The 117,245-nt window shown below is 40.5% G+C and overlaps 1 protein-coding gene and 1 long non-coding RNA gene across 2 annotated transcripts; one reads left to right on the forward strand and one right to left on the reverse strand.

Annotated features, from left to right (window-relative positions):
• Positions 1-434: 434 nt before the first annotated feature.
• SNAP91 (synaptosome associated protein 91) lies at positions 435-68,456 on the reverse strand. The gene is made up of 26 exons (XM_030448033.1): positions 68,234-68,456; positions 48,877-49,019; positions 47,745-47,820; positions 45,862-45,964; positions 43,637-43,730; positions 42,365-42,476; positions 40,855-40,961; positions 39,476-39,517; positions 34,472-34,542; positions 33,120-33,147; positions 30,977-31,086; positions 29,531-29,631; positions 24,341-24,517; positions 18,123-18,230; positions 17,313-17,579; positions 17,026-17,103; positions 16,850-16,921; positions 16,327-16,410; positions 15,359-15,442; positions 9,357-9,494; positions 7,930-8,079; positions 6,540-6,570; positions 5,208-5,319; positions 2,165-2,248; positions 1,990-2,094; positions 435-529 (listed from the first exon to the last, which is right to left on the reverse strand). Exons 1-26 carry the CDS (start codon positions 68,361-68,363, stop codon positions 437-439), a joined length of 2,700 nt encoding a protein of 899 aa, XP_030303893.1. The 5' UTR covers positions 68,364-68,456; the 3' UTR covers positions 435-436.
• A 1,140-nt stretch (positions 68,457-69,596) lies between these two features.
• On the forward strand, positions 69,597-78,192 carry LOC115598106. The gene is made up of 3 exons (XR_003987387.1): positions 69,597-69,653; positions 72,198-72,281; positions 78,048-78,192. It is a non-coding gene; the product is annotated as an uncharacterized LOC115598106 (long non-coding RNA).
• The last annotated feature ends 39,053 nt before the right edge of the window (positions 78,193-117,245 follow it).

Consider the following 117,245-nt stretch of genomic DNA (forward strand, 5'->3'; position numbering starts at 1 on the left):
ACTCCTATGATACCAAATCAGTTCCACACTCACAAGACTCAAACAAGCCTCTTCAGTACTGTTTTGCCCCTGGTGTTTGTAACCTATTATAATGCTAGTTAAGTATTAATTTCAGGGGAAAAAACCAAACAAACAAACATAAATCCTTGGATAAAATGAAAACCAGGAAAAAATGGAAATTATAGGTTGAAGATAACTTTTCCTGGCAGTCACTTTTGGCAAAAAAAAGTAGCCTAACATCAGGAGTTCAGGCTAAAATTAAGTGTGGACAATTTTTTTCTCTCTTTAAACCACCACATTATCAGTGCACGTTTCTACCTATGTGTGCAGCTACAATTTAATCAGTCATATCTAATCCACTGGCTTAATCCACATCTGCATGCCAGAACCAGTGGGTTACCATGCTTGGGCAGGCAGTCACAGAATACCTTAGCGTTTACAAGAAATCCTTGATGTTAAGATCCGCTAATGGGTCCTTTGTTGGAGGTTTCTTGGGACTCTGAGTAGCAGGAGTTGGGCTTGGAGAAAGCTAACAGATGCCAGCCAAGAAGGCAGAAGAAAAAAACAAAAGACAAAGCAGAGAAAGGATACACAAGCGTTAGGCAGATACAAGCTGGTTTTCACACAAGCATATTGTAAGCATACAAAGTTCTCATTTTTCAGCCTGCTGTCATCTTGCTCAAGTGTTGTTCAGACTCCATCCTTACTACAGGGTTAACAATATTTGGCTGGTTTAATGGACAAGGCTACAGACATTGCATATTGTAATTAGTGTAGCTTCAAAGCTCTTTCCCTCTGTAAGACAGTTTGGTGTTAGGATTATCAGCCCAGACAGAAGTTAAGCATTGTTAAATGTTCAAGACCAAGGTGTAGAATAAGCAGAGTGAAGGGTGCAGAAGAGTACATCTGGAAATCCCAGAGACTGGCATTTAAGCGCAAGTTGTTCTACCTCAGTAATGTAAGTAGGAGTTCAAAGTATTCTGAAGACATGACTATGTTATACTCGGTTCTTCCTCTATTAGGTTTTAAAAAAACATGAGCCAATTCACATAAAATGTCAGTTTTTCAAGTTCCATGCAACTCTTCTCACTAGGAAGCCAAATGGTTCTCCCCTCCTGTCCTTACTCAACCCCACCCCTACCTTACTAAGGGTACTAGAGGTATTTTATATGTAGCCATGGAACCTTGATGACAACCTTCCTCTGAGAAAAAAAGATGTTTGTGCCTTCCATAATATTATTCTAGCTAATATTGTGACTGTCACAAAGTTACACCAGGTAAACTTAGTTTAAAAACATGACAACTGAAGCAGTGATGGCACTGATGGATCTTCCACTTACAAATGAATACAGAATGACTGATTATGATTATTCATTTGCATTCCTCCACCTAAAATGTAAGTTAGAATGAAAACTTCACTCCACACTATTTAAATTTGCACATGGCTGTGAAAAGGGCACATGATCCTGAGCACTCCAATGTTACATACACTTGGGTAATTCACACTGGAATGCAGTTGCTTTGCACAGAAGGAAACCCAGCAAAAGCTACCAGCCTAAAATTGTATTTACTGAGAAACAGCTGTCATCCAAGAACTAGTAAAAGTTGAGATTTGTTGAAAGCAGAAGTTTGGTTTTCTGAGGAATCTCTTGGAAGGGAAAGTGCTGAGTGCAGCTCTAGTAAATTTTTACAAGCACTGAACAGAGTAAGAAAGCCCATCAGCTTCACTTTGAGCTTTACTCAAATATCCCCCCCTAGACAGATGTTGGTTGGATGTAGGTAGCTGTGGGAGACTTTTCAAACCTGTTCCCTTGATTTCATACATGGGAACTGGAAAAAAAAAATCAAGGTTGTTCATGTGAACTGTTGCAAGTCAGGGAGCCGATATTAGAAGAAATCTTATTTAAAGAACTGAGATAATGCATAAATACAAGCTACTTTCTAGAGAAACTAAGAGCAATTCAACATTAATCTAGCAGTAATACTTACCTGTACACCAGGGCCAGTGGCAGCTCCAAAGGGTGGCCTCATCATAGGCTGCCCATACATCACTGGCTGCTGGGGCATCATGGGCACACCTGCACCTGCTGGGGGCTGGAAATTAATGAAGTGTCAGTAGGGTTCTAGGTGAAGAAAGGAGAGCAGTGTAATAAAAGGGACTCACCATCCCAAAAGCTGCTCCTGGCTGTGGGACAGGTGGAGTACCTCCTGTGGCAGGAACAGCACTTGCTGGAGGCACAGCTCCTGTCTAAAAAAATTTTGGAAAAAATTAAAAAATGCAAGAATCTCTAACACCAGCTATCTGGAAACTGCACAGAGTATCCAGCAATCTCAAAGTTGTTCTAGAAAGCAGGACTGTAGGATAATACCTAACCTCAAACCCATGATGCTTTAAAGAATGAGAGAGATGAGTGAGTCCTTGCACTGATGCTCAGCTTGCTTTTTCACAAAGCAAGGAGGACAGACTCCATTCTCTCAATGAGTCCATTTACTCAGTATAACTTAAAATAAGCCCAAGAAAATGCATACTCTCCTCCACTTTCTACATAGTGTAAGAAAGCATTCTAATATAGCAACTACAGCATCAGCAGTAGCACCGTATTTTAGTAAAAGCTTAAGCAGATTGTAAAGCTAAGGGAAGTAACTTCTATAATTAGTTTCCCATTAAAAAATGAAATGTTTTGTATGCAGTGAGATTCATATAAATTGAAGAATAAGTTCAGGCACTTAAGCCACAATCACAGCCATTACAAATTTTACTAAGGAGAGTTCAGTTTATCTTATTATGCTTTTCATATGCTTAACTTACGATATTCGCTCAAATAACATGAGACCCAAAAAAGTTACCTCTTTCTAGGATTCAGGAAGAGAGAACTGTTAGTTTAGCAGTCTGATGGGCTATACAGCACAACAGCATCTTTGAACAAACCCACCCCACTTACCTAGCAAAACCTACTCATTACCCCTTTTGGTTCCTTTGTCACTTCCCATATAAAGAGCCTTCTTATGGCCCTGCCAAGTCTCTCCTTTTCAGAGAGTCATACAACATCCAAATTAACAGCTCTTGAAGCGAGGCAGGAAGCAGTCAAGGAATGGATTTGAAAACAGTAGTAGGATTTTTAGGAATCTCATTAAATGTCTTCGTATATGTTCATGTATAATGCTTAAGTATAGAGGCACAATTTCTCAAGTTATTACAGAAGCTGTAGTGTCATGCTTGAGCCTCCACATCCTTACCTCCTACCTTGAGTCAGCTACATCCCACTACTCTGGGGGAGAAGCTAGCACATTTCAGTTCAAAGGATAGTGGAGATCTCTCTGGAGACTTGTTGTAATTCCTTCCTGCACAATCTGCTTCTGTCAATGATGCGTTTAGCACTTTTGGTTGATCCTTGCTTCCAGACCACAATCTGCCAGTTTCTTAGGAAACTGGAGACAACTCGAGATAACCTGTTCCAGATTCATTATTCAGCAAAAGACCTTACAGTTTCTAGCTAACAATTATGAACTTCTTCTCCAGTCAGAAAGCTTTCTGGGGAATACTCCAATCAAAAGCTCTGCTTCACTAGCAGCACAGTTCTCCTCAAACTAACATCTGGACACTCACGTATGGAAAGCAAGGAAGAGGGAGGCATGGATTAATGACTTCAGAGGCAGTGACCTGACTGCAGTCACAGGAACACACTGTAGCTCAAAATCCAGGTAGGCAGATGAATCTGTTTATCCCTCCAAAGCACTAGGGTCTCTCAAAGGAATGGACTTTTATGAAATTCTGCTGCTTTCAATCCAGAATGTGCAAGGACACAAGGAAGGGAAAAAGTGACCAAAACTTTAGGTGGTTCTACAACGACCTAAGCTGTTTTGGTCTCCTGCCAATCTGGTTTCCTTTGGTTTCAAAAATTACCTAATTGCATGAGTTTTGGGAAATATATATATAGCATCCATGTTTCATGAAATGCTATCAAAACCACCCACCTTTCCAGAACGACTAGTTACTTATCAAATGGTAAAACCACTGCAAGTTTGGGCTGATGTGACAGAAGTTAGAAATGCCAAGTAGTACTTTCACCAGATAGTTCACATCCAAGTCAAGCAAAGACAGTGTGAAGCCATGATTTTCAAACTTACATCAGAGAATTGTTAATCACTACTACCACATTCAGCACATTGCCTGAGAATAATCTGCTGGACAGACAGTCCAAGAGCCATGTTAGGTAGCTAGTTTTAAGCCAGTGGTAGTAACTGTAGTGCAGGTGAGGTGCTGTTAGTATCTTTGTGTTAAGTAAGATAAAATATTTTAAGAAAACAACAACCCACTTACATTGTACAGTATTGCCCAGCCTTTCTATTAAGAAAAAAAGGTTGATGTTACAACTAATACATTCAATGAAGTACCAAGTTCAGGCAATTTTTGTAGCTTTCATAAGGTTAAGGAACAAGCTGGAACATCCGTAAGTTACATCAATATGTGGCTGTGGCAGCAGACAATTGAACTGTCCAAGCCTCCCCTTGACAGTCTTTTCCTTCCCAACCCAACTTTTTTCAAATGGAAAATGTTTTATGCCTTGTGCTACTCTGGTGAGATGAGGCATGACCCCTCTTCAGATTACTCTTTTAAATGACTCATAATCAAGTTTCTCTTGTGTCAAATTTAGATAACTAGCTCAATTCAACCCTTTTTGCTGAGAATTAGTGCCTTCTGATACCTTTTAAAGGGCAAACTTAACTTTACCAATAGACTGTTTTACCCTGCTAAACAATCCTGACATAACACCCACCACTTGGTCTGTATGAATATTGTGTAGACTTTCAATCTACTTGACACAAGAAAGTTTGAGAAAAACCTATTTATTTTCTCTCCTTCCAGTAATTCAGCTTTGAATCTATACTGTTGTCTTCTGGATAAGTGACTTGAGCCCAGAGCTGGTAAGACCTATACAGCTAACCACACACTTAGATAAGTCCATGGATGCAAGTACACATGTAGAGTTACACCAGCACATATGCCAGTGTATTTTCATTCACCTGAAGTCAACGATTGATATGTCAGCTGTAAATCTGGTCTCAAAAATGTGACCTGAAATACTCATTTATACAGAAGAAAACTTTCACTGAAGTAGTCAGGAGGAGTGCCTATGTGTATGTTTGCACAGTCTCACAAAATACTGAGGTTTCAAAGCAGAGGTATGGCTGGATGAACCACCTACCAATGGAGCACCTGGAACACCCCCAGTTGACCATGTTGCAGGTGCTACTTTTGGCTGCCAGTTGGCTCCTCCTGTTAACTTTTTCTCTCCAGCATTCCACTGCAGGTCTCCCCTAATAGAGAGGGAGAGAGACAGGGATATTATATACATACCCTCACAGCAAAAAGGAAAACCTATTGCCAGTATACATTAACATTAGGCTTGCAGCTACATTAGTTGATGGTGTATGCAGTTTAAGTTATTAACAGAAAGATATGCTTTTAGTGCCACTCAGTTTCAAGGGTTGTTAGCAGCAGACACCAGTATTCTCTATACTAAAGTCAGTTACATGGTTATGGCCTTTGTGGTGAGAATTAAAGAGAAGTTTTACTTAGTATTGACTGAAGGTAACATATTATTGCATATACCCTTGCAAAGTAGGAAGAGGGACTGCTACTGCCTATTCTACTGGGGCCAGGCAGTACAGCTGCCTGCTAGAAGTCTTTGAAAGGTCATTTCATTGCTGGAAATCTTGCTCAGACAGCTGGAGAAGGAAAGCATTCAAGTTCTGAAAAAAGTTGATAGATACAAGAGAAACAAATCATTCATAGAATAAAAGGGTTGTTGCAAAACCAAGTTTTGTTAGTGGCTGCTCTATCCAGAATAAGATACACCATTTGAATGAGGTAGAGTGAAAGAAGCTAAGTTTTGGGGATAAACTTTATGATGTGTTCATACATATCCCTTCTATCATCTCCACAGAGGCAAAAAACATTTAGAAGTATACACATCATAAACTGGTCTTGAATACAGAGGAAGATTCAGCAAAGAAGTAAGCAATCAGTTAGATTAAGAAGATATATGAAAAAATAAACAGAATGCTGTAAATATCTCTTCTTGCAAAAAGCAGCTTTACACTGCATGGAATGAACTTCTTTTTTATTTTACAAGTATTCCAATGCCTACAGGACAAGCACACCCAGCGTCTGTAAAAAGATAACAAAACTATTACATATTAGCCTGGATTACTGAGGGAAGCTATACAATTAATTATCTGGATGATTTTTTCATTTAAAATTTTGTGGGTATCAGCAATTTACAGGAAAAAAAATTACTCTATGACTCAGATTAAAGCCAGCAAGCTTAAAACCTATCAGGAACATTTAACCATTATTATTCAATGAACCTGTATATAAATAAAATGCTTCTTCCAGAATTTTTATGAATGGATTTTTTAGGAAAGAAGGATTACAGAACCAATTAATTGATTCTTAATAAACACTGAGACAGATGAAAGATTACACAAGAGTCAAAAACCTCTTACTCTTTTTTCTTAAACAAAGTTGAACTTACTTTTTTGAAGTGGTACCAGAAATTCCAAGATCTGAAAATTTTAAGAAAAAAAGGAGAAAAAGAAGCCATCTATTTAGTAAATTAAAGCATATCAAAGTAACAGCTCACACTTTATTGCACAGGGGCTTATACAGAGTAATGAAGTTTTGGCTGTTCTCAGGTAGAGAGCATCAGAAGACTGGCCACACCTACCCCTTCTTCAAAACAAACTTTTGAGTTCCCCTGCAGGGTTTGTATTTTAGGAAGCCATTTTTGCTCCATAAGCAAACCAAAGCTATAGTATGTTTAGGGCTATAAAACGCTGTTTTTTAAGAGCACCCAACTATTTGCCATGAATGACAACACTAGTTTCCATTCCTCTTACACATACAGAAATAAAAGCTGCTTGCCACATACATACACATAAATCTGAATGTTATTTGGAAGCTTTGCACTGATTTATCTGCTGTACTATACATGGAAACTTAATTTTCCTTAATTACTCTTTGGAAGAAATGTTAAGCAAAAGTTAAAAGACTACTCTTCTCATGTGAATTGTGCAAGTCCTGTAAATCACAAATCACCAAGTTTGATTTTTTTTCTCTTCCAATTTGGATATACCAAGTGATATGCAGAAGAGATTTCAAGCAATTTAAGAGTCCTGCTGGCTTCTACAGGTGGTAGTTTCCCCACACACTTAGCAGTAGAGTATATATCATCAGATCAGTTTTATCTTTGCTGTGGTGTATTTACATATAATAACAAAGTATTCCATTTATACAATCCTCTTAAGTACAACTTCAGTAGTATTACACCTTAGCCTAGGTGGGCCTCTGTTAGGTTTTTGAAGGGGCTGCAACTACTGATCTGCAGTTATAAGGGCATTAGGCCTTTTCCTACTACAGGAAAAAATCTTTTTTTTTAGTTTTGCCTTTCAAGAATATGTTTTGAAAAGTTCTGAGAGACCACTTGCTCTCAACTTCCGTGCACTCCTCATGCCACTGCTTCTACTTCTCATTAAGCAGGAAGTAATAAATTTATGTCCACTGGGTTTTCTGCTTAAATTCCACAGTGCTATCATGCTCTGGACAACTTGCACCTTTGTTATTACACATGTGCAAATCCATTAAGATTCTGATATACTCCCTAATGTATCTGAGTTGTTCACAGATGACAAATGGTACCTAGCAAAGAGATCCCATTCTTTGGCTCAGATCCTGGGCACAAAGAGGGACAAGTTATGAACCCAGACTACCAACTATCTGAATTAAGCCTTTTTCCTGTGCATAGCTTCCCTATTCTGCCCAGGAAGGAGGACTTAGAAGCAACCTAAAATAGACAGGTATTTGGCACCATGGAAAAGCAACATAATTGTAAGCCACTTCACTTAAAACCAACGTTTGTCACTTACTGCCTACTAAGTTTGCAAGAGATGAATCAAGATCACTTCCCAGGCCTTTGCTTGCTGCTGAAGCAGGGACAGTTGCTGGGGTCGAAGGTGCTGCAGACTGACCAGAAGGAACCATAGTTGGCATAAGAAGATCACCTAAGCCATCAAACACTGGAAGTGAAAGGAAAGTGAGTTAGAACAGCAGCTGTGGTAAGAAAAACACTGCCAGCCACTTTGCTGTTGCTCCAACAAATGTAGCACACACCACAACGTCACAAGTCTTACCAAAGCACCATTTGACATTAAGAGTAATGCCAACAAGGGCATGCATGTCATTCTACTAGACACTGAATGTACAGTAATCCTGAAAGAGCTATACTAATCAGAACTTACATGAGAGCACATGCCTAAACAGTCTTTAACTGGACAGTTCAATCTACATAAATACAGCACCACTTCCACAAGACACTTTTCTTAACAGCCCTCCTTAAAGAGGTATCAGATGCACACACATTTGTCAGGAGATATTCATTTAAGGGTTTTTAAAATGAACATCTTGCAACAACACCAGTCAGAATTACTGTGGCAAAGCAGTCTTATACCTTGACATCTGATGGCAACAGGAGTTAATGACTCAAGGTATTACTACTCTTCACTTGCAAGTAGCAGGAAATCAGTAAAATCTACTAACATCTTATGAGATCAGAAGAAACCAGAACCATTCACAGTGACAGAGCTAGCCTCATTAGTCCAGCCATCTAACTCAGAAGTTAATTTTTAGGTCCCCTGAAGTCAAACTGCCTAATACAACACATGCCAGCATTCTATCTTCTGATCTGTATTTGAGGTACATGCTAACGTTAAGTCAACAAGAAGGGGCAGCATGTGCACTGGCAAGCAACCAAATAACCAAGCAGCAGTACTACTTCAACTTTTTTTTTTCTTGTACAATGGCAGAACTCACCAATTTTAAGTTGGTAGCAAGGACCCAGCATGGAAAATATAGAATGGAAGAGATACAAACAAAATGATAGCAGTGATGAAAGTTTAAGCTTATAGTCAGGCAAAGAACACTACCTCAGTCTTTGTTTTGTGTACCTTCAGGTGCCATGCAAGCTCAAGAATAGCTTCAGCAGCAGCAAGACAACTTGCCTATGTACTTGATTTATAGAACAGTGTTTTCCTCACAGAACTCCTGATTCATGCAGTCAAGCACATGCAAGGACGATGTCTACACTAGTTTGGTTTTTACTGACATGGTAGAATAAACACTGGGTACAGAGCTCCTGGCACACACCAGCCTAAACACCACCCTGAATTCTTCCAGTAGAAAAAAAGAACCAGGAAATCACTGATATTGCTTGTACTTGGAGCCTAAGTATGGTGTCATTAACTCATCTAACAGAGAAACATCTTAGTAAATTCACAGAAGAAACACGAGGGCTCACCTGATGCATCAAATGAACTGCCAGCTGCTGGAGCTGTTGTCCCAAAAGCTGCATCAAAGTTAGGCTGTAGTAAGCTGGTTTGAGCTGGAGTGACTGGGGATGGTGATGGAGAGGGAGCAATAAAAGAACCTCCAAAGCCTTGAAAAAGCCACATAAAAGAGGTATGGGCATTAGAGTCAGTTTTGTTGGGCTGTGTTTAACAAAAGAAATTTGGTCTATAGAAGGCAGAATGACAGAGACAATTCTTACTAGACCATTGTAAACACCTCAGTACTTACTACATAAGCATCCTTGGTATGTGACACAGGGAATTTAAGATTTTGTGAGAGTCATCAATAAAAACTCCAATGCTTACTATTTAAATTTCTGCAGAGGCAGACCAACAGAGTAGAGAACACCATTCTTCCACTGCTACCTGCTATCATTCTAGGTAAGTAATCTCACAGGCAGAATTTAACACACAAGAATTACTAGAGAAAAACCAGATGACTAACTTGAGAAAACAATATGATTACCCACCAACTTCTATAGCAGTGTTTTAGTAATCCAATTTAGCCTCTCACACCATCTTCAAACATCCTAGTTCCCCTCATCAAGGTGTCTTCAAGCTTCTGTCCCTTGCCCATGCCAAAGCAGGGTCAACAGCAGCCAAAAGTGAACTGCTTGTAGGCTGGAGACTCTCCATGATTAAGCTTAATGTATATATTATCAACCCTGTATTTATATAAATAAACTCTACCCATGGAAACCCTCTAGCCTACAAGCAATGCACTCCTATGCTTGTCTATTCTACAGATTAAAGCTGCAAAGTCTGTCAAAATGACAACATACTTATGACACTTTCTCAATTCTTTTTTAGTCTACGAGCCATTCCTCTTATTCAACCTCTTCTTGACAGTGATGTCTGAGACCTCTTTACTACATCTTCAGTCTTTCAGCTTTGTTTTTTGACCAGCTACCCTTGCATAGGAAGGATCAGATCAGAGCTCAGTGCTCCAGCAGCAACTCTGTAGATATAGCAGGAAAAGCACTCTGCACAACAGGCAGTCTGCACTTTTTTCCTCTGCATCAGAGTAGGATGTGTCTTATTTTACCACAGCTAAACACAAAACAGTGATGAGACATCACTATCACTGCCTTTAGTTTCTTTTCAGGGAATGTTCTGCCTCACAATCCACCGTCCTTACGTGTCCTTCGCTATCTATAGACACAATCTTGAACATTCACTCATTTCAAATTTCTCCCCAAGATAGTTTTCTTCCAATCCGTAGAGACCATTTTAAGTCGTATTCTAATCCAAAGTAAATGGAGATCTTTTAAGGGGGGGGTGAAATCTGAAAAATTAAGCATGCTACTCCATCACAGTGTTGAAATTTAAGTACCAAATAGACTTTATCAATTTAGAATTTACATTAAACCTTTATCATTACTTTCTCTTTTCTTACTGAGATAGTTTGTACCACAAGTACAAAGATAGCTTGTTTAAGCAGTCAACTGATGTATCTCTTCCTTTTCTTTCATAAGCTACCACTTCAGTAGGAAATTCAGCTATTTAAATATGGAAAAATAAAGAAACTTCTGAAGATCTACAGCTTTTTTTATGCAAACTGCTTTCCATGGTCACAGGGTGAATATCTTACAGTACGTTATGCAGACATCTTACAGACAGTGCTAATGGCACACTTCCCATCTATGAAATCAAGCATCTGCCAGATATTTAACTATGAGACAGACCAGAGATCAACATAGACCTTATGCTCAAATTGTGAGCATCAACTACATGAAAAATTACTGTGGGATCTCAGGTGCTCTCCCTGAAACCTTTGCTTTCTCAGAGAACAGAGTAAGACTAAACACCAAATACTTAAGAAATGCTGAAGGAATCAAACAAATGTATGCAAACACACTTGATGCAAGCACCAGTTATTTACACATCAGATATGCATTTCAGAAGAGAAGAAGTCAGCCAGCAATAGCTAATTGAATTCAGCTAAAAACCCTGGTAGCAAAAGGGGAGTGGTGGGCTGCCACTGGGTCCTGGGCACCGGGCCAGCAACTTTCTGAGCCACCAGCAGACAGGCTTTTTTGGGCAGCAGACAGGCATTTGTGGAATGCCTGATCTATATGAACAAATATAGATTTGTTCCTCAGACAGATTTGTCTCCCAGACACAGCTGGGAGAGGACAGCAAACACAGTTCTAGGGGAACACAACCTGATCAGAAACCCTTCTAAATTACATCCTTCAGCTGAAGCTTAAGAGATGGCAGGCAATATCTGATAATGCTCAGACTGTAACTGGTCCCTTCTCATATACCAAGGGCAGTGGCTGGAGCCAGGGAAGTAGAGCAGCCTGCTTGCAGCAGTCCAAAGATCAGAGCAGTTCAAAAGCCAGGGTGAGCTTCCTTGTGTTTATTAGGCCTACTGCAGGGCTGTGGCACCAGGAAACCTTTGTCACCCCAATTCTACTACAGCAAGCCATACACTCACAGATGCTGATTCTGAAAAAGCACACTGTGATCAGACATCTGCCCTCAGCTCTCCAAGCTCTGTTTTTGAAGCAGGTGTGTCACAGGTCACTGGGGTTGACCTCTAAAGGTCAACCTGCTCAAAGTCAGTCTAAACAAACCATGTTACCCAGAGATCTGCCTCGACACCTCCAAGAGGAGAGATTTCACCACCTCTCTGAGGGTCCTGTTGTTGTATCTCAACATTTTGTTTTCAACTGGAATTTACATTGCTTTTATTCCTGTCACTGTGCACTCTTCCAAAAAGAACTTGGTGAGTCTTCTCAGTATCCTCCAGTGAGGGAGTTTAGACAGCTTTTTGACTTCTTAAGGCTGTATGGACCCAGTTCTCAGCCTGTCCTCAAATGTCATGTGCACCACTGACCACCTCAGTGGCCCTCCACTGAGCTTGTCCTGGTACATCTTGATCACTTGCATCTGGAGAATCTCTAATACACTCCAGAAATTCCTGGATTACCTGCACACAGCCACATTGCCCTTCCAGTACATAACTGTGGCGGTTAAATTGCCCATGAGTGCCAAAGCAAGTGAGGATGAAGCTTCCTCCAGATGCCCACATGACTTCTGCTGCTGCCTCTCCTTGATCAGGTGGGCTGTAGCAGACCCCTCCCATGACCAGTGTTGCCCTGTCCCTCTGATCCCTACCTACAAACTCTCTCCCCAGTTCATCATGTGTCCCAAGACAAAGCTCCATCCATTCAACTATCTGCAAACAGGTACTCATCTCCAAAGAAACAAACCAGTAGCAGGTTGACAAGATACAGGGATGATAAAAACAGCTGACTGAATTTAGCTGTAATTCCTAAAGCACTGGAGTCACCTAAAAACCCTGTGCTCAGCTAAATCCTTGCCACATCCTGAGAACAAGTAGCTTGCAGCTGGGCATGACACAACATCCACTTATAAGGCTCTGTTTAGAAAGTTACATAAATTTTTGCAAAGCCCCACAAAGTGTCTATGTCCAAATATAGAAGAGAGTCCTCCCCAGCTTCAGGTGAAGTTTGCATGATGCTTGGCTTTAATCCAATAGCTTTTAGCTTCTTGTGCAATTTAAGAGCAACATCAGGCAGAGATGCCATACAAAAAAGCTTCAGCAGTTTAAGCTCCGTTGTCTAGAGCTTCCACGAGACCCAGGGCGAGTCTGCAGAAACAGCAGCAACCAAGTTACTGAGATGTGCTGTCTGGAAACCCCCAGCTGCCCAATTTAGAGGTTGCCTTTACTTATGCATTGATATAAGATTTCTTCTAAGAATATGATATTAGAGTACATAGCAGGATACACACACACAGTTTAATTGTACAGAAAGATCTAGAAAGGAAAGTGGTTAGATTGTCATAGTCAGCATAGTTTTAGTCTTGTCTGCAGAGAACCTTAGAAGAGTATGAAAAACCCCCACACATCTCCTAAGTGAGAGAAGGCCAGCAACTTATTTTGACAGCAAAACACTTAAGACAATGATTCATAAAAAGTACACTTGTAACATTATGCATATAAACACTTAGTATAACCAAACATTCATAAACCATGGAGGACAAGCCTTCAGCCACCATATAAAATCTGGACAATCTTAAATTTAAAACTGGATTACACTGCAGGCTATACATCTGCCATTATCGAGGGTAAACAAATGCTTAGCAATATGCTGTGATGTTTACAGAGCCTCTAGATCTGCCAAACAGAGACTCAAATCTACCGAGAGCCTTTTTGAATGTATATAACAACAGCAACAGCAGAATTAAAATCACCTGTTCACCCTAACTGCTTCAGGTCTGCTGCAGTGTTTTGAGTTATGACAACCCTCTTATAATTTAGGTTTTCATTTAATGCAACTCATCAGATTCAGAGAGCATACTGCTGTAGTTTAAGCCATCTGGAACATAATTCCTACCAAAATTCAAGCTTAGATACAGATAAGGACATAAAATATTTTGTATTGTAATGTTTGCATAAGCAGGATTAACTTCTTTCCAACATCATCTTTGCCTGCAGTTCCCCAGTAATGTCCACAACCACAAATGACTGGTATGCTTCAGAATCTAGTAGTTAAAGCCTGATATCCAGCCTGAAGGTATCCATAGGCTAACTTAATACAAAGATCTATTGAAGCAATATGAAAACAAAAGGTGGTCTTCTACCATAAAATCCTGAAGCTGCCTGTACTAAAGCTATCAGATGCATTTACACATTATGTCTCACTTTAAGTAGCTGGCTTGCCAGCAACAGAACAAATTGAGAGCACACATAAATAACTCTTCTCTAAACTACCTTCCTGCAGCACAACTAGGCAATGGCCACACTTAAAAGCAGGTGCTAGTAAAAATGTCCTCTTTTGAGATGGCTTCAAGGACCCACCTGTACCAACTCACACCACTTCGAGCAGATTACATACTGAGGCTTCATCACTTTATGTTATCCATTTTTTATACACCAGAGCATCCCTCACAAGCATATAAAGGCAAAACATACATGGGGTTGGACTTCTGACATAGTGCAAACTGGTTTGAGAGACCTGCAGGCATGCAGAGAGCAACTGACACTGGGGCTCACCATACCTAGAGCTGCATCAAGGGCAGATTACTACTCAGAATTGAAGCCCCAAAGGTACAACATGAAACTAACAATTATATCTGAATCCATGAATGAACCTATCAACCTCTTCTACTGACAAATTCGTCTTTCACATACACAATTGAAACTAAGCCAAGTGTTCCTCAAAACAGAAATACATTTAAACCTAAGTTTCTTTTAAAACTAAGAAAGACACACAGGGATCTTTTTCTCTATGAGCTTTGAAATGGGATAGGGAGGAGTCACAACTGTTTACCACAATAAATGCAGTCACTAAAATACACAGCATAGCATTCATTTTGGATACTGGTAAAAACAAAATTCAGATGAAGCAAGTAGGATGCAGGCTACAACAACAGAGTTGATTCAGTCTTTGAAACAGGCATGACAGTGATGCCACATTCAGCACTGCCCTCTCCACTTGCTATGAGGACAGAATCTCTCTAACTTCTATGCCTCGTGCTCAGAAAGGCTCTCCTTGCCTAAATTCGACTGCTACCCAGAAATTCATTCATGCATCTAATGTAAATGTGTGTAACCTGTCTCAATTAAATCAACCAAGAAACAAAGAATTAGGAGTAAGAAGGAATAGCATAGCCTTCAATACTAAAGTATTGCTACAGTCAGCCAAAGAAACAATCCTATTCTGTGAACACTACAGAAAAATAAGGCTTCTGTAGGAGTTAGGAAAAGGAAAAGCAAGGGAAGATTATAATCAAGGAATTAGTGTCTCCACTATAAATAAATGTAGTTTCATTTGTCTAAAGTACTCAGAAAGCTTGTGAACCAGGATTTTGTTCCCTTGCAAAAGTCCACTTAAACCCAAAGAACATAAAGGATTTCATTTTTTTCAAACATTTCTTACTTTTTCTCTAAAATAACAAGCTTTTAGAAGTTCTTTATTACCAGCAAGTAGGTCTGCAGAAGCTGAGGAACTAGAAGCAGCCTGGGTTGTGGGCTGAGATTCAGAAGCACTACTTCCAAAAGCATCTAAAGGGAATTCCAGAGAGCATCAAGAAAAAGTAAGTATTTCAATTTAAAAAAAAAACCACATCAATTTGTGACTTATATTACATAAAAAATGACAAAAGGATAACTTCATTGATAAGAAAATGAAAGTGCCTGGATATATTGTAGAGCAGTACTATGGACGCAAAGCTCAGGTGGAAAAAAGGAGGTGTGAGAAACCAGCACTTGAAAGAAACTTTTTTTTTAAATTGGGCCCCTTTTCAGGAATCCCATACAAACCACTGCATTCTCGATGAGAGGGTTAAGTCCTTTGGAGACGAATGCATCAGATGAGACAGAAGTAATTCCAGCCAGAATGAACTGACTCATTTTAAGGTTTTTTTAGAGGAGTATTTCACTCATGTTTGAAAATTCACTGCAACCTTCATGTTCAACAACAGCCCAAGAGTTGGCTGTGCTCATCCTAATTTCCACCTTGTCAAATCCAACCAAGATCCTGCGAGTCAGATAACCAGTTTGAGACAAGTCACCCTCAAAACTTCAGCTGCTTTGAGAAATGGGACTGAGAGAAAACAGAGTGATCAGAGGAAAAAAAAAAAGAGGAAAAAACTAAACAAAGAAAAAAAACACCCCACAAAATAGACTTTCCATGGACCTCAGAGGAAGAGCCACACATGCATTGACCAAAGACAGGATGGCAAGTGTCATGACAACAAAATGAACACTCTTACAGCTTACTTGCAGTTCATTATTGTGCAGTATGAAGAAATGGCCATGCTAGTCTGAGCCTTAAGGTTACACAGTAAAAGCTGTGAGAAGGGGAAACCCACAGCTTTTGTAAAGCGCAAAGGTAACTGAAATGAAGTGATTCAACTTTGAAGTGGTGAGGAAGGAAAAATACCCACCACCAAATAGGTCAATCACACCTGAAGAATCCACCTTTGCTGGAGAGGCAGTGGGTAGAGGAGAGGGGGCTGCAAATGCATCCACTGCAGTAAGCATAGGATAAATAATATTTAGTATCAGCAAGGCAACAATGATAGCTAAATATTCCAAAGCCACATGGGCTCCACCAGTTAGAACCACAGGGTCAGTAAATTCAGGTAACAGTTTTCAGAACTGCAAACAGAAAGGGTTACATTTCTCACACAGCAACTGAAAACCACAATTCTTTAAATAAAAAATTGTTTATTAACAATTTTCTTCTGCTTAAGAAGAGGATTTACCCTCTCAACAACAACATTACTTACTCAGCATTCAGAATCAGCCATGTTATGGTATCTATCTTCAGCCGCTGCTAATCTTGTGACCAAAGTTTTAACAAACCCACAACTTTATATTTCAGCTTAAAAATGGAAATTTACTCTTGAGAAAAAAAACCCAAAAACATAGAAGCCTGTAGGATGGCCTGTGAAGACAAGTACTCACCAGATAAGAGGTCAGCAGTGAGAGAACTCTCAGGCACAGGAGAAGCTGCAGGTGGTGGAGATGAAAAAGCATCTTCCCGAAATGAAAGTAAAAATGAGAATTAAGTATCACTCAAGACAGTTTACACCATTGCAGAGTATCAAAGCAGCAGAGTATTGGAAGAATTATTTCTTTACCTGTACCAAAGAGATCTATGCTAGGAGTAGCATCTGGTTTAGGTGCTGCAGGTACATCAGGAACAGACTCAAATAAATCTAAAGCCAAGAACACAACATGTCTTTAACTCGTTTTCCAAAGGCAGGACTGAAAGCAGAACTTTCAAGTTTTGCACAGCATCTTTGGAGTTTACGGGCTCTCTAGTTTGAAAGCCCAGCACACAGCATGCACGCAACAATGATTTGTTTGTTCTGCACACTCCTGACAGATCAATCCACCAGAATCAAAGAGTTAAAAACAAAATTACCACCAAAGATATCTAGAGCAGGAGGAGCGGAGGTGGTGGCGGTAGCAGAAGTGGTGGCAGTAGTGGTAGTGGCAGTAGCCGTAGTAGCAGTAGTAGTAGCAGCAGCAGCAGCAACAGCAGCAGCTGGAGAAGGAGTTGTTGCAGGAACTGGAGTGGCTGCACTAGTTGTAGGGGTAACTACAGGAACAGCAGTCTCTGTTGGCTTCATAGCAAAGAGGTCCAGCTCAGGAGCAGCCTCTGCACTACCTTCGGATGGGGCAAAGGGGTCTTGTAAAAAGGAGAGGGGAAATATATGTGTATGCATACTTAGGATCACTGAGGGAGGAAGTCAAGAACAAAGCAACTACAGGCAATGCACATACTGCAAACACACACACACACACACACACACACAGAGGAGGCTGCTCTAACACCTAGCCTAGTCATCCAGATGTCTTACTTATGCTTTTCTAAAACAAAGACCATCAGAAAGGCTGAGCAGTCTAGCTACTAAAGTGCAAGACTTTTTCAAAGGCTGTTTGACAAGGCCAAAAAAGGAAATATGATGAAAGAATATTCAGTTTAAATGGCTACAGGTTACAGAAGTCAGCACTGCCAGAATCATTTATTACCAATACTGACTAAGCACAGTTACTGAGTCTCAGAAACAAAGTTTTGTTAAGCATGCTCTCCAGCCTAAGATTTGTTTTGACCAATTGCAAATACTATGAAAATTTCAGAAAAACACACTGCCATGTAGTTTAAACAAAACAAAACCAACAGAAAAAAACAACAGCAAAATAAGAAACTATCTAATGACATAAAACCCACCATTTCCTGAACATGCATCAAGAGCTGCTGCTACAGGGGTTGGGGTAGCTGGTGCTGCTGCCCCTTCAGCTGCTGCAGGGGCTTCCCCAGGAGAAGCTGCAAAGGCATCTTGGGTGCAGTTTAAGAAAAGAAATTAAAAAGGATAAAGAGAAGAAAAATATAGTAAAAGAACCAAGTTAAATTGCACAGGTAGACCCCCTTATACAACATGAATGTTGTTACTCTGACAGCAAAGTCATGCAATGCAAAATGCTCTGTCTCCCCCAACCCCACATGAGCAAGTTCTAGACAGGTTTCAAGACTGAGCTTCTTGGATTGCTCCAAGGAAGTACACTGAGTATTAAAAAAAAATGCTTTATTCTCATTGTATAAGGGTTCAGACAAGCATGCCCATGTACTACCCAAAACTAACTAATGAAGAAAGAGCAGAGGTATGGTAGTAAATTGGTGTTAATAAAGGTATTAGTAACTTGCATGCTCAAACCCCATAATACATGGGATTAATCTATAACTCTGAATTTACCTGCACAGTGCTTTGCAAATTTAAGCACTGTCATAAATAACAACCCAATTCCACTGGCAGAGATTCTGCCTTTTCAGCCAAGTCAGTCACACAATATCCGAGAAAATGAACTTGTTTCTTAACAGTATTCCAATTGGGTCTTTCTGAAGCCATAACCTGATGCATAGGTTATATTTAGTCATCTTGCTTCTGACATATCAAGAACGTTCACTTTAACTAGTGGTCAGCCATAGTTTGTCATTCCTTCTTTGAGGATCACCTCTAGGACAACCAATCAAATTAGTGAAAAGAAATGTTTAGGGCTTTTGGAATGATCTGCTCATGAGTTTGCCTTGACTGGTTGCTTTTGTTTGCCAATTGCTTAGACATCTGTTTAAATTTCAAGCTGTAAGCTTTTACAGCATTACTTCTAGGCTTAAACCACCATCTGCAGCTCTTAATTCCATGAAGTAGTCCTAATGGACATTGCCATTTGGACTAGCCTCATAGGTAAGCATTTTCTTCACAGGAAGACTGCGCAATGAAGATAAAATAATTCAAGATGCTCACAAATGCCAGTTTTCTACTGCTACAGAGTTAGCAAGTTAAAAAAAAATCTGTTGGGAAATACTGCAATTGCACTGTCACACTAGCACAGAAAAAAGCTTAACATGCTTTGTTTGAGTGTAAATCTTAAAATTAACAAAACAATTGTAAAAACAAGTTTGTGCCAGTTAATCTAAAAAGCTCAAAAGAACATGCATTGACACTTCAGCAGAAGATATGAAAGCCCATTAGTCTTGTACAATAGAATTAAAATGAGTTAGTAGCAAAAAAGGCCTGCTATTAAGCCATTTCAAATACAATTCTATTTTTTTTTCATGTAACAAGGTTCAACAACAAAACTGGATGGCAGTTGTCCAAGTACAAAAAAAAAAATCATAGTCAACTGTCACAGTATTGTATGTATACCAGACACTGGAATACACCACACAGAAGACATTCAACACAGAACTGGACTGAATAGTTTGGAATTGTGCTACTTGATTGTATGTCACACGTATGCTCATGTTTGTTGGGTTTCACTCTACAGGCCAGTTTTCAGATAGAGGGCCATGCTGGGTTCTGTCCAAAGAACACAAGTTGGTTGGCACTACCTAGAATTACTTCCCAGCATGAAAGGATAGTCTCTCCAGTGTTCATATGAAGTGGGATTTTAGAATGCATAAAATTAGTTACAAGATCTATGTTGGGACTACTTCAGCCTCAGAGTAACACTTAGTCCTGTCCAGATGTAGAGTATGGAAATTCCACATACACAAATTCCTTCTGTCTGGGGATGGAAGAGAAGAGCTAGCTTGGCACTAACTTCATTATTTATTGCCACTCTGAGGAAGGTGGTTGCCAAGTATTACCACTTTCTTTAGCATCATACTTGACTTAAATGGCAGAAGGGATAAATACCTAAGTTCATAATGGAACCTAAAGGACAAAAATAGCAGGAATAATTAATATTAGTTGCTCTGACAAGTTCAAGAAAGTCATATGAGCACAGACAGACCTACACCTCACAGTCCAAACCAAGGGCTGTTTGTTGTGCTGCTTTTTTTCAAGTTCATCATAAAATGGTTTGGGTTGGAAGAGATCTTAAAAACTCACAAGTTCCAAGCCCCCTGCCATTGGCAGGGACACCTCCCACTAGACCAGGTTGCTCAAAGCCCCATCCAACCTGTCTTCAACACTCCCATGGAGGGGGCAGCCAGAATTTCCCTGGGCAACCTGTGCCAGTGTCTCACCACACTCACAGAACAGTCTCACCTTCTTCCTACTCTCTAGCCTCAATCTACCCTCTTTCAGTTTGAAACTGTTCCCCTTCATCCTATTTTCTTTTTTGTTTCTCCATATGGGCTTAGAAACCCTACATTTGCACACCCAGCACTAATTTATCCCTCTAAATAAAGCAATTAATATCTTTAACTCAACTTACTCCTTAAATTTGTGCATTTTCTGCTTCAGAAATGAATCTAGCTTTTGACTTCTAGCATCAAGTACTGCATGATCCTCACTTGGGTTTATCAGCAGCCTGAATACTGAAAGACATCTTGCTGAAAACTCTGCAAGTTCACACTGCATGGAACATCTAATACAAGTGACAAGTATTATTATGTACTGTGTAACACTTACATCATTAAATAAAAACAATTCTTAATAAAATGATGCACAAACAAGGTCTTTTTAAAATCCTGAAATAATGAAGTAGGGCTTCAATACATCTTGTTTGCAGCAAAATAAATGTTCCTGAAAAATGATTTAATTTCATAAACTCAGGCTTTATATGATGCTATGGCACCAATACATGACAATTGTTACTTACACATTGTGATAAAGCTGATATATAATAATTTATTGTATTATGCAACATATGAAAAACCCTATGGAAAGTCACGAGTACAGGAAATATAGAATTGAACTGTACAAGTGAAAATCCTTTTCTTTCTGTTTCCACAGGTTTTTCCTCTCTTCATCAGTCACCCTTCATTACTTTTACTTTTTACAACTGAGAACATGACCTGAGTTAATATGAAAGATTCCACTAGGGTCAATGCTAGAGAATAAGAATTATGGGAAATGTATTTTGTTGCTTTTTGGTTTTCAAAATACATGCTAGTTTGCTCAGCCAGCATGTTCCAACATAAGGGCCACTCATTAGCCCTCAAGTGCCAAAAAGTGCTTGACCACTCTGCCTTCAGTTCCATTAAAGGGGAAACCATAGTTCTGCCCCTAATCTGAACACCTAATAATGGACATTTGCACAGTGTCTGTCATGATTTATCATTTGCACAATCACAAAACAGGATGTAACTCAAGGACACATCACCAGTGTCCAAAAATATCATCCAAATTATATTACTGAGATACATAGCATTTCAAGATATTTTGCTTTTCTTCTACACTTATATTTCTCCCTCCCAGGAATGATTACAGCTGCACTTTGAAAACAGCCTCCTCTGGTTTCTCTTAGTAACAAGATAAGGAATTCTTCAAGTTGGCCCAGGTAACTGGAAGCTAGCCCATTAATCAGATTGAATTCTTCAAAAAGCTATCCTGGATCAGTCCTGCATTTTTCATCTGCCTTCCAAGACCATGTTAGAGATGAGGACAAAATGCAGAGCTGCTTTTCCTCTTAAAGACAAATCTGTCATAGGCAGCATGCAGGCTCCTATCAGCTCAAGTACCTGTGATATGGTGCAAGAACGCAACAGTCAACAGCCACTCCTGCAAAGTCTCCTCGCCTGCTTCTTCCATCAACTTCGCTGCCTTTCTCCTGAAGTTTTCAGTTTCCTTCCCAGCTACTCCTCCCTGCAGACTCCCTCCATTCTCTCCTGAGATCACCACTCCTGTACTTCCCCCTACCACAAGGAACCATGTGAAGCAAATAAGATCTGGCAAGCTGCAAAAAGTTAAGGTGATCCTGATCAGGATCCTGAAGATCCTGATCCTCTAGCAGACCTCAAAGTTCAAACACCTACTTGAGATGAAGTGTTGGCATGCCTAGCACTGCAAAAGCTAGAAGGCAGCCCTGTTTGCCCAAAAACTAATGCTTCTTGCACTGGATGTAAATCTTAAAAGTAACAAAGATTGTTAGCATGGGACATCACTTAGAGCAGAGGCTTCAGAAAAAAACAAACCAAACCAAAACAGAGAAGAAACAAAAAGCTCAGTGAGTAGGGAGATGAAAGTTCAATATGGGCTCCAAAATCTTAAAAGGGTCAGGCCTGTGGGTGCCTTCAGTGCACTGCAAAATTACCTTCACTGTCAAGTATGTTCAGGCATTTTTCTTGAAAACTAGAGGTTTTCAAATTCAGAAACTTAATGCTACTGTAAATAAAAACCTTGCTTCTTCCAGAAGTGTTCCAGGAAAGAGTCATTATTCAACTAATAGACAATCCATTGGAGATTTATAGCATTTGAGCAACAAAACACGTTCTTTTTTTTAAAAAGATCAAGTCACTGAAGTCTGGATACTGCAAAAGTAAAATCCTTCCCACATTGGAGAATGAAGGCAATTCTACTTCTTAACATGTGCCACTAAGTAATCTGGTGGTAAGTTAAATTTCCAGAAACCAAAAACCATCCAGCTCTTCCCAATTTATAAACATGGCATTAGATACATGATTTGATATCAGCCTTTTTTTTCAGGCACAGAATAGTGGAAAAAGGTCAAATAAAAAAAAAAGGTACAACTTGCTGCTGCAGTACTGAGAGAATATCAAGGTGGTTTTCTAATCCTGTTCCAAGTTTATGGGGATTTCTAGTCATTTAACTATCTTTAATTAAAAAAAAAATCTTTTAACTAAATTAATAGTGCAATTTGGAGGTGCTGTATCCCAGACTGCCTTGACCTCAGTGCCTGCACACCAGAAGTTTCACACCCTGCATCTGCAGGGATGTAAATAAGCACAGGTATTGGCTTCTACAAGAAGTGAATATCAGACTCTCTCTTGCTCCTCATGATGTCCAGAACTGCTGCCCACAACAATTTTAGAATTCCTTCTGAACTGCTTGTACCTGGGGCACTTGGTCTATTATTCATCTTTAAAAGGAGAAATAGCAGGTAGTAGGTGTACTCCTGTTCTTACAGCTTATCAATTTCATTTGGGAAATCTTGGTGCAATGTGTTGAAGTTGGTCCTAAACAAACCTTCTAATTAGGAACTTTTAAGTCTTCAGGAAACACCTTCATAGTCAAACTGTCTATGTATGGGGCTTCTCCAGCACTCCTAGCACTACAAGTGATAAAGACACAGAGAACATCATGGAATTCAGCTTTGAGAGCAAGTAAGCTGCTACTGATTCCTGACATCCACTGTCATGCTGGAAGTACTCATGGTAAGTAATCCATAATGGAAGTATGCAGGTCAGGTAGCTTCAAAAATGTTTGTAGTTTGCAGATCAGAGTATTTCTCCATTAACCTGGCCTGGTAGGGTGTTGAAAAGCAGCAGTAATTTCTGACATGCTCTTGAGAAGCCTCCTACTCCATGGGAGTGACAAGAAAACTCAAAACACAAGGGGGGATTTCATTCTCACTCAAGAGGTTAGAAGCTAATATTAGAGACTGAAAGAGCATAACTAAGTCATGTTTCCTATACATTAGTTAAACAGTTGGCACACTTCGTTGCCACTTCAATTTACTGTTTCTGCTATGGTAAATACAACTCAGACTCAAGAACGTGGCAATATAGTAATTTCAGCTGTCTCAATACCATATTTACAGGAAAGATCCAAAAGAAACACAACACAGCTCAAATGTGATGTAGTGAAGGGGCAGGAAAATGCCATGTCCACCCTCTCCAGTGCAATAACTATGAAAGCACAACTGCTTTCCCCAGAAATTATAGCACAGTGCATAGTTACTGAATAATGTGGAAAGAATACCTGCTTACACCAGTGTGGACCTGGAAACTCAAGTTCTTAGCTGTTCAACCATAATATAACTCAGCCTTTAGCATATACAGTTGTCCATTTCCATGTATGTGCAGAGGAGCCTATCAGCAAAAAAGCACTGCAGACAAACAGGTAGTTGGCCAGTTTATATTTCCTGTTCCATCTAGAATCCAACACACAGGCACCTCTGGCATCATTAATTAGATTACAATAACAGAACTCAATAGTGCTTCATCAAGCTGTCATAGAGCAGTAGAGCAACCAAACTAACCTCCAAAGAGATCCACTTCAGCAGTGGCAGCAGGAGCAGTTGTAGTTGTAGCAGCAGCAGCAGCAGCTGAAGTAGTTGTAGTATCAGTAGTTGCAGCAGTAGTTGTGCTGGACTCTGGGGCAAATGGATCTGAAATCTGTGGCTCAGAGGTAACACCAGAAAGTGCAGCCAGATTATCTATATGAAACCATGTAATGAAGACCAAAGAGGAAAAGTAAGGGAGAGAGACCACAATCACCCAACTCCAGAAAGATGGAGCGTTTAGTAAGAAGTCTTAACATTCAAAAGTCTTAGAAATCAAAAGCAGTACTCACCCTCTCCCAAGAGGTCTAGTGATTGTCCATTAATATGACAGCAGAGTAAAGAAACAGACCAATTAGTAGAACTGCCAGACTGAAGATGTTCATTAGCCACATGTTAATTCTCTAAGTGACATGCCTGGGTTAAACATAATTTCTCTACTTGATTTTCCAACATTCAAGCAGCTTCTGTTACGTGACAAAGCTCGTTGTGTTTAATACCTCTACCAGTACATAGGTTTCACGTATCTAAGTTCCTCAATATCTAAGCAGCAACATTAGACACAATATTTATGCCTTCTGTTTTATGCAACTGGTTTTCTTTTCTTACACTGTAACAGAGAACCAAGAAGGGGCCTGTAAAGTTTGAAAGGAAAGTCTCCTACCCCATGGTCAAGCCAGAAATCGCTTTTTTTTAGAAGCTCAATTCATCAGTGTATTAGTTCACTCCTGCATTTGGCTTAGCTGTGCCAAACAGCTACACCAGGAGTTGGTAGACTTCTTTCAAGTTTATGAATAGCTAATAATGCCCTGAGAACACTGAAAATGTTACATGCAATTTCTGGGCCTAAAAGCACCAATAGAAAGCAAACATGGGAAGACTGAGCCCCAAGGAACCCCAGTGCTCATGTACAAGTACAGCAAACAGGCACAGCTGAAGCTTATTTAAACCTGGGAGCTATTAGCAAAATATACTCAGATACCACAGAGAATCTCCAGATAATTCTGCATAGTTGCAAGTATTTTCTAGACCAAAGTTGACAGAAAGCAGCCAAATAAAATCAGCATTATGGTCATTAAACATAGGCAGATTTCAGCTTACTGCCCTGCCCAAGTGAGCTGTTGTGATCCACCCATCAGCTCTAGAAATCTTCACAAAACTGGCACTGAAGCCAGGGTAGTCAAGCAGAGAGCAGCTTGCAAATACAGCATTAAGCTACTTCAGGATACAATTCATGGCATCCCTACTGCCCCAGGTATATTCTGAGAGGCAGAAAGACTGTGGTTCTTGTATTTGAGTTTTAGCAACTGTTTAGCAAAAGCCAAAATAATTAAAAAATAGGAGAGCAGCTAACCAACTCTGTACTTGTTTTAAGGAATAGAAATGACAGCAGGAGCAGGTTGGCTCTGTTCCAACTTTGGTTTAACTCTTTTTAGAGGCTACTGAAGTATCTTTAATGATAGACTTTCCTACATGTTGGTGTCAGAGCACAAAGGCAGAGGAAGCTTTGACGACACACGCAAAAAAAAAAAAAAACAACAAAACCAATCCTAAGTTATAAAAACCTGAAAACTAACCAGTTTTGCCTATGACAGTTTTGTACTGCAGTTAGAACAGTCTGAGCACAACTACCTATTTATTAACCTGTAGCTCTGTGTTGGTCCTACATTAATTGTACACCTAACAGGGTCATGGGTTCATCTGATCCACACTGAACAGCAAAGGAGAGAGTCCAGATGCTTTGCTGTGGGTCAGCACATAAAAAGCACAACACGCTGAGCAAGCACAGCTCAGTCTTCACAAGTTTGTCTTTATTTTACAACATCTGTTAAAAACCAAGCAACCACATGTAGGTACTTTTGTAATTGGCTCCTTGGGAGAACTCTGCTTGAAGCTTACTGCACAAGCTGAGGCAAGTCAAAATACAATTCTCAAAGAGTGTAACAGTGTATTAAAAATGCAGCACTCTAGTATCTCATTACTGCATGCCAGGTGGACTGCTAGACCTGAAATAAACAACTGTTGGCAAACTTTTACCTTCTATCAGCTTATTTTTCAATGCATTTCTGCTACTCAGCTATGTTAGCAATCACAGTACAGTAAAATGACAATTATCCAGCATGGTAATCTGCACTTACTTTTAAATAGGGGAAGGATTAAAACCAATGCTTTATTGTAAAGTAATATTAAAATAACAATACTAATAGCAAATCCATGTTCTAAGGGACACGGCAAAGTACTTCAGAGCAGAAATTCAATTTGCTTTTATATCCAAGAGTCAGCCCTCACAAGGATGCAGAATTTGACCTACTGTATTTTTTGTAATACTACAGTCTAGCTTGCCTGCCAAATGCCTCTATTCACATTCACCTTGCAGTATGCTGAGGGGAATGTATTACCCTACCTTCATCGTGCCAGTTAATCACCGAAGTGTAGATTTTCAATTTATAGTTCATTTCCATGATAATTTGTTACATTTGGACATATACTGAGCACGCAACAAATTATAGTGTACTGTGGTACCATTAAATATACAGAGCACTATATTGAATACAGAGTGGGCCAGAATACATAGATACTGCACTGCCAGTGAGACTGAGAAAGAAGGGTTTGTTTTTTATTTAATTGGTGACACTTATTCCTGAGGTTTACATGACATTTAAAGAGAGTTTTGGTTCTCCATCTTGAAGTATTTTTGGTATTCACATTTTCCTAGCTATTCTGAATTGCAGCAATTCTTCCAGCTTCCTCTCCCTACTACTTCTTTCTCACGAACACTCTCACATTAACTTGCAGAGTGTTGCAGGTAAGGAAGAAGCTCAAGTAGCAAGGAGGCACTGTAACACATTCTCCCAAAAGTCTTGGGTGGAAGGAAGGTCATCTTGTCCAGCTTCCTGCCCAGAACAAAACTACAGCCAACATCAGACCAGAGCAGTCATGGCTTTGCCTAATCAAGTCTTGAAAAATCTCCAGGAATGGAGAGTCCCACTAGCTCACATCAGGGATATGCTTCCAGTACTGTTCCACCCTCCAAGTAAAATAACTTTTTCCTCATGTCCAATCACCTCTGCAGCTGCAATCTATTGTTATTACCCTTCATTATAAGCAAGTAACATATTCCAAGAAATCTTGGCTCTGCTCTGTAAGTGCCCTTCAAGTAGCTGTAGGCTGCTATTAAGAGCTCCCCATTTACCCTCCCTGCCAGATGACAGAGGCCCAGCTCCCTCAACATCTCTGTGCAGAGATGTTCCCTAGATCCCTGGAATACTGGTAACTTTCTGACAAACGCAGTATTACTGACGTAGCTTCACCTTTCTTAATTAGAAGGCTTTCTAGTACCTATGAGACTGTGCAATTTATAATGACTACGACTTTCATCCTGCAGATTTTGTTTAAAAAAAAAAAACACCCTTACCACAGGCTCAAAGTTTTCCTCATTACCGGGTAAAACACTAATGGAAATTTCAGTATTTTCAAAACAAAGCCATTCCAGCTCTCTCACTTTATGCATGTCTGACACAGTATTTGACAATTAAGAGTTTTAAAAAGGGGAAAAAAGAAAAGGTAAGATTACAGTGCAGTAATAGGTCATCACCCCTTCACACCTGGACTCCTGCCAGCAGTAAAGCAGACACACTTGAAGCTTACTAAGTTACCAAAATGCTATTCTGCAAGATAAGACTAATGAGGTTAATAAGACTTGATGAGGTTAGCAATAATCCAAACGAAAAAAAATATCTTTTTTTTCCATTGTGGAATGAGAGGACTAAGTGCTAGTCAATTTTAAAGTTTGCAGTAATTCAGAAGAATAAAAACATTTAAGTTCCAAATTACATGCGCTTTGTCCAAAAGAGCAAAGCAAAAAAACCCAAATAAATCAGCTTTCAATTACAATGCAAATCAATATTTTACAACAGTAATGGCTGTTTACTCTGCATAAATGAGCAACTGCTTTAAAAAGTTAGCTGATAGGCCTGAGCACTATCAAACACCTCAAAAGCTTATGTTTCGGTACTTGGTAGTGAAACAGCAAGATAAACAGGATTCAGTCTAATATTATAAAATAATTATTTCCTAGCATCCTAGAATAGAGGACTCTTTGGTCTTGCTTTCTGAGTAAGATTATATTTAATAAAACTGACACTTCTGCAAAAAGATATTAAATTCACAGATTAAATAGGAATATGCAAAACACAGTCTACATGACAGCCATAGCTATCCTCTCATACTGAAGAAGCTGATGCACAATGTCATTTTAATGAGCTAAAGTTAAGGAATGCAGAAGCCACTAGTATTCAAGTATTAGCATTCATAGCAGAGTCAGCATGACTCAGTGCCGCATTTCTGCTATGAGAGGGCTGATGAGTTCACTAAGCTGCCACACAAGTGAAGAGCTCTTAAGATTACACCACAGTGGGTTTATAACCGTAAATTAAATCACATTTACTGGCCTAATTCCTCATCTTCACAGGACAGGAGTGAACATTACCTATATTTATTGAAGTCCTCTTCAGATCACCAGCTGTTAGTGCTGTCTGGGACAAGAGGCTCAGTTCACCACAGAGCTCAGATTTCAGAGAGCTGGTTAGGTATTCTTGTTTGAAAACAGCCAGCCCTCTACTTCTACTTTTATATTATTATGCTAAGCAGGTGAGGAATATTTCAATGAAATACATTAAGGGTCTTAGGAAGTAAACACACCTGCAGCAGAAGTAATTTGCCACCATTGGCTTTCAATGCATTTTTGTTTTAAAAGGTATATTTTATTCTTCCTCTACTGATCTCTGGGTTTTCTTTATGAACAGGTGTGTTGCTTTCTACCCTCAACTTGCCAATAAGCACATGAACACTTCTAAGTTCTCTTGGTTTCAAGTGCCCACCCTACCTGTTCACCTTCAGCCATCTCCCCTCTTCCTGCTCACTTTTAGTCACATAATCCTGGCTCCCCTCAGCTTTGCAGTCAGGCCCTTCTAAGCAGCTTATACCATTATGCATATCCCTGGAAAAAGGAGTAGCCTTGTGCTGCAAAGGGATGCCTGACTGTCAAGTCAGCAGAAGCCTGGGAGTGAGCTGGGGACATCCTGTGCTAGCAGAGGAAGAGCCAGGTTTCAGTTCAGCCAGGCAAGAAGATGTAGCCCAGGAGATGGGCTGAGAGTGCAGTTTCTCTACCTCCCCATGAAGTGGCTCCTGCAGGTGCTGCTGGAGCTGCCTGCCCAGTAGCGGCAAAATCCGGCTGGAGATCCAGAAGATCACTAGATGGTTTGGAAGAGCTGCCAAGGAAAGGGAGAGATCTAAATGCTGGAGGAATTAACTCATTTTAATAAAGTTTTAAAAACAATATTTATGACTGGATTGAGGGAATTACCCTTAGTTTGGATGAAACCCTCAAGAGAAATTTTTTTCAGGCCTTGGGATTAAAGCAGTGGCCATAAACATCTCTACTGCATAAAGGGCCAAGAATACATTACACCCCTGCATGGGAATTTAACTTACTTCCATTACTTGATATTGAAATTGTAACACATCTCTGAGACTTCTACAATCCTAAAAGAAAAAAACACCACCGAAAACCAACAAAAAACCCACCAAAATAAAAACCAAACCAAAACCCAAAATCTCAGGTGGTCCCAAGGAACACAGCAAATAATTGCTGTGACTGAAAATAGCTTTATGCTACTTCAGTATTTGCCAGAAGGCAAATAACCTGCACTTACAGGCAATAAATAAGCATTAGGTAGAAGAGAGTTGGTAAAACTTCTGTGGCTTAATCCAGCCAGGTATTTGCTTAGGAAACAAGGTCTTCTTCATTTAAAACACTTAAATAATAAACAATAGAAGCTTTTCTTCAATGAAGTACTTCATCTGACATTAACTGAAGTTAGCCATGCCTTCAGACTTTTGGGTCAAGCCTAGAACTTTTGTAAGTCTAGAGTTCATTAATTTCTGTCTATTACAATGAGCAACAGCAATTTTGTTCTGGTTTTGACTTGAAATCAAGGTTCAGACTTTCTCATTGGTCACATGTATTTTTTATTTTAACCTTGAAAAGTTCACTACTTTTGTGCCTCTACTTAATTTGAATAACAAGAAAAAGGAATCTTAAATCAGCAGTTTTACAAGCAAAGTACTGAAGACTGGCAAAGATTACATTTGCACATTACTTCAGTCTATATAGCTAAAAAATTATGCTGGGAATAGTACAACACTATTAAAACACTGAAAGCAAATCAGAGTAACCACTGTTCTTTGTCTTAGGGCTTTTTTGTGGTTTTTTTGGGGTTCTGTTTGGTTGGGGTTTTTGTTTGGTTGTTTTGGGGTTTTTTTGTTTGGTTGGTTGGTTGGGTTTTTTGTTTGGTTGTTTTGGGGTTTTTCTGGTTGGTTGGTTGGTTGGGTTTTTTGGGTTTTTGTTGTTTGGTCTGTTGGTTTGTTTTTTGTTTTTTGATTTTTTTGTTACAACTCATTTGTGATCAGTCCTGGTAGCATAATATAGCCTATTCAGTACTGATGTATATTATCTGCAAAGTAAGCAAAATCTAGCAGGCCAGCTTCCTAGTACGAGTGTGACTTTGGCATTTGCATCAAGATCAGTAACACAAATACGTTTTTTTAACTTACCTGACTGGAGCAGCTGTAGATGAAGCTGCAAAAAGATCGACTGGAGGAGATGTATCAATAGTTTTTGCTGGAGTAGAACTAGGAGACGTAACAGTTGTGGCTGGAGAAGACTGGAGAAATATTTTAAATACACAGTCAATATACCAGCATTTCTCCACAAGCAACCCTTGCACAGATTCACATATTACAAAAAATCCAACTTTGACATCAGGTTGTCTTATTGGAAGTTTTTCCCTGCTTTGAGAGAATTTAAGGAAGACTGGGCTAAGTTTTCAGAGGGCAGTGGAGTTGGAAAATCCCAGATGACTCCACCTAGCAAAGCCTGGCTCAAGAGGAAATGCCTATTGCAGGGGCTCTGAATGCAAGCAGGCACCAGCAGTCAGCTTCATACAAGCTTTAGTCCCTTGGGTTCAAGAGTCACCCAACATCTAGGCAACTAACTCACACTTGTTGCCTGGAGTTGCCTTATCTGCCTTTTAAAATCCCAATCAGGTTAACTAACAGTTCCTATGTGTCAAAGGATTCTCAGCAAGTTCCAAGAAAATAGTTTGCCCCCCAGCAGACTCCCTCCTCTCAGTTTTAGGATTAACCTGGAGATAGGAGGAGCAAAGTATTTCTGTGAGTTTGTTTCTACACCTGTCAGAGCCTTCATTTTGTCCATGGAATGAAAAAACAGTACACATCAGTACCATAATCATAGAAGTGGGAGAAGAGAAATTATTAGAAGCTAAGTTAAGCATGTATGCAAACCTAGAGGCTGATGAGATTTTAAGAGCAACCACCAGTGCTAACTTAAATTCTTGGCAAGATATAAAAGACATCATAGCTCAGGCTATGATTTTGCTTCATTAGTTCCTCCAGTTCTAGGTAAGGATATCTTAATTATGGTGAAGACAAACACTTGGAATAGTTTGTTGCAGCTCTTCTGTGCATCCTAAGACTCAAGTTACCTTGAAGAGTGTCAACTTATTTCTAAAAGATACTATAAGCTTTATTAATACATCTCACATGCTCCAGATACTTTTCCAAATGAGCAAAACCAAGTCCTATGTTTTGTACCAATACCTGTTCTGACCCATTTCAAGATAGAAAAAGAATGGGAAATTTGAAGCTGTTTTCTTCTGAGTTCTGCTACAATCATGCCATCAGCATAACTCCAGGAGATGGATATAAACTTTCTAGACTCTCAATTCTTTACTAAGGTTTGAGACTAGACTGAACCAAATTAATGTAAATCAGGGAACAGGGTGCTGCTTGAAGTTGTAAGAACACTTTCTGAGTCACCACATTGGCATCACTAACTGCTAAAGTATCAGACAAAAGAGTTGGAATAATAGAATGGTTTTGGTTGGAAAGGACCTTAAAGATTGTCTAGTTCCAACCCCATGTTTATTTCAAAGAGGGCTTTTTGAAAAGAAATTTAAGAGCTTTCACCAGCATCAACTACTGAACTGTATCCCTCAGATTCAGAGGTTTTCACTGAGTTTTTCTTGCACAACACCCATTATTAGACATAGAACTGTGGCACCTGGCAATGCTTGAGGGATGCAAGGAACTATTATTACTAACACCATAAAGCTCATTAGTTTATCTCACACTCAAAGTTGTTTTCACTAGAAACTCTTGTTTTAGAATAAGGTGAGCATCCTCATCAATAAACACCAGTTCTGAAAACCATCAGATGAAAGTTTTCTTCCTCACTTTTCACATGAACATGATTCTGAGACTTAGAACTTCCTCTTAAGGAAGGTGGAAATGGAGCTCAGAACTTGGATGAGAAACACAATGAAGTTTCCTACTGACATGAGGATTAATTAAAAAAAAAATAAAATATAAGAAGCTGAGATAAAAGATACATGTATCTTCTATACTTTCACAAAGCATGACCATCAAATCCTGGCAGAGCTGCTGAGCATCCTGCACTGGTATAAACACCATAGCTCTTCAAATCAGTGAGAAGCATTTCTGGGGCCGTTATTCACAAAACAATTAAAAGATGTAATTTTATCAATTAGGTAGAGCCTAGGTGACAAAGTCTAAAATGCAGATTAGGAAATGGAAATTTAACTCTTTATGCCCTTAACATGTTCTAAAGCATATCACCTGAACAAGAATTGGCTAGTTCAGCAACTGGCATATTTACCTTGCTCAGAGGAGAAGGAGCCCCAGATCTAGGGGGGGGAAAAAAGAAGGGAGGTGGCATTTCAGTATATTTTTGGAAATTATGTTTCTGGTCATCAAAACTCATGCAAAAAGACCAAAAGCTAAGAATGACAGCTTTCTAAAGGTCTCTACACTCACATGCCCTCCCCATTTCTCAAACTTCTATCCATTGCTTTAGACAAGGAATGCAAATTGTTACTTCAAAGCTTTTAGGCTAATTGGTATCTTCCATTTTAATAAGCTCTACTAAATGAAGGAAAGGCAGAGATGCATGCAAGTGTCTTGTACTAGGGCCTACAGATGCCATCAGGAAACTGTTTCTGGGGCAAGACATCACCATATTATAAAATCATGCAACAGCAGCAGAGTAAGACCAATACAGAAGTGGTGATGAAGCATAAGTCTTCTGAGAATATGTCAGCAAATATTTAAAGACTACTGCTCATTTACAGGAAGGCAGAGTTATTTCAAAATAGTGATACTTTAAAAGCATAGAAACAGAAAGGTCAAACAAAGTTCTCCTACATCCAAGGAAATCTTACTGACAAAGCTTTAATCAGAAGTTAAATCATCAGGGCATTTGTTTACTTTTATTATGAGGCATGAAAATACTGCTACATATTACCAGAGCTGCCTTGATCTAAGAGATGTAAGGACAAATTAACATAAAAACTGCAGATACTGTATTAGCATCCATCCTATAGGTTACTTGAGTTGGTTAAGTCCTAGAAGCTGTAGAACTGATTAGTAGATATGGAGCTAAACCAGAAATTACCTAAAATAACTTCAGGGCTATACACATAAGCAAGCAACAGTTTAGGTATGATTTCAAGAAGATACCTATTTCTACTTGTTCAAGCCATCTTAAAAAAACATATCTATATCTGCATGCAAGTGATATGTAAACATGTACTTACCCTTCACTAGATTTCAAGGAAAGCAACAGTAAAAGAAAAAACACAGCTTTAGCTTAATTCTTACTAGACTTACCCATTACAAGTATCTAATAAGAAGATGCAAAGCCACTAGAAAACAAAAACAGTTCTAGTGATAAAAGCTTTAGCAGTAGGGAAAAGTATTTCCTTCTGGTTTTCTGTAGTTAATATCCCTTCATTTTGCAGTGTCTAGTTGTTTAGCATGTCATTTTCCCCTATCCCCAGTGAGAAAAATGTTACCGTTAAGACAACTTTGAAAGAGAAGGAAAACCCTAGTCTTACTACAGCTTATTTTCCAGCTAAGTGACAAAAAAGGGTTCAGGGAGGCAGACCTAAACATCAGCTAGTCCCACACTGTTAGTGTTTTGCCTTGATACATGGTACAACATATACCTACTTGTTGCCAGGTTTTTTTCCTTCCAGTGAGTTTAGATGTTGCTCAAGGGTCTCCATGAGACTGCTGGGAGCCTTGAAAGCAAAGAGAAAAACACTTCTAAATGCAATGCATTAATCTAACAACACTCTGAAATCAAGCACCAGCTTTCCTGAAGTTCACCAGGTGCATGCTCATGTTGTTTTTTCATTTACACCTTTGTCAAAACAGTGTTTTTCCATGCCAGAAGTATTCAGACATTTTGAAAGATAATACGGTATCCAAATATACAGAGAGAAAACATTTACCTCTCCTATACAGCTTCTGAAGCCTTAACCCAGGATGTGCTGCTGATCACGCCCTGGGTCAGTGTTTAACATTGACAACAGCACCAGCATCCGTAGGGTTAATTAAAAGACTAACAGGTTCAAGGCCCTCCTCTCACTTTTGCTTGTAGTCAGACCCTGCACAGCTCTCATGACCAGAAGGTTTGATGCTGCTTGACCAACACAATTTCATTCTATGTCCAGGGGATCCACACAGTGGACAAGGGCAAAGCTGTGGATGTTGTCCACCTGGGCTTTAGGAAACCTTTAACACTGTCTCCCATATCATTCTCCCACAAAAGCTGGGGGCTCATGGCATAGACAGTATGATTTCAAGGTTTCAACCCTTCCTGAGTTAAAAACTGGCTGTATGGGGACCAGATTGTTGTAGTCAACAGAGTTAAATCTAGCTGGCAGCCTTTCACCAGGTGGTGTTCCCAGGGCTCAGTTTTGGGCCCTCAGTTTTGTTCCATATCTTTACCAACAATCCAGATAAATGGATAGAATGCTTCCTCAGCACATTTGCAGACACTGAGTTGAGTGGGAGTGTTGATCTGCTTGAGGGTAGGAAGGCTCTGCAGAGGGATCTGGAGAGGCTGAATCAATGGCCTGAGGCAAATTTCAAAAGGTTTAACGGGACCAAGTGACAGGTCCTGCATCTTGGTTAAAACAACTCCATGCAACGCTACAGGCCTGAGGAAGTGTCTAGAAAGTTGCCAGGAAGAAAAGAATCTGGGGGAGTTGGTTGACACCCAGCTGAACGTGAGCCAGCAGTGTGCCCAAGTAGCCAAGAAGGTCACCAGCATCCTGGCCTGTACCAGGAACAGCGTGGGCAGCAGGAGGAGGGAAGTGAGCTTGTCCCTGTACTCAGCATCGGTGAGGCTGCACCTCACATACTGTGTTCAGTTCTGGGCCCCCCACTATAAGAAAGAGATTTTGCCGCTGGAGTGAGTTCAGAGAAGGACAACCAAGCTGGTGAAGGCTCTGGAGAACACATCCTATGAGGAGAGACTGAGGGAACTGGGAATGTTTAGTTTGGAGAAGAGGAGGCTGAGCGAGACCTTATTGGTCTCTACAGCTCCTCAAAAGGAGGCTGTAGGGAGGTGGGTGCTGGCCTCTTCTCTCAAGTAAATAATGACAGGACTAGACGAAATGGGCCTCATGTTGGACCAGGGGAAGTTTGGACTAGATATTAGGAAGAGTTTCTTTATTGAGAAAGTATTCAGGCATTGGAATGGGCTGCCCAGAGAGGTGCTGGAGCCCCCATAGAATCATCCCTGGAGGTACTGAAAAAGCACGTAGCTAAGGCACTTCAGGACACGCTCCAGTGGGCATGGTGATAGAGATTTTATTTTATTTTGGGGCAGAAGTGATGAGAGGGGATGTTGTCCACTGCACACAGTGATCTTTAGAGGTCTTTTCCAACCACAACAATTCTGTGATATTTGCAACATGGACAAAACAAACTACAAGTCTTTTCCAGTGCCCCCAGAAGGAGCTACCTTTGGTTTGAGGCTTCCAACATCACAAAAAAACCTAGAAATTTTCCTTCTCAATATGGCAGCCATGCACAGGTTACTGACCCCAGCAGGTAACTTGAAATTCAGCAAGATGACTATTTTTGACATCTACAAAACCTAAGCTTTTTCAAGCCCCTCTGATATTAGGTTTTATTTTAAGCAACCTTTTTGTGGTCAGGCAATATGCCCAAGGCATGCACTTGCTCTTACAATGGTAGAGAGGAAAAGTATTAGTAAATTAAAACAAGTGTGCTTAGCTACTCTACTATTAGAATAGAGTACAGATAAATAAAATTCTACATCAACAAGCAAGGAGGAAACCCTTGAGAAATTCAGTAGCATATAATGGTTAGGTATTTCATTGGAGTTACCAGTTCAATGATGGTGTCTTTAAAAAGGGAATTCCCTTCAGTCTCTTTCAGACCAACCACAATTCCCAACAGCAATACCCACAGTGTTTTTCATAATGTCTTTAATTTCAGGACATCCATATGCATCAGAAAGTCAGTTTGTGATGCCTGAGAACAGACTACCCAATGCTCTGATTAACAGGATGCTGAACAGTAGCTGGCTGGCTACATTAGCTATTTTTGGAAGCTTAGTACCTGCTAGGAGCAATGCATAGCTAAGTGTATTTAGAGTATAGTGTGTGTATATTGATTTTGGCATTTAAACTGAACAATAAAGTAACTCAAACATACAGAAATTGTAAATGTTAAAAAAAATAATCTTTAAATGATGGCTTGATGTCCCACCTACACATGCAATGCAGAAACATTTCAACCATTACTGCTGTTTTAGAGGCATATTTAGTAATTTTCAACTAATCTGAGCACATGAAAAAATGTGTTTGAATACAATTTCATTACCAGACTTTCCCAGCAGCAAGAAAAAGAGAAAAAGCTCTCACTTGAAAAGGAGAAAAGGCTCTCACTTGCTGAAAAAAACAAACTAGGACTTCTACATATTCAAAAAGGCTCTGGTATAAGAGGCAAGTTGTAGTTACTTAAACATGCAAGTAGAAAGCCATGTACAAAATATATTTCCACTATTATTTCCTTTTAGCAACTGCAACCTTACACACTTCAACTAGTTTCCCAATATGTTTCTCAAAGGTTTCTTAAAAGCCAATAAGCTAACATGAGATTCATCTAGCAAGAAGAATTCAGAGGAAGCTTCAGAAAATTTCTACACAGATGCAGCACTTGGAAAATTAAATATTACCTATTATCCAATCAGCAATTCTGAATATTGCTTAATTTCTTCATGATGCTGCTTCAAAATTAGATTAATCTATTGGTCAGTATCATGGTGGAATGTCAGATATGGATTCCTCATTTGATATTTGGGGAGAAAATGGTATTTAAGTAATGCTAATAAATAAAAATGAACCAAACTCTTTAGCTGCCAAGGTAAGTCTCCATCTTCCAAAACCTTGAAAGCTAAGATGACAACTATCACCTCCTATTTCAGAACTGTGACCACTTTTTTTGATTTACAGAATATATACACACATCAAGTCTTAACACAAAAAACTTGTCATTGCCCAGGGATGTTGTGGATGCTGTATCCCTAGAAGTGTTCAAGGCCAGGTTGGATGGGGCTTTGAGCAACCTGGTCTAGGGGGAGGTGTCCCTGCCCATGGCAGTGAGGTTGTAACTAGGGGGTCTTTGGGACCAACCCAAAACATTCTGTTTCTATGATACAACTGATTATTGCTATGGCTTGCTTTAGAAAAGTATATATGCATATATATAATAATTTATTGCTTATTATCTGAAATTCAGTTTTAATATCCACCTTTTAATTATTTCTCCCTGTAATACACTGCCTAGGTATAATGCACAGCATGTTGCAGACCAGCCTTAGCAAGTGAGACATGGTAGCAGCTTTTGGGACAGTACAGCTATGAGGGATGGCTTAAGACCTCTGAAGTGGTCAGGCAGCTGGGCTAGATGATAGTAGGTCACTTCCAGCTGAACAATTCCTTTCTATTCGAATAGAACAGCCCTTTCTATAGGGCTGTTCATGAGGTGGAAGAGACCCCCAGGTAGCAGTAACTAAAGTGTCACTGAGCAAGTGCAGCACTGACTGATGATGCAGAACAGGGCTTGTGCAGTCCCAGCAGGAAGCCTCTCCAGCAGGCTGATGAAACACAAGGGGAAGCAGATAAAAGTGCTACAGGAATTTATAAAGGATATTTCATTAGACAAGTTCTGGTTCAAGGACTTAGTTCACGACTGACAGGACCATGTTAAAAAAGAGCCCTAGCAGTACAGAATCAGGTGAAAATTGTACTTCAGCTGTATCAGAGCTGGGAGTGGCATTCCACACACTGCCGCAAGTCTAAGCTTTCTTCTGCTGAAAGCAACAAGGCTTCACAGCCCCGTACCATCTGAAGCCCATGAGGATTAAAACTCTCCACCTTCCCATCATGTCTCACTTTCAGAATTGTAACAGGATTTTTAACCAAGAGAACCACCACGCCAATGCTGATTTAAAACAAGCTTTCAAAAACTACACATTCATAGGTTACATACATTTAGGATTTATAACTGTTAAGCACTTGTTCCTCTGTTCCAAGTTTACTGGCATCAAAACTGCCACGGTGAGCTCTTCAGCATGGATCTCTTCCTCCAAGTAAATGCCCTCTTCCCATTAAACAAAGCCAGACACCCAAGCCAATTTACAAGTGATCTTGAGAAAGGACCAGGACAGATGGATAGAGCAGATAGCGCATTAAGTGAACTTTGATGTTAAAAATTCTACACATACTGGCAGAAGTTCAGCAATCAAATCACAAGTTCTGCATTTAAACTTCAAATTCACTGTGCCTAGACCAAAACAGTAGTGCTAGTGCTGCTCTGAATTTCATCCCTGAACCAAAACTGTGCAAGGGACAGACTCTGAAGCAAGTCACACCACAGTCTGTTGTCAAAAATCTGTCCTTTGGCAAGGAAACAGCAAGAGTCTACCCTTCTACTATAGGTCAGAACTCATAATGAAAGACTTTATTTTAATTATATCAAAAATAGCTTTGGGCAGTACCTATTTGCAAGCCTGCAAGTCTTTAAAATATTAAGTGGTATGATTTTCTACCAACACTGACACTCCTGGTGTGCTTCCAAATTACAGAACTTCTTGTTATTACAAAGATCCAAAAAGACTACAAAGAAGCTTACCTGTGTGAGATCAGGGATATCACCTTTGTCAATTCCAACTTGCTGTAGATATAAAAGAGGTAAAATGTAAGTGCATTATTCCACTGCAGCAGGCATTAATTTTGACTAGGACTGTGGTATGCTCTTCAACCTATAATGCACTTTAGCTTTAGAAAAAAAAAAAAGACTACAAAGTTAGCAAGGGCAGATGCCCAGCTTTCCAGCAGCTACCTGCAACAACCTGTAGCAGTGACTTTTTTCACCACAAATTGAATACTAAATTTAAAAAGTAAAACAAATAAAAAGCTCATACTCCATATTGCAAGTCAGATAGGGCTTTCTGGTCACATACTCTTGTCTCAGAGTACAGCAGTAGTGACTTGCTGAACACAAAACTACCCAGACACCTGATTGCCATTATGAGTATCTCTGTAGTTCAGCCAGCAAGCAAATCCTAGAAGATATCACTTAAAAAATTGATAAAGATCAATTCATTTTGGTGTTCTACATTCTGTCCCTAGCATTTCAAATACAGCAAGATGACAGCTAAGTATGCAGTCTTCTATTAGCTGTCCTACTGCTTCACTATAGCTCACCATAGTGCTTGTTGCACTAACTTTTGCTGAACAATCTTCACTGCAGCTACTAACTGAAGTATAGTCACTATAATCCCTGTTCTGCAGAGATGATCTATAGGTGTTTAAAATAATTCACTGCCTCAAGTTCAACATTCCTATCAGACATTGCATGCCATTTGGGAGTCTATCAGGCTCCTTCACAGACAGTTAAGTAAATTAGCAAAGAAACAAACTTTTAATTCAGCTCATTACTGCTGTCCATTATAATGAAGCATGAAACATGGAAAATGTGCATCTTGTGCCAAGGAGTCGACTAACACAAATGAGAGCCCAGCAAAAGAGTTAATTAACCATGTAATAGTTGGATTATCCACATGAGAAGTGTGTAACAAGGATCAGAACCAGGAAAATATCACATCCAGTTAACTTGTAGTTTGCTGCAAAGATTTAAAGAACAGACTTACAAAATCATTATGCTTTTATTCCTAATTGCTGTATTTTCCTCTAAGGTCCAAGCCAGTCCTTGAAGCATGCATTTTATTACAACTTTTCCAAGAAATATTAATATGGTACAAGTCATGTCATCTGCTACATTACCAGGAAAGTTGGGGCTAGTTGCAGATTAGAGATATGTAGAAGTCCTAAGCAGGGCTTAACTACTTCAAGAAGAGCAGAAAAAGGAGATCCAGGACCATCTATAATGCCTCACATTTATATACAGTGAGTCATATGCTTAACAAGTGCAATTAATAATTTATATCAGTGTTAAAAAATTCACAAAATACTTAAGTGCCAGACTCCAGAAGACTGGAAGTCACTTACCTCTGCAACTTTAAGAAACTCTGATACTCTGGTCATTCGAGTAAGAAATCGTTTGTAGATTTCAAGAGCATCTTTACATTGTCCCTTTTTCATTTCAAAAAATTTCTCTAGAGAAATAATTTGGCAAATTTCAGTTAAGATATCTTACATTAGGTCTGCATTCATCAGCAACTCTAGTTTTCAGGAAAATCACATTTCAAGAATATTGCACTACATTAACTTTTTTTCTACTTGGTCACTACTTCAGTGGCATTCTTAGTCCTTAGCAGAAATCAAAGGTTGGGCTTGCTGAGTTAAATAATTATATAGAACAGAAAACTGCATCCCAACCAGCCACAGCACTGTGCCATGTAAGCTGGGTTTTTAAAGCAAAAATAGGGAGGTGAAGTAGCTGCCAAATTTAAAATTAAAAATAATTAATGATACTTAAATATATGTTAAGATGTCCTCTCTCAAGTTGTCCTCACTCTAAAGAACAGTACTTTTTTCACTCGAGTAGCTCTCTAAAATTTTCATGTCCATTATGCTTTGAACTTATGCATTAACTTATGCTTTCAGTAGCAGCAGCAGACAGCAAAATCTCAATCCAATTATTATGCCCAATACATTTGCATCCACTTCATAAGCTTCCCATGCCTATAGATTGAGTTAAAACACCTAGGAGTTACTTTTATAAAACCACCAGAAAGTGTTGCACCATGGATATAAAAAAAAAAAAAAAGGCCTGAGCTATACCACCCAGGAGCATCTTTTTGCCTGTTCAGTGTCTGTAACCTCTGTTTCTTCCTGCTCTCATTGCAGCCAGTTTTAGGTCAGTCATGCTGGCCAAGCGAATTCAGATTTAAGCTGTCTTTATAGACTAGCTGAAGTGCTCACAAGTTTTAATAGTTGAAACTCACTTTCTAGAGGGTGAGTTATGTTTCCTGCAGCTTATGGAAACTCCTGGTTTCAGAGTTCATAACCAAAGCCTTTTGCAGAGACAGTTCAAGGTGTGTTATGCTGATGATAATGCCAAGCTGACTGAGTTTCAGAATATGCTCACAGTCTCCTACAGACTTTGTAGGCTGATGTTATGTAGGGTTCTGGAGAGGATCCAGCTTTGGCAGGTCCACTTTTAGATCAGGAATGTTATTTGTGAGTATATTACTTCATAGAAGGCTACTGCATAGCACATATAACTGAAGAATCTGAGCATCTTTAAAATGCAAGCAAAGAGCAGAAGTTACTTTGCTAACTTTGCAGAACATATTATGCAAGCTCACACAGCACTGTGCAGTTGTTTAAGCACAGAGATTCTCAGTGTCTTGAAGCAGACATCTCTGCAAGTTTAAGGGCATATGACAATTCAGATGAACACCAATGTAAGAGATCATGGATTGAAAAAAATCTTACTCAAGAGCTGTCAATAAAAAAGCACTTTTAATGAAAATTAAGTAAAAAAACTGAAGCAGATCTGAAACTCATTTTTTGCTGTTCATGGTATGTGAGATATAGACACCAGGTTACTTACCTAGTAAGTTAATAACACCATCATTGTAGCAAGCAAAAAGTTTGATAAGATCTTTAAACAGAAGCATGAATGCAGCATTTATGACACCATTTGTCAGTTCATTTGGATGAACCTACAAATAAAATATCAGTCATTTACAAGAGATGTACTGAATCAGAAGTTTTAGCTTGCACCAGGTACCTGATGCAAGCTAAAGACAAGACCAAGCTTTTACAACAAAGAAACTAAACAGAAGTTTCAGTTAGCAGATCAAGGATTGCTTTCTTCACCACTCCAAAACAATCAACTAAAGCAGAGAAGTATCCTCATCAACAGTAAATATCTTAAGCTTTGACTCTTTAACCTGTCAGAAAGAGGAAGCAGAGAGGCTACTAAGAAAGCTTTAATGTAAATGGACAAAAGATGAGAGTTCACAGCAGTTTAACAAAACCTCAGTAGGCTACTAATAATACAGCTGGGTTCATGTCAAGACCCTTCCAGTTCTCATGTTAACTTGGTCAGGAAATAAGTGCCAATTTAAAGATCTTACTTTAATTAAAAATACATCCTCTTCTGAGACTACTATCACAACTCCTATGCTATTTAAGGAACAAAAAACACATTAATGAGACACAAGCACCTAAAGCTTTCCTCTGGAAGCTGCAGTAGACCCTCTCATCTGCCTCAGAGTGCTCCTTCTGCCCACCATGAACAGAACAAATTCAATTCCTTCAAAGACCTCTTTGCAATGTTAATCTGTACCTCCTACAACTATTGACTCCTGTTTTTATTCTTAAGGCAGATAAATAATCCAACCAACATTTCTAACACCATAAATACATTGTAGATACTTTTATGAACAGTCTAAGCTAGAGCTGACAATTTAACCAAGCAGTGTACATGTGGTATTCCCTTCCCCTTCAAAAGAAGTTGGTTGCCAAGAAACAAAAAGAAAAAAAGATTCTTCAGGTCTCCTTGTTCTGTCCATTTCTTCCCCTTGCTTCTACAGGAGATTAAGTTCCAAGCTCCAAGTCAACGTTCCTCAAGGCTCCTCATTTTCCATACTGTTCCTCTGCCCTCTCTACACACACAAAAAATTCAATCTGCACATTTCATATACATCTAGGAGAGGACCATCCTTCACACTACCTCAGTGGGACACTGAAAAGGGAATTTATTTTGGCCCACATGATGAAATCACCAGCACAGCATTACGCATGAGGTAAAATGCATTCATCACAAAGTTTATAAATCACTGCCCACTGTTAATGCTGGGTCAGCTTCAATACATACATCAAATTCAAGTAGTGCATCGATTTGTTCCTGTAATATTGGCATACTCTTCAGCAGCTTTTCAGGAGCCATTGTTCTCATTACACCGTCAGCTCTGCAAGAGGAAATAACAGATTAGAAGCCATTGCACTTCTCCTCTCTCTCCCCCCAAACCGATTTGTTGAAATTTAAGTCTAAAGCATCTATAACCAATTTCAAATGTTTGGAGCAGTCTGGTTTCTCCTGCTTTTATAATAGCAGGAGAGATGGCATGAAAAATAGTTCTTCCAGCCACCCTCTCTGACAGCAGGTAAGGAAAGGTTTTGTGTCAAAGAGATGAATTCAAGGAATGGATCTCTTAATGGAAAGAAGACACAGTTTCAATTACTTGAGAAGAAATACCATCAGAGAAGTATTTCAAGTACTGATGGTCTTTGTGCATTAAGTTTGTTACAAATAACTAATGACAACTCATAACTGATGTGTCTGTGCTCCTTGAAGATAAACACACTCCAGAGGTTGTGGTTGCTCCCCATCAAGTGCCACAATACATGCAAGCCAACTCAGTGACAATTTAAACCTGGGCAATCTATGCTTAGAGCTTCCTTCCTCAGTATTCCTCAATATTGATTAATTCCATTACTTCTTCCCAGTACTTCCACTGACTTTGACATGCCTTATCAATCCTGAACCATTACAAGGCTCACACAGCAGTCATGGATGTGTAGTAACTGCTGCCCATAGTATTACATCACTCTTCACACATACCCATTTTTATCTCTGAATATCACAAACCTGCACAACCACTGTTACATATTGCTCCATTCTGGCCACAGACAAGTATAATATCTCCTCTCTGGAAATGCATATTACTACTCTCACTTAGGTTATGCTATACTCAGAGGCAGCACCTTGTTTTGAGCACCAGAAATAATACAGAGAAAGCCTTTCCAGCAACATATAGCAAGGCAGGAATAAAAGGATTCCCAGCAACTCAAACCTGTATTTATTTAACACAAAGTGTTTCAAGCCACTAGGTGACAAAGGGAATTTAAGATGCTAGCACTGCAGCCTGCCTTAATTATCAATCTAACTAGCTACCAATCTTCATATCAAAAGCTTCTGATTGATTCATATTCCAGATAACTACTCTGGTGCCCACTACGGGAATGGCATCCAGCTACTCAGCAAAGGTGTCACTGTAGGCCCTACAGCTTCTAGCAGTTTAGGAAGCAGAATCACAAGAAAAATCTTGTAAGAAGAGACTTTTAAGATGAAGTCCAGCCATTAAACCAACTCTACCAAGTCCAGTGCTAAACCTAAGCATATTCCTAAGCACCCCATCTACACAGCTTTTAAACACCTCCACGGGTGGTGACTCAACCATCCCCCTGAGCAGACTCACTCCAGTATTCAAAGGAGAGGAAAGCTTGGCAGCAACACCTACATTGACAGCTCAGAATCCTAAGCTGCAGACTACACTGGAGCTGCTAGAAAGATCCTGTACACAATACCTGATTATCAGGAGCATCTATAGCATATTTAGTCAATTAAACTGAAACTCCAGTGGATATTAAGCCACTCACACTGTTGTCAGTACTACAAGAGTCATGGAAGTCACAGTCAGAGAAGCCAGGGAGCAAAAAACTGTTCTACTACGAGCATGGTTAACATCTCTTGTTTGGGGTTTGGTTTTTTTTTGTTTGGTTTTTGTTTGGGTTTGTTTTTTTTTTTTTTTTTTTTGGTTTTGGTTTTTTTGCTTTAAACAAATCCCTGTGGGCAATAAAACCAGCAGTTTACAACCTTATTCTGCTCAGTTTATAACTGTTCCCTATGTTGCCTGTTCAGAACTTCAGGTGCTCACTTGGGTTTCCTTTCTAATAACTCCTCTTTCTTACAGAAAATATCTGGAGAATAATGAAAAATCCTCAATATAGTTTCAGAGGGTCTTCTTCTGTAAATCCTATGCACAGTTTTGCTGCAGCACAAATCAGTAAGTCACCCAGCACCAAAAGCTGCCAGTTCTGCAAGGCACCTTACTTCAGTCTTCAGAATTTGCCTTACTACCCACAGTCTCCCTCTCCTCCTTGTACAATTTTTAATCAGACTTAAGAAACACAACCATTTTCGTATTTCATTATGGCTATACAAAGAACAATAAGAATGAAGCCACTGAGCCATTAAAATACCAGAAACAAGACTTTCATGGGTCAGGCAGCCTATCAGCTTATATGAACTTTGCTTACCCTTTCTTCACTCTTGCAAAATCAAATGCCATTTGTCTGTAGGAAAATGCTTTTTCATTCAAGTATCTACTATAACGCCTTATAAAGGTAGACATGTCATAACCTGCAAAAAAAAGTTACATTTTATATTTAATTTCCATGATTTGACATTTTTCAGTGAGTGATAATACCCAGTCAATAGGCCCTAAGGTTATATGACTGCTGTTGCACTATACAACTCCATATACAGAACGGGAGTCACAAGACATCCTCCAGCTTCTGAAGAAAACAGAGAAGTGTTGCATAAAAATAATCTGCCACTGTCCTCGGTTTCCCACAGATTCACCCAATGCACTATTGGCATGGCTTCTGGGGAAATGGCAATGTTAGTTATTCTGCTGTTAACAGAGAAAAATGTTGATTTAACAAAATTTTTATACCTAACTGGCACATGAATTCCAGGATAAATATTGATTTCAACTTTAACACTCCTACTATTTTACATATGTCAGAACCTCCCGCTCTTATGCAGCCCGTAAAAGTTCCTTATAAGCCCTTAAAAGACTAGATTTGCCAAAAGCAAAAGACAAAAGAGCAAAAGACATTGTGATGGCATTCACAGAGATTGATGCCTTCCCTGAACTGATACATCAGAGATCTTCAAGACACATGATACTGTACAAGCAGTCTTGAACTTCAGTGACCTTCAAACCTACAAGACTTCTGAACAGTTAGTATTACACTCTGTCCTTCAGGTATTTCTAAGTTTCCTCCTCTAAGCTACAGAAGTGTGTGCAGAAGGCAACCCATCCTCCTCTTCAGTCCCTTTTTGCTAACTTTGTAAAAATTCACATGCCTTGACTTAGTCACTGACTGACTGACTTATTGTATCTTTCCCTAATATGTCTCAACATTAAGTGTTCTGCAAATTCAGGTTTAACACTGCCAACTCTGATAGCTCATTATCTGGGACAAACTGTTGTATTATCTCTGAAATGGGAATTTAAGTTTTAAGGAAGTGGCAAAGAACACAAAATCATGCATTCAACAGAATTCATCTTGTCAAATAACCAGTATCTTTGAACATGCATATCATGTTTTGCTTGGAAAAACAGTTTTAATAATTTGGGGGCTCTGTTCCTGCATTGTGTTCCCCTTTCTAAAGCCTTGTTGTCATTTCTCCACCCAGAGATGAAGCAGCAAGGCACTGCTTTGATCTTGCCCATTATTATAGCATTCCTGCATCCTGCAGACAGTCTACTGCTATTCTGAGTGCTGCTAATTTATAACTTTCCTATCTTCTTTACCAGAACTACCATGAAACAAGCTTTTTCTCTGTTAAACGAAACAACAGGAAATTTGCCAGTAATTCCAGAGTCAGAGTCAAAGTAGAAAAGCAGACATTGTAAACTTAAGAGATAAGACCTCCTTAAGTTTTGCCTAGATCTCCTAAATTCACTACTCAAATGAAACCAGCTATTTTTCTTTATGCTTTTCCCCTACCTTCCCAAACTAAATATTTGTATACACAAACCCTAGAAAGTGCTGTCCCCCCCCAAGCAAATAAATTACCATTTAAGACTGAGTAAAAAACAGAAAACTAAACAGAAAGTTATCTGTTCAATCTGTAGCTGCCATAACAGTTAAGGAGGTAGCTGACCCAGCCCGACTTCAACCAGCATTTCCTAAGGAAACTGTAGTTTCACATCAAATAAAAATTTTGCAGCAACTGTGAATCATTGTTCTCAAGTTGTCCAGCAGTTGACTTGAGCTGTACCCATTAAGTACTTATAAAAAGGCTTCAGTAGCATATTTTTACATTTTTCACATGTTATAAACAAAGAAGCAAATTAACAACAGTATCTTATTTAGGATCTTAAGATTATAGACAGGAGTAGGCTTACCATGAGATCCACTTTTGTCCAGAAAATTGCTGAGATTGAACAATGTGTTTCTAGATGCCAGGTATTGAATAAATCTCTGTAACACAAAGTTATTTTCTTATCACAGGTTGTTTCTAAAAGTTTTGTACTCCCAGCAGGAAGATTACTGGTCTAGATCCAGCATACATACATGAAAACCTGTATTTTTGCTTTGCCTGCAATATCTTCATCAAAACCTTTGTCATCCATTCAGATTAATTATGAATTTCCACTAAATAGTCTACTGCATACATAAAAATAGATTCTGTGCAAATACAAACCAGAATGTGAAACAAGCAGAAAAAAATTGTTAATTTCGAAAGAGGTCTGAGAAAGAATAAGATTTATCTGCTTGCAAAGCAGCATTATTCAGGCTAGACCAGACTTTTCATTGCAGCAGCCCTCAGATTCAGCCAAGGGTCTGTATCAATAGCAAGCAGGCCCCCAGATCAGCTACAGAGGCTAAAAGACTGAAAAAGTTACAGAAAGCAACTCAGAAGTGTGGCCAAAGTGTGGAAGAAAATAGAACAGGAATAAAAGTTTACACTGTGACACTGGAGAAGTTCATTGCATGAAAACACTTAATACACAGATAGGGAGGAACTGTTTCTCTTTAAGTGTGCTTTACATTTTTATGCAGACATACCAGCCAATTCAAGTCAATAAAAAGCAAGGGCAAGGAAAAAGCAATCCAAAAAGGCTATCAAGTTGAGTTTACATCTCTAGGAAGATTTTACTAGTCATGCTGAGAGAGGGCAGCTATTTGGCTGGTGGTACACATGTGCCAGAACATCCCCAGTGACTCCAGTCAAAAAGTCTGAGGTAGTCTTTCAACCTGTGTAGCTCTTTTCAGAGACCACATGAACTGTCATCATCCTGGAAGAGGCTGCTGCACACTTCTATGCCACAGTTTCATAAATGAAGAGACATGATAACTGGCATGCCTCCCACTATGTTGCCAAATGTAGGCTTGCTCCTCATCAAGAATAATCCTTGCTCTTTGTTCTCAAGTCCTTATTGGTTCAGAAAAGTTGTTTTTTTGCACAACTACCTTTTTTGGCTTGGAGTATGCTCAGTGCCAATGTGGTCTTGAGAGCAACCTGGCTGCACTTACCTCATTGCCATGAACCATTAGATGATGTGTGGTAACTAAGGCTTTGAATACGACCACCCAGCTACTATTTGTTGCTCGCTCAAAAAGCGTGTCAGCCATCTGAGGAATATTCACATTTGTTTCATTAGTTGCTTGGATCAAGTCTGTAAGAGAGAGAAAAGGAAGATGGTTAGGTGCTACAAATAAGATGAAAAAGTTTGCAGCATGGCCAAGCTTTGAGCCCACCAAGCTGAAGGCCATAGTTGTGACAAGCAGCAAGTTCACTGCTTATTCCTTACATTTTAAAAACAAACAAAATTTTAAATAGCCCAGAACACTGAGATTATGTTAGTAGACCCTAACAGCAACAGTGGCCTGACTCTTTCATCCAGCAGCACTAGCTTTCCAACAATTCTGTCCTGAGCTATGCCCCAACCTTTCTCCATCTTCATCCCAGATGAAGTTCATCGCATGAGTTTACCTCTTGTGGGTTTTTAATTTAAATGTGGAAATTCACTGCCTGTGGGTTACATGAATAAGTATTGCCAGATTCTTCACCTACAGTTCATATGTCAAGCACATCGAACCCAGTCACATCAACAAAAAGAGAATCACCAGAAATAGATACTCTATTCATCTTAGAGGTTAAAGTTTTACCAGCATACTACAGCACATCTCCCAGAGTGTCTACAGACCTAGACAGCACAACAGTGCACTCAGGAATGCATGAAGACCTCTTAAATAGTAGGAAAGAAGGCATAGACACTAGTTTATACTGAAGAGCAATAATCCTCTGCATGCAACTGCATCTTACACAGAGAAAATAGGACATTAGGCTGGCTTAGGGGAAAAGACTAAAATAAAGCTTTGTGTCCTGTACATTAGGAAGGCACAGACTCATACCAGAGAGCACGTGAAATTAAGGTAAGTGCTTAATTCACATACAGTAGGGCAAACAAGGTTCCCGCTTGCATCACTGTCCCACACCTACTGATAGGCTCTTTGATGTACTACATTCCCTGTTACCTACAAACTCTTGCTAGGCAGCAATGACCTTCTACAAGTGATTTCCTAGGTTTTGAGGCACAGTTGGAAACTGCATACTGCAACTGCAGGACCAAAACCCGTGTGATGCCAGACACGGCCCTGGCAAAACTTCAGGAAACTTCATGCAACACAAAGAGCAGAGAACACAGACTTAATTGTAGGACTGAGGCTTAAAGTTTGAGACACAAACAGAAAGAGTTAAAAATTAAGAAGTTTAACTACTAGAATAAGCATTATGTGTGTTATTACTGAAAATACTTATCTTTTACTTTCCCTAAGACGGCACTATCCATTGTTAATGATTTTCCACACATTTCTTTTTCCCTCTTTCCTAAACTAAAAATGTTCATCCAACTTTTCAAGTCATTCAGTGATGACAAATACTGTACCCCAGAAGCAGACAAGCTATTTTGTGACTCATCCTTGCACACTTAAACTGTGTCTCTGCTATAAACATTCCACAGGAGTTCAGTTCACCTGGGCAGCAGGGTCAATACTTTGGACTTGCTTTCCCTACCCAACAACATCCCATAATAATGGAGGGCATTAATGCTCCTAAGAGTGAAAAGCCAAGGTTCAGACTGCAGACTCCTGATTTTGCCTCTGCAGGGCAGGAAAAGTCCAGAGGACAGGTCTGTCTAGACAGATCAATGAGTCACATCAGCTACCAAGGACCACCTGGTGTGTTCAGAAACCCACACTGCTGTACCAGAAGCATTCAAAAGTCTAGTAGATTAATTTTTTTTTTATTTTCTGGTAAGTGATTTTTATGGGCTTTTTTTCCTCTTCTATTAAGCAGACTCATTTAAGATGAAAAAAAAATTTATAGCTCCCTCAGAAGCTTGTGAAAACTGAAGTGGTTGTATTTAAAATTTTATATGAGCAAAAAAGTTTTCAGTTTTGGGTCAGTGGAATGATTTTCTGTAATGACAAAGAAGATAAAGTTATGTGATCTCTTTGCCAAGTTTGATTTCAAAATGTTTGTTTTAATGGCATATTTTGTTTTGGTTGTGGGCTTTTTTGCAGTACACCTTCTGAAATGTAAAGTTAACTTCTATAACCTCAGTACTATGACCCTTGAAGGAGGCAGTTCTGTGAAGTGTTACAGCAGTAAAGCCATTACAGCAGTTCAAGCTCAGAGAGCTCCAATGATCCTCCTGGAATGTGTTGTAGAAACAAGCCAAGCACTTTTTATTCTGTATTGCTGATTAATGCATTATAGAAGATGGTGTTTTGTAAAAGCCTAGAAGCAAGTCACAAGTGACTTGCTCACTGTTTACCCTGTTCAGAGGTTTTACTGCAGATGACAGCATTTGTCCTCAGTATGAGTGAACATGCATCACATTTGCAAGCTTTCAGTTCTAAGTTTCATCACAAAGCTCACTGCTGAAGAGGGGTGCTATAAATTGTGTATTCCCTTGATGGATGTTAATGAAACCTCAGAGAAGTCCATCCACAGCAATGCTGACAGCAGAGGCTAAGAGGCACTACTCCTGCATGGTACTGCAGCACTCCTCCTAAAGTCACTCATTTCTGCTTCCTCTCCAAACTACTGGAGGGCACGGAATCCCAGTCTGCAGCTTCAAGTGCTTTAGGACACAAGTAATTTCAGTGTTTTGAGTAGAGAGGTGTGATTAAAGTTAAGGCTACTACTTTCAGTGCACAGAGAAGAATATAAACCACAAATAAACATTTTACTCATCATCTGATGGGGAGAAAAAAAGCTAATTCTTGCAGACCCGTTTCCTATTTAGTCATGCCACAAAACTAAGGAATTCAATCTTCCTGGGTTTCCTTCCCCAATACCATAGAGCCTCATCTTAACCAGCAGTCATAAGCATATGGAGCAACTCACAAGCATAGCTAAATTCAATGAACTCTGAGAAGCAGAGTTTGGCGGCTAAGCTGAATTCTAAACTAAAACTTGCCAAAATTGGTTTGACTTAAGAATGGTAGGGAAGAGCAGGTATAAGGAAAAGGAAATGCATAAAATAAAATTAAATCTAAGAACTACATTTCAAAAGATACAGATTCAAACATTTACTGGTGGGACAGGAACTTGGTTTTCACAAGGTAATGAAGCTCAGCCTGCCAAGCAAGTCACAAGCAGACTTGATAGTACAAAATGCATAAAGTTAAGTACCAAGTGAAGAACAGCAGAGCAGAAGCCATATCTTAGAATCATAGAATGGACAGAGTTGGAAGGGAACTTAAAGATCATCTTGTTCCAGTCCCCCAGCATGGGCAGGGACACCTCCCACAGGATCAGGTTGCTCAAGGCCCCATCCAGCCAGGCCTTGAACATCTCCAGGCAGGGGGCAGACACAACTTCCTTAGGAAACCTGTTCCAGTGTCTCACCAGCCTCACAGGAAAGAATTTTTTCCTCATGTCTAACCTAAATCTCCCCTTTTCAAGTTTTAAACCATTTCCCCTTGTCCTCTCGCTACGCACCCATGTAAAAAGCCCTACCCCAGATTTCTTGTGGGCCCCTTTCAGATAGTGAAAGGTTGGCACAAGGTCACCTCAGAGCCTCCTCTATATGAAGCAACCTTATAAAGTTGATTCCATTTGGAGTACCCACAAGTAGGGCAAACAAGGATTAAGGGTAACTTCCTGATGAAGTTTCTGCTACTGCAGGCATGCCTGTCAAATACACTGACAGCTAATCCCCAAACCCAGAAACTGAGCTCAAATGCAAATTGGAAGCAGACTAAGAAATCAGGAATTGTACAACAGTAGCAGCAAGTGCTTTCATCACAACTTTCACAAAAATTAAGTTGCTGGAGAATGAAGACATATACATATACCCTTCACTTGAATCTGTTTGTTCACTGTGGGACTAAATCATAATTGCCCAAACTCAGAACCCAATTTCTTCCACTCACTGTATTTCAGTAGCTGCTGTTCTGAATACTTACTCATTCTAGAGAACCTTGTTTAAATTCTAATTTGGACTTCAATGTACCTTTTTCTAGGTAAGTTTTGAGAAGCAAATAGACGACATAAGAGGTTGTCAATTCTTTGACACCACAACTTAAATCTAAACACCAGTCTTAAGACTTTTTGACTAGCCAGTGTTTTGACCCATCTGCAACTTAAATAGGGAAGAGAAGAAATGCTGGAGTATGACTAACACCTTCATTAATATAAAGACAAATGTGCCAGCTTGAAGCAGATCAGTACAGGATTCAGTGATGAAGACTAAAGTAAGTTAAGACACCTGAGCTATTCATGACCTTTTTAAAGAGACCACTAAAAGATGTGGTTAGTTTTCATGTTTGTAAAGCTCATAAGACGAAAAAGAGAACAGCAAGAAAGTTTCAAAGTTCTCAGAATTTTAGAATTCTTCAGTCTACCTCCTGGCTTTGAGATTTATTTTTTTTTAAGAGATTATACAACACTTTAAAGAATCTTTTATTCCTTTACCTTTTCAGACTGGATTCTGCATCTGGGCAGGGGTTTTTCCATTTTTGTTTTGTGGTTTGGGGTTTTTTGTTTTGGGGTTTTGTGTGTGGGGGTGTATTTTATTTTGTTGTTGGTTTGGGGCTTTTTGTTTTCTTTTTAACTTAATACTTTAATCAACAGACTTGGGATTCCTCAGTTCAAAGTTATTCACAATTTACATTTCAGTATGCAGAGAAACAGCACCAGAGCACAAGACCTCTCTGTTCTGAGGAGGATATTGGTGCCAATTTAAGAGCAGGCTAATTAATTCCAGGTTGAATTAACACACAAGCTACCTCAGCATCTGAACCGTGTCATACATTCAGTTCTCAAACTCTGCCAAATCTGACAATAACCCCCTTACAAACCTTCCTCACTATTACACTGGAGGATACAATAGTCTTCACAAGTCTTTCTTTTTCTTGCTTCTATTTCAATAATTCTTTGAACTTACAGAAAAGGAAATATAGGATTGTTCCAAATACAGGCTACTTAAGAAAACAAAGTAACTTAAAGTATAAGCTTACAAGCCTCAGCTGAATGAAGTTAAATGGGCAAGTAACAGTACAAGTCCTCCTCCTTGAGACACAGAACTGTATCAGGAAGCCACTACATTGCTGTGTTAATCTCTGCAAGAGCAGAACTTCCAGGTTTACAGAAAACTGACCACAAAAGAGTACTGGAAAGCAGAACAAAGTTATAGTTTCTGCTTTTATGGTAACTGCTCATATGAACATCAGCTGATTTTAATGTCTTTGGCTTTTGACTATCAAGCAGTTCCACAAACAAGATTTGGGAATTTATCAATGGGGTTAAAGTTTATCATATACTCATTTTACCCCCGGCTTGGCCCAATATCCACAGACACACCATAATCTGGTTGCACTGATTTCCACAAGCAGAACAGCAATTTATGCTGTCTCCTCCTTCCTCCCCAAAAGGTTACCTCAAGACCTACTACATCTCACCTTGGCCAGCTAGCCTTGCCTTCCATGTTCAGCATCATAACTCAGGGGACTGCTACCTCCTCTCTCCAGCCTCACTTCACAGACCTCTTTTTTCTTAATCATATCTCAGACTCTTCTGAGGATAAATATTTGTTGCAGATCCTTAGATCTGCAGAGGTTAGAGCAGTCACTCTTTGTACCACACGACTCCATCTCACACCAAGACAACCTTCTACACACGATTTCTTCCACTCTGCCTACACACAGGCATGCTTGTACTACCTACCCATAATGTTAAGTGTTTTGCAGCAGAGAAAACGAGTTTCTTCTTCCCTATCAATCACATGAAGAGTCTGTAGAGAGGCAGGGAAGATGACTTCAAGTACCAGATGATTTCTCTTGGAGCTTCCTCCAATTATTTCTCAAGTTGAGAGTTTAATTTGCCTTAGAATCATCTTATCACACACAAAACAGTGCACTACCTTCTTAATCACCAAATACCTGTTTGGAAAACAAAGCTGAAAAACCTACTTCCATTTATATTGCTGAATTTTATTCTAATGCACTTTCATACAGTTTGCATCCCTTCTTCCCCACCATATCAAGACAGGATATCTGGGTTTACATCATCTGCAAAACCCACCCCAGTGCATTAGCAGTATAAAATCAGTTATATTTGATTTGTGTCCCTTCTGGTCCTTAATGATTTATACATATGGCTTTTCCTCCTGGAAGGTTCAGGTGCAGCTCTCTTGGAATGAGGGAAATGAAAGCTAACAAAGGATGTGACCAAAGCAGTGGCCTCTCTAAGTACCGATAATGGGGGAAAAGTAGATTATACTGTATTACAAAAAAAAAACTCTTGCCACAAGCAACTCCTTCAGGTTCCATGCACTATGAATACTTACTACTTAAAAGTTCCAAGAACTTATAACAGCACTGCCTCTGGGAAACAATAACATGCATCACCTTTAGTGTTTACATTGGAGTCCTCTCCTTAAGTGTAGTACAACTGAAAGATTACATTCAGGCCACCTGCAGAAGCTCAAGTTTATTCAGCAGTCCTTGGGGTTTTAAGTGTGGTCTTTCAGGCTGATAATTAGAGTGATGAATATATTTTATGGACAAAGCTGAGACCTTACTGATAACCATGACCCAAAAATTCAGAAGAATAAAAACTTCCATTTTGCTCAGGAATTAAATATCTGGAACAACAGAGCTCTCACCCAGAAGATGGGCTACATGAACTTCCTAGTGCACACATGCCAAGGAAAACAGCTTTTTAGCCTTACAGTCTGAAACCAGAACACTAATCAAATGGGAAAAGGCCCAGGTCAAAGAATCTTGTCTGGTTTCTTCCCAGCCACAGGCACCAGGTTTTTCAAACAGCTTTACTGTAGGAAAACCCTCAGTTATTAAGCAAGGAATCTTTCCCCTAATCAAAGTAGCAAGAAGCTCAGTCTTGAAACTCATTTGTACAGAATTCACTCACTTTGAATCAAAAAACATATTCTCAGGTAAGAATACAAGTTCCACAAAACAGGGAAAAGAGGAGAAATTGCTGCTCTGAAGTTCCTTTCCTCTCACACAGAAATAGATGGCCCTGTTCCAGATTCTCACTCCACCAAAGTCCTAGTCCACAACTAGCTCCATAGAAGCATGTCTGCTCAACAAGAACTGAGCAGTTCTGCTTATGTTTATATGAAACATCAAGTAATTCTGGAGCTAGATGTTCCACTTCTGTTTTACTGATTTACAGTAAACTACAGCTGAGCCACACTCACCACTGAACTACCCTTTTTGCACAGCTCTCAAGAGTTTAAGATGTGTAAAATGCCATTTGCATTTGGGGGGCATCAACCAATGATTATAAGGTTCAAATATAAAAACAATTGTCTTGGAAAAATGCTATTCCACATCCTTCTGTAACATGGAACCTTAGATGCCAAACTCTAGGGGAGTAAGGGACATGGAAAAAAAGCTACTGACATTACAAGTAGCATCTGTGTTAAGCATTTGAACAATAACTTCATATAAAATGGAAATTCAATCCCTGCATGGCAAATCTCAGACATCATTCTACAAGCCATTTCCTTGGGCACATCAAACCTGGAAGCCTTAACCAAAATACATATTAATTTAGAAAAGAACTATTTAACTGTGGCCACCAGCCAATCTTCTGCCAAGCTTTCAAAGCATTTATTCAGTTTCCTCTAAGGAGTAGAGGAATCTTCATCCATGCAAGCATTAAAACCACAGTCCCATGGCATCCTAGGTCTTGCTGCATACAAGAAAACAGGTTTAAAGGGGGTGTGTTGTTGCAAGATTACTGCTTAGAAGGAGAAAAGCCAGTAAGACCTAGTAAACTGACTACTCTAATTTGATATCAGGATTCCAGATGTGGCCCATGATTAGCTTTCCAAGAGGGTGAAGAACCCCTAACATTACCTGTTAGTTGTATCAATTTGTGACTTTTATCTCTCGGCTTTTTCTTGGAGTATCAGTAACAGGATCAACTTCAGCTCTTATCCAGAACAGCACAGCTTCACTAGAAAAGTAAGGATTTCACATTTGCCAAAGCAGCATGAGGTCACTTACTGTAATCTCTGCACTAGAGTGTTTTCTAATCAGCACTTACACATTGGGTTGATCTTACAGTGCAACCACATCTGGCAGAAAGTGGTAATCAGCTGAGGCACAGTACCCAAGCTATTCAAGTCACCATGCTGCTGTCATTTTTATTGTGAGAAAAATGAACTCTTCTTAGTGCTTTCCAGCCCAAAATGATCTAACCTTCTCAGAAACCATTTGCTTCTAACAAACTTGTAGAAGTGAAGCTGTCACTAACCTATCAGCTCTACCCAGAACCATAATTTGTAATTTACTACAAAGCTGAATGAGACTGAATTTATGCTGGAAGCAGCCTGATATTTCAAGCTTAGCACTTGCACATTGTGAATAAATTAAAAAAAAAATAGGGTGGGGATTAGACAAGATGCAACTTCAGTGACATGTTAATTAGCTACGCCCTGTATGCTAGAAACAGGTCAGTTGAGTAGGTAGGCTCAGCAGTGGACATCTAACTTTCAATATCCAAATTTGTGATCTGTGTTTTTTCTGCTCTCTCAGCTGGATGCTTCTGAAAGTCCAGCTATTCTGTCAGTGGGCACCACATGAAGATGCAGGCTGCATCAAGTCACAGCCTGAAAAACAGCCAAACAATGCCAGAGAGCCTGTGAGCTCTCCTGAGCTGGCAATCCACCAGATGCTTAACATGGATTGGAATTCTTAACTGGGAATGAAATGCTCACAAAGTGACAATGAAAGGTCACAATGCAGACAGTCCTGTTGAAAACATGGACTTGTCTGTAGGAAAAAAAAGTGTAGTGGAAACCTGTCTATACAGTCAGTGAAACAATATAACCTCCTAGAGGCATAACAAAGAAGCTCCAACTAAACAGTAAGTACTTTATAACATGGCTGCAATCATTTCAGTCATAATTTGGATTGGAAGGGGACCTTTAAAGGTGACCTAGTACAATCCTGTTCAACCTGACCTTGATTGTTTCCAGGGATGAGACTTTTACCACCTCTCTGGTGAACCTGTTCCAGTGTTTCACCACTCATTGTAAAAACTTCCTATCTTATAACTAGTCTGAATCTAGCCTCTTTCAGGTTAAAACCTTATTCTGTATTACATTCCCCTGTCTCACACCAGTTAAACAAGAATCTGCTTCTTCTGCCACACAGACAGGTGAGCTTAAGTCTCAGAAATTTTGAAAAAAAATAACATCAACTACTGGTAGACTTTACCTGTAGCAAGACGAACCTTTTTTAGGGCACGGCACTTCAAGGTCCAACCAGGTGTTCCAGCAGAGGCTCACGAATAGTGCTCTAAGTCTATAGCCCTCAGGATTGACTAGCCTGGATCAGTGCTATTGCTTCAAGAGCAACTGACCTCTCTGCTGGCTTGCTCAGGACTGAGCTGAGCCTGTGAGTCTGAGCCTCACCTTTTATTGGCCCCCTAATCCTGCCCATGCACAGTGGGGGCCCACCCTAATTAGGCACAGGTGGGCTTAACACAAGCTCATGCCCACTCCCTGGGAATTAGTGGCACCTGGTTGCCTCATTTCACTACATTTACCCTTCAACACAAGCCTACAGCCTTTCATAATCTACAGATTTCTTGCTGCAAAAAAAATTCTCTTAAATTAACAACATCCTCCTGAGAAATGGAAGATGTCATTAGGACTTCTGAGATTTAAAATAACCTAATAGCAGTGGTTGCTATCTAACAGTTGAAGGTCATCAGTGCCTCTGGAAGATGTGCTTGCCACCAGCATTGGAAGTCTCCTATCCAGCTATTGATGAGTGAGGAAGCTGAAATCCATCAGGCAGGCTCACATCCAGGCAGCAAAGCTTTGTTTGAGTAGAGTCAGATCTGTAGGATGGAACACCCTGAAGTGTCAAACTCCAAAGCACAATATGGAGAGGTGAAGTCTTTAAGGCTGCATCTCATAGTACTGCCTAAGCAACTTCCAGCCTCCTGATAAACAAGGTTAGCGAAACTAGCAAGACCCTGTGGCTTAGAATTAAATACCAGATCAGAAAGTCACAGGCAAGGCATTCATATATGAAAGCAGCATTCTGCTTCACATGTCACTAACAAACATCACTCGTGATAAAATGGACATGTTTTCACAACGCTGGCACACTAAATCTGCTGACTTCCTCTGACTTGCTGCCCCTTAGCAGCATGTACATTCTCCTACAAATAGGTTTAGATAAAGCTGTAAAACTTTGAGCTACAGCTAGCATAATCATACTTTGGATTGCAGAGTCATGCAGCAAGATCCAAACCCAAATCTCCATTTGAAAATCTTAGGTTTTAAAACTCCAGGGCTGCTAAGAAACTGATGTACTATGTTAAAGGTTTCACTTATATTCGACCTCTACATAACGAGAAACAGCAGCCTTCAGGGCCAGGAAACGGGCCAGCTGGCTTCCCCCTTTCAGACAAGTCCTACACTCTGAAATGAGAAGTAAAAGGGAGAGTCCTTTTAAAAAAGGTTTGAACTCCCACTTAAGTGCCTCTATGTGGTCTCTTCAATCATGTGTAAAGATGTATCCTCCAGCTACTGCATCCTGCACTGTGGCAGGATAACTGATCACTGCCTTTGAGGACCTTCCGCTAAACTTGTAAACTCCCATACATTTTAAGAATGTGGGCGACAGAGCAGCATGTTTTATTCATGCTTGGAGCAGTCATGTCTTCCTCTCACTTCTACAGAGGACCATTTTAGAACATTCTGTAAACTATCACAGAGACCCGAGATACAACAAAACTCTGCCAGAGGCACCAGGAGCCTGCCAGGCCCTGCAGGCTAACCACTGACCATCTGCTATGGAAGCACCCGCTGCCATCGTGTCATCCACACTCGTGCCAAGCCAAGAGTCGGTTTGAAGTGATCCATGACACTGGCAGTAGTCAAGCCACAGTCCTGTCCAGCTCTTTAGGACAGCAAAGTTTAAGAAGCTTTCTTGAAAAAGATCTTCTTTGGTTCTTCAAATATGTGGTAGAATAATCTTACTTCAAGCGGACACCAAACTCTCCAATCCATCCTTACTGCAGTTTCACATCTCAGTCATGGTTTCCTAAATACCTAGAAACAACTAGCCAAGAAATCTTTTCTTTCTCACTCCTTTTTTGGAGAAAGTAAAGTCACCTTGGCAAAGCACATGGCTCAACTACAACACAGGAGCTCCTGCTTCCTACCTGTGGTAATTTTGCATATTGGCTTATGACCAGGAAAAGAGTTGATTGCCGTGAGACAGACCCGAGCTGCAGACATTTTCTGTCAGCAACTTCCAGTTCTCAGTGCATGAGAGGCAGGGTGTGCTTCCTCGGTGGCCTTCAAGCATGATCATGCCTCTGTACTCCCCAGATCTTCTCTGCAAGGAATATCATAACACATTTGAGTTTTATCAATAGCTAGAAAAAACAGCCTCTAGGAAAGGCAACCAACTGACACACTGCCTCTGCTCAAATTGCCAAATTACAGATTACATAAATATACAACATCAGCATGACACCAGGACTTCTCAGCATACAAAACCTTCCATTAAACTAAGTTAAATGCAGATATAATCTGAAGCAAAGATTGAATTATCCTGGGAAGGGAGGAGAAACAGAAGGGTATTTAATCTTGGTTTGTCCAGAAATCAGTAGTAATGCAGTCCACTGCCACTTCCAATAATGTGCCTACAACTAAGCTTCAAGCCTCAAATGCCCAGTGGATGCATCATTTCCCAGCAGCATAGAAAACACTGTCCTAGTACTTCACCTACAGTCACAGTGACATCTTACAGCTGATGTCCCATACCATTTGTGGCACTGGTCAGATTGCTGCTACACTCCATTCTCCTGGTGGACTACAGCTCTCAGCTGCTTCAACAAATGTGTTTCACAACATAGAAAAAAATTTTATGAGTCCAAGCAGCTTACTGACTACCAGCAATGACTGCAGAATATTCCTCAGAGCCCACCCTTGCAAAATTGGCTTTGTGTTGATTTTCAGTGTTTTCAAGCAGCTCTGCAGAAGCAAACATGATCAAAATAGAGAGATAAAAAGTATTAAAATTAATTTTAAATCTAATTTAGTTAGTTTTAGTCTAGCATGCGGTTTGCAAGACTCCAGAAAAAGCAGACTTAGCCATACTCCACCAACTGACAAGCAAGCCTCTGCCAAGTATTCTGATTGCCTTCTAGCAACTGCCAACATCTGTTTGATTCAGGTTTTATTCAAGCCATCATGCTCTCATCCAAGCAAAATTTTGTTCAGTAAGAAAACCAAGCAACCATGCTAAGTCTGGTCAGGTGGAATACTCTACTATTAACTTACCAATGAAGTTCCACTCCACAATCTTTTTCGTTCTTGCTGACTCAGGGAAACAAAATTACTGCTACAAATCCTCTGCTACAGATCACTGCCTGCGAATCTACTAGGAAGGCTTCTTCTATGATACCATTTAGCTTCAGTTCAGGGTTCAGCACCTGTTCTTTCAGCACACTAGATATCTGTGCTGAGACTCAGACCCCTATTTCCTGGCTTCCTTTACTCCTTGCTTTTTAGTTCTCATGGTATTTGAAATCCATCTCTCCACGCTAGAGAAAATATTGCTCCTAATTTGCAAGAAATGTGTTGAAATTTGTAAAGTCAAGTTTCAGACACTCAGAGGTGAGACTATTATTATTTCCACAGGTACATACCAGAACTTGTGTTTTCCACCCTTACAAGCATCCTGATCTGTGCTTTGAAAAGCAGCTCCAAAAAGAAACAGTCCATGTTCTTTCCATTGGTCCATGACTAATGATACTGTTTGGTTACACTGACTAATCTTTAGACTACAATAAGACTAATGGAAGAGATACAATGTCACAGACACCCCCACCCCACCCCCAACAGTTTTTCGCCACCTCCAGAAACACCAGAGCCAGTTCCTTCACCAATACCGTATGTCCACAGTTGACTGAGGAAGGTCTTTCCCTCTCTTCTTTGGGGGCAGGGGGTATAGAGGGTGCACATGGTAAGATTTTGGTAGCAAGGGGACAATGTTGCTGCTGTGACCTCTGAGAACAGGGGTGACTTTCAGAGGCTCCAGGGGATCTCATCTGTTCTGGCACCACAGATGCTCCTGCTCCTCCTCTGACCTCAGTGTTCCCTCTGCCATTTCTCCCTTTTTATCTCCTCCTTCTCTGCCTGTCCAGTGTTTTCTGCCCATTCTTAAGTTTTCTGGAGATGCCAAGTGAGTAAGTTCAGCTCTGTTCTGCAGTGGGTTCATGGTAGAGCTGGCTGTGCCAGGCATGAAACATGCTCTGGTCTCTTCTCACAGGGGCCACTCCTGAAGCCAACACTTTGCCAGTACCCCAGTACCAGGGGAAGGTAAACAGGGTAGGAAGAAATTAGTAATCTAGAATCTAATAGTCTAATCTAGCAGGAAGAACTTTAGGGAGTCTTGAGCCGCCTGAACATCAGCAGAAAAATACTAAAAGTAGGTATGTCTTGGATATACTACAGTTTCTTCATTCTCCACACAACAAGAAGCAGCGAAGAAAAATAGCATCCAAAATGCTCTATGCCCTTCCAAGTTATCCTGACTGCCATCTACTCTCATGCAGTTCACAGGATCCATCACAAGGCAGAGACATAGAAGTATCAATCAACCAAACCAACAGAGCACTTTCTTGGCGATTTCACAGAATTCCTCACTAGTCAGACAGGCCCAGTTAAGGCACACACAGAAGATGGGAGATTCAAAAGACAGGCTGGAAAATGAGATTGAATTAAATCCCAGGAAATCAAATGGCATGTTTTTTTGTTTATTTAGATGTTCAATCACTGCCACCCAGAATCCAAGGGAGTAACACTCTAAGAATATTATGAGACTGGTCACAGTTATACTGACCCTTTCAAAAAAGAGGCCTGAGTGAAAAAAAAACAGATGCTCTTTTATCAAGGTCTAATGAAAGTTAGCACAGCAGAAAGACCTGACTTGCCCTGGAGGTTGTCCATGACCTTGACACAAAGTATGTTTAACTGAAGGATCTTGATGGGTATTGAAAACAGACTAAGAATACACGTGTTCAGCTGAGGAAAAGCCAAACTCATTTCCTCATTCTCCTTTCCTTCTCATTAGGCATCGTACCATAAGAAGATTAAACACAGAACAGTTCAGATGCACAAGATCCACTGATCCTGCCTGTGTTTCAACCTTTGTATCTCAATACAAACTCAAACTTTTACCCATCCTCAAGCACATTTTGAAAAATTATTAGTTACCCAAGTCTCAGCTTAATTAAAAGGGCAGCCTTCTCTTGGTATTACACACATCTTAAAACAGTATGGGGTTAGAGGGAGGAACTGAAAGTTAATGGCATTTAAGTATTCGAGCTCGACTAATCTAAAAGCTGCCTCATTAGCTCCCTTTACCCATGACAGACATTTCTACTCCTAGTCAGAGATCTACACACCTCCAAACAAAGCCAGTCTTAACACTGCCTTAGGAAAGGGCATCGAAGAAGTCCACAGAAACAGAGTTATTCAACATACACACTGATGACAAGTCCTTATGCACACACAAATATGGGATATTGGATTAGCACATTTAACAAATTAGAGAGGAATTGCTTCCTTGGATTTTTTTCCTGTGCAGGTCTGAAAGGGATTCATTCGGGTGACAAGGAGGAATACAGAGTTTAGGATACAAGCCAGCTGTGACAAGAACCAAGACACTATATTACACCTGATCTTCAATGCTAACTTTGTTTACAAGTCAATTCTCTCAGGCATGGAAACTGTAACAGATTACTGCAATAGAAGATACTGTGACATGTGATTTCATTAGTGAAATGTGAAGGATTAAGCCCAGTTTGTGCAGGGATTCTGTTCTTTGCAATTTTTTGAAGGTTCTTCCACAGCCATAAAGACAAAGTGTCCCCTGGACTGCAGAGCAATGCAGTACTTGTATGTCTGCACTACTCCTGCTAGGAAATGGCCCTCAGTGCCAACAGACTTGGAACACTCCCCAAATCACTTCAACAGTAAACAACTTCTGAAATAAACACCCAAGTCTTCCCTAGCAGCCACTGAAACCTAGTGACTCAGGATAGCTCCACAGACCCCCACCTCTCCCAGAAAAATTGAGACAGACATATGCCTCAGGAAGGAGATCCAAGTTTCTAAGGCTAAGGTGTGGGACCTACCAACCTGATCTCCACTGAGCCAAGGAAAAAAGTGTAACCCATTGCTTTTAGTCAACAGACACTCTTCTCTTTCCACACTAGAGACCACAGTGATTGCAACTTGTTCAGTCATCCCCACAGTTTGCAGGTGCAAGGCAAAACACTGCAGGAAAAAAGTGTCTCCATAAGCAAAATACTGATGCCAGCCCTCGCAGTTCAGTTACCAGTACAAATTAATTGTTTAATTTCCTTTAGACCCTTTGCTTGCCAGCCACAGCCAAACCTGCAAAATCAGACCTGGGATGGAAATACGTTACTACAGATACACAGGTCATCTCCACAGCCACAGAAAATCAAGCCTTGATCTTCACCTGCTTTGTTTCCACATTGCATGAAAATCTCCCAGCTCTTGATCAGGCCTCCCGAAGGGCCTTCTACCTTATGGGAATTATTTTGAAGATGTAAGGAGTAATCACATGGTCTTTTTAGAATACACACTCCAGAACTCCTGCTGCAAAGCAATTTACTCAACAAAATAAGTGAAGGGAAATCCCAGCCATTTTGATCATTTTTAGAAACAGGAACTTGTTAGTACCAACTGCAGACATAACAACCTCACTGGTTTTCAAATCATTTCCATTAATTAAAGTTTCACAGTCTGATTCTGAGCAAGAACTTTAAAAAAAAGAGCTGAGGTCAAGTCTGCTTATTTTTCGCTCATCTGTTGTGTGTTTTAACCTTTGAAAGTGAAGTTATTTCCTTTCTCTGAAAGCTTCTCCCTGTCTATGTTATCAAAGTCAGCTCCATTTGAGTCTGGCTTTTACTTGCCCCACACAATATAAACCTCAATTGAGCCTTAATGTATCTTTCAAAACAATTCTGATAATGAAACTTCTATACTGTGCAGTAGAATTATCCTCACAGTTAAATTACCCCAGCTCATACAGCCTTAACATAGTCCATATATCTCATTCACCTACAATGGCCTTTCTCAGTGCAGCAAAATCAAGTTGTTAATCCCCACTTCTCTGTGGAAATGCTTCCCTCACTTATTGTATCTAATTGCATTTATTTAATACATGATGGTTAGCTGAGGGAGATAAAATCACCACAATGATATGAATTCAAGATGACAAGTTTGTTAAGTCCAAAAGGGTCAGAGCTCTTAATGTGCCAACTGCAATGGTTTGCCCCAAACCATCAGAGCATCCTACATCTACATGCCTTTTCTCCTCACAGGGATTTGGAAAAGGCATTTAATGCCATCTGGCATGACTTTCAGCAGCTGCTTGAAATTCACTAGTATGAGAGGTGGAATTCAAGAAAATGGTAAATCTTAGTAATGGGTATGTGATGGCAAACTCCAGTACTTCACATGACAAGCCTGTGCAGCACCAAAAGTCTATGCCAAGGAACAGCCACTACACAGCATTCATATTAAAGTTTGCACATGCAAAGTCACCATTGCCATACAGAAGACCTCACAAAGATAAACACTTAGCAGCTTAGATTATGTTTGTTCTGTTCTCTTCCCCCTTCTTCACACACACACACACACAACTTCAGCATGCTGCTTATTCCTCAGAGCAAATTCCTTCTAAGCAGTACTTGCTAAAAAAAAACCTGCAACCCTAAACAAAAAAAAAAAAACCAAAAACAAACCAACCCAAAACCAAAATATACTTGTCACCTTTTATCCTTCTATAAGCCTGGAACTACTATCTTCTGCAGAAAACATACAAGGACAGGCATCACTGTGTCCCATCCTCACAGGACTACTTAACTCATGTTGAATGGCTGATGTCTCCACTTAATTTACAAAGCCCAGCTGTTAAGCAGGGCAGTGGAAGATAGGTTGTATGACACAACACCTGAGCACTAAACAAAATTATGGAGTTCCCTAGGGACACAAAACCCCCACACCAACACTAGAATTAGAGCTCTTCATAAACCATCACTCCAACCATCATTCTTCGGTACCTTAATAGTTTAATTCTTTGCACTTTGACTCAATTTATCTCAATGCATTGGCAAGTTTTACCTTTCATGCCCATCTTAAACATTACTTATTCAACTTGAAATCCATCCAGCTATGTGGCTCAGATCTACTTCCATCTAGCAGGACCTCCTGCTTGCATGGGGGCATTGCTCTTTCAGGATGAACTTCTAATTTACTGTCATTACAATATGTTAGCTCACTTTAAAACTTGTAAACAAGATACTGGAGTTCAATAAATTGTTTATCATCAATTCACAGTTATGAGGAGCTGCCTCTGTTTTAAGCACCTGAGAATATTGTTTTCTTTTACAATCTGAATTTTATTTTCATGTAGTCCACAATTTTGATTGTGCATACCTCCCACTGACAAGATTTTGTCTTTAATGATACCAGATAGTAATACCCTCAACTGTTTATACAGCTTGGAAAAGAGAGGGGCAAATTAAGAGGGTTATAATGATAATTTATCTTTCTCTTTTGTAGCTTACATGCAGGTAGGTATGAAACTGCATGGAATGCTACAGCTTCAGTCTCCCCCCTGCTCATTTTCTGAAGTAGTAATATAAGCACTTATATCCGAACACAAACCCTTTCCAGACCTTAATACAGCACTGGAAAACCACTTCTACCTTACTTTAATCTTGCCTATTCCAGATAATACTTTTATTTCTATATATATATGTATCCACATACAGGTGTCTGTGTATGTATATAAATACACACACAGAAAGGCAGCATGCTTTTAAATATCAGCTATATGTTTCTGGTTTTTTAATCTAAAGCTTCCAGTAACAGACCAGACACAATCTACAGATTAAGATGTGTGGACAGCTACCAAACAGCAATACAGGAGACATCAAAAACCTAGGTGATTTTTTAAAATATACAAGAAAACAAGAAAGAATATTTGATATGGAGACTGCTGATCTGTTTAAACAAGGGGTTAGATTCAAGTCAGTCTTCAATGAGTGCTGCTTATATCAGCACCTCTTCAACACACATGCAAGGGGTTTTGGTATTTAGATATACTAGAAGACTGGCATTCTGTTGTCCACTTTAGGGATTAGCTATGACATTATTATAACAGAAATCTGGAATTATTTTCCATAATACTTCTTCCTTTTAAGAAATACAGCATTATCAGAATTGTACTTGCATCCACCTGCACCAGCACTACTTAGTAACAGCCACCAGCCAAAAGACTGCTAGGTATAAAACCTACTGATGTTTACTTGAAATTATTTCTTACTACGTGCAAAAAACCCAAAACCAACCAAACAAACAAAAAACTGTATGGAAAAGCATTTAATTTTAGACATTAAAACCTGCTGTTGATCTACTGAGTTCAATGCTGAACAAAGTTACTACTGGTAAACAAGGCCAATTAATATCACACAATTAAATTCTTTCACTAATCTATTCCTTGGTGTCTCCAAGCAGGGACTGACAGTTGAGTGGGTAGAAAAGACAATTGTCAAGACAAAACATCACTAGCTCATTGTTTTTTAAGAAATGTTTTGATTCCAACCGTGGTTCATGCATTAACTAGCCAATGCCAGTCCAAAATAGATCATAAATCTGTGAGACAAAACCACCAGCCATCTTCAATAAAACATGACGAAAACTACTGAACAGGTCATGAAGTTCCTGTCACATATTTGGGACCTCAGCAACAGCCCTTAAACTCTCCAAAGGCTATCCCCATTTACAGCACAGCATTATCCAAGTGCCTTGCCATTTAAGCACACCACCGTGTGAACCTCTTCAGAAGTCTGCTCTGGAGATGACCACACTCCTACTATGGCTTGGCCACACTCCTGGCATGGCATTTATGTCTCTTCCAAGCTTAATCCTGACCAATGCAGGCAGTGGCAAGTGCATGTCCCTTTTGCTGTCTGTCAAATTCCCTCTGCTCTTGCTGAGGCCCTGGCTCCACAAGAAACATTTTGCACTGCCTTCCTCGATAAAAGGCAAAAGGTCGTATGAAAAAAGAACAAAAAATGGCCGAATGAGCAGTATTATGCAATAAGAGAAGAAATGCAATACTACTCATCCTCCCATGAACATTTCTCATAACCTTTAGTGTCTGCAAACTGGATTACAGCATGACTGACAGCTAGAAGGCACATTACAGAGCCCAGCGGCCAGCCTCCTCAGCCCCGGCTCTTCCACTGGGGATAGGAAAAAGGGATGCTCACAGTCCAGGTGCTTTTTCTTGGGCCCCATCACTTCATGCGTGGTGGCTTTGCAGACGGCTCTGGCTACGGCTGATCCCGTAACGCTGTACTGAGCAGCTGCGATGCGATCTGTCAGCGTCTGACCCGACATCTTCGCTGGCGTGCCTGCTGCTGCCTGCTCTGCAGAGGCGGAAAACACGGGAGGGGAAGGGGAGATTCCGGGTTTATCGCCGAGTGGAGGCGGAAAAGGGGGGGGATGGGGGGACAGACAGCAGAGACACGCAGGGACACACACACAGCCACGAACCACGCACAATGGTCCTTCAGGCAGCCCGGCCCCTCCCGAGAAGCAGCCTTCCCCCCCGCAAACCACCCCCCCGTTGTGTAAGCTTTTGCCACGCCAGAAGCCGCCTGGGGCAAAAATAAAGGGTATTTCAGGCGTTGCAGGGAGAGGATGAAGGGGAAATAATGACGGTAGCAGAAGGAGGCTGCACACCAATATATAACGTACAAGCCTTCTCCAGGAGGGGAGGGCAGGGGGGGGAGGCTCCCCCACTCTCCACACCACCTGCCCCGGCAGCGCCCGCCCCCCGAGCCGGCCCGCGGGGGAGCTCCCACCGCGCCCCGGCCCCGCCGCAGCGCCTGCCCTGCCGCCTCCCCGTGAGGGGATTATGGCACCGTTGCGCCATGTTATGCCCTCCCGGTGTCTCCCTCCCACCGTCATCCCCCCCCTGGCTCCCCTGACACCTCCACCCACCCCCACCCAGGGGAGCCGCTGGATGCGGCGGTGCCCAGCGCCATGCAGCAGCCCGGGGCGGCGCGGCTCGGGGAGAAGCGGATGAAAGCGAGCGCCAGCGGCCGACCTGTCAAGTGCGTCCTTCCCTATCGTCCTCCGGCCGCCGCCGCCGCTCCGGGGAGGGCACCGCTGCCTCCCGCCGCGACCGTTCCCCGGCCCGGCCCGCCGCGCTGCCCGTTAGCGAGGGGCTCCGCGGCGCGGCAGCTCCCCCTCACCTCACCTTCCCTTTCCCTTTTCCCCCCCTCCCTCCCTCCCCCCGAGCCCGGTAACTCCAGGTGCGGGGCGGGCTGCCCGCTTGTCCCCTCCCGCCCTCGCCGGGGATGCGCTGGGCGTCCACGCCCGGGAGTCGCCGCTTCTATTTCCAGCCGGTGGCTTAATCCTCCCGCAGCCTAATCCCCGCGCTACTGCCGCAGCAGCACCGCCCCCTACCCCGGTGCAGAGGGCGGGCCGGAGCCGAGCGGAGCCGAGCGGAGCGGGCCGGCGCTGCCGCTGCTGTTGCCGCCGCAGGTCGGTAGCCCAGCGGAGTCAGGTGATCCCGCGAGGTGCGGCCGGGTCGGGCCTGACCGGGCCGCCCGGTACCGTGGGGCTGAGCCCCCCTCCCCGCCGCGCCTCTTAAAGGGGACGCCGCGCCCCGCCTGGTGTGAGGTGAGGAGAGGCCCCGCCGCTTCCCTCCGCCCCGCTTCCCTCGCCTCCCGCTTCCCGGGAGAGGGACGGCCAGCGGATCCCCGTCCTCTTCCCCGTCCCAGGAGCCCAGCGATGATACGCGGGGCACGGAGGTTGGAGGGGGAGCAGAAGCCGCTGGTGTTCCCCCCTGTCTGCAGTGTGGTCCGTAAGGCTTATAATAATGCGCCGATAGATCCCAAACCTACGTATAGACTCGACCTCTCCCAGAACCTTTTTACGATTGCGATGTTGTCGTTATCCAATGGAGCCGAAATAAATCCCCCGAAGGGTTGTCTTTCTTTCATCTAAGATATCGTAAAAGTCCTGGTTACGACGCAGCACTGCTCTGTAAAGGGAGGGACGCATCGCCAGAGTTTTATTGGGTACTTGAAGCCTGACGAAGCGATGTGTGGAATATTGAGAAATGTGCCGTACATGTATCACCATAAATTGGCTGAACTTAGTTTTGGAGTTAAGTGATAGAAGTGGGAGGGGTCTAAATTAAATGGCACTGGTGGCAATTACTTCGAGCTGCCATTAGAACAAATTTGGGAAGGCGATGTGTGTTATTAATTAGCTGAAGAAAACGGTGTGCAATCAGTATTGAAGATTTGTATGTATGAAGTGACAATTGGATTGTGTTGGACGCAAAGATATACGGTACTGTTTTCCTTTATTATGTCAGGGGCAGAATACTGACAAGGAATTGTGGTCTGTGACAGTATGAAGCAGCATCTTTTTCTCTACCTTTGTTTTTTTTCTTTTTTTTTTTTTTTTTTTATACCTAACAACCTGGAGATTTTAAGGTCCCAGGTAGCCTGAAAGCTTTAGAGTCAGTTTAAAAATGCTCGGAAGTTCAAGTTATGGTTTCTATATAAAATCTTTTCCAAAATAACACTTCAAATGGTGCCAGTGTCCACTGAAGAAAGGTGTTTTTGAATTTTTGAGAGCATTTGATATTCTTTAAATCGCCTTTATTTTTGTAGAGCAGATAGAGATGTTCGGATTTAAAGGTTCAAATGTTTCCCCAAAGGCTGTGGTTGAATACAGAGGTGTATTTACTTTTTTAAAAATGCATATATCACTAACTGCTATCAACAAGCATTAAGGGTCTGCAAACTGAATGGTCCCATAAGTGAAACTCGCATATTCCAATAATAAGAAGATGTATAAGCACCATGTCCACTCTTGTCCACTCCAAGCAGGAATCAGAGGCAAATCAATAGATGCAGGAGTTGCACAGAAAGATAATATAACTCTGAGTTCTTTAACATTGCTATAGTCTACTGTTCAAGTACAGAGAAAAATTAGTAATATTTAGAAATCATGCTTCATTTACCACAGAAATGTTAACTTCCATTCCTAGAAACTCGTCATTAAATGAGGTCATTCGGGGAGGTAGAAGCATCTTTTAGCAAAGGCAAACACGGTTTTCCCTCTGTACTTCCCAGTCAGTTACTGGAATCATTCTGCAAATTGATTTCAGAGGAAAGAAACAACTGGGATCTGCAGTCACTTCATGTTCCATTACTGGCATTGAGAGTAACTCTGAACTCTTGTTGATAATACTGGAAGGGGTTTAGAATGTCTTGGCTTTCAAAAAGACAGGAGGTTTCTTTTTAACTGACATACTGTGGGGCAACAAACATACACAAACTGTTCTGGAGTTTGCTGATTTCAGCCAGCAGAAATTTAGAGTAGCTTTACTTGCAATGCACAGCATAGTTTTAAACTTTGTGCAAGGCAAAGTGTTTCATTAGTGATGCAACATTTTTATTAATGTCTAGTGTGTATCTTCTGAATTAAGTTTAAACTAACTTAAGTTTAAGGTCTGGATACTTTCTGAAGTAGTCCATATTCTTATCAGCAGTTTTTGTGTCACTGAGATTCTTGGCTGTGTCACCAAAAGCTATGGTTCTTAAAACTCAGTTCTTTTTATATTTTCATATTGTCAAAATATTTAAACATAAAATAAATTAGACACTGATCAAAACATGCAAAGATTTTAGTGAGAAAGCCAGGATTGTTTGACTGAGAGGTTCAAGGGGCATTTCAGACAATCTCATTCTCAACAAGCGTGTTGGCTGAATTCTTGATGCATGATGATCTTTCTTAAAATTTTAGATGCTTTGAGAGAATGAGACAAGAAGAAGACATCAGTACTCTTCCAATCCAGAGTAAAGGGCTTGGGGTTACCCTTTGACAAAGTAGTTTTAGACTCAGTCCTGAGAAGTCACCCTGGTTCTGTGACTCTGAGATCCACAGCTTGGCTGGCAGGATGCAACAGGAGGTTGAGGTGAGAGCCATATAAGCAGCTGGAAAGGGTTCTTGCTGTTAAGCACAAACCAGAATTGTAGATTTTTTCTTGTCTGATTGTAACTCCTTTCAACCTCAAAATTAAAACCCTAAAGGAGAGAAAAAATACTGACAAGCTGAACAACCATTTTGAGACAAATGCTCAAAGATAATTCTTGACTGATTTTGATGTGAGGAAAAAGGGTTGGTCTGTGTTAATCTCACCTTCAGGCACCCACATGAAGGAGGAATGTCTAGAGGCTGATTCATCACACCTCACACCAGAATTATGCACCACAGATGCCCACATCTCAGGTAAGGTAAACCGTGTAAAACTCCATTTCACGTATTTGATGTTAGGGTTTTCTCACTCTATTTCTTAATGTTATTACTTCCAATTTGTTCTCTTGTTTCTCAGTTTCTCCTCTCATGTCTTCTAGTTCTAAGCCAGCTTCCATGCCCTTTCCTCCTGCCTTCAGGTAGAGGAAGGCTCTGGAGGCTTCACACTCCATCCTGTTTACACCTAAGCTAGCATCAGGACCAACACCACTGGTTTGCTTCTCCCTCTTGCTCTTAGGGCCAGTGATACAAAGAGAGCTCCTGGTGAGACTGGCTGTAACCATAGTGATAGCAGCAGTCCTGAACAGATTTGTATAGCTGTGGAAAGGGGGAGAAAAGGACTTTTAAAAGGAGGAGTATCCTCCTTAGTTTGTATCAGGTTGATGGAACTGGGTAGGAAGTAGTATTTTCCTTTTAGGGCACCTGCAGCAAAACCTACAGGACATCAGTAAATGTCCAAATTACGAAGTACCCAGGATTTTCTATGCTTCTGCTGTTAAATATAAACTTGTGTGACTTCTGTCCACAAATATTCGTTCAGTCTCTGTACTTACCCTCCTTAATGGCAGATGTTCCAGTAGTTCCTTTGGTTACTGTGATAAAAGGCACCAATGAGAAATGAAAGCAGGCTGTCAATTTTCCAGTCAGAATTATGGCTTGAGAAGGATGTAGCCCATATGTGCTCATACCTCCCACTAAGTAGCTTTTGGCTTGGATCTGCCAATAACACTAAGGTTAAAAGACCAGAAATGGGTCAAAAGTCCTGTAATCATGAAAGTCAGTACCCATGAAATTCCCTGCTATTTGATATTGATTTTGGCCATTGATTTTATAATCTCGGTCGAGCCTCCAGTGCAGATGTCTGGAGTTATGATGTCAGGCAACGCTCAGGATAGGCTTAAAGTTGTGGGGTTTTTTACCTTTTCTTTTATACTGAGCACTAATCTTATTCTACTGATTTATTTCAATAAGTCTGTGTACCAAAAGCTACCTAAGTTGCTGCTTCTATAGGTAATGTTTATTCTAATATATTCACAGAATCACGGAATATCAGAGCAGGACCAAAGTTAGGTCAGGTCACTCAGAAATACATCCTGATGGGTCTTTAAAGTATCAAGAGGAGGCTCCACAACCTGTCTGGGGAGCCTGTCCCAGGGCTCTGTAACACTTACAGTAAAGAAATTCTTTCTCCTGATGAAGTGGAACTTCCTGAGCTTTATCCTGAGTCCATTGTCCCTTGTCCTAACACAGAGCACAAGTGAGAAGAGGTTGTCCCTTCCTTCTTGACACCCAGCCCTGATATATTTATACACATTCATTAGATCCCCTCTGAGTCTTCTCCTCTCCAGACTCTCAGCCCCAGGTCTCTCAGCCTTTTTTCATAAGGCAGGTGTTCCTGTCCCTTCATCATCCTGGTAGTGCTCCTGTGTACTCTCTCAAGTAAATCCCAGTCCCTCTTGAACTCGGGAGCACAGAGCTGGATGCAATACTCTAGGTGAGGTCTCACTGGGGCAGAGTAGAGGGGGAGGAGACCCTCCCTGATCTGCTGGGCACGCTCTTCTTAATGCACCCCAGGATGCCATTTACCTTCTTAGCCCCAAGGGCACATTGCTGTCCCATGGATATTCAGTGTAGAAATAGCACCTTTATATTGATATTAGATGTAAGAATTAATTTAAGAAAGCCTGTAGGTCATCTTAAATCCAAATATTTAATATATCTTTGAAGCTGCTGACAGTGGTAATGGGGACATTTTTCAAACAATTAAGGTGAAGTCATGCCAGGCTTCACAGATACCAGCATGAAATAGATTTGCAGGGGTGTGCAGAAACTCCTAATTTACTATTAATTGACTCTTAAAATTTATTACTCATTGAGTAACTGACGGTCCTGTCTTTGAACAGAAAGTAACTCTGAAACCACTGATCACAGCAGCATCATTTCCTCAAAGAGGGAAGGTTGCTTCATGAAATAAAGTCCATAATTCATATCTCCATAGAAATTGTGATCCACGGGACAGACAATAGGTTTTTAATTTACCTTGGCTTTGTGGTCATCAACTTTTTCTGTTTGAGCAAACCTAACTGGTTTTGGTAAAGGTGCTTTATTTTGTTGTTCATACTGACGAAGTGCCAGCATTTTGATGTTGTATATATATTTGTGAACATTGTAAAGTTGTAATTATTGTATTTTTATAGCATTACAGTTGTATTCTGGGCATGACCATGGTGGACAGGGGTGATTCCCTGACTGTCCCATATCTGACTTCTGTCTGCTCTGCCAGTGCTGTAGCTTACACTGAGGGGAAGCAGCACAAGTGGCTGAAACTAAGTCTGAGAAGTAGTTAGTAATGATTTGCAATGGGGAAAACTTCTCTGTACTCTTGCAAAAAGCAAAGCCTATCAAGAGAAGGCAAATTTCATTTCTTTGCTGTGTTAAATGAGTAAAGCTAGCTGCCATCCTAAAAGCTAAGCCTGGTCTCTCACCTACTTATCCTGCTCTTGGCAGCAAATCTAGGAGGTTAAATTGTCCATTTCTGTAGAAGTGAGGCTGCTGTTAAACAGTAATTTTAACATGCTGAATACTTTTTGCTAAATTATGTGTATTTACAGCATATTTTTATTTTCTGAGTTGTCTAGTATCTGCAGGAGCTGATGAGAGAGAGTCAAAAGCTTTTAAGACAGTGGGCCCTCAGTCAAAGCCAGCAAGAATAAGACACCTTCTGCTCAAGAGCTCTAACAGGTGACCTGAACTGTTTCTTTGAGGTTTTTTGTCAGTTTTTCACTAAATAAGAACTTGGTATATGGATCTACATGAATGATGTTCCTGGATTCCAGCATAATGCATTTTCCTCACAGTCGGTGAACGTGTGGTATCATCCAAACTTCAGGACTGAGTTTTCAACCCACACACTGTGTACCCCATCTGCTGCTGCTCTGGGCTCAGAAATACACAGCTGCATGGTGAAGTGACAGCAAAGTATTGTCAAATTGTGCTAATAAATTTCTGAAGTTGTAATTTCAGTGACAGATTTGTTCAGCAGAGGCTCAATAGATGTCAGATGCATGTCAGAGAAAAGTAAAATTTTCAACCAAGAGGGTAAAATAACTTTTAAGCATGAAAAAGATAAGCACATATTTGATAGGGGAGAGATATTATGAATTGTAATACCTTATGACCAAATATGACTTCTTTTCACTTGAAAAGAAGCTGCATTAAGCAATTAGGTACATCAATGTATGCTAAAAAATATACAGATAGTTATGTATATCATAATATATCATAGTGAGGTTTTTTTATGTTTTTAGCAATACTTAATCCCTAATCCTTGAACAGTTCTGGTATTTCCAGTTCTTATTACGGTTTCTCTAAGGCCTCTGAGCATAAAGCTCAGTCTGCTAATGTAAGATCAAATTCTTTAGCTATGCTTATGAAGTGGTTGTGGGACCAGTATTGCTTGGTATGTTCTCACTCCCTACTCTTCCAGGCTTGGATTTTCTCTTTAACCAAATCTGTCCACCCACAGAAGGATACTTGTGATTGTACTAGCCTCCAGTGGCAACCTAAGTGCCCTTTCACTGGTGGAATGTAGTCAATCAGCTTCTGGATTTCAGGCTTTCTACACATAAATGGTCTTGCACAATGTTGACTGTGTCACAGCCATATGAAGGACTAAGCCCTTCTGATTTTGGATTGCTTGGTAAACTGGGATCATTACCAACACTTTAATGCAGTCAAGTGCATATATCTAGAAGCAAATCCTATAAGATTATTCGCTGGAAAGCTTTTACTCTGAAAAAGGATTAGGGGTCATAGCAGGCAAACAACATATTTGAACTCCCAGTGTGATGCTGTGTGGAAAGACCTGGTGGGATTTACTTTATAATCAGATACCACCAACAGGACCAGAATGTTATTTTCATTTCTATTCATGACACTGGTATGAGAACACTGCTTAAATTTTGATTTTTCATGTCCTCTTTTTAGAATTTTGAGAAAATGGGCTAGGGTGTTAGGAGGCTTTTTTCTGTCCACTTCATAGAGAGGTCCATGTCATGATAGACATATGGACCATGGCTGAAGGCTGCTTTCCTAAAAGGGAAGAATTCTTCTACTTCTCTAAATTAGCTAAATAATTTGATAAAGAGGAAAGCAAAAGAGGAAAAATAATGGAGGACAAATAACTTTCTTTGCCAGTTCTGGAAAGTGTTAGGTTTTTTACATGCAAAGATTGACAGGAGCAAGTTATTGACTTAACCTCAGATTAGAAATTACATACGAGGGAGCTAATACTATGCTAAATTTGGGGTGAAGTAGGAAATTCAAGGCTAGAACTAGAAAATGTGATGCTCTTAAGCTCTTATACACTTGTATATCTAGAATGCATGGTTTCATCAAGAAATGTTGTTTCCAGAGGGCAGAATGGCAAAAATTATCTTAAGGGGGGCCTGTAACAAGGGAAGAGGGTTGATCATCAAGTACTCCAAGAGAAAGGCCACATAAAAGGAAGCTTAGTAGGACCTGCAACAGCTGGTGGCTAAAGATGATTGCATATTCTCATACTTGAAAAAGAGGACCAGCCCCTAGAGGGAAACATGGATCAAGACAAAGATGTGGGCAGAGATTGCCTCTCTGGTCTTTTCTACTGGACTATTTCTTATTTATATCCCTGACTATATAATTAAGTGCCTATATGGAAGTCTCAAATAATAACTGATCCAAATCTAGCATGAGTCTCATTTCAGTATGTTGCTAGTAGAAAAATTGTGGCCATTATTGCATAGCACTGATAGTTAACATTTTTGCTTCACAAAGTGCTTTAGCCTTCAGTTCTATGGCATCCTCCACCAAAGAACTCCAAGTACTTCACAAATATTAATTTAAACTCCCAACTCTACTGTGTGGAAGGCAAGTATTATTACTCCCAGGGATTCCCTTCTTTTTATGTCAAAGAAGTGCTTACTACATTGCTGGTACTGCTAGAGACATACTATAATCAGCTGTTTGTGGTGCAAGAAACTTAAGGAGCCAAACCCTAAGTTTGTTCAATGTGAAACAATTCTGGTAGTAAATCTGCAAGCAGTAAGTTTGAAAATGGACATAAAATGGGTTAAATGTAACTCAGGAAAAAAAAACCCCACAGCAATTATGTTGCACAGAAAATACGTATAACATGTTTTACTCCATTTGTATTTTGGTGTACAAACAGTATTAATAAGTAGAGGGACACATATATGTGGCTTTCAGCTGTGTAATGGTAGTTAATGAGTCTTATGCACTTAACAGTGGAGAATGTGGAATTTTGTCCTTTTGCATCTGTTTTGCATTTACAGTGTCAGACTTGGCAGAGCAGAGCAGAACCCTCAGTATTTGTGGGTGTTTCTGCTTGTTGAGTTTGAGGGACTGCTGCAGAGGGAAGCTAACCCACTGCATAATGCTAGTGTATTTATATGTCTTTTCAATAATTAATGATATGCATTTATGCCTCTTTAGTGAGACTGCATAGGAAAAAAAAAGCCTTTTCTGTATGTATATTATTATATGTATATTAGACACTGCTTTTTGCTTACACTGAATATCACTGGGATTAAAAAGCTGTTTGATAACTATTCATGAATAGATGTAAAAAGTGCCTACCATTCCTTTAAACCTGGAATATGTGCATCTCATGTACATCAATAGTAGTATCATCATTAAAGAAATTATTTTTTTGATAGGGGTGAACTGTTCTTTCTCTTTCAGGGCTAACATTGGAGAGTTCACCAAAACCATCATGAAATTTTGATATCCAGAATGCTTGATAGTCATCTTGATCTGCAATAATGACTTTGTAATAGATGTAATGAAGTGGAATAACTGCATCTTGTCAACATTGTTATTAACTTTAAGTGCCCTTTTTTGAAGATTAGAAGTTGCTGTGGATGATCTACACTAGCAAACAAGGAACTGAGCAGGATGTTAGGGCTGGGTTTCCAATCTGCTGCTGCCCATTGATGCTTCTCCTGCCCCATAAAGAATCTGGAAAACTACCAGGATCATCTCACAAGTATTTCTGATGGCATAAACCCAATATGTGGATGGCACACTGTCTCTTTCCAGCCCTTGAGTAGGAAAGACAGCTGATCTCAACCATGAATGAAGGTCATGGGGACCACTGCAGCCCTTCATGGTTTTTCTAATCTATATGGGACACCAAAGAGAATTTTAGTGGTCACTGACCATAGCTCAGCTTTACTGATGAAGCTAGGCCTCAAGTCTGTGGTAAGCTTTTATTTTAAATACCAGAACAGTCTTCAGAGTAAATCCAAACCATTAGAAATTACAATAGCATTTAGATTTTGGGAATGAGACAACACAGAAATGCCCCTGCATGTGCAGTTTTGCCCATACATCTCTCACACACTTACAGTTCTCTGCACCTTGGAGGGTTAATGTCTGATTACTCTGGCCAAGTATTCCTGTAGAAAGTTTTCATCTAGATGCTTTACAAAAGCATGGAACGTAAGAAGAGGAGGGTGTATAAAAGTACAGAATAGAAAACATTCATATTTAAAATTTGACCTAGTTTCTGTTTGTGCTTGATGCAGATGTATAAGAAGAACCTGGGTCTCAGTCTTCATTCACCATCAAACAATAAGACCTTGCACAAGAGCTCTGTAAGAATGATGTGATTCTACTGACCCAGAGTGAAGTTAAGGAAAAGAGAAATCTTCATGAAAATCAAGCAAAATCTTTACAAAGCAAAATTCCAAACAATTACAGGAATCTGAAGAAAACTGATGCAGTAGTACTGGGTTGTGTTTTTTTTTAAATTACTGTTTTGTCATTTGCATTTGCTATAGAGGTTCACCAAAACTTTCTGAAATTTCTTTTATTCACTGGTCTGGAATTGAGGTTTAACTATAGCCTTTGCCATTAATACTGATTCACAAAGCTATGAACAAAAATTCTCTCTGCAACTCACTTGGCTATCTTTAACTTTTGCACTGAAGTTTGCTGGGTTTGGACAATTGGATGAGATGGATTCTTTGCAATTGCTAAGGACTATGAGTCTATGAACTTGGTTCTGGCTCATGTTCAATCCACAGCAGCAAGAAGCTTGTGGTATTTTAGGGGAAAATTATATATAGCTATCTGTTCAAGTGCATACACATCTTCAGGTTGTGGGGTTTTTTTAAGGCAAGGATAACTAAACATTTCTTATACATGTAACATACACAGTGCACAAAGAATGAATGGCTTTGGATATATTCCAACTTGTATCATTAAATTTCTCTTCTCCCAAAAGGACGATACTAAATTACAAAAATTCACAGCAAAGAGGAAATGAGACAGGGTACTTTTAAAACAGTCATAAAACTGTAGTGAACTTTCTTCAAGCACCCACTTAAGAGACAAATAAAAACCCAGCGACTTAACATTTAATGATCTAAAAAAGATGAGTTGCATCAAACTCAGTTTGAAGTCAGTTGAGGATACTTTGGGGAGTGAGATTAAGCTACTAAGCAAGGAATACTTTCATACTGCTTTTTACAGTATCTAACATGTAAGTATTGCCACAATGTGACATTTTCTTAGAAAAATAACCAATAGGAGGGGAAAAAACGAACAAAAAAACTAGTAAAAAATAAAAAGAAGCTGGACACTTGTAACTGGGGAAGGACCACAAAATCATTGCAGAAACACTGCTCTGCATTTCTCTGTCAGAAGGGTAATGTCCTTTTCTTTGGCTGTTTCTGTATTCTGTAACCTTTCTTCAAAGTCATGTGTGGAGTTAGTTCTCATTTATACTCCTGTCATCATTACAACAGAGTACATTGCTCTGCTGATATCACAGGTTTCAAGAGATGGAGATATAGTTTTAGGAATGGGATTCCTTTGTTGAAATGTGGCAATCTGTCTGATCTATTTATCTGCTTTTCAGGCAAGAAGGGGCAATTCTGAAGTACAGTCCATCTTATCATAAAATAGAAGTCTCCATAAAGAACCTATGAATCCTGCATATTTCTCTCTTTTGACAATAAAGGAAAGCCAGGTAACAAGCTCACACACAAAATCCATGGTATAGTCATCTAAAGTGGCCTGGGATGAATCTTAGTCCCAGTTTCACTAATATCATTAAAATTCTGTGGCCTTTACTTGCTTGTTGACACTGTTGTCACCCCTGAATGAATGATGCAAAGCAGAGATGATGAGATAGGACACTTGACAAGTATTGTCTCCGGAGAGCACATAACATATTGGAACCCCTCCAGTGTCTTCATGTGCTTCTGCCAGAGATTTCAAGAGTGTCACCAATTCCTTATAGCTGAGAATTTTGGAGGCTGCTGAAGTGCAGGATGAACACCTGGTCTTCAGCAATAATAAAGGCTCCAGGCTGTATCAAAGGTCACAGAACCTGGGACCTGCTGAGCTGCTGAAAATACTTCAGGTCATCCTTCTTTACAGCCTTCTTTTAAAAGGAAAAGAGATTTTAGAGAGGGCAAAAATGGAGCACTCCAAAAATCCTGACTAAATGGGATTTAATATTTTTCTTTGAAACTGAGTGGGAGAGGTGGGGAAAGAGAAGAGAGAGGACATTCCCTCTGTTTTGCAGACGCAGATGGAGGAGGAATGGGACATCTGCTACTGCAGCAGGCTGCAGAAGTGGCTGCTTCCCTGGAAAAGACCATCAGGAGGCTTTCTGACCTATTTGTGCCATGTCCTTTTATCTCCTGCTACTTACATGACCCAGTAATAGTACAGCAGAGAAAGTTACTGTGATTTGTTCAGCTGTGTACACAACTGTTTCAGGGACTCCTCTCTTGCACCCTAAAGGCTAATCCCCTGTGCTTGGGGCTGGGTAGAATGAGTAAAAGGGTTTTACCTTGATACTGCCATTCCCTCAGCAAGTCAACATCAATATGACAGATATTGCAAGAAATATAATATTAAGACCTTCATCCAGAGTTATTTTATCTTAGGAGAACAAACAGTGACATTTAGAAAAGATCTTCTGTACTGTTGTACGCAGTTTGGTGACACTTAGAGCTGGTGGCAGCTCTGGTGCCTTTTAGTTAGAGGAAATGTCAGGAGAAAATTTAGTGAGAGACTCTTGGTAAGCGTGCATGGCACAAGTGTGCAAACAAGCACACGTAACATGATGGAGATGTTAGAGATTATGATCACACAAAACAAGGTGGCACCACAACATGTGGGGAGCATATGAAGATGTGTCCACACAGGAGCCCTCAGTGCTTTTTCTAAGCTTTTATAAACTTGGAAAAATAAATATCCTAGGAAAGGAATAGAATTTAATTTGCTTATCTGTAAGCATCTGGAAAAAAACTAGTAGGAAGGATGCAGATCACTGTGTGCATCTACCGAGAAAGCCCTCACTGTGGAAGATGACCCCTGACTATGAGACTATGAAGAGAATAAGCTGTTCTTTGATGTGAGTAAAAGTTTCAGAATTTGAATTTAAGAGATTATCCTGAATGTGTTTAGATTTCTTTTTCCTGATTTTTGAACTTGGATAAAAGTGGCAGACATAGATCATCACAACATCCACTGCTCCAGCACTCTTGCAACAAATAGCTAATGCATAATCTTTGAGAACTTAAACCAGTCTTCATTTCTTTTAGTATTTCTCTCTATGATTCAGTACCTTCTGTGACCCCAAAATGCATTTAATTGCTGATTAATATGTATTTAGTTTTAAGAAATCAGTGCTTTGACTTTTAGGAAGTAAACATTGCTAAATTCTTTATAATATCAATTTGATAAATCTTATTCAACCTTCTGACAAATATTTTCTTTCTACATACTGATGGATAACCAATAAGGTAGATATTTCATTACAGATTCCTTTGTCAAGTTTCTGTAATAAAGCAAACTGCTATTTGATCACCAGCTAGCCAGTATTCTTGCTACAGGTTTTGCAGTCACAATTAGACTTTAAAATAACTCTACTGTCAAAACCCAATTCTGGAACAACTCACCACTCTAAACCCTGCATTCAGCCCAATCTGTGCACATGTGGGAGATTTATTTTTATTTTAAAGTAAAAATCTGTAAGAACAAGGAACAGAGTTCAACATGACATTGATTTTATATGCTGCTTTCTGGCTCACTTGTGATGGAAGAGCTCAGAGCATGCCAAGCAATACTCATTTAACATGATTTGCATTGTTATTCTTCCTGATTTTTTTCTCTAAAATCCACCCCACCCGGTCATTACTTGGACCAAATATTGAAAATATATGTCGGTGCAGTGGTTAAGATAAGGGTACATGTATTTTAAGAGTTATTAAAATAAACTATAATTTAATTCAGTGGGCTAGCAGTCAGTAAAGGCTAAGTCCTATTTGTCGTATGCAAGTTATTACATTGCAATGAGATTAGTCACCTAAAATAAGTAGGAGTTGGTTCTGCAACAAATCTGAAAACACACACCAAAAAATGGAGTTAATCCCAAAATGCCATTTTTAGCTTGGTCTCATTGTGTCTCTTTAATATTATAGAGGTCTCCTAGTAGTGACAGTTTTAACCTTGCCTTTCTGGCTTTTTGAGAGATGAAGTCAGACCTTGATCTGAATGGGGTTTTTTCATAGTTTATTATCCTCATCAGTTGTACTTGAAAACTAGGCTTAAAAAAAATTAATAATAAATTTGATGAGATCTGGTTAAAGAAAGCATTGCATTGAATCTGGATTGCTCCCAGCTATCTGAATTGAACAAAGGGAAAGATTCCAAATACACCTTTTATGTTGGCTGACTTCCTTAAAAGTAATCTGAAGCTGAAACAAAAAGTCCTTCCTCTTCAAATTAAAGCACATAATGCAAAAAAACCCAAGCAACTATTCAAATCTGCTGCATGAAGTTAGACCATAAATAATATAAAACAGGCTATTTCATTACAAGCTGACATGGGAATTAAGCTGCATTATGTATGTGTTTTGGAATACCTAACAGGGGCTTAGTTTTGTCACTGTATAATTTTGCATATGTATTAAAAAAAAATGATTTTTAAAGATAAAAAGTCCTGTTCTTGTTTGGGTAGATGTAAATCAGTCAAAATACCAGCACAATTTCCTAGTGATGTGGAAGTTGGCCCCAAATTGAAACAGAGGATGCTGGGACCTGGAAACAATTGTAGGTATCTACCAGTGGCGTCGAAAATATCGACTGGACCTTGGATTATTTTACCATTTAGATCCAAAATGTGGTGTTACATTGAGCAACATCATCCCTGCAAAATATTATCCTGTAGCCTGTAGTAGACACAGGCCTGCACAGTCTGGTTTTCAAGCAGCAGATGACAGAAAATGAAGTAGGTAGGTATGTAGGTAGGTTGATGACTATCTGTTAAAAAATTCCAGCTTTTTTATATATTGGTGCTTTCTGACACTGGGATTCTGCATCTCTAAACTGCCAGGGAACTTCTTCTGGTGCCAGGGAGGGCCCATGGGGAGAGGCAAAATGAAGCTTGTGGTGGTAAAGCCTTAGGTGGACTTTTCCTGGGGCAGCACACAGTGGTCAGGAGTAGTTAGTATCTTCCCATCACGTGTGTTTTGAAAGAAAATATCCATAGATAAGTTAGCCAAAATCCCTTTGAAATAGGTGCATTGTGCCTTTGCCTGCTAAAACCCACTGGTGGGATGTCAGGGACCTTATGCCAATTGCTCAGTAATGCTGCAAGGGCTGCACTTGGGTAATTAAATGGAGTGGTTTGTGTGTCACATGCAAAAGCCTGTGCTCCCACGGGGAGAACAAGGGTTTTTCCATATGGAGAGTATACCAGATTCTCAGGATCAGAAGCAACATGTGATTTTCGTAATAAATAAGCCTAGAGAAGAGGAAAGCAGAGCAAGAAGTACATATTTAAAAAAAAAAAAAAAAAAAAAAAAAAAAAAAGAGGCTGTTACTGATCATTATCTCTGTGTGATGTTTGGATCTGCTCAGAACAGCAGTCTAGTCTGCCCTCTCTATGCATTATTCACTGTACTCTTCACAGAACTTGCAAGTTCATGGGAACTGGTATTTTTCATTGGGTATGTGGCAATTAAATCCAAATTACTCTGGAAAAAAAAAGTATACATAGAATTGAGTATGCAGAGGCATGTAATAAAACAATGTTAATGTTTTTAAAGAGTTAAAGAGTTATTCAGCATTTTAAAAGTTAGGGAGTGCCAAAATTATGAAACTAACTTGAATTTAGCTCACCTGTAAGTATAATTAATAATAATGTACCTAATGACACAGTCACATCTATTTTCCACATCATTCCTACATCATTTTGTCTAGAGGATCGAGAGAGCTAAGCTAATGAAATATTCCTCTTTCAATAAGCACAAGCCTTACTTACATGTTATTAACACAATTATTCAAATCCTCTCTTGAATTATTAATATCCTAATGAGATTTACTACAATGATCTCTTTGCAGTATTATCACTGTTTACCAACATTAATTAACTTATTAACTATATATAATAACCATAATTAACTTATAACAGAGCTTAACTACAGCTCTGTTTTGAGGTTACTCTCCCCTCAATTTTATGCCCAGGGACCTAAGGCAGAGAGACCTGAAGAACAGATGTCAAAACCAGAATTATCAAGCATTGCCTAAATTTGGGTGACCAATTTTAGAAGCTTGGAGTCTGATTTTTTTCCACGTGTTCAAGTTGCAGCTAGCAATTTTAAGTGCAGTTGTGAATATTCAGCCCTTTTCTCATTTAGACCCAGATGTCTCCTGTTGGGCCACAGAAAAATGAAAAATGACAGAGACAAGGATAGCATCAATCTCTCCAGGGCAGCATTCAATTGCCTGCAGTCCCCTGCCTCATTCACAGCACATTTTATAACTTCTGGAGATAGTGAAGCAGGAGTCACACTGACAACAGCTAGACCAGCAACATGACCCCAAGGCCCTCTTTAATTACGTGATTGCCTGTGATTTCTTTCCTATTATTTCTAATTATTTAGTGCACAGAAGGAATTCTCTTCAGAAATATACCATGATTTGGTTGTACATGCTTCGTGCTAACATATCCCAGGTACTGAGAGCTGACTTCACAAACTCTGCTTATTTTTCCTTCCTGCTAGCTAAGCCTTCTCCCCTACATAAGTCCACTAATATCCTGGGGGCATCTCCATGCACAATATTGAAATTATTTCTTAATAAAAGGTATGATTTTTCTTTTTTTCCCCCCACAGCATTATGCTCTGGAGAGGAATGGTCTTGCGGGGAAAGCCTAAGGCAAGGAAACAGGAAATTTACTTCCAGAATCCATTCTGCCATAGACTTTCTTAGTGACCTTGAGCACTCTTTATCCTTGCTGTCATTCTGTTTCATCATCTCGAGGCTGGGACTAGGAAAAGGCCTGCTTCAGGGCAGTTTTGTGGTGCTTGACTCTTTATTCTTGGTGGAAGGTCAGATTCTCAGGTGCAATGTGCTATGAAAGGATGAAGAATTATGCAGGAGAATGCTGCAACAGAAGTGTGAAGCACAAAGTGGTGGTATGAAATATTAATAATGATATAATAGCATTAGGACACAAGCTGTTATAAATATTTTTGCTTGCTATACAAGGTATCTTAATTAATATCACTATTTCTTCTTATCCTGACCGTGATGATTAGGTACCAAGGCTCTGATAGCTGGTATAAAATGTCCAGCATCACAGCCTGGCTTTGGAGCTTTATTTACCCAGAACAGCTTGCCTTTAAAGGGGATGACTTGGAGTTCAAACAGAGTTTCACTGTGGTTTTATATATTTAATACCCTGTTCCTGGCAAATTCTTTACCTTTTACATTTACTGATATGTGTAGTGAAATGAGGCAACCAGGTGCCAGTAAATGTCAGGCACAGGTGAGCTTAACACAAGCTCATGCCCACTACCTGGCAATTAGTGGCACCTGGTTGCCTCATTTCACTACAGATATGGCCTTAGCTTTGTCAGCTTTATAGGAATCAACTACAGGAGATAAACCCCTCACACCCCTTCATATTTCCATTTTTATGTGAGACTCTGACTTTAGTTGATTTATGTAGCTATATCACCTGATTTCTGTAAGGACATCCACCTGGCTTTCCAAGTATGATTAAGAAGTGCAAAATAGCAATAAAGAGTATGTAAACAGGCTTGAGGACAAGTTAAATGAAGCATTCCAGAGTTGTCCTTGGGGATTACCATCAAATGTGAGTAGGGTTTCTAATGGGCCTGCAGATGCTTTGCATGGCTGCAGCATAGCAATGCTCTCTGTGATCCAGGATGGATCCACAACACTCCTGGTCTGCAGAGGAGAAGGACTGGCAATCGAATAATGATGCAGACTGGGCTGTCATGCACACCAGTCTCAACTATTTGATTTACCACAGCAACATTTATTTTTACATAGCCCAAAATGTACCTCAGGGAGGTGTGTTTGGGAGAGGCTGTAAGGACCAGAGCAGACAAGGAGCTCACCCTGACAGCCCAGCACCACACAGGGTGTGCTTGGATGGGCTTGCAACCAGAAGAAGCGTGGGAAGATGATGCTGTAGGTGGAGCTGGTGAGATAGATATTGAAACACCACACAGAGTCCTCTGCACACAGCCTGAGAAGTTAGGAAAAAGGAAAAAAGTGCAGGGAAAAGACACAAATTAGATATTTTCTGGCAAATTGCTGGAAATTGTAGTCATTATTTGGGGTAGTTAACTATGACAGAATTTAAGAAATATATTATATTACAGTGAATCAGCATCTTTCTGAAGAAAATATGAGAGACAGAATAAGGGTCTTCAGTTTGGGAAGGAAACCTATAAAGTGAGCAAGCTTAATAAGATAAAAGGAATTCTATTTTTTTTATTTGGATGGTAAGTAATTGTGGGAACATGTCACGACACAGGATAAGGGTGAATTTTTTGTCCCTTTGGATTCACAACTTGGATGCCATCTGGAGGATAGGCAATAGTCCAACACAACATCAATATCAATGATATACAGATGATCTAATGATCCCTTTTGGCCAGATACTCAAGGAACTTCAGTACCAGGGAGTTCTGCCATTGACTGTAACAAAGGCAGGATTTCATCTTCTGTTCCCAAGGCTTTAATAATGGAAAAGGTATTAATTACCTCTGCTCAAATGAATGAAGCCAGGGGGATGTGCAGTACTGTGGAGGAAGGCTGTGGAAGAAGGCTGTCAACAGAAAGCAGCAATGATGCAAGTTGAAATGAATTTTTTTTTTCTTTAATAGGTTTTTCTGTGATTCAGCTGCATAGTCTCTTGAAGAACATCTGTATGGTCAGTTCTAATTATAGAACACTTCTGGGATGTACAGTTCTAATTATAGAACACTTCTGGTGTGTAACCCGGTGTACAATGGGAACCAGGGCTGCATAACAGGCTTTGGAAAGCAGCAGATGAGAGGGGAGATCCTCAACATCCAGATTTCTCCAAAAGAACAGATGCAAAGTTGGTGGTAATTGAAGGCAAGTGGAGGTATCAAAGAAGGGGCAAATTAGAGGTCATCTGCATTCTCAGTGAAAGGAAGCAGGATTAACAGCAGTGGATAATTCTGGGCACTGGAGATGACTGCATCTCTGTCAATGAGCCAAGAGAAAAGATAGATTCTTCTGCTTCAGTGGGGTTGACTATTGCCTCAACTTCAGAAACTGGCTTATTTGTATAGCTGCATTCAAATGCCTGGCCAGAAGTGAGGCTGCTGGCTATGAACTACTTTCTTTTAATAAAGACATGTTGAAATGTTAAAAATCTGCAAATGTTCCTTTCCTTTTTCTTTCTGCAGCATAGTCTGCACATAAATGGGTGGTAAGTTATTTAACCCCTTCCATGTTAAGAAGAGCTAGAGCATCTGCTATAATAAAAAATATTCTGTGTTTTAAGGTCAAGTGCAGCAAATACTCTGATAAGGCTACAGTTACTGAAAGCAGACTTTTGATTTTTCTTTTTTCACTTAGATTTGCATTTTGAGGCACTGGATCATGAAATGCAAGAGGTCCCTCTAGGGCATGAACATGATACAGTAAAATGTGGACATATATTGAAGATGAATGCAGACCTACAGGCAAATCCATGAATGTGCAATTTCTCAGAAAGTCTGCAAAGTATCCCTCAAATGGATTTGAACGACAAATATTTCAAATTTTTTATTAGTGTAGCAGGTACAGCGAAGCCATCAGAAGAGTCAAACAATAATGATTAATTTCATGCTTTACCTCTTTGAATATACCAGTTCCCCCTGTGAGCATGCAGAGATATAAACGCATAAATGAGTCTGTGCCAGATTGTCAGCCCTCCCTGGTATGTACCTTTCTCATTCAGAAAACCTTTACATTCTAAATTCAGTTTGTAACAACCTCATTCTCAAGCAAAGATTATGTGAACACCCCTATGCCCTCACCATTCAGACACAGAGCTTGGTCACCTTGATCTTTCTTGGGTCACCTTGATCTTTCTTGCCCCTGTGCTCAGCGCTGTTGAGGCCACACCTCGAGTCCTGTGTCCAGTTCTGGGCCCCTCAGTTTAGGAAGGAGATCGAGGTCCTGGAGCAGGTCCAAAGGAGGGCAACCAGGCTGGTGAAGGGACTTGAGCACAGACCCTATGAGGAGAGGCTGAGGGAGCTGGGGGTGTTCAGTCTGGAGAAGAGAAGGCTCAGGGGAGACCTCATTGCTCTCTACAACTCCCTGAAAGGAGGGTGTAGCCAGGGGGGGGTTGGTCTCTTTTCCCAGGCAACTCTCAGCAAGACAAGAGGGCACGGTCTTAAGTTGTGCCAGGGGAAGTTTTGGTTAGATATTAGAAAGAATTTCTTTACGGAGAGAGTGATCAGGCATTGGAATGGGCTGCCCAGGGAAGTAGTGGATTCTCCATCCCTGGAGATATTTCAAAAGAGACTGGATGTGGCACTCAGTGCCATGGTCTGATAACTGCAGTGGTAGTGGATCAAGGGTTGGACTTGATCTCTGAGGTCCCTTCCAACCAAGCCAGTTCTATGATTCTATGATTCTATGGGGCAGCAGCCTTTAGGAGCTGGTCCATAATGTGTAAGTTTGGCCTCTCAGGGGTGGCAGATGCTGAGGCCTGTCTGGTGCAGCTGAGCAGAGACAGAGCTTAGGAAATGAGACAGAAAGCTTAAATCATTGCACTGAGGTTGTGTGGAAAAAACCTCCTTCCTATTCTTATGGGTCAAAAGAAGGGGAGGTTGCATTAAAAGAAATATTTTGAAACAACCTACAGATATTATATCATCGTTTGATTAACTGTGAGTGCCTGCCTGGGCTACAGATCTGAGACTGGATCACCCTCACACAAAAGAGACAAATTATAAGCTCTTTATAAATGGCCAGGCTAATAAGTTCACTGTCTAATCACAGGGAGGTAAATGTCAAGCCATAAATCCATAAATATATACTGCAAGGATTTAGGGCCTGTTTATACTGTAGTGATCAGCCTAATAAAAAGCAGTATGAATATGCTGAGATTCAAACAAGAAGGACAAAAACACAGCATTCATATACTTGCATTTACTTTCAGATGTTTGGTTTGTATACAATTGATGTTTTTATGATCTAAAGGATTAATTTAGTCTCATGTCTCTTCATCGCCTTATCCAAAACCAATAAACGTTTTCCATGCTGTTGAAATAAATGCAATTGTAAATGTCAAGTATGGCCAAACCCATCATTTCAGGTTTATGCTGCTGAGGCTGGCCTCAGGGTTTACTAACTTGAAAGTCATTGCACTTTTAAAGCTTAAAATGTTATTTCTCTGACTATTGATTAACTTGGTTTTACTCTTCAAGGCTTCTATACACCACACCCAAACTGCAGACACTGCCAATTATGCTGTACCAGCATGGTCACTTCAGGGAAAACATCTGTATTTCTCAAATTGATTGTTCTTTTGTTTCTCCTATTCTTTTTTTTTTCTTTTTCATTCAGTTAGGAGGAAAATGACAGTATGTCAGAGAGTTCTCCCTGATCCAGCCTTCTGCCTCCCGTCTAGATTAGAAAATAAAAGGATAATTGTGTAAAAGACCTCTTAAGAAACTGTTAGGGGATAGTTTTACTATTACTGACCAAATTCAGACACTCCTGACTGTGTCACATCCAATCCCATTTCCTGAACATTTGATATTACACAAGATATCAAAAATCTTTGTAAGTACCACTTTGATGTTGCACCTACTCACCTTGAGAAGAAAAGGTCACAGTACTACACTGGAATTGTCATTTGGCAGCTTTGTCATATTAAACTCTCTCTTTCAGTGATTCTGCACCCATTTTTTCCATAATCACAGTTGGCGTTTTTTTTCTTTAATATTTTTTATGTTACTGATATATATCTGTTTTCTATTTTTTCCCCTACTCCCTAGCTACATTTATTACTTTCTAGTATATACATTAAACAGTTTAGATAATTTGAATTGTTCCATTACATTTGGTTACTACAGATTCTGGAATACTTGGAAGCAATACCTCTTTCCAAGTGTTATTATTTTCTAAAATCCAACAAAGTAATTTAGGACCTATTGGCAAAGTAAGTGTCGCAAATAGTGAGAGGCTTTCAAATTCTGAGCTTTCAAAACCCTGACTAGTAAAATTCTGTCTCATGGGTAGTTCACAGCAATGTGTTCACCATCAATGTGAAACAGCTGATCCTGGTAAAAAAATATGGGAATGGATCTCCTGTCCATTTTCCCTGGCTCTCACAGACAACATGCAGATGCACACCACCTTCTTCACTCTTGTATTATATTGGAAACTGATGATATTGGGAGATGGGCTGCATGAGTAAACATCAGGTTATTGAAACTATAGATGAAGATTTGTAGACAATTTTAGAGTAATTTGGCATTTAAAGGCATCAGTTAAGATATCCTCCTTCTTTTAAATTCTGAAGCTCCCACAACCTAAACTGACTAGCCAGCATTGCAGCCAGTAATTATCCCAGTAGAAATTATTGGTGCAATAGTTTGAGTAACTGGAGGAAATTCAGAGGTCTGATTTTTATAAAGAGACTTCAGCAGTTGGTTGTGTGTGGTCGGAAGCTCTGGAAAGATAGCAATAATGCAATTCCATAGTTGGAATTCAACTCCAGGCCAACATACCTAAATTTGTCTCCCATTGCCTGCACACAGGCATCTAGAACCATTTGAACATTCCCAGGGTGTCCTGCCAATAAATCTGTCACGGTTTAACACTGGCCCAGCAATTAAACTGAGTGACAGATGCTCTCTATTAATCTCTCTCTCCTCCCTGATAAAGAAAGGAGAGAGAATAAGGGAAAGAGGCTTATGGGTTGGAAACTAAACTACACAACTTTAATGAACAGTAATCATAAATAGGAAAAATTACTAAATATATACAAATATACAGGAAAATGGAAACCACATTCCTCCCCCTTTTTCCCCAGTAACTCTCACGTCACCACCGAGGCTGCAGGGCAGCCCTGGGAAAGTCCAGGCTGGACTCCTGGAGTCGGCAGCAGTCGGGAACTGGAGGCAGGAACACACAGATATGGGCTGGCACGGATCAGGACCACAGGCAGACGAACGGACGGGATGCTCCCAGGATGCGGGGTGAAGGAAGGGAAGCAGGAGAGGCAGGAAGGGCAGGCAGCCAGAAGCTGGAAGCTCTTGTGATCCCTCAAATTTAGAAAGGTTTGGATCTCCTGCAGGTCTGTCCATGGCATGTGGCAGCTCTGCATGGATGAGCTAGAAACACAAGGGCGTATCAAATGGCACAAGGTGCCTGTGCATGGATGCTGCACTCCACTCATGCTTTCTCTCTGTGAGAGTGGGAGTTTGGACACTTGGTCCACATGTAGACCTATGCATGTGGGTATCTATATGCATATGTTTGCATCCTTCCCTCTGTGTCATCTAGGAGAGACAGTCATTTGAAGAGGCTGTTCAGGCATACCCAGAGTTGGTCCTAGCCTTTATCTGCCCTAAATTCCTCCTGAGATACTTTGGGAGTCTTCACAGCTGTCCATAAACACAGTCAGACAGTGGGACTGAACCAAAGGGAGGAGAGAAGAGGCAGACCTGTGACTCAGCATGGGAAAGCTCTACAGGAAGCACTGAGTTTGTGCACATGCCCTTCCCAGTGCCACTGGCTGCCTCTCAAGGAGCAGCTGCTGGGCAGCACTGGTGACATTGCTTAGCAAGAGATTAACACAGAGACATGAGTGGACTAGCATGAACAATGCAGCCAAAGGCTCTGCTTAGCTACTCAAGATTTTTGGCACCTGAGACCCAGCTTTGCAAAGGCATGAGCACAGCCAGACAGAATTATCTGAAATAACACAATGAATTTTGATCAGGGCACTCTGCTGCTTGTCCTTAAGGATGAATCAGAGAAGGAAGAGTTGGACTTGATGATATTAAAGGTCTTCACCAACTAAAACAGTCCTATGATTCTAAGGGGAAATGACACAGCAGCTGGGGTTTTCAATCAACACATAATTTGTGTAGAAAAACAGGTGTTGCGTTGTCTCCAGCACCACATTTCCTTTTCCCCAGTAAAGTTTCCTAACTCCATACCCCAAATTAATATACCGTGCAATGGCTACAAAGACCCATCTGGAAAGTATTTAGTAAACCCAGAAGCTACTAATAACCTGTAGGAGCTCACTGGGAGCATCCAACATCTGGCAGAGAAGTGATACATGAATATCCATAAATATACTTAGAGATGCACCGTATCAGTGTAGTTGCTACCTCATTAGAAGACAACCACATGTTTGCTTGCCTTCCTAAAATGATCCTGGGCTCTGTGAGTTTCAATGTCTGGCCATAGGTGGCAGCAAACAACCACGAGCGAAGCAACCATCTCTTCTCACTGCTGGAGCAGCCCCATCTGAGGATACTGGCCTGCAGGTGGTAGAGATCTCCCAACTTCTCCCAGGACACGAGCTGACGTATCCTCAAAAAAATTAAATCGCTTCTCAGAGCTTCACAAGTATTTTTCCATACTTTATTCGCCCCTAGTAATTTTTTAAAAATACAAAAAATACAGCAGCACACAGGAAGCCCTTCCATAGCTAGGATGTACTTTTGAAAAAAGTATGGGAAGGGACCATTGCTGTTCTGAAGACCTATCAATCTGTTTAGGCCACCTTGAAACCCCTCGCACTGTGCCTTCCTTGCACAGCATCTTGGGTCAGTGCAGTGGTGTTTTGGAAGCGGGGAGGCCACAGGGATGGCTACTGTGAGAAGCTGCTGGAAGCTCCCCGGGTTCCAATTCTGATCCTGCTTCTGGCCAAGGCTGAGCAGATCTGGGAAGCTGGATGCATGATGCACTCTGTGAGTAACATATTCAAGAAAGGGAAAACAAAACTGGGGGAAAAAACAAACAAACAAAAAACCAAAACCAACCAAACAAACAAAAAAAACCACTTGCAGAGGAGAGGAGAGCAATGCCAGAGCAGACACCAAGGTCAGTGAGGAAGGAGGGGGAAAGGTGCCCGCGCAGACGTTTCCCCGCAGCCTGTGGTGAGATGGCAGCTGTGCCCCTGCAGCCCATGGAGGAGCACAGGGGAACAGTCCCTGGAGGACCTCGGTGGGGTAAATGTGGATTTGTAGCCCCTGAAGTGTCACAGGTGGGCAGACATGGAGCTGCAGCCTGTGCAGGATGAGGGAGAGGGTGAGATGTGTATCTGCAGCCATGGAGGAGCCCGTGTCAGAGGAGGTGACTGTTCCCGCAGCAGCCGTGACTCTGTGTGCAGCCCGGGCTGGAGCAGTCTGTGCCTGAGGGACTGCACCTCCTGGGAGGGACCCATGTCGGAGGGGTTCCTGAAGGAGACTCTGCCGTGAGAGAGAGGGACCCCGCGTTGGAGCGGGGGAAGAAAGAATGTGAGGAGTCCTCCCCCTGAGGAGGAAGGAGCGGCAGAAACACCGTGTGGGGAACTGACCCTAAACCCCCTCCTGACCCTCCCCTGTGCCACAATTCGGGCCCAGGAAGACCAGAGGGGCTGGGGGGAAGGCATTGGTTGTGTGTTCTCTGTCTCCTGATAGAGTAAATTAATCTGTTTCTCCTCAAGTTGGGTCTGTCTAGTTTTACCCCTTACCATAACTGTGGAGTGAAAACCTGCCTGTCCTTGTCTCTACTTCTGAGCCTTTAGGTGGATTTCCTTCTCCCTGTCCCACAGTGGAGGTGGGAGATGAGTGAGCGGAGTCCTGGTGGTTACTGGCTGAGCCTAAACCAAGACACACAGCTGAGTTAATGCTTTTTCCTTTTGGAGGGCTTATAGAAGTCCAGTCAGATCTCTTTCCTCTCTTAAATAGGTCACTAAATTTGAAAAGAGGAAACTGAGGCTGGGTAAGTTTAAACAACAACCTGGTGTACTGACAATGAAGGCTCATCTGCAGTACTTAACCAGAGGTATGCAATTTGTACCCAGACGTAGCTACTATACATTAGTCCAGCTTTACTGCTCCTCCTGCAATAAAGAGGAGCAGTAAACTTGCAAACTTAAATGCACACGTAGAAGTGAAATTTTGTGTATTCTTCATTAAGAGCAGGCAGTGGGAAATTTGGAAGTTGCTGAAGTTAAATGTCTGTTTTCATAATCCTGGACTCAGATGTGCAGTGTTACATCTGAGAGACTCCTTTCCTTTCATTACCTTTCCATTTAATTTTAGTCATACTGATTGATTTAGAGATGCTGCTTGATTGCTTCTGGGACTAAGAAGAAGAAAGCACCACATGGATCTGGAAACACGATGGGCAAATTTATTTTGCAAACACAAATTCAGATCTTAAAGAATTTGTTCAGCACAGATCTCTCATTAGTTATAAACTTCAGAAAACAAGGACTGTCTCGTGTATTCTGTAGCACATTTTAGCCATGAAATAAATAATAATTCTACTGGGAGTTTTCCTTTTTAAAGGCAGAACACAAAATACAGAACTGGAATACCAAAAAGTCTCAGGTGGCTCAACTCAAAAAGTCATAATCATAGGAGAAGGCAAAAGGACATGGGGAACATAAATGGATAGTTTTATATCTGCAATTTCCAGGATTCTGGCTCTTGTCCTGTTCGTGTTCTGCTTACTCTCAACTCATCTTGTAGTAAAATGTACTTTGAGAAGTTGTATCTTGTTAAATAAGTTAAGTGAGGGTTCATATATCTTTTGTTGCTTAGATGGTTCATGTCCTTGACATCTGTTCTTTCCTTTTGATTGTGTGGTGGTGGCAAAGATAAAGTAGTCTCAAGGCCTCTGACTAACACCAACATTTGTTTGAGCAGATGCATAAATTATCTATAAGGCAGATACACCAATACCTAAGCTTAGATATCACAGCTGCTCCTCTGACTTAGCACAAAGTAAAATACCCTAAGCATCCCTCTCCAAATGTATTTGCCAAATATGATTACTCTGATACATCCAAATAACATCTGTAGTCCATATTCACAATATTTCTGTCATCTATATTAGTGTATTATCTTCTTTAAAGTGCATTTCTCCATTACTGTCCAACAGAATGAAATGCTTATTGATGTCAGCTCACTAGAAGAAAACAGAAAGAAGAGGTGGGATAAGTAGACTCACCACTACCTTTATCTTAGCCCGCTGGAATTTAACATCCATTTTCTATCCTTCTTTCTGTTTGTTTAGTAATGTAATAGCAATTTTATTTCATAGCTTTCACTGAACTTCATCTGTCCTTCCATTCCTTTTATCCATTTAATTTTGGAGTTGGTTTTTTTGCTTGATTTTCTGTGTTTCTAATTAACCCTCTGAATTACTATTTGTACAAAAAAATGCAGAACACTTTCAACTTCAGTTTGGAATTTATTTTCTGCCATCTCCTTCACAGAAATGAAGTCCAAAGAAGATTACCAGATAAATTCACCTGTCTTCCTGAAGGTCTTAGGACACCTAATATCAAACTGTTGCTTTTCAGAGAGGTTGCACATTTCTCCTTTTCTCAAAATGTAGTAGCACTGACGGTGGGTTTGCATGATCCCAGGCAGTAAAACCATTTTCACATGCACAGGCAGGTAGAAGGTTCTCAAGGTCCCCAGCACACATGAGATCCTGGAAAATGAAAATACTCTCGATTCAGGTCCCAGAGGGTTTTGGAAGATGTGTTGTTGGTGGCATGGAAGGTGTTATTTTTCCCTGACACTGCAGTTTTTTGATTTGCATCCTGATCAGATATGGTGTGATTGACACTGTGATTTTTCTAAAAATTCAGAGAGCTGCAAATAAAGCAACATTTCTGTGTTTTGCACTCTCACGTCTGCTCAGTAATATTCCATCCCTTTACTCCCACCCTGCTCTACAGCCTCTCTCTCCCTGAGAAATTTGCACCTCAAATACTGTCTTCAGTTCTGGGCCCCTCACTACAAGAAGGACATTGAGGTGCTGGAACATGTCCAGAGCAGAGCTACCAAGATGGTAAGGAGCCTAGAGAGCAAGTCATACAAAGAGCAGCTGAGAGAACTGGGGTTGTTTAGTTTGGAGAAGAGGATGTTGAGGGGAGAGCTCCTTGCCCTCTCCAATTACCTGAAAAGAGGTTGTAGGGAGGTGGGTATTGGCCTGTTCTCCCAGATGAACAATGATAGTACCAGGGGAAATGGTCTGAAGTTGCAGCAGAGGAGATTTAGATTAGATACTAGGAATAATTTCTTTACTGAAAGAGTGGTCAGACACTGGAACAGCCTGCCAAGGGAGGTGGTTGAGTTACCATTCCTGGAGGTATTTAAGAAACGAGTAAATGAGGCACTTCGGAGCATGCTCTAGTGGCTGAGATTGTAGGGTTTGTTTTTTGTTTTGTTTTTTAACTTGTTGCATGTGTGTATGGTTGGACTTGGTGATCTCAGAGGTCCTTTCCAACCTTGACACTTATGTGATTCTGTAATTCTGATCTTCAGCATATAGTGAAGGCCTACAAAATTCAGCAGATTTCAAAGCAATCTGGGGAGTAATTTCGTTATCATTTCTGTTTTCTTTCCAGGTTATTACTGAAAAATTATTATTTGTGATACTTAAGTCAGGCCTTTGTCTCTCTGGTACTGATGGTGTTGATGACTGTGTTTTGGGAACTCTGCCTCTCTGTTGCAGGATGGCATTTTGCTCTCAGATTGCACTAAATACTAATTATGATTTTTAGTGTAATGAATTTTAAATTACATAAATGGGAGCAGATTGTTTAGATCACTTTGGTTTTGGCATAGAAATAGGTGTCCTATGGCTGGTCTACATATACCACTGGAGTGGATTTTGGGAAGGCATTACACTATGGCCATAGTAACCCTGAGCAGGCAACTTCTGGGGTGGTTCAGGAGCAGTCACTGCACTCTAGTGGTTTCCCTATGAGATGCAGCCATTTTCAGTTTCCTTCTTGTCACATGGCACAATGAGGGACAGTATTTTTTTCCCCTCTGGACTAGAATTGCTAAATAAAAATCACAACTGAAACTAAAACCTTGCTGCTTGAGAGAAAGCTTATCCTGAAGGAGAAAATTTATGGTATATGTGAAAGTGGCAGGAACTGGAGAAGGAAGACAAGGTAGCAAGAGGGAAGGGCTGGGGATGTATCAGGTATGATGGCCCAGGGTTATACAGCTCACAGAATGCCTGCTGTTAGAGCATCACTGTGAAACAGTCATTCTAGTAAAGAGCTAAGTCAAGTTTACAAACCTGCCATCCTGTAACCTGAGAGTACACTATCTCTCAGTCCAGGTCATTGATGAAAGTATTGAGCAGGTCTGGATCCAGTATTGACCCTGTGTCACATACTGTTGCTAACCTCTGAATAGACTCTATATCATAGTGTAGCTTCACGAACAAAGATTTAAGAAAGGCTGTGCCCAAGCCTTACTGAAGTCAAGGAAGACACTATCAGATTAGTAAGATATGACTTCATCTTGGTGACTCCATGCCGACTACTTCTGATAACTTTCTATTTCTCCACATGCTTTGAGATGATGCCCACAATGAGCTGCTCCATCATCTTTCCAAGGATTAAGGTGAGGCTGACTGGCCTGTAGTTTCAAAGGTCTCCCTTCTTGAAGATAGGAGTGACACAAGCTTCCCTCCAGTCCTCAGGCACCTCTCCTGTTGTCCAAAACCTTTCAAAGATGATGGAGAGTGATTCAGCAATTAATTCTGCCAGCTCCACCAGCACTTGAGGGGGTAACCCACCAGAAGCCATGGATATCCAATTTGCTTAGTTGTTCTCTAACCAGATCCTCCTCTATCAAAGGAGTCTTCTTTCATCCAGACTTTCTCTTTTGACTCCAAAGTCTAGGACCCAAAAAGGCTGTCTACTCCTCTCACCAAGGAGACCAGTTCCAAAGTATACACTGGGGAAAAGGATGGCAGCAAATAAGGCCATCAGAGGGCTCTTCTGGGGACTTCTTGAAGCCGGGAAAGTGATTGGCCTGTGACAGGTACTGACTGACTCTGGGCAGGGTGCTGCGCTGCCATTGACTTCAGGGGGGTGTACTTGTTACTTGTGTTTGGTGATGCTTCCCCCACCTCCTTTTCTGCAGGGCTGCTTTCTAAAACCTCATCTCCAAGCCTGTACCGATAGTGCAGATTGTTCTGACCCAGGTGCACGACTCTGCACTTGGTTTTGTTGAACCTCACGAGGTTCACCTGGGCCCACCTCTCTGGTTTGTCCAGGTCCTTCTGAATGGTATTGCACCCCTCTGGCTTATCAACAGTGCCCCTCATCTTCTTGTCATCTGCAAACTTGCTGATGGTGCACTCAATCCCATTTTACTGTTTATAAAAATATTAAACAGTACAGGTCCCAGTACAGAACCCTGAGGTGTACCACTTGTCACTGTTCTCCATCTGGACCTCAAGCCATTGACCATAACCCTCTGGATGTGACCATCCAGCCAATTTCTTATCCACTGAACAGTTCACCCATCAAATCCATATCTCTCCAACTTGGTGAGTAGGATATTGTGGGGGACCATGTCGAAGACCTTGCAGAAGTCCAGATAGATGACATCCCCTGCTTTTCCCTTGTTGACTGATGTGGTCAGTTTATTGTAGAAAGCCACTGGATTTGCCATGCAGGATTTGCCCCTAGTAAAGCTATTCTGGCTATCTTAAGTCCATGTGCCTTAGCATGTCTTCTAGGAGGATCTGATCCGTGATCTTCACAGACACAGAGGTGAGGCTGTTGTACTTCCCAGGGTCCTTCTTTCTACCTTTTTTTTTTAAAAATGAGTGTGATATTTCCTTTCTTCCAGTCACCAGGGACTTCACCTGACTGTCATGACTTCTCAAAGAGAATGGTTTGGCAACTACATCTGCCAGTTCCCTCAAGACTCTGGGATGCATCTCATCAGGTCCTATAGACTTTTATATCTTCACATTCCTCAGATGGCCACAAACCTTGTCTTCAATTACAGTAGGGGGACTTTGTCTCTTTGGTCTCCATCTTGTGAGCCATCAACATGAGAGCCATGAGGAGAGGAGTTGCCAGTGAAGACTGAGGGCACAGAACTTGTTAAAAATCTCAGCTTTCTTCATGATTGTTGTTATCAGGTCACCCCTCTGGCTCATTGGGGAGGGGGGGGGGAGAGGAGGAGGAAGGAGGTATGCTTTCTTTAGCCTTCCTTTTAATTATAATTAAAACTATTTTTTAATCAAGGGTCCAGTGTAACTAAACCTGCAATAAAACTGGCTGAATGGGCAGTTCTGAGGATTTCTGCATGGCTGAAAATTAAAAAGAGGGATCCTGATGTGCAATATTACAGATTTTCAGCTTCTGTTGTCTTAAATGCTCCAACACCCCTGTGAGTCCTGGTCTCTACTGAGGTTAATTAAGGAAGATTTAACCACATGTCTAAACCCTACGTTTTTGTTCTTCTACCTTAGACTAGGTTAGTAGGTTTCCATTTTTCTGATTTCTTATTTCTCCTGGCATGAAATATAATACATACCGTTACAAAGCCAGCAACCCCCAAAGTTGATGCTGCAGCAATTATGAAAAATGTGAGATGATGAAGAAATAAGATGATGAAAAACTTCAGGATAAAATGCCTGCCAGAGATCCTGAAATTGAATTTCTCAGGACATTGCTTTATTTTGTGCTGTTAAATCTAGCTGAAAGAAAACAGGATCTTTGTTTCATAAGACTTTGTTTCCTTCCACTATTTCTTTCCTATACTAAGCTGCAGATTGTAATCCTTTTTGGCATCAGAGTGTGTCGTGGGAATTATGATATGATTCCGTTCTCACTGACAGCAAAACTCATTTTGAATTAGGAACACAGGCAACCACATTATAAACTGAGGAAAGAGATTATACATACTGTAGAGTCAGCTCTAAGGTATCAAATGGGATAAAGAGTAAAACATTCATTCTCAAATAAGGAGAATAGTTAGAAACAAGAATGTTTGTTATAAGGAAAATAGTTTCAGATTGATCTGTTTCTGTGTCTTCTGTGTCTTTTCAGGCTTGAGGAACACAAAATCAGACATTACTAATAAATATTTCATCCTGGGTTCTGTGTTTTCTGCGCGAGATTGTGCAAACTGTCCTGCAGTAGGACGTGATCTGCATCGGAGCAGGATGCCCAATGCAGAAAGGCACCAGCATGGTTCATGGTGATGTGAAGGGGTACTCCAAGAACCAAATGAATCCCCAGAACTAGCCTGATGTCATTAGCTTTATTGTCAAGGTGTGACTCCAGATTTTATATAATTTCATCATGAAGTCTTGGCCTTATTCAATCCAACTGCTGTTTCCCTCCATTGCCCTCTTGTTAAATCAATATTAGCACAGGCTGTGAAATTTGTCTTATGAATGTCAGCATCTAGTTGTGATCTTTCAAAAAATTGGAAAGAAGGAAGTGACAACATCAATAATGATACAGAATTTTTCTCACAGACATAGAACATCTTAATCAAAAAGGAAAGACTACATGAAAAAAACCATACAGAGTATTGGGGATAACACAATGATCTGCAGATTTCCCAGTATGCTTTTAATGCAGCGGGAGCAAGGAATGTACTTTCAATCTATTTTTATTTTATATTATGAAAACATGCACTCTAAAAAGAATATTACAAAAAATCTCCCTGGGTCTTGAGAGAACATAAAGCTCATCCTCCAAGAGACTGCTTATCTTGTGTCTCTCCATGGGTGCTGCCCAACAAGAAGGCAGTCTCTATGGTTACAAGTAATCATACCTGCCAACTCTCTACTTCCCTTGTCTAATTTTGCACATTGTGTCAGATGAAGGTACAGCCAGATCTGCTTGGAGAATTGCTGAGGTTATCAAAATACAGTCTCCAGGTTTAGAGTGAGGAAGAAAAAAATGAAAAGTTTCATACTAGCAGCAGAGATAATGAGAGAAGAGATCTGGACAGCACAAGTTCAGTTTCTTTTTTCTGCTGATGCCTAGAGAAATGGCAGGTCATTCTAATACTGAAGAAATGCCAACAGGCAGAGTATAAATGGGAACTCAGAAATAGTGTGCTGGAGGTAGGGAAGGTGACTAGGACAATAAAGCAAAATCAGCTCTGACGGTCACTGTATCAGTGACATGGCTGTCAAGGAAGGATCTTAAGGAGCGAAAAAGAAAGCACTGGAAATGCTTCTATACAAGAAAGTGCTGAAAGCAAAGAAAAAGATGTATACATTTGAGCTACAAATTGCATTTTAACTATCTAACCTGTGAATAAGAATTCTGAGAATAGTGTGACGTCCCTAAACCCAGCATAATCATACCAAGAAATAGGAATTACATTTATGCATTCAACAGCAAGGATGGAGCCTTTGGTCGTAAGGCACTGACATCTGTTGGCTGCGTCCTCCTCCTGCCAGCCCAGTGCCTCTGTTGCCTGTCTCATCACTCTTCCCTCTCCCCCTCCAGGTGTTTTTCCATGCATCTTCTTCCTTACACCCATTTTCCTAGCTGATGCACTGAGAGGGCTTGGGTTCCCACTGTTCTCTTGTAACCTGTTTGCATCCACAGATTCATGAGATGCTTTCCTCTATCTTATGGGCAGTGATTCCAGTGATTACATTTCTGTACAACAGAAAGAGCGTGCTAATTCAAGAGAGTTAGCAACCTTCTCCCTCCTCCATCAGGATGGCCTGTTGCTTCTTGATTAGGCTATTTTCTGGGGAAGTTGCAGATATAAGTTTCAAAGGTAACAATTAAACAGATAAATCCTGGGGCAGAGCTCAGGTGAGACCTCCCAGCTAGTTTGTAAGAATCATCACACCTTCTTCAGATGATAGATAAAGCAGATAAAATGGACATTTCCCACAGCAATCTGTGGCCCACCCTGCCTTATCCCTGAATTTAGTCCTCCAAACACAGCAATTTGTTTTTCTGCACAGTTCAAGACACACAGCTCTGGGGATGCCAATAGGAAGTTCCTGTGCACATTACATCTACAGCAGCTCTAATTGTAATACAATTTTGACTTTCAGGAAGGCTGGGGAGACATGAAAATGTAAAGGGAACTGATCCTGATGATAACGATAAGGACAACAAACTAACAAAGGGGTGTTTGGTGTTTAGCTCATGTTCTCTGAGACAACAGCCTGATAATAAGAGGGAACAAAAGTAGCTTGATGAATGAGAGTGGGAGTCCTAAGAGGAAGCAAAACACAGTTGCAAACAAAGATAGTGGAATAATAGAGATCTGTTAAACTAGTTGGGGTTTTCCTGCAGAACCTACAAAATGTAAAATTCACATAGCCCAAGAAGGCTGATTTCACTCTGAAGAGTGAAATATTACACATCCCCTGAGATGGGAAGAAAGGTCTGCTGAGGCACCTTGAACAAGTGATTGGCCTGGCACAGAGATGTGCTGATATGGCCACCTGAAATTTCTAGCGTGAGATAGCATGAGATACCAGTTTATGCCAGTGTTGGCCCTTCCCGATCAACACACAAAGGGATGTACAGCTCTATGTATACAATATAGGTTGGTTGGATATAGAATCGTAGAATCGTAGAATCATAGAATTGGCTGGGTTGGAAGGGACCTCAGAGATCATCAAGTCCAACCCTTGATCCACTCCCGCTGCAGTTACCAGACCATGGCACTGAGTGCCACATCCAGTCTCTTTTTAAATATCTCCAGGGATGGAGAATCCACTACTTCCCTGGGCAGCCCATTCCAATGTCTGATCACCCTCTCCATAAAAAAATTCTTTCTAATATCCAACCTAAACTTCCCCTGGCACAACTTAAGACCATGCCCTCTTGTCTTGCTGAGAGTTGCCTGGGAAAAGAGACCAACCCCCCCCTGGCTACACCCTCCTTTCAGGGAGTTGTAGAGAGCGATGAGGTCTCCCCTGAGCCTCCTCTTCTTTAGGCTGAACAGCCCCAGCTCCCTCAGCCTCTCCTCATAGGATCTGTGCTCGAGTCCTTTCACCAGCCTGGTTGCCCTCCTTTGGACCTGCTCCAGGACCTCGATCTCCTTCCTGAACTGAGGGGCCCAGAACTGGACACAGGACTCGAGCTGTGGCCTCCCCAGTGCTGAGTACAGGGGCAGAATCCCTTCCCTGGACCTGCTGGCCACGCTGTTCCTGATACAGGCCAGGATGCCATTGGCCTTCTATGAGACAATGTTGCACAAAATCATAATGTTGCACAAAACTAACTCACCTGTGTAGGGGAGGCTGTGGAAACTGTCCTACTCCATGCCACAGGGGAATACCTGGAGATTTAAGTTCTTGTTACTTGGGGAGGATGACTGGGTTTTTGTTGCAGATTTTTTTAGCTATGGTAGAGTAATTTAGAGGCTTCTCAGCACAGATCCTCCCCCTCCTTATCTCAAAGAAATCCTTTCATGTATTAACACAAGAGATTCCACTCATGAAATAAAAAAAAATAACAGCATAAAATTATCTTCCTAAGGGAGGATTGTGATCAGCACTCACTAGAAAGCCTTTCAGGACCATTTGTAAAAATAGCTGAAGTCATGTTGTTTGTATTAGCACTCTGAACTATTCCCAAGCTGAGACCAGATCTTTGTGTTTGCTCAGGCATAAGGGGAAGTGCTAATGTTTACTGAGTCAGAATGATGTTGTTAAAAGAGCTTAATTAAATTTATCATTCCTGGCTCAAAGGGTCTCAAGGGAAGTCACAGAATGCACCGAGCCACCAGAAAGATGCAGATAAGCACAACACCATTTTCCATGTTTTCTGAGTAACCAACTGCAACAGGGGGAAGCATCAGTCAGAAAATAACCCTGTTACTGTTAACATTTTTTTCCTTACCAAACTGTCACTATAATAGAACAATGTGAATAATTGAATCAAACACAGAAAGGGTTATATTTCATATGAGTTAAAGATGTTTATCTTCATTGAAATAACCAGACTGGGGGCTGCTGTGCTTCATTCAGTTACGAAAGACTTGGTATTCACATTTATTTTCTATTTACAAATGAGAGCCCCGGGGATATGATAACTTGGCTGGAACCATTTATCTTGACATTATCACTTGGAATCCAGCCTAGGTTGCAGCAATTGGAGGTTATTATCTGATAGGTAGAAGTGGAGAAAACAATAACCTGGTTTTTCCTCCAACTTTTAAGTGACTTTGAGAATGTAAGAACAGCTGCCCTCAGCTAGGCAGGGCACCTGTCCAGCTCAGTCTCTGATACTGGATGCTGAGAAGGCTCAGATGTATCTGCCTTATCCATGCCTGATACTTTTAAAAAGTTTTTTGTGCTTCTCATCACTGTGGCACTCCATGGCAATGAGTTTCTCAGTTTAATTACACACTACATGAAAAAGCCTCTCCTGTTAATTTTAAGCCTGAAACATAGCAATTTTACGTGAAGCTTCTAATTCTTAGGTCATGCAGATAGCCATTTACTATCTCTAAATCATTAATGATTTACAGAGAGTCAATAAATTTTTTTAAGTAACTTTTTTCTAAGATGAAGAGTCCTGCAATGTTTCCTCCTCTTGACTCTCAAAGGTCTCTTCCAACCTAAGTCATTCTGTGATTCCAGTTGCTGCCTTTCTCTACCTTTTGTAGTTATACCATATCAGCGGAGCAAAAGTCTGTGAGACAGTTTCACCAATGGCTCACAGGGTGGAATAATCATGTTTTTTGTTTCATTTTCCTATCTGCATTTAATGAGCTGTTGATATTTTAAACAGTGTCAAATACACTGGTGTAGCCTGACTTGCACCTATACAAGCCATTCTTACTCCCTCACTTATAAAACATTTACCTTGACTGTGTTCTGTTATGAGTCCTGTCCTTTACTTTTGACTAGCTTCATCATTTGTAAGCAGCTCCTCTCCTGAACTTGGGCTGTTGGTGCCTTTTCCATGTTTTGCAGGGATCTGAATACCTCAGACTCACCACTATGGAGTTATTCCTCCGTAATCATACATAGAACCTGTCCTGCAGACTGCTCAGGATTAAACTTAGAGTGGCTTTTCCTTCTGTGAATCAGCTAAGGAGTTGGGCCAAGAAGAAAAACTCTCTAAAACTCTCATACCCAAATACTATGCTGTGAGCTTTTTTTAAGCCTCCTGCAGACAGCTGAAGTCTCCCATTGCACCTACCTGACCCTTGCAGCCTTTAATCTGAGGGGATTTTGCAGCTGTTGTCCCCAGCCTGTCAAGCTAGTGGCAGCACAGCCTTGGTCATCAGGTGGATTTATCATGCCTGGCTTGACTCACTGAATGGGTAAGCATTTTGTCAGAGCTTCCTAGGCAGGTTTCCAAGCTTGCTTTTCAGCAGAGAGGGATGGGCACTTGTAGAGAGGGGCTGGTTCCACCTGTTTGGGTGGGCTGTCCTCTAGACAGGTCAGTGTGACCTCAGAGTACAGCACAACTGGGGTTTGACTGTCATTCCTTCTCAACTAGAGAATATCAACCCAACCTGCTTCTATGGAACATTTTCATTCTTTCCCAGTTTGAAACTTGGCTTTCTCTTCACAAAGAGCACTACTCCTCCAGTGTCATAATCTCTGTTATTCAGATATATTTGTACTCTCCTGTATTACAGTACCCCAATTGTCTCCTATTAGATGCCTACTATTACAGACATTTAAAATAAAGTGTTCCAGTTCACTAATCTCCATCCGTAGACTCCCAGCAGTCACACTGACCACTTTTATGTGGAATCTTGATCTAATAGGTTTTTTGTATGGCCCATTTTCTTTGGATTGTTTGCAGCTATCTTTGTTGTTTCCTAATTTTTGTCATCTGCTCTCAGACACACAGAGTGTTTTTTATTTTACCCTTTTGATAATGAGTCACTCCAATTGGCATGCTCTCCTGCATCTGTCATCTTGTCCTCAGTCCATTTAAAAATGTTTCTACAATCTTTTTTTTTAAATCCTGAGTAATAGTAGATTCTTTCTGCTCCTCACTGAAAGCTCATTTTTTTTGCATGTCCTGCATTTTCCTTTATACTATTTACTGGAGTGCTGATTTATGGAAACAAGGTCTCAAACACAATACTGGAGATGTTTAAAGAAATCTTAACTGATAAATATGAATATGTGAAATGTCATTATGCAAAACTTAATCATAGCAGTCCAACAGGAGAGCAGAGAGGCATGGTGAGTCTGTCCATCCCACAGATTTCCTCAGTACAGCTCAGTTTGGTTAGGAGGAACTATAAAAGCAGTTAATGAATTATTTATTAAAAATGTGGATTTTGAATAATTGAAATTCTAATATTTCTCAGCCTGTTCACAGTTATATTACAAAAATAAACATGCACACTGAAACACACAGTGATGAGCCTTTTGAGGGAACTGATTTGTTGAAAATTCTATCCTCAGTTCTAGTATTCACTGAGGCGTGCTATTAAGCTGAGATAATTTCTTGTGTCTGCCTCAGAAAGCCATTACCCCCACTGTCACCATGACTTACAGTGCAGCACAGAGGAGGACACAAATCCCATGTCCCCCTACTCCAGGGAGCTCTCACAGAATGCTTACACCACCACTGCTTTTCTATCCTTGAGATCCATCCAGATTTCTTGTGCTACTTGGGCCTGTGACAGTGAATCCCACCTCTGTACAAAGCCCATAAAAATAACAAAACCTTCTGCCACACATGCCTCTGATTTTGCTCCACCATCAGCCTTACACTCAAAGCTGCCACAGGCACATAAAGGATGTGCTGGGCAGGCTGAGACTGGGGCCATTCGTAAATCCAAGCCTTTGCAGAGTACTCCTGATGCTTCCTTTCCCGTTCCACTATGCCAAGAGGAGGATCAAGTCTGGTCAAGTCAGTACTTTACAGGGATGTCACCACCCTGCAAAAATGCATTCAAAATTCTCCAGAAGACTAAAGCTTGTAGAGAGACATTGTCGACCAGGTGCCTTGAGTTACCAAAGAGTGGGTGTGAGTCCACCTGTGCCTGATTAGGACAGGCCCCTATTGGGCATGAGCAAGGCCAGGGGGCCAATAAAGGTGGGACACACACCCACAGAAGGCACCTCAGCTCACTCTGGTGTGAGGCATGGAGAGGCCAGCAGCTCGTCGAGCCTCAGGAGCAAGAAAGGCTCTTCCTGCTACACTTCTACCCTGGAAGCGCTGTGTGGTGGCTGGAGTCCTGGAAGAGACCAGCAGCTCATCGAGCTTCAGGAGCAAGAATGGCTCCTCCCGCTACAAAAGCTATTAGTAGTTATGAGATGATGACGGAGAGCAAGGAACTGAAAACTGTGTGGAACATCCTGAACGTGTTGTGCGCGCAGAAACCCTGAGGTATTTTACACAGAAATGTTGATTATAATTATAGTACTAGAATATCTTTATTTGCCAAAGCGTCTGCCTTGCACCTGTTCTCCTGCCATGGAAAGTGAGCAGCGAGAGAGAACAGAGACTGCAGCAGGAAAGAGGAGAAAAATAGCAACCGATTTAGAAAAGCTCCATTTGTTTCTTCAAACAAATTTTTTCTTAGCCGCAGGGTGGAGAAAAACAAGCACAGATCTCCTCTGCAGTTTCAGTGCTTGTGGATATAAGGAATCTTCTGAAGGGCATCTCAGTTCTTTGAAGAATTGAAATGAAAGAAATGCTTTCTTCTCTTCCCTCTGCCAGGAAGGTGTTTATTGGCCCTGCAGCATCAGCTGAGAACTGACAGGACTGTCCTGCAGTTCAAAGTAAAGCTGCAGGTATCAGAGGCAGCCAGAACAGGCTTTAAAAACTGCTTGTCCTTTTGATGCCATTGAATTCCTTCTAGATGGTCAGCTTGATGACAGTCAAAATGAAGTGTGTTTTTTTCTGATAAAACCAGAAAATGCACCAGGAAATGAAGCCTCCACATATTCTGTGGCTATTATATAGCCCTGGTTTTCATTTTATTAATAAAGGTCAATTCAGAGAAAAATGCTTTGTTTCAACAAGGTGCTTAAGAAAAAAAGGGTATTTTAACATAGTGTTCACTTAATATTTGTACACATTACTCATAGCACTCCCCATTCATGTCCTCTGAATCCTCTCCAAGTAAATCAATAAATATATAAAACTGCCATCAAATACAAATACTTAAATGCATTTAAAATATTTGTTCCAGACAAAAAGCTTCTCAGTGCATATGTCAAACAATATTTTATTTTGGAGTATTTGCCAGATGATAATGTCATGGACAATATGAATGATCTCTTGCAGTGCTGAGACAATGAGTACCCAAGGTAATGATTTCCATCATGAGCACTGCATTTCAGCTGGAGAACACTCTGAACATTCATGGCATTTTAAATCCTTTCTTCCTAATTTCTTAATAGCAACATCACTTTTAAAAATACAGATTTGTCAAAACTTACGTACTTAGGAAAAGACATCTGACACGTGTCAGTTTCCAACTATCATATATATTCAGGTGAAAGTGAATTTAATATTTATTTCATATATAGATAAGCATACCATGTATTTTTTTTCACATGTATTTTACACATAGTCTGGGATGTTAAGAGCATATATGTTCTTCTATATAATATCTATTTTGTATACAGTACATTTTCACATCATAAATATAAATATAGATATAGACATAAATATAATGTAAATATCAATATAACTATATGTTTGGTAAGGTAAGAAAAACTAAACAGCAAGATTTTACATTTTCTAGTACAGCCATAAATTATTTCAATAACAAAAAAATTATAGAAATAGTGTAAAAAAGAGGGTAAATGTAATGGAAAATTTTCAGTTTTTTTTTTTTATACTTATGTTTCAGTAATGTCTGGAGGCCAGAGAGATACTTGGCTGACTAACAAAACCCTAATTACTCAGACACTTCTGTTCCACAGAATAAAGCCACATCAGTAAATTGGAAGGTGGGATCTGTGGAATTTCTAAAACACACCAATGAAAAAAATCTGTTAGGAGAAAATATGAAAGGTAGGAGATGAAATTTTTCCATAATGTGACACCACACTGATTTGCTGTTCTGGATTTTATATTGTAAATGCTAGGATGTAAAAGAATGCAATGTGTGATGATGTGACTCTGGCTGCAGGTCAAAGGGGAAAGAAATCAATAAAATGTTAAGCAGAGAAAGCTGATAAAAATAGTGAGGATGTAGCTTTAAAACATTGTGATAGTCATTGTCGAGTTCTTTTAAAAATGGCAAATTTATGCCTACCAGAAAAAAATTGCTATAAACTACTTTGAATATTTCCTTGTAGTAATCTGTGTATATATATTCATATAAAAAACAAACATTGCACTTTCACAGTTTATTACCTGATATAAAAAATTATATTGAATATTTTTACATACTTTATAGTGAAAGAATTAAGTTGGGGCATATAAAGACATATACAGAGACTTTGAAAGATATTAAAAAGGGAAGGATCTTAGGGAAAATGTCCAGATGGAATAAACCAGAGACACATCTGTCTCACACACCAGACAATTGTGTGTAAAAATATTACTTAGACTGTGATAGCAAGCATCAGAAGTTAAAAAATGCCAAAATCGTGGTTGTCTACACAACTTAAATTCACTTGGTGAATTCACATGTTATGGCAGTCAAAGGCATCATCATCTTCTCCTTTCCCCAAGTTCCTTACTTATCTCAGTGCCCTGATTGTTTGTTCTCTGTACAGTCACTATGATGACTTTCTTGCAGAGTAAAAACTTAGAGGATTTCAAAATGCTGCTCTGATGGGCTTTCTGCAGTGCCAGTAACTGTGGTGGCTACAGGAATTAATGAACAGACTTCACAGTCTTTAGGGATTGGGGGGTGCCTTACTACTGCTGTTATTTTATATGTAGGTAACCGATGTTAAAATTGATGTTAAAACTGATGTTAAAAAGGCTTTTTTGATCTGACTGGCCAGATTGGGATAGTGCTGATTTAATTTTTCCACAGCCTTAAATTATACAGTACTGCATTTAAAGGATGATTTCAGCAGTCGTGAGCCTCAGATCCATAGTGCTCAAGCTAATTAGGACACACAAATGCAAGAGGGAATTTGTACTTACCAACCCTATAAGGGCTAGGCTTAAACATATCTACAAATCATACTGCAGACTCCCATATCAGACACACAAAGATAGAAACATGACGTGGGGATTCACATTACCAGTCTTGAGACATCTAAAAGCTATTTTCAAGCTAAACTAGACATTTCTAAGCCAGTCATCTTTTGGCGTCAGTAGAGAGACACGTACTGTGCCAGAGAGCTTGTCATCTTACCTGCCCTGTACATTTGAGACATCTCATTTTAGGATGAAATTAGTTGTCCCCTAATTGCAGCCTGAATTCACCTTCTTAGATTTAGATGACGAACCATTAAACACTTAAATTAGATGATATATAGCTCACAGCGAGCCTCACAGAATTTTTTTGGTTTTCAAAACTTTCTGGATTTTTAAGTAATTGACTTTGTAATGTTAAAAGTGCTTCCCATCATAGTCTGGAAGTGAATTTCTTTGTACAAATGCAAACAGAACAACTGGGGGAAAAATAAATCAGATAATGCAATAGTAGCACCTGGATAGGAAAACTTCAGGTCTGTGATGGGGGCTCTTGTTACTTGAGCTAACAGAAATTGTTAGTGGTGCCAATTAGGAGCCCCTCTAGAAGGTGAAGGGAAGTTGCCAGGTGGTTTCTGAGGCTTTGCTGGGTTAGAGTATCCTAAGGTCAACCCCAGGCTTTGGAAAGATGAACACTGGATCTATAATTCTTATACCGATATTTTTTCAAACTCAGTTCCTCTCTTCCCTTCCCTCAAATATACTATTATAATCATGTTTCTTCCCCATTTTGGCTCTTCATCTCACTTCGTATTAACTAGTCCCAGATTCTACCCTCCAGTCCTCCCTCCAGACCACCCCTGGGACCAAGACATCCAGGCCCACATTGGCTGGCCTGATCCCCTGGCTGTCTTCTAGAAGCTGCTTGATGGTACTCAGGATGTGTGCCAGGCACCAAGGTCAGGCTGACAGCCCATAGTTCCCCAGATCATCCTTCTGGCCCTTCTTGTGGATGGGAATCACATTGACCAACCTCCAGTCATACAGGACCTCCCTGGTTAGCCAGAATTGATGATAAATGATGGAGACCAGCTTAGACAGTTCTTCCACCAGCTCCCTCAGCACCCCGAGGTCTGATGAATACCCAACCTGTGTATGGCTGCTTACTCCAACTATAGAAAATTGTTGTCTTCTTGTAAGTAGAAGAACAGAGTAAAGAGAGGCTGCAGACCCTGTTACTTCTGTCAGTGTCCTATGACCCAGTTCCCCCCATCACCTTTTCCAGGCTGATTAAACCTCCCCACTGCCTCCCCTGAATCTAGTTTCTTGTCCTGGTTCTCAATATCCCACCAACTCCAGCCTCAACCCCACTTCTCAGTGCGTCTGTCACCAGAGCACTTGTCAAATTCTTCCCCTCCTCCTCTTCCTGTCACCTTCCTATTCCTACTGCCTGGCTGGCTGGGCTCTGCAAAGGAAGTGGAGTAGAGCAGAACAGAAGAAAAGCAAGTGCCTTCCTCTTTTGATAACCTAGCTCAAGATTTACCCCAGCCTCCAGCAACACAATCTTAGGATGCAAGGAGACCCCTGGTGAGTTCTGGATGAAATGAGCTCCAGGCAGATCTAGTTCTTAAAGGAATTTCAGAAGTGAATTCCTCAAGGAAATTTTATTCTTCAAAATAATTTTTTATAGACCTGGAAATGAAATTAATTTGAGTGGATTTTCAGAGAAAAAACAAAAGGCAAATGCCTGGCATGATGACTTCACAGTCCAAAAACAAGCAGTGCTCCTGTACTTGTTAAACTCCTCCCCCCAAAAAGAGGTACTCGAAGTTTTTTGGTTTTGTTTTTTTTATGCTGTAAGATGATGTTTATATGATTTCACCCTCATTCTTGGAAATGGCTTTATGATTTCAGCTGTCTTATTATGCAGTTTCCTCCCAACTAAGCCTGAATAAACCTATCATGCAAGAATTTAGTCCAAATAAAATTTGAAAATATATAAGCAACAGAAACTGTGACTTTTAAGGATACTGACAGAGAGCCTTAAAGTAAGTGACACTAATATTTACCTTTGATACCTCTGCCATTTGTTTTCTCCTTCATTAAGACAGGCAGACTACCAGCCTGTATAATGAGCTCTCTAATTCCCTGTGTTCAGTGCTACCATTTAGCATCACCAGGATGTGAGCATAGCATAAAGAAGTACTGAAATTCTGCCACGATGGAATGTGCAGCCTTGTCACCAGAAGCCAGGAAAGAACTGCAGAACTAAGGGTTTTCTGTCAGGGCTTATCTCTGGGTGCCTGTGTAAGAGCTCTGACATCCATCCCTGCAGTGCAGCACAAGATACCATGTGTATTCCTCAGGGCTGGCACTGCTATCTTTAGGGCTCACATTGCCTTTCTCAGGTGTATTTTTATCAGAGGAATGGCTCATACATCACTGTTTCTTGCAATTAATTGCCTCCTGCCAGAGGTTAAATGCTGCGTTATATGCATCAACAGCTTAGTGGCATGCATCCTTTTTGAGAGTTAATATTGTGCTGATGTCTCAAGAGATACAGGGGAAATGGAAAAACAACCACTCTGCTTCCAGGACTGTCCTTGTAGCCAGGAATGCAATAAATCTGAAGGAACAGTTAATTGAATGGCACATTGTGAGAGGAGAGATGACACTGCTAAGGACTGTATTACCAGTCAGAGGAGTCAAATCAGGACATTCCAACGATTATCTAATTTCCTCATCTCTCCTGTCATTAGCTGTTGGGCTAGAGCAACTTCATTTCATTTGGCTGCCTCTCGCTTCTTTGCAGAAGCAAACCCTGCCAGTGCCACACTGCAGTACCACCTGCTCCAACTGCAGCAAACGCTGTGACATTCTGCTGCATGATGCTGAGTGAGCCAGGCACTTCTGCTCAACCCTGGCATAAACGAGGCATCACTGGCTCCTGTACCTTTAAAAGAAGTTACAAGATCGGCGTTCAGCACCAACCTCTCCGTTTCTTATCCGCCTGGAACTGAAAGTGCCCCAGACGCGACAGCAAGTGATACACTTATTTTTTAAAAGATTCCTGTCACCCGTGGCTGATCCCATTACAGGTTCCCAGCCCCACAATGTGTTGCTTTCCCATGTGGATGGATACATTACCCTTTACCATTTGCCAGCCTGGCCCTGGGAGCGGAGTGCTGGGGGGGGGGAGGGAAACGAGGAAGCCCAACCTGCTGTGTGCAGTCACACCTTGCCACATGGGTGTGCAGGGGCCTCCAGTAGGTGTATGTCTGACACACACACAAACACAAGCGTATTGCTTGTATTGCTTATTTTTTCCCCAGCAGATACTGACCACCCAGGCCTGCTGGTGATGACAAGCTGATAATGGCTTCAGGTCCCGAATAAACCTGGGAAAGTTGAAGGTTTTCAGTCACGCTGACAGAGTGAACTGCAGAGCTGTTCCCCTCAGAGGGAGGCCACTTGCTGTTGAATCCTCTGTCCCTAGGTGATGGTGCTCCCCAAGTCACCATCACCAGTCACCAGGCACTACTGCAAAGTTTCTAGTCAAGTAGTTAAAATTGCACATGGGTGAATCATGAAATATCTGCCAAAGTTGTGCACTTAAGCTTCCTATGCAAATTTTGCATTTACTAGGGGAAAAAATGACCTCTTTATGACCTAATACACCCAATATGTAAATAAATCAAATATGCAGCTACAGTCAATATTCATATAAGAAAAAAACAAGCATACAATTAATTACCAAAACCAGGTCCTAAAGCGCTGCCAAAATTGGGAGCATCAAGATGAAGCTAGGCTATAAAATACACCAGATCAAATTTTGCCTGTGGATCAGTTTCCTCAGTCCAGTCTCAGGAAGCAGAGGAGCAGTTCCACACATTTGACCTTGTCTTTCTCACTCAAACAAAGTCCTAACAAGATCAGGCCAATTCTCTCCCTGTATCAACTCATGCAATGATTTTAATTCAATATTCCTGTTTTACTAACAAGTGAGAGCTAACACTGCTGTCGGAGGGGCTAATATGGAGCCAGCTGAGTGTCCTCTGTCCAGATATTCCCATATCCAAGTGTGATTAGCACTACCCTGTCAAATTTAACTCTAAGCCATTTGTGAACACCTTCTTTGTTTATAGTAGCACACTCAAATCTGCACAGACCTCTGTGTTTGCTCTTCTGTGTATCCTATTAACAGTGCATTACATTTCAAGATGTCATACTGCAGAAAGCCACAAAAGCACTTTTAATTAACTTAAACCAAACCACATGAATTGCTTTCGTTCTGCATAAATACTGCTTGGTATACATCCTGGAAAAAAAAAAACCAAACCAAAACACAGTGGGTGTTTAGTTCTACTGCTGTAAATCCAAAGTTACTGTACAAGGATTATTTGTACTGCTTATGAAATTGTTCAATTGCAGTTATACCAACATCCCTATTAAAATCAAACTATGGCTAAACAGAATTGAACCCTGTAAACAGCCAGCTCTGACTGCCTTGGAAAAGCTGTATCAGGAAAAAAAAAAATCTATGATCTTGAGAGAAATTTTCAAGAAGCTAAGAACTCATCAAATGCCTAGACATTTTTATCATTGGATAAGAGAGTAAATAAAACCATGTAACATCATATTTCAGTTTTCATTCCACTATAAAATTTACAGCACAGTGTATTAGATCCTGACTTCCAGCTTGCTTTGCTGAAGGTAATCTAGACTAAGCAGTCTACAACCAAGAACAACCTTCAGCTCTGTAATTAAACTTCTTTTTTTCTAAAAAGTTGCAATAATAAAAAGCAAGAGCTAAGGAAAGAGAATACAGTTTTAATTAGATGACTCAAGAATACATGAGGAGACTGCTTCTATGAGACTTTTTTTTTAATTCAGAACAAGTACATGCTACAAAACCCCAAACATTTTAAAGCATATTCCATCACTCCCATTTGACCAGCTGGTTTGCACAGGAGCCTACAGAGGTTTTAGCACAATTAAACCACGGCTTGGTCAGTAACTTACCCATGAACTCTTGCTGTGTGGACAAACTGAAGCAGAAAAGCCAGCCATGACAATTTTCCAGCCTTGATTTAACAATTTCTAGCCTATATTTCAAGGTCAATGGGAAGATGGCAAAATGCTAGGATTTTTTAGTTCTGGGTTGGGTTTTTTGTTCTGTTTTGAGGGTTTTTATGGTTCCAATGAGAATAAGTTATTATCATAAAGACAGACCTTTATATTTCTCTCAATAAAGAGGACTGTATTAGTAAACTATAAAGCCAAGAAGAGTCATACAGTGTGAAAATATGCAGGGAAACAACAGCTGCTAGTCATTATTTTCTCCTTATCTTTTCAACACCTCTGTTTCAGTTTGCTCTCTAATGGGTAAATCACACTTTCTCCCTAGGACATTTTCTCATTTCAGGCAGGTACTAAGAGGAATCCTGAGACAATTAAGAGTCATTGGCCAAAGACACCCACTCTTTTGTTGCTTTTACTGTAGACATTGAAACTAATTTTTCTGCTTTATCAAACAGATAAAGCTGATGTTTTCTTAGTCCTTTGTCACCTCTAATGTGATAGATGGACGACATTTCTGCTTTTCTTCTTTAGACAATGAACCTAGCTCAATTTTTTTGCCTTAGAAAGCCTGTGTTATGTTTCTTAAAAGAGAAATACCAACTACAAAAATTACTGCTCTCACTTCATTCAGGCAAAAGAAGAATCTACCAACAGACAGCTTTTAAACATCTGTTTTACACTTTACCTTATCCAACAAGGTTCCACAGTAGCCATTTGCAAAAAGAAAGATAAATAAAATTTTGCTTATGGTCAAAATCAACTTACTGCACAAACTACTTTGACCTATTCTCCATTTCTTAACTGTAACATAAATATTTACCGGAAGTTTGAGCCTTTTGTTCATCCTCATTTTAATTAATCTGACTCTAGGCCACAGTGAAAATGAGGCAGGAAAAACACAAACAGCAAAAAACTTCACTGTGCAGTAAAATTACTCTGGAAATCTTATTCCTTCAAACATGTGGGTTAACTCTAATGCCTGACTAAGTTGGCCTTTTCACTGTAAAATACATTTTCCTTTTATAACTCTTAAAAGTCATAATAATTGCAGTTTTTCCAAGCTGTCAATTGACAGAAACCTCTGAAACGATACAGTACATCCCCTGGTCCAATGTATCACAGCGCACACAACTTAAACACATTCACTCTTCCATCTATTTCTTTCAACGTAAAAGGTTCCTTTTCTTCAGAACAGCGGTTCAGTCTACATTAAGGATCAGAAAAAAAAACCCCAGACCTTATTAATCTAATGCTATTAATCTGATTATATTTCCCAGACAGCTTCCAGTACGTAACAGTTTTTACAGCTGGCACTGCTGATATAAGTGAAATGGACTGTGCTGCAGATATTGTAGATAATGGACTAGGAACCTTCTACCTGTAACAGTTCTTGGGCCATGCTAAGGTAGGCACACTTCTCATGGCTATGTTCTAAAAGGCAAAATATTATTGCA

This window comes from Calypte anna, chromosome 3, assembly GCF_003957555.1.
Source record: "Calypte anna isolate BGI_N300 chromosome 3, bCalAnn1_v1.p, whole genome shotgun sequence".
In the NCBI taxonomy this organism is placed as follows: domain Eukaryota; kingdom Metazoa; phylum Chordata; class Aves; order Apodiformes; family Trochilidae; genus Calypte; species Calypte anna.

Coding starts and splice junctions, on each gene's coding strand:
- SNAP91 (XM_030448033.1), bottom strand. CDS start 68,363: ATGTCGGGTCAGACGCTGACAGATCGCATCGCAGCTGCTCAGTACAGC. Junction 45,965..47,744: donor GGACAAAAGTGGATCTCATG/GTAAGCCTACTC, acceptor TTTTTTTTGCAG/GTTATGACATGTCTACCTTT. Junction 24,518..29,530: donor AGGAGCCACTTCATGGGGAG/GTAGAGAAACTG, acceptor GGTTTCATATAG/ATAATCTGGCTGCACTTTCT.